General features: G+C 41.8%; 5 protein-coding genes across 8 annotated transcripts; 3 read left to right on the forward strand and 2 right to left on the reverse strand.

Annotated features, from left to right (window-relative positions):
* Positions 1 to 1,400: 1,400 nt before the first annotated feature.
* On the forward strand, positions 1,401 to 25,643 carry FOXRED1 (FAD dependent oxidoreductase domain containing 1). 3 transcript variants are annotated; one of them, XM_060787748.2, is made up of 12 exons: positions 1,401 to 1,568; positions 7,153 to 7,397; positions 8,248 to 8,358; positions 9,297 to 9,415; positions 11,590 to 11,684; positions 12,936 to 13,037; positions 13,970 to 14,046; positions 16,359 to 16,519; positions 17,830 to 17,959; positions 18,918 to 19,022; positions 20,676 to 20,963; positions 23,929 to 25,643. In XM_060787748.2, exons 1-11 carry the CDS (start codon positions 1,481 to 1,483, stop codon positions 20,928 to 20,930), a joined length of 1,488 nt encoding a protein of 495 aa, XP_060643731.2. In that variant the 5' UTR covers positions 1,401 to 1,480; the 3' UTR covers positions 20,931 to 20,963; positions 23,929 to 25,643. The 3 variants fall into 3 exon arrangements, with proteins under 3 accessions (XP_060643731.2, XP_060643732.2, XP_060643733.2); XM_060787749.2 differs by having other exon boundaries at positions 20,676 to 20,932; XM_060787750.2 differs by having other exon boundaries at positions 7,153 to 7,373.
* Positions 25,644 to 26,680: 1,037 nt separating this feature from the next.
* LOC132782811 (cryptochrome-1-like) lies at positions 26,681 to 45,063 on the reverse strand. Its single transcript, XM_060787747.2, has 11 exons — positions 44,964 to 45,063; positions 36,412 to 36,664; positions 35,007 to 35,201; positions 34,328 to 34,446; positions 33,423 to 33,577; positions 32,316 to 32,456; positions 30,885 to 31,052; positions 30,544 to 30,684; positions 30,158 to 30,309; positions 28,491 to 28,723; positions 26,681 to 26,914 (listed from the first exon to the last, which is right to left on the reverse strand). Exons 1-11 carry the CDS (start codon positions 45,037 to 45,039, stop codon positions 26,838 to 26,840), a joined length of 1,710 nt encoding a protein of 569 aa, XP_060643730.2. The 5' UTR covers positions 45,040 to 45,063; the 3' UTR covers positions 26,681 to 26,837.
* LOC137097513 (uncharacterized) lies at positions 41,324 to 43,055 on the reverse strand. The gene is made up of 2 exons (XM_067470756.1): positions 42,828 to 43,055; positions 41,324 to 42,440 (listed from the first exon to the last, which is right to left on the reverse strand). The coding sequence occupies exon 2, from the start codon at positions 42,383 to 42,385 to the stop codon at positions 41,369 to 41,371; it is 1,017 nt and encodes a 338-aa protein (XP_067326857.1). The 5' UTR covers positions 42,386 to 42,440; positions 42,828 to 43,055; the 3' UTR covers positions 41,324 to 41,368.
* A 1,678-nt stretch (positions 45,064 to 46,741) lies between the features above and the next one.
* On the forward strand, positions 46,742 to 55,995 carry TIRAP (TIR domain containing adaptor protein). 2 transcript variants are annotated; one of them, XM_060787391.2, is made up of 4 exons: positions 46,742 to 46,825; positions 48,233 to 48,344; positions 52,241 to 52,840; positions 55,818 to 55,995. In XM_060787391.2, exons 2-4 carry the CDS (start codon positions 48,302 to 48,304, stop codon positions 55,856 to 55,858), a joined length of 684 nt encoding a protein of 227 aa, XP_060643374.2. In that variant the 5' UTR covers positions 46,742 to 46,825; positions 48,233 to 48,301; the 3' UTR covers positions 55,859 to 55,995. The 2 variants fall into 2 exon arrangements, with proteins under 2 accessions (XP_060643374.2, XP_060643375.2); XM_060787392.2 differs by having other exon boundaries at positions 48,240 to 48,344.
* Positions 55,996 to 56,190: 195 nt separating this feature from the next.
* DCPS (decapping enzyme, scavenger) lies at positions 56,191 to 120,235 on the forward strand. The gene is made up of 6 exons (XM_060787390.2): positions 56,191 to 56,549; positions 64,455 to 64,623; positions 95,504 to 95,649; positions 102,044 to 102,157; positions 112,073 to 112,183; positions 119,802 to 120,235. The coding sequence occupies exons 1-6, from the start codon at positions 56,352 to 56,354 to the stop codon at positions 120,066 to 120,068; spliced, it is 1,005 nt and encodes a 334-aa protein (XP_060643373.2). The 5' UTR covers positions 56,191 to 56,351; the 3' UTR covers positions 120,069 to 120,235.
* The last annotated feature ends 10,175 nt before the right edge of the window (positions 120,236 to 130,410 follow it).

The raw sequence follows: 130,410 nt of genomic DNA on the forward strand, positions 1-130,410 counted from the left end.
GGTCATCTATGCACTGAGTCAGGTTCAGCACTTATTATTATTAACTTTATTTATACCCCGCAAAATCTCCCATAGGACTCAACGCGGCTTACAAAGGCCAAGGCCGCCAACAATCAACAGCATACAATACACAATAAACTCATAAGCAAATAATAAAACATCAAGCAAAACAGTAAAACAGTAAGACAATGACACCGTGACACAATTAAAACCAAAAGCCGGGCCAAGTGTGATGGACAAAATTTAAAATGCTGAACTTGACAGGTAATATTTGGAGGTATATGGAGGTAGGTGCAATGTGCAGATAATCCTGAGTCTCTTTGTTGTTCATTCGTTCAGTCGTCTCCGACTCTTCGTGACCTCATGGACCAGTCCACGCCAGAGCTCCCTGTCGGCCGTCACCACCCCCAGCTCCTTCAAGGTCAGTCCAGTTACTTCAAGGATGCCATCCATTCATCTTGCCCTTGGTCGGCCCCTCTTCCTTTTGCCTTCCACTTTCCCCAGCATCATTGTCTTCTCTAGGCTTTGCTGTCTCCTCATGATGTGGCCAAAGTACTTCAACTTTGTCTCTAGTATCCTTCCCTCCAATGAGCAGTCAGGCTTTATTTCCTGGAGGATGGACTGGTTGGATCTTCTCGCAGTCCAAGGCACTCTCAGAACTTTCCTCCAAAACCACAGCTCAAAAGCATCGATCTTCCTTCGCTCAGCCTTCCCTAAGGTCCAGCTCTCACATCCGTAGGTGACTACAGGGAATACCATGGCTTTGACTAGGCGGATCTTTGTTGCCAGTCTGATGTCTCTACTCTTCACTATTTTATCGAGATTGGACATTGCTCTCCTCCCAAGAAGGAAGCGTCTTCTGATTTCCTGGCCACAGTCTGCATCTGCAGTCATCTTTGCATCTAGAAATACAAGTCTCTAGCAAAGTGCAATTGGGACTTGAAACCAGGACAGCCAGGTCTTCAGGCTCTTCCTTAGACACGAGGAACGCTCTGAGGAAAACAAACAAACAAACAAAGGCGTACATCTTATGGACTACAGCTCCCAGAATCCCTTGTCATTGGCCAAGGTAGCTGAGGCTGCTGGGAGTTGATATCCACTATAAATTTCGGTAAAGGTGATAATAGACGGGATTGGAAGTGCCAGTCCTCACTGCGCGTGCGCAGAGAGATAGCGGGCTGGGAATGTCAATGACAGCGGGGGGGGGGGGGGGAAGGACTGCGCTTATTGGCTGTCTCCTCAAACCGTTGCGAAATGATTGGACGCCGATTGGTCCTCTGGTAAGGCGCGTGCCGGGTAAACGCGGCGCCGGATTGGTCAAAGGGATGGAGAGCGGGCCCGTCCAATCAAAGCGGGTCAGGGACAGCAAGGGGAGGGCTCGAGGAGGATAAAATGGCCGCCCCGCGGGAGGTTGTGTTTTTTAGTCGGAGACCGCGCCTGCGCTGTGTGGCCTGGAGCCTGGGAAGCAAAGGGAGGCGGCATGTTCGGCGGGCGGGCGGCGCTGCTGCTGCGAGGGCTGCGGCCCCGGCTGAGGGTGGAACCCCGGAGGCACCGCGACCCCTTCAGAGGTGGGGCTGGCTGACTGGGAGGGCGCTCTTCGGGAGACCAGTCGCTTTTATTATTCACTAGCCGTCCCCTGCCACGCGTTGCTGTTTCCCACTCTGGTGGTCATGGGGGTTCTGTGTGGGAGATTTGGCCCAATTCTATCGTTAGTGGGGTTCAGAATGCTTTGTGATTGTAGGTGAACTATAAATCCCAGCAACTACAACTCCCAAATGTCAAGATTCTATTTTCCTCAAACTCCACTAGTGTTCAAATTTGGGCATATTGAGTATAGGTGAAGAGTTTGGTCCAGATCCATCATTGATTGAGTCCACAGTGCTCTCTGGATGTAGGTGAACTACAACTCCAAAACCAAAGGACACTGCCCACCAAATCCTTCCAGTATTTTCTGTTGGTCATGGGAGAACTGTGTGCCAAGTTTGGTTCAATTCCATCGTTGGTGGGGTTCAGAATGCTCTGTGATTGTAGGTGAACTATAAATCCCTGCATCTACAACTCCCAAATGTCAAGATTCTATTTCCCCCAAACTCCACCACTGTTCACATTTGGGCATATTGAGTATTCGTGTAGAGTTTGGTCCAGATCCATCATTGTTTGAGTGCACAGTATTCTCTGGATGGAGGTGAACTACAACTCCAAACCCAAAGGACACTGCCCACCAAACCCTTCCAGTATTTTCTGTTGGTCATGGGAGAACCGTGTGCCATGTTTGATTCCATTCCGTCGTTGGTGGGGTTCAGAATGCTCTTTGATTGTAGGTGAACTATAAATCCCAGCAACTACTGTTACTGTATTGATGTGATGTTTTAACTAGTGACAATTGTTGATGTCAAATTGTATATTGTACTTCGTGAATCGTTGGGCATCGAATTGTGCCTTTTTTGTAAGCCACCCTAAGTCCCCCCTACGGGGTTGAGAAGGGCGGGGTAGAAGCACTCCAAATAAATAAATAAATAAATGATCTACAACTCCCAAATAAGAAAATCAATTTTTTTGAGTGAAGGACATGCATTGGGTTGTTAGGTATCTTGGGTCCAAATTTGGTGTCAATTCGTCCAGTGGTTTTTGAGTTCTGTTAATCCCACAAACGAACATTACATTTTTATTTATATAGATACATACATAAGTAATAACCATGTCATCTGTGGGTCTGGTCAGTTGTGGAAAGAGAAATGTGGGAGAAAGATTGCATCTACGGGCCCTTCCACACAGCCATATAACCCAGAATATCAAGGCACGTAATCCACAACATCTGCTTTGAACAGCGTTATCTGAGTCCACACTGCCATATAATCCATCTCAAAGCAGAAAATGTGGGATTTTATTGAGCTGTATCAAAGGGATCTAGGCTGCAGAATCAGTGTGGGTTGGCAGCTCTTGGCTCCATGCTTTAGGAGGAGCCTGAAAACATGGTTGTGCCTTCCCAGAATAAGGAAAACACCCAGCAATATGCCCTCAAAATGCACTTTACCACTGATTTAGGACAGACTGCGTTCCCTCATCTCTCTTTGAAAACTCTATACCAGTTATATCCTACCTTGTTCATGCCCAGCGTTATTTTTAATTTTTAAACTATTACATTTGGCCCGGCCATAGGTTTTTAAATGCTTGTGTGTTACTGTTTATTGTTTATGTGATTTGTATTAATTGTATTGTATTGATTTCGTTATTGCTTTCGTTATTGATCTACTGTTGGGCTTGGCCTCATGTAAGCTGCACAGAGTCCCTTGGGGAGATGGTAGCGGGGTATAAATAAAGTATTATTATTATTATTATTATTATTATGGGGTGCTGGGCTTGCAGTTTGGATATATCTACAGATATATAAACCTTTTTTCCTAGTTCCAACAGACCTCACTATCTCTGAGGATGCTTGCCATAGATTCAGGCGAAACATCAGGAGAGAATGCCTCGAGACCATGGCCATACAGCCCGAAAAAACCTACAACAACCCATTATAATTATTGTGCTTATATGTAATGTAAATACTTGCAGAAAGTTAAGCAGTTACTGATGTCATCTTTAGAAAGGCATATATATATTCTACCATCCTGACCAAGTTTGGAGCTAATGGGAGTCCCAGTCCACCCCCAAACAATATAAAAAGTTCCCATTATACGGGCATACATTTTCTGATGTGATTTGGCTAAATTTGTTGTATATTTTATGTGTTTTGTTTTGCACTGTGTTGACTTGTAAGCCGCCCCGAGTCCCTTTTGGGAAGTTTTTGGGAAGTTGGGGCAGGATCCAGTACCATTTTCTCCTGACATTTTGCCTGCATCTGTGACAAGCGTCCTCAGAGGTCTGTTGGAAAAAGGTCTCTGAAAAAACTTCTGAGGAAGCTTGCCACAAATGCAGATGAAACAGCAGGAAAAAAAATGCTACTGGAACATGGCCATACAACCCAAAAAACACCCAGTGATTACTGCCATGATAGCCTTGGACAACAGTGTTAGAAAATTCTTATGAAGAGAAATTCTACTACCATATTAATAGAAGTTAAAATTCTAGTAAGATAATATGAAGGAGTCAAACATTTACACGATCTTGTGTTCAAAGGTTTTGTTCTGATGGAACTTGACATGTTTAGACCTCAGAATGTTGTACGATGAACCAGGGCATGAAATCCAAGGTGTAAAATTACAACTAAATGCAATTAAAGAGTCGAGGTTTTGGCAAAAGCTTTAGTCCTGAATAAAATTTTGGTGTTGCCTGGAACTGTGGTGATAGGTCACACTTTGATGGGGTCCTTCCAAAGTTGCTCATATTTTGGATGGGGCAGCCCAGACCTCTGCTGAAAGGGCAAGTTGCACTGCCACTCAATCTCTTTTCTCCTTTATTTCTGTCCTCCCGTGTCCTCATAGCTGTATTCAATTTGTTTGCAAAAAATAATGATCAAAGTGCATATTAGTAAAGCATAGATAAGATTGCTATCATATAAGTACATGACAGAATCAAAAACAGAGTAATTATCTGTTGTAAAGGCAAAAAGTGATATTAAAATGGTGTGTAATATTGGAGCGGAAGGAAATGCAAGTGTAATAAATGTTCATAATTAATTCACCTTCTCAGATAGCCTTCTATCCATAGATAAGTTCAAGCTAATAATTAATATTGCTTGAATGTATTATTACAGGAGTGGGCAAAGTGTGCCTCTTCCAAGGCTGTTTTTGTTTCCATCTGTACCAACCTTTTCTGACATGATTAAATGGTTAATTGCTGTCTTCTGAAAGCCTCCAAGAATGTATTACACCTATTAATGAGATATCAAAATCCCTTTTCAAGTCCTAGACAGTTCAGGTCCTGTGCTATTCTAATAATGTAATATATTGTATATACATATTATAATTATAATATTATAATGTAATGCAATATAATAATAATATGATATTATAATTATATATTTATATTATATGTAATATTACTAATAATATTACGATATAGTGGTATGGTGCAATATAGCAGTGTTTAATGCTGATATTGTACTATGCTAATAATGTAATATATTGTATACAATATATACCTTGTAAGCCGCTCTGAGTCCCCTTCAGGATGAGAAGGGTGGCATATAAATGTCGTAAATAAATAAATAATATTTGGCTGAGGCCCATTTGAAAAGAAATCCTCCCGGTCCCCTTCTCCCCTTCATTGTATGTCTTGAGAATTCATATGGAATCATCTGGATGTTCCTTGGAAATCTTTGTCCTATGAGAATATATGATAGACACGTTTCCCTGAAGCACAATCTGTGCGTCCATATCAAAACCATATTTCCCTGAAATGCTTTGTAGTGGAAAAATGCTGAAACTCTTCTAAGCATGTCCCTCAAATGATGTTGGACTGGATCACCAACTGAAGCCAACATTATCAAAATGTGGAGGTGATGCCTTTTTTTCTTATGAGGTTGCCTGCAGAAGTGTTCAGAAGCTACCATTATTGCAGAAGGCAGCAGCCACACTTTTGTTGGACATGTGCCTTTGAGAGTGCGCATCCCTGATCTTGGATTAATTGTCTTGATCTCCAGTTTGCTTCTGAATTCAGTTCTGGTGATGGATTTGTCCTACAAAGCCCTAGTCAGCTTGAAGCATATGAGTGTTCCCGAAGTATTTGATCCTCAGCAGAGGTCTCGTTGAGTGTCCCTTTCTCTGTTGAGTTTCTGGTGGGCAGATACAGGGTGCGGCAGCATAACTTCCTTTTTTAAAATGCGCGCCATTCAGTCGGTTGAAGACATAGCGGAGCGCAAGTGATCTCGTTCAAGAGGCGGGAATATAAAGTTTTGTCCTGACACAGTTCAGTCGCCATCATTCGTTGGAACAGTGAGGAGCATGCTTTTGCCACTGAGGCCTACTTTTTGAGCAGATGTTCTGTGATCGCAACCCAGCGCGCCTTTCGGAAATGCTTTAATTTAGCCCCATTGGCCCCTGTCCCGGACCAGAAATAAATTGTGACGTGGGTCACTATAGTCAGACAAACTGCAAGTGCGACAAGGCGTTCTGCACGCAAACATGCATCTGCCCTTGGACTTTCCGATCGTTCTGTGAGGAGAATTGTTCATGATGATCTTCATTTTCATCCTTACAAGATGGCGATTGTGCAGGAACATTCTGAACGTGACTTCAATTCTTGGAGAAATGAGTGTGAGGTTCTTCTCGAAGTCGTTCCTGAGGACGCTATTGTTTTTTTTAGTGATGAATCCCATTTTCATTTGTGTGGATCCGTCAACAAGCAAAACATGTGCTACTGGGCTGACAACAATCCTTGAGAATTTCATCAAAGGCATTCGCCTAAAATCACAGTGTGGTGTACAATTTCCTCAGCTGGAATTATTGGTCCCTGGTTCGTTGAGGAAAATGAAGTGACAGTGACAGTGAATTCGGACCGGCATGTAAACATGTTACAGGAATTTTTATTTCCCACGGCTAGATGGGTTGGACTTAATTTGGTTCCAACAAGACTCTGCAACTGCACACACTTCAAGAGCATCAATGGCTGTTTTGAGGGAACACTTCCCAGAGCACCTCATCTCAATTAGGGGATTTGGCCCCTTGTGATTTTTTTCTATGGGGTTTTTTGAAATCCTGTGTTTATGTGAACCGTCCAAGGACACTACAAGATTTGAAGACCAATACCCAGGAAGAAATTGCCAACATAACGCCTGCTATGCTGGCAAGAGTCATGACAAATGCCAGAAATGGGTTTACTCAGTGTATGGAGAATGGGGGACATCACCTACCTAATTTGATCTTCAAAACTACGTAAAACAAAACTTTAGGTATGCACCTACATTATAAAAAAACAAATTTCTGATTCATACAATGGGTTTTATTAAGTTTTGAAAAAAGGAAGTTATGCTGCTGCACCCTGTATAAGGCTTTGCTGTTTTACAGTCTTTAGTCGTCAAAACCAGGAGTGATTTCCCTGAATATTTTAAATATTTTAAGTTTCTAAATTGTTTTTAACAAGTTAGGTTAGATGTTTTTAGATGTTTGTTTATCATATTGAGAACCCTGATGGACTGAGCAGTGATAATAAATGTTTTCAGTAAATGCATCACAGGACAGTTAAATGACTGTGTGTCTCTCCTTCCAGATTTGCCGAAGGGATTGGACAAGTTCCGTCAGAAGGTGAAGGGGATCTTGCCTGGCAGTGACTGGACCCCTTTGCCTGTGTCAGGAGACCTGCCTCCTGAGCAGGCTGATGTGGTCATTGTCGGAGGAGGTGTGGTGGGATGGTCGGTTGCCTACTGGTTGAAGAGGAATGAGCCCCGGAGTGGTGCCATTCGAGTTGTGGTGGTTGAACGGGACCTCAGTGTGAGTTGTCAGAGCTCTGCAAGGGTGCGTGTTGATTTAGGCAGATCTTTCAATCATTCAATTCTGGTGTAATAATTGAATTCATCGTTTAATTTTAACCATCGGATGTTAATTCCTTACTGTTGAATCTTAACACTTGCTTGATCTCCACCCCCCAAAAATAGGCGTTGCTTTTGGGGGAGTTGCCAACGTTATGTGCTGAAGTCATGTATTCATTAGACTAGGCCAGGGGTCCAAAAACTTTTTTAAACAGAGGGCCAGGTCACAGTCCCTCAAACTGTTGGAAGGCCAGATTATAATTTGAAAAAAACATGAATGAATTCCTATGCACACTGCGCATATCTTATTTGTAGTGCAAAAAAACCCCACTTAAAAACAATACAATAATTAAAATGAAGATCAATTTTAACAAATATAAACTTAGTATTTCAATTGGAAGTGTGGGCCTGCTTTTGGCTGATGAGAAAGGATTTTGGTTGTTGTGCTGTGCTTTCAAGCCGTTTCGGACTTAGGTTGACCCTGAGCAAGTGCTGGGTAAATGACCTTTGAGGGCCATATCTGGCCCCCGGGCCTTAGTTTGAGGACCCCTGGACTAGGCCATGAATACCTGTCTGGAAATGCCTGTCACTATAAAGAGTCTTGGGACACCTACATGTCTAACAAAGTATACATGTTAGTAAATAAAAACTTGTTAAGGGTTCAGGATATCACAAGAGTCTTTTCCCTAATTGCAGCAACTGAGCATGACCACTCCTCTGGAAATATCTTGAAGCTTCTGGGTGACTTGGGGCCATTTATTGTGATCCATAAACATTATGAAGAGTATTAAACTGTACTATGAGTGACACCCCCTTTTCTCTCTTTTTTATTACAGTATTCCAAAGCATCCACAGTACTCTCTGTTGGGGGGATACGGCAGCAGTATTCAATGCCAGAAAACATCCAGATGAGCCTGTTCTCAGCAAACTTCTTGCGCTTAATAGACGTATGTCATGCTAGCTAGGATTTCCTGGGATTGCTGGATTGTCTTTGCTGTTTGCCTGCCTCTGTTGTTTCTGACAGTCCCCATCAGAGTCCCTGGAACAGTCAAATGGGCTGGCACATTACCTAGGAGGAGGACACATAGCAGTGAATTCTTATAGATCTGTAGATGTCAAGAATACAATGATGACATACCCAAATATATGATTAATTTGTAATTCCTGAGCTGTACATGCTTTTAATTGTCATCAGGTATGTTTGTTGCTAAAGCTCTGCCCTGGGAGAAGTTTTGCCATGTGCTCCATTGCATCTGTTTTAGACATTCAGGCGTTCTGAGAGCTGCATGAATATAAATGTTGAGAGCATCCCAATATCAGGTTTAGCATTCACATCTGTTAGAGTGGAGTCCTGATTTCTTTTAAATTAAGTTTTAAGACTGTTGTAGGATTTTCAAGGATTTTCAAGTAGATAGCAGTTTCAGCCTATACATGTTTATGTTAGGTCAAAGTTAGAGATGTAGTTTTTGTATTTACTTACATGCTGTTGGGAATTTTAATCACACTACAGGATCTCCAAAAATGTCTCCTTATAGCCATAAGAATTGTTTCATTTGCTCACTGTCTTACATAAATTATCCAGCCCTTGTTACCTTTCTGCATTTCTTTAATTTATGTCCAAAATGGAATCCCTAGCACAGTGGCCAAAGTGAATGTTGGTGAATGCCCACTTGTTATAGAATTTCCACTGAATGCTGTGTCATTTATTGAGTTAATAGGCCTAGATTGTTTATACTGCAATATATGAAGCAGGTTAGGTCTTGAGAAGCTACTGTTCTCTCAGTCTTCAATCTCCATCTATAATATGAAGCTCTCAGTCAAGGTTTATTAATAAAGCGGATAAAGCAGACATTGGAAAGTTCAGTTCATTACCTTTTGGTTCCAGGACTACCTTCACGTTATTGGCCAGCCACCGGTAGATGTTCAGTTTAATCCTTCAGGCTATCTGTTCCTGGCTTCAGATGAAACAGCTGCAATACTGGAGGAGAATGTGAAAGTTCAAAGGTATGGGGACATTGGATTCTATGGACATTGAGGAGAAAAGAAGGCAGTGTCTCAGATGTTAGAGTGCCTGAGGTCATGGGCAATATCGTGTTTATGTTTATGTTTAAATATGGTTCTCTGCTTCCCCAGTAGAGAGTACCTAGTAGTTTGAAAGATCCAAGTTCTCTTTCCATTTTCTCCCTGGGCATCTAAAAGTAAAGCTAATAAGGTGGTTCTGAGGAGGAAAGCCATAAATGTATGAACTGATTGGATTATAAAGTATTTATTGTTGGGGACTGGATCCTATCCTTGCTTTTTTGTTGTTGTTCATTTGTTCAGTTGTTTCCGACTCTTTGTGACTTCATGGACCAGCCCACGTCAGAGCTCCCTGTTGGCCGTCACCATCCCCAGCTCCTTCCAAGGTCAATCCAGTCACTTCAAGGCTGCCATCCATCTATCTTGCCTTTGGTCGGCCCCTCTTCCTTTTTCCGTCCATTTTCCCTAACATAATTGTCTTCTCCAAGCTTTCCTGTCTTCTCATGATGTGGCCAAAGTACTTCATCTTTGCCTCTACTATCCTTCCTTCTAATGCGCAGTCGGGCTTTATTTCCTGAAGTGTGGACTGGTTGAATCTTCTGGCAGTCCAAGGCACTCTCAGAACTTTCCTCCAACTCCACAGTTAAAAACCATCTATCTTCCTTCGCTCAGCCTTCCCTATGGTCCAGCTCTCACATCCGTAGGTGACTATGGGGAATACCATTGCTTTAACTATGCGGATCTTTGTTGCCAGTGTGATGTCTCTACTCTCACTATTTTATCAAGATTGGACATTGCTCTCCTCCCAAGAAGGAAGCGTTTCCTGATTTCCTGGCTGCAGTCTGTGTCTGCAGTAATCTTTGCACCTAGAAATACAAAGTCTGTCACGGCCTCCACGTTTTCTCCCTCTATTTCCCAGTTGTCAATCATTCTTGTTGCCATAATCTTGGTATTTTTATGTTTAACTGCAACCCAGCTTTTGCGCTTTCTTCTTTTACCTTGATTAGAAGGCTCCTCAGCTCTTCCTCGCTTTCTGCCACCAAAGTAGTGTCATCTGCATATCTAAGGTTGTTAATGTTTCTTCCAGCAATTTTCACCCCAGCCTTGCATTCGTCAAGCCCCGCACATCGCATGATGTGTTCTGCATACAAGTTGAATAGGTTGGATGAGAGTATACAGCCCTGCCGCATGCCTTTCTTATTTAAGCCAATTAGGGTCATGTAAAACATGCAAATTACTTCCACTTAGGAAAAGTAATTGATGGATCTCCTGCCCACATCTCTAATCCTTGAGCTACCTTCACTCACCTTTCCCCCAAAAAATTCCTTTCTGGCCTCAAGACATTCTCTGTAGGGACCAGTAGATGTATTAACCAGTAGATGTAAACATGACCAGATTCTTATAAAAAAAATAACAGGAAGATCTGGGCGCAGTTGTGAAAAGAAACAGACAAGTAACCAAATAGACAAGTAGAAGTTTATTAATACAAAATTAGAGTTCATATTAACTCCCAAACAATTTAATCATTCACAGTTACCACAAATCCTGTTTATATTTTTTCCCGCAGCTGACTATCCTATTTCTAGGACATTTTTCATCGTCTCTCTGCAGTCTTTTCCCTTTTCCGTGACATTTTTCCCCTGCCTTCTGTGAGAAACAAGCCACAGTTTTGACCACAAGAGTCATCTAGTCCAAACCCACTTCCCTTCTCCCTTGTAGCCCCCTCCCTCCACAGCTTTCCCCATGCTATGATTGGCTGGCACTAGCCAGATTTGCCTAGCTCCTCCCTCTGCAAGTACCTTTTCTGTGACTCAAAATCATGAACATGACATCCCTTTTCCATCTTCTTTAATTGGAGCAATTGCTTAGCTGATTGTTGTTTTGATTAACTAACAATTTTGGTTTTCCAGGATTCTAGCCCAGGCATGGGCAAACTTGGCCCTCCAGGTGTTTTGGACTTCAACTCCCAGAATTCCTAACAGCCTCAAGCCCTTTCCTTTTCCCCTTTAGCAAGCGGCTGAAGGGGAAAAGAAAAGGGCCTGAGACTGTTAGGAATTGTGGAACTTGAAGTCCAAAACACCTGGAGGGAGGGCCAAAGTTTTCCCATGCCTGTTCTAACCAATTGTATTTTAATAAGAATTCTTTTAATGGTTTTTCAGGATGGAAGGAGCAAAGGTGTCTCTGCTTTCACCAACAGAATTGAAAAAGAAATATCCATGGATGAATACAGATGGTGTGGCATTGGCTTCCTGTGGTAATGGACTCTGTTTAATGTAACACATATAATCAACACTGTTACTTTCAGTAAAGCATTAGAGGGGAAAAGATAACATTATCTGTGGGGGTTTTTTCTATGCAAGTTAAAGTAAAACTGTAACATAAATAAAATAGTGAATTCTTTATAATTTGCAGATTATTTTAGTGCCAAATTTTTGCAGATCTAAACTGGAACTTCTTTCTTATATCCTACTAGCCATTCCCTGCTACACGTTGCTGTTGTCCAGTCTGTGTATATGTGTTTTGTGTGTGTATATATGTGTGTATATATATTGGTGCATATGTGTATTTATGTGGTTATGCATAAATACACATGTGGTTATGCCAAAGCCCTCAGTGTTGCAGTGGGTTAAACCGCTGAGCTGTTAAACTTGCTAACCGAAAGGTCGCAGGTTTGAATCCGGGGAGTGGTATGAGCCCCCGCGGTTAGCCCCAGCTTCTACCAACCTAGCAATTCGAAAACATGCAAATGTGAGTAAATCAATAGGTACCTCTCCGGCGGGAAGGTAATGGTGCTCCATGCAGTCATGCCGGCCACATGACTTTAGAGGTGTCTATGGACAATGCCGGCGCTTGGGCTTAGAAATGGAGATGAGCACCAACCCCCACCACAAGTCGGACACAACTGGACTTAATGTCAGGGGAACAATGTGGTTATGTGCATGTGTTGTAGTGTATTTTGTATTTTTTAGCTTTTTAAGCCTCTTCCGCTGTGTTTTCCAGTGTTTTTTATGACTGGTGGTTACTTGTTGGCCTGAGAGGTGTCTTGTGTCCAAATTTGGTGACAATTTGCCCAGTAGTTTTTGAGTTATGTTAATCCCACAAACGAACATTACATTTTTACTTATATAGATTAGCCGTTTCCTGCCAGGCGTTGCTGTGGCCCAATCTCTGTATATGTGCTTTGTGTATGAATATGTGTGTGTATATATTTGTGTATATATGTGTATTTATGTGGTTCTGCGCATGCATTTTTATTTATTTTTTTTGGCTTTTTAAGTCTTTTCCGCTGTGTTTTTCAGTGTTTTTATGAGTTATTTATTTATTTATTTATTTACAATATTTATATACCGCTTTTCTCACCCCTAGGGGGACTCAAAGCGGTTATGATGGTCACTCGTTGGCCTGATAGGTACATTGTGTCCAAATTTGGTGTTAATTCGTCCAATGTTAACCCCACAAACGAACATTACGTTTTTATTTATATAGATGGTAACTTGTCTTTTAGGGCTGGAAAATGAGGGCTGGTTTGACCCTTGGACTCTCCTGAATGCCTTACGAAACAAAGCAATCTCAATGGGTGTCTACCAGAGCTGTGGTGAAGTGACATGTGAGTTTTTCCTTTCTTAATATTACCACCATGCCACCTTCATTATCACTACCAAACAGTTCAGTCTCTGGCCTAGAGAGTGCCAAGCATTTGAGGATTTAATTGGTTCCGGCAGATAGCTGATTTATTTCTTTGTTGTGTCAGTTTTAACAAACCATCCTACTGCTGGTCACTTGGAAGACCAGTATCATCTGAGAAAGCTTTATGACCAGGATCACAATTTGTACCTTTCTGTATCTTATTGTCCCAGTCCTACCACTGAGTAACTATGCTTAAAAATCTTTTTTATCACTCTGTAAGGGCCCCTGAGCTAGGAGAGTGATATCGACATAGTAAAATAGAGCAATTAATCTTAATAGTGCTGCTAGATTCCTTCCCCTTTCCTTCCTTTTAATACTTTTTCTGATGCCATTCCTTTGCTTTGTATCAGCTTGGCTGTAGGATGAAAATGAATGCTTTATTTAAGGTTAAGTGTGGCATTGTTAAGTGCCCATATACAATAAACTCAGCAGTAACCCTCATTGTACTTTAAAATGGAGGTCTGCCATCCATCTCTTACTCCTAGGCTATTAGTGTAAATTTTGGAAACAGAATAAAATTGAGGAAATGAAAGATAAATTTGTGTTCTGATTCCATAAATTTAGTAAACAACTCTGATTTGTGTAATTCTGTGAATACATCAATCCATCAAAAGCATGATGATCACTCCAACTTAGACATCTAAGTTGCAGCGTGCTCCCGCCAAACAGGTTTATCTGACACAAAAATAATTATGCAAATATTTTTATTTTCCCAGGCATTTTAATTGATTTTGCTAATTTATTTGGACAAGTTTTATTATTAACTAAACTGTCACACACATACCCCCTTTTTATATCCTTTAATTTACAGTTTAATTTGTAGCTATTTCTGTGCTTCTCAACCCTGTTCAGCTTTCATTTCGGATGCCACAGAAATGACGACGCAGGATGGAGAGCGAATTGATTTTTCCCGTATCAAATATGTTAATGTAAGTCATGTTTCTCACTATTTTAATTGAGGCAGAGTGGAAGCTTTAGGCATAATACTGACACCCAAAAACCAGTGTCCTATCAAAACTTCCATTTTGAGATGCTTGTGTGGGCGTTTTGAAGTAAGATGCCTCTGAAAAAGTATCCAAATTATCTTGCCTTTCACAGTTTAAGAAAAGGTGAAGAAGGCAGGCTAGGAAGATAATTTAGTGTTGATTGCATATGTCAGATGTTTAAGGTCATCAAAAGAAGGGTGGAATCCTCGGCATGCGAGTGCGGAGAAGAACAAACCACTGACCACCTGCTGCAATGCACCCTGAGCCCTGCCACATGCACGATGGAGGACCTTCTTGCGGCAACCCCAGAGGCACTCCAAGTGGCCAGATACTGGTCAAAGGACATTTAACCAAATACCAAATTTACAAAATCTGTGTGGTTTTTTCTCCTTTTTTTCCTTTTTCTTTTTAATCTCTGTGCTTGTTTTGCTCTGTTAGAATTGTAAAACAATGGTTGCTGATGACACGATAAATAAATAAATCAAAAGAATAAGCTTGATTCTAGTATCAATGCATTCCTGGTTATCAGATTAGAGATCAGATTAGTCTGGCATGACTTGTTTTTGATAAATCCATGTTGGTCATCACTAATAGTCAACATGGATTTATCAAAAACAAGTCATGCCAGACTCATCTGATCTCTTTTTTCGATAGATTTACAAGCTGGGTAGATGCGGGGAATGCCGTGGATGTAGCGTACCTGGATTTCAGTAAGGCCTTCGACAAGGTCCCCCACGACCTTCTGGCAAGGAAACTAGTCCAATGTGGGCTAGGCAAAGCTACGGTAAGGTGGATCTGTAATTGGTTAAATAGACGAATCCAGAGGGTGATTCTGCCCAATGCTTCCTCTTCATCCTGGAAAGAAGTGACAAGTGGAGTGCCATCAGCAGGGTTCCATCCTGGGCCTGGTCCTGTTAAACATCTTTATTAATGACTTAGATGAAGGGTTAGAAGGCAGGATCATCAAGTTTGCAGACGACACCAATTTGGGAGGGATAGCCAATACTCCAGAGGACAGGAGCAGGATTCAAAATTATCTTGACAGATTAGAGAGATGATTGGCCAACACTAACAAAATGAAGTTCAACAGGGACAAATGCAAGATACTCCACTTTGGCAGGAAAAACGAAATGCAAAGATACAGAATGGGGGACAATGCCTGGCTTGAGAGCAGTACATGTAAAAAAGATCTTGGGGTCCTCGTGGACAACAAGTTAAACATGAGCCAACAATGTCATGCGGCGGCAAAAAAAGTCAGTGGGATTTTGGCCTGCATCAATAGGAGCATAGTGTCTAGGTCCAGGGAAGTCATGCTACCCCTCTATTCCGCCTTGGTTAGACCACACCTGGAATTTTGTGTCCAATTCTGGGCACCACAATTCAAGAGAGATATTGACAAGCTGGAAAGTGTCCAGAGGAAGGCGACTAAAATGATCAAGGGTCTGGAGAACAAGCCCTGTGAGGAGCGGCTTAAAGAGCATGTTTAGCCTGAAGAAGAGAAGGCTGAGAGGAGATATGATAGCTATGTATAAATATGTGAGAGGAAGCCACAGGGAAGAGGGAGCAAGTTTGTTTTCTGCTTCCCTGGAGACTAGGACACGAAACAATGACTTCAAACTACAAGAAAGGAGATTCCATCTGAAGAACTTCCTGACTGTGAGAGCCGTTTAGCAGTGGAACTCTCTGCCCTGGAGTGTGGTGGAGGCTCCTTCTTTGGAAGCTTTTAAACGGGCTGGATGGCCATCTGTCAGGGGTGCTTTGAATTCAATATTCCTGCTTCTTGGCAGGGGGTTGGACTGGATGGCCCATGAGGTCTCTTCCAACTCTTTGATTCTATGATTCTAATAGACAAGAGGTAAGGCTACTTCAGGCACAAAGATCTACATAAATGCTCTTGTCTGGTGTTAGGACCTCTATCATGTATATTTGTGTCCTCCTTCCATTGACCTAATTGCTCTTCCCCGATCACTGTGAACCAACATTGAGTTCAGTTTCAAGCTTCTATATATGTACACACAACATATACTAATGGCACAGCAGGGTTCCTTGTCTTTCTTACTTTATTGGGGTATGCTTTTCCAGGCAACACTGTTAATTGAGAAGGAGGATTAAGGTAAACAGGAGATGACTGACTTGAAAATGGCAGTCTTGCTTTTTTTCAGAGTAAAAATAAATATATGTCATCAGCACTCAAGAAGCCTTCTGTACATCCAGTAAAACATTGTGAGCTTGTTCTGACTGTGTCACCCATCTAGGTCCAAATGCCCAACAGTACTGAATACGCCACAATCCAGTGTTCCCTTGTGGTGAATGCAGCAGGAGCCTGGTCAAGCAAAGTGGCAGAGATGGCTGGCATTGGGACTGGCCCTCCAGATTCAGTGTCTGGAGTCAAGTTGCCAGTGGAACCTAAGAAAAGGTTTGTTCAAACAGTCTTTGCGGTGTCTTGTTTAATGTGCCTCTTCAGTCTCAGGAGTGAAAGATACTCTGATGCTAAGATTTGGATAGAGAAGAAAACATGTACCGTATATTCTCAAGTATAAGCCGGGTTTTTCAGTCCTTTTTTTAGGCTGAAAAAGCCCTTCTCTGCTTATACTCGAATCAGAGTTATTTATTACTTTACTCTGTTACTACTTTTATTACATTTCCATTATTTTACTCTATTATTATTATTATTTTTATTGCATTTATTATTTTACTCTCTTCTATATAAATAAAAATGTAATGTTCGTTTGTGGGATTAACAGAACTCAAAAACCACTGGACGAATTGACACCAAATTTGGACACAAGACACCTAACAATCCAATATATGTCCTTCACTCAAAAAAAGCGATTTCGTTATTTGGGAGTTGTAGTTGCTGGGATTTTAGTTCACCTACAATCAAAGAGCATTCTCAACCCCACCAACGATGGAATTGAACCAAACTTGACACACAATTCTCCCATGACCAACAGAAAATACTGGAAGGGTTTGATGGGCATTGACCTTGTGTTTGGAAGTTGGAGTTCACCTACAACCAGAGATCACTATGGACTCAGACAATGATGGGTCTGGACCAAACTCTACATGAATACTCAATATGCCCAAATGTGAACACTGATGGAGTTTGGGGGAAATAGAATCTTGACATTTGGGAGTTGTAGTTGCTGGGATTTATAGTTCACCTACAATCACAGAGCATTCTGAACCCCACCAACGATAGAATTGGGCCAAACCTCCCACACAGAACCGCCATGTGGGCCACAGCAACGTGTGGCAGGGGATGGCTAGTTATTAATATTGGAAGAATACATAAACACATTTACATTGAAGAATTTTATACTAATAGTTTAATCAAAGTTGGTCAGTCTTATCCTAAATTATAGTTTTATGTAAATATTCAGAAACATTTAACCTGCTGATGCCTCAGTTGATGTAATTTTATTGGTACTTATTTAATTTTGCAATTTACCAGTTGCTGCTGCATTTCGCAATGTAGAATTCTGCCTTTCTCCCAATATAGGACCCAAAGTTGTTTACAAAGAAAGAGAATTGAATACAGTCTTGTAAAATTGCTTCCGTTACTTTTCTGTAAGACACCTAAATCACAACAAAACCACTCTTTTTTTGGCTCTGGAAAAGATTACAAAGAGCATTGGTAAATGCCTTGTGAGACAATCGGTGAACAGAGAACTTAGATGTTTATTAAATGTTGCTTCAAGTATCTCCTTGTCCTTTTGCCACTAGGTATGTTTACGTGTTTCACTGTCCTGATGGGCCAGGTTTGGGGTTCCCAATGCTAATAGACACTACAGGAGCTTACTGCCGGAGGGAAGGCTTGGGTGGCAACTACCTTGGAGGCATAAGTCCCACAGAAGTGAGTTTATTGTGATTTCATTGGGAGCTGATCAAAGGAGCCCTTAGACAAAGAGGACTATGGCCATGCTGGCAGCTGCATTCTTTTAATGACACAAAGGGAAGGGATCTTGCAAGAATACTGCAGGATTGAGCTAGTTTGTTGGGTTGTCAGGGGTGCTTCTCTAGAGACTAGGGCTTGGACCTAAACATTTGGAAGAACTTCCTGATGGTAAAAACTATTCAGAGGTGGAATGTATTTCCTTGGAGTGTGGCAGAGTGTTCTTCTCTGGAGGTTTTTAATCAGAGGCTGGATTGCCATCTGTCAGGGGTGCTTTCATTGTATTTTACTGCATGGTGGGGGGGGGGGGTTGGACTGAATGGACCCTGTGGTCTCTTCCAATTCTAGGGTTCTATTATTTCCACCAAAAAATATCCTCTCAAAGGGTTCAGGTTTACATATGCAGACTGAGTATCTTTATTTGGACATCTGAAATGCTACAAAATCCAAAATTTTCTACACTGGTTGAGTTAGTGACTTCTTTGCTTCTCTATCTTGGTCCCTATGAAGTCGCACATATGGTATTTCCAATATTTTAAAATATTATTGTGTCAGTGTACCTTCAGTTACATGTATAACATAACATAAATGAATTCTGTGTTTAGGCTTGGGTCTCATCTCCAATATTTTGAATATTCAAATTTTCTACAGTCTGAAAGGCAAAACACATTTAGTTTCAATCGTTTAAGATAAGAGATTCTCAACTAGCATATGTGTATTGGTGTACGTTTGACTTTATCTGGGTGATCCAAAACCATTATGATTCCGAAAGGATTCAGGGCTGGGTTTTCTTGATTCATACCCAGCATTGAAATCATTCTTCACACAAACAGCTTGTGTACGCTAGTGCTTCTTGTATACACCTTTCTGTTTAGCATACACCTTTCTGTTTAGATTAGTGTTTGCTATCCCTTCTCAGGAAGAAGAACCAGATATCCAGGATTTGGAAGTAGATCATGAATTTTTCCAAGAGAAGGTCTGGCCCAACTTGGCCCATCGGGTGCCTTGCTTTGAATCCTTAAAGGTAAAGTGGTGATTGGTGATTTGATGAAAGGAGATTCTTAAACATCCTTTTAAAGCACAGTGCCAGTGCAACACAGCCCAGTTATGGTAAAATAATAAGCAGCAACTTTCGACTAAGGAGTCAGAGTAGCATAATGAATTGAGCATTAGATTACACTCTGTAACATGATTTTTGCTCCTGGGTTATAAACGTCATTTCCTAATTGGTTCTATTATAAAAAATTGAAAAGGTTTCTTAAACTGCAAAAACTTTGCGGTCTGCACAAAGGTTAAAAATTGCATATTTTCATTAAGGAAAATCACTAAGTGCCTAGACTGAATGTAATAGTAGTACTACCCTCAGGCACAAAAACCAAGTCTGGAGTATAATAACTACTTTCATAGTAGTTATGAATATAAGCCGAGGAATCTAATTTTACCACAAAAAAACTGGGAAAACTTATTGACTTGAGTATAAGCCAAGGGTGGGAAATGCAGCAGCTACTGGAAAAATTCAAAATAAAATAGGTACCTCAATTAATGTAATTTATTGGTATCAGTAGCTTAAATATTTTTTGAATATTTACATAAAACTGTAATTCAAGATAAGACTGTCCAGCTCTGATTATACCATTATTCTAACCTCCTTCAATGTAAATGTGCTTACATATTCTTCCAATAATAAAGAGTAAAATAATAAATGTAATAATCTACATAAATAAAAATGTAATGTTTGTTTGTGGGATTAACAGAACTCAAAAACCACTGGACGAATTGACACCAAAATTGGACACAAGACACCTAACAACCCAATGTATGTCCTTCACTCAAAAAATGATTTTGTCATTTGGGAATTGTAGTTGCTGGTATTTATATTTATATAGTTTATATAAAGTTCGCCTACAATCAAAAACATTCTGAACCCCACCAACGATGGAATTGAACCAAACTTGGCACACAGTTCTCCCATGACCAACAGAAAATACTGGAAGGGTTTGGTGGGCAGTGTCCTTGGTTTTGGAGTTGCAGTTCACCTATATCCAGAGATCACTGTGGACTCAAACAATGATGGATCTAGCCCAAACTCTATACGAATACTCAATATGCCCAAATGTGAATACCGTCGGAGTTTGGGGAAAATAGAATCTTGACATTTGGGAGTTGTAGTTGCTGGGATTTATAGCTCACCTACAATCACAGAGCATTCTAAACCCCACCAATGATATAATTGGACTAAACCTCCCACACATAACCCCCATGTGGGCCACAGCAACGCGTGGCAGGGGATGGCTAGTAAAGTAATAAATGTAATAATAACAATAATAGAGTAAAATAATAAGTGCAATCAATATAATAATAGAGTAAAATAATCTAAATGTAATAATACTAATAGAGTAAAATAATAAACGTAATAAAAATAATACTAATAGCAGAGTAAAATAATAAATAATCTTGACTCAAGTATAAGCCGAAGGGATTTTTTTCAGCTTAAAAAAGGGGCTGAAAAACTAGGCTTATACTTGAGTATATACAATAATACAATTAAAGCATGGAACAATAGAAAGTTTTAAAAACATTTTAATAAATAAATTAAAAACATGATTTAGTGAATGCAGTCTGCAGATATTGGCAGTGTGAAATAATTGACAGGAGCTTGATTTTTACTTTTTGACAGGTGAAGAGTTCTTGGGCCGGTTATTACGACTACAATACTTTTGACCAAAGCCCTGTAATTGGCTTGCACCCACTGGTGGAAAACCTTTACTTTGCTACCGGCTTCAGTGGACATGGGCTGCAGCAGTCCCCAGCCGTTGGCCAAGCCATTGCCGAGCTCATCCTGGATGGCAAATACAAGACAATCGACCTAGAGGCATTTTCCTTCAACAGACTCATCAAGGGGGAGAAGGTTCTAGAGAGGAATGTCATCTAAATGTGAGCATAAACCTGGAAATCCATTTTGAAGGTGAGTCCCACCTTTTTCTCTTTTCCAATCTCCATTCTTTCCTTCCTCAGGAGTTAGGAACCATCTGCCCCTATTACTGTAGCACAGCCATGTTGTTTCTGTTGGAATTCAACACACTGCCCAAGTCTCAAGTCCTCATTGAGGAGCAGTTAGTTTAGTATAGACTAAGGGTTTTCTTTCCCCCATGTCTCCTGTATGACAGTTGGAATGTATCTAATTTTTTCTGTCTTTATTTCTGATCTCATTCTGATTGGTAGTTTAAAATGGAAAGTTTTCTACTGCAGGCTTTTTGAATCTGACTTTTGCCTTCTAACACTTCAGTATGTCACATATGTGCTGTGTGCTTTGAGATCTCTCTCTGCATGTGTGTCAGGAGAGATGTAGTACTTGGATGGCTTTTCCCTCTCTTGAAACCTTAGAAGAGATGGGCATTAGAGTAGCTCAGACCCAGTTCTTTACCATGAAAAAATGTAGTTTGTTCTTTATTATCTATATAAATAAAAATGTAATGTTCGTTTGTGGGATTAACAGAACTCAAAAACAACTGGACGAATTGACACCAAATTTGGACACAAGACACCTAAAACCCAATGTATATCCTTCACTCAAAAAATTGATTTTGTCATTTGGGAGTTGAAGTTGCTGGGGTTTATAGTTCACCTACAATCAAATAACATTCTGAACCCCACCAACGATGGAATTGAACCAAACTTGACACACAGTTCTCCCATGACCAACAGAAAATACTGGAAGGGTTTGGTGGGCAGTGTCCTTTGGTTTTGGAGTTGTAGTTCACCTTCATCCAGAGATCACTGTGGACTCAAACAATGATGGATCTGGACCAAACTCTACACAAATACTCAATATGCCCAAACGTGAACACTGGTGGAGTTTGAGGAAAATAGAATCTTGACATTTGGGAGTTGTAGTTGCTGGGATTTATAGTTCACATAGCATTCTGAACCCCACCAATGATAGATTTGGGCCAAACATTACACACAGAACTCTCATGCGGGCCACAGCAACACGTGGCAGGGGACGGCTTGTTGTAAATAAACCTTTTGTTATTTTTAAGATTAGACTCTATATGTTTGCCTCCTAAGCTCTGAATTCTTTATAGCCACATCACATGGCACTTCATGCCCTTCTTGCCAATGAGCTGATGTTCAACTTTAGTATCCTGTTTGCTTTTGGATGCTCTGCTATATATTTTAGGGTAATTTTACCTAACAGTTTCCACTCACCATCTCTTCTCCTACTCCTCTTTCGCCCTGTTTCAGTGGTTTCTGAAAATGGCTGTTAAGGGACAACATTTCTTAGGATAAAAATGGAGATACTATAATGGTATTTAATGGTAATACTACCATTTTACCTCTAGTTAATTGCTACAATCTGTATCCATGCCCTGTTCGCCCCAGCTTAATAGGTATCTTGAGCAATGATCAATCTACTTGCCCCCGAGGGACTGGGAAATTGATGTCTCTGTTCAATGTTTGATGTTTTGTCTTATGTAAGATATTATGTAAGGAAACAGTTTGGGACTCGCCTATCTTCGTGAACGTATCTCTCTCCATGTACCAACCCGGGCCCTTTGATCTTCGAGGGAGGCCCTCCTTTTGCCCCTGCCAATCTCACAAGCTCGTCTTGTGTGTACAAGCGAGAGAGCCTTCTCCTCTGTGGCTCCCCGACTCTGGAACTCATTACCTGGAGGGATCAGGAAAGCCCTTACACTAGAAACGTTTAAAATGGACCTTAAAACCTGGGTCTACTGCTCTGCCTTTGGCAAGTAGGTGCACAACATGATACTATTGCTCCTTTCAACGCTTCTGCCACTGGAGTACACGCCCCCCAAATGGGAAGCTTAGTTTCACAACTGTGCGTTTTTATGACCTCCTTGCAGATAACTTGCTCCTATTTTTATCTCATTAAGAGTTTTTAACATTTTATGCTGTACATGTGGCCTGCCCACTGTTACTGTGATTGTGTTATTGTAGTTATTTTGTTACCGTATTCATATCTTTTTTTTCTATGTAATTATGATTATGTTGCTTGTTGTTTATGTTTTGGTTTTATTTTGCTGTAACATGTTATCCAAGCTTGGCCCCATGTAAGCCGCTCCGAGTCCCTATTGGGGAAGTGGTGGTGGGGTATAAATAAAGTTTGTCACAGTATGTCACAGCAAACGAGATCTATATGCTGGATTTCGTATCAGAAAATCACAAAACGAACACTTCCCAAGCGTCTAGGACTGTGTGGTGTATTTTCGAATGATGCGCACAGAACCAAGTCAGGTGGCCTTTTGCAATTGACAGATCGTGATTCTGTCGATGTTTATTGTTTCCAAATGCTGCTATTATTATTATTATTATTATTATTATTATTATTATTACAGTTTGTATTTTTATTTAATTTTAGTTGTTAAGTCATAATTTGTTTTTGTATATTGTATATATTTGTATATTGGGTTGCCAAATTTTGTTACTATGGGTGTATTGTTGTTGTGTTCGGACATTGAATGTTTGCCTTTTTATGTTCGGAATCCATCCACCCTAAGTCCCTCCGAGGAGATAGGGCGGAATATAAATAGTTTTAATTATTAGTATTATTATGATTCATTTTCTCAAGAAAAATGTCCCGAACAATCACAATCTCAGCTGTTAAGTTTTATATAATAACACAATGTAACACAATTTTTATTCCTGGGTTATAAATGTCATTTCCTAATTGGTTCTATCATAAAAACATGGAAAAAGTTATTAAACTGCAAAAGCGCTGTTTTTGCTAGAAAAGCACATTTTGCTATAATTTTTCAATAAATATCTCATCATAAAGTCTCAACCAATTCAACATAATTTGTGGCAGCCACAAAAACAATTATTTTCAAAGTATGTACTGCACAAACCAGGAACAGATTTTTTTTCAAATTTTGTTACATAGTCTAATTGATTGATTTGCTCTCTTATAGGGAGAAGCTGCCCCCTCTTCTTTCCATCTGGCCATCAATATCGTCATGGATTGATAACAAGTGGCAGTCCTGGGTTTCCCTGATTCAGTACGAAGAGATAGGAGATGGATTTACGCGGAGTCCTGGATGAAAAAAGAACACCCACAATGTGATTGATGAAGCATAATGAAGCACTGAATTAGTTTGAATCTTCGCAGTCATGAAAAGTTGCAGCACTCGTTTCAGCATGCAAAGACGCAGCATTTTTCAAAAAGAGGAAATCTAGTGCGGCTCTTCTAAAATTGGACTTTCTGTTATAATTGGCTTTCTGTGCCATCTAATCATTTGATATTGTTGAAATTGATCACTGGTTGAGATGCAACTGCTAGTTGGATGGGTACCTTTACCAAGGATTTTTCCCTGAGCGAACCACAGAAACATCCTTTGAGGAACGACTGAACTTTCATCTTTCTTCTTAGCCCAGAAATCAGGTTGACTTCTTACTCAGCTATTTGATTCTTTATTTACAGCTGTGTTAACAGTTGGAGCACTGAAAGCAGTTGGGGCACTGAAAGCTAAGAAGTTGGAGCACAGTTGGAGCACTGAAAGCTAAGAAGCTCTTCCTTTAGAGCTTTGGCTTAAATTCCTGAGATCTACCAAACCTTGCAGAGGAGGAAACAGTTGTGGAGTGGAAGAGATCCATAAGTGTCACGTGGATCATCTCCCTGATAGTGCAGGAATCCTCTGATCAGTGAAATCAGGTGAAAGAAGCATCTGTGAGGGGTGGGGGTCCTTGCACAAAACTCTTTATCTCCCCCCCCCCCCATGCAGCCCTATGATAATAATAATAATAATAATAATAATAATAATAATAATAATAATTTATTTAAACCCCGCTCCATCTCCCCCAGGACTCGGGGTGGCTTACATCAGGCCACGCCCATCAGAACAATAACAAAATATTACAAAAACATAACAAAAGCAGAAAATAAAAAACATAAAATGCAAAAACCAATATAATAGACGACAGAGCAATATAAAATCAAACGTTAAAACACAAAGGAATTTCACTGGGCGGGGCCAATTCAAAAATGGAATTTAAAAATTTTAAAAACTCTGGAAGATAGGGCAATGTAAATTTTTCAGGAAGGGGGATCCAGGGATGAGGAATGATTTAATTGCACGAACCATAAAATAAAGTGCTTCTGAGGTTATTTTGGTCATACAAATGAAATGAATGTTTGATCATAACTTAGACCTTGCTATGCTCTGAAAAGTCAATGGCTTAGAAAACAGTCCTGAACACACTAGTTCTTTAAGGCTTTTGGTGACCTTGATGCGGTGAACAATAGCCAAAAACTCGAGTACGATTGATTATCCTGGATTCTTATCTTTTGGATCAGAAAGCAGATATGAAATTAAATGCTGTTTTTAAAAGGAAGGAATATTTTTTGCAAATCATAATACCCAGGTGCTTGAGAAGGCAAAAACAAAAGCTGTTTCAAGGTGAAATCAGTTGGATAAAAATTATTAATTTTTGTATGCATCCTTACCTTAATTTTACCCTTCTGGATTTCAAAAATATTTTTGATCAGAGATGGCCGCATTGTAAACGTAAGAAATGTGTAAAGATGATGCAAAGTAGTATTTTTATATTTGTCCCAGCTTTGTTTTTTAAAAAACAACCCTATTGTCAAGTCTCAAGCTCAGAAAGGAGGCTTATTTAAATGAGAGAGAGAGGAAAAAAATACAGCAGAACCCACTCTGAAGTACAATGGCTGCTCGAAATCAGTTAGAGTTTGATTTTGGTGTCTGTTCCCACCTCCTGTGGATATCAAAAACCATGGATGCCTAAGTAACATTCTATACCAGTGGCTCCTAATCTTTTTTTGACAGGAACCACTTTGACCAGATTCCAACAGGGTTATGAATCAATTTTTGGTGAATTTTATAATCTGTTTGGTTATTTGAAGTGCTGATTCAGAAAATGGCATTGGTTAGATCACGTCAGCTCTCGTTTCTGATACAGAACATATGCCATTCACTATCACCATTCACTGTAGTCACTATCTGCTCGCCCACAGAAAACCATATTTAATAATCTAGAGCTGATGCGGTAATAGTAATCTTTCGTGGGTAGTCAGCCTTTCCCCTCCCAATATTCCTGTTGCTTCAGCACTATAAGAGGGTTTCATGACACCAGTTGCTCTCATTGCCGGTGGTTTTGAAGCAACGGTGTAGTAATGGTGAGGCCACCGACTGTATTTGCGTTCTTGAGGACCACTGGTGGTCCCTGACCACAAGTTGGGAACCACTGTTCGATACAATGGCGAACAACTCAAATGTGTGCCAGAGAGAGCCTAAGGATTTGTGAAATGGTGGCAGGCTACAGCAGGGTGTGGTTATGCATCAGCATATTGCTTGGCATGTTTACTTTTGGAATAGGTTTTTAATTTTTGAGTTGGTCAAATCGATGAATACAGAACCTATGGATATGGAGGGCTCAATATATAAAATAGCTACTAGAGTTCCAGAGAAGAAAAAGGACTCATGGAATCTTCAGAGCAATTAAGTTGTATTTACCTGAGTTTCTTTTTTCTAGTTACTTCCTTCTGAAAGTTGAGAAAGCCTGACCAGCTCTTGATCTGTACATCAAAATTATGTGTGTGTGTGTCCCAAAGTTAATAGCGATGCAGAAAGCTCAGGCAGAAAGATATGTTAAAAGATAACCTGCTCATTTTTTTAAACAGGGAAATAAGTCTATGAAAAATAATCATGTCAAAACTGTTTAATTGTTGGGCCCAGTTGCCAGAAAGATTTCTACAGGCAGGAATGCTGACATAGAAATATTCAACTTAATTGCAACTTTATTATGTATTTGCTGGAGATGTTGATTATGTTTAAAACACCTGCTGCGAAATACTCTGCTTTCAACTGCTTTTTGTTTTCACTTTCTTTGCCTGAACCTTGGCTTTAATGGGAGCTTCAGGCCGCTTCCGGTTGACACCTAAAAGGGAAGAATAGAAACATTCAGAACACTTGTTGGTGCTACTTGAATGTACAGATTAACTTATTAGCATCATTAACTTCTGAGAAAAGGGCCACTTTTTATTTTACAAATTATATTTTACTAATCTAAATTGGAGACCTTTTTCCTTAATCATGTATGGATTTTATGGCTTGATCCCGATTTTGCAATCCCGATGCTTGCAAATTTAGAAATAGAAGCAACTCCTGATGACAAGCCTTCAAATGTCTTTTATTCTAAAACATTGCTGAATTTTTCCAGGTTGTACTTTGGACAAGCAGAGACTGATAACTCGGTAATTTCCAGCACTTACTAGTTACACTTGTGCAATATGCAAGATCACTGTGTAGTAAAGCAGATCTAATTTAAAGATTTACGTCTGGCTGATGGCATCACATTGTAATAGACGGAGGCTGCTGCTATGTGTCTTATTCTGGCCTGCCCGTTCTCCTTTGGCCTCTACTAGGAGCTGAACATTGTGCTGCACTTCTGGACTCAGTGTGATTGTATTCTGTCTCTTCCTCAGACAGAGATGAGCACAGGTGGCATTTTATCTCTTTTGCACAAGACATTATATAGCCTTATATTCACATGGGGAGCAGGACTGTCAGAGGATAACTTATATATATATAGGATATATGTATATAAATAAAAATGTAATGTTCGTTTGTGGGATTAACATAACTCAATACCCACTGGACGAATTAACACCAAATTTGGACACAATACACCTAACAGGCCAATGAGTGACCGTCACTCATAAAAACACTGAAAAACACAGTGGAAGAGACTTAAAAAGCCAAGAAAGCAAAAAGACACTACCGTGCATGCACAAAAACAATCTCCCCTGGCAATTAAAAGACACAATAGCATTTCCACACTGTCTTCCGGACTACAGCTCCCAGAATCCCCTAGACCAGGCCCTTAAGGAAAGGAAATGCACTGCTTCCAAGATGCAAACTTTCTTCTCCTTGGATTTCTTTGAGAGCTTATGTAACCCTGCCTATTATTATTTCCTATTCCTGGACTGCAACTCCCAGCAATCCTCCAGATAGATACATTAGATAGAGATAGGTAGGTGGATAGATTGATCAGGAGGAGTGCTGGGAGTTGCAGTCCAAGAATAGGTAGAGAAGGAAGAAAGGGGGGAGAGAGGAAGGGAAAGAAAGGGGGGAAGGGAAGAGGAAGAGAAGGAAGGGGAGAGAATGAAAAAAGGGGAAGGAAGGAGAGAATGAAAGGAAAGAAAAGAAGGGAAGGAAGGAAGAAGAGAAAGGAGGAAAGAAAGAGGGAGAAAAGGTTGGCCACAGCAACGCGTAGCGGGTACAGCTACTATATTATATAAAAATATATCTCCAGCTGGTTTTAAAACAAGAGGTGAAAAAGTATGATGCTTCTCAACCTGAATCATCTGTGTTTTGTCTTTTATCAGCCAAATGTTGACAAAGCTGAACAGCAAAGCCAAACTATTCTACATGGCCAATGCTGGCCCTGACTTTCATTCTGGACATGAGCTGAGAGTCATAAAGGCACTGTAGTCTGAAAGCTGCCTCTTAACCTTTCTTCTGGCTGACTTCATCCTTCGCTTGGACAGCCAGGTTTGGTGACCGCCGTGCATATGCTGCTTTCATCCGTTCCAGATTCCTCTTGTAGACTTTTTCATGCTCGACAATGGGTTTGGGGTAGTCTTGGCCGATGATGCAGCCAGCACATTCCTGCAGGCTCCGTGGTGCTTTCCACGGCTCATATATATAATCACTGGGGAACTTCCGCAAGAAGGGGAGGTACTTCCTGTGCAAGGGGGGAAATCAGAGGAAAGAGCTTGTGACTAAAGATTGATTTGCAAAGACCTAGCTGAATATTCCCCTTGTTATATTAAATAATAATAGTTGGCAATTTTGAGAGCATGCAATGTCTGAGCCCCAAGGACGGAGTCTAAAATTCCACAAGATATAATACCTTGTATGAAACCAACACAAGGATTTCTGATGTACAGCAGGATAAAAATATTCTAATTAAAACAATTTTTAGTTATTTCCCAGTACATCTCATTTGGTTCTGCTCATGTGCCCCTCAAGACAGATAAAAAGTTATATGTGCTTGGCCCCCCAAGCTACAAATGCATTTTAACATAATAATAATAATAATAATAATAATAATAACTTTATTTATACCCCGCCTCCATCTCCCGAAGGGACTCGGAGCGGCTTACATGAGGCCAAGCCCAACAACACATCAAAACAAGAAAGCAATAACAAAAAATAACACAATACAGTTAAATAAATCACATATAAACATTAACATGCAAGGATTTTAAAAACCTATGGCTGGGCCAGATGTAATAGTTAAAAATTAAAAAAATAAACACTGGGCATGAACAAGTAGGTTATATCTAACAGGAGGGTTTTAAAGAATCCAATGGATAGTTAAAGTGCATTTGAGGACATTTTGCTGGGAAATATTTTCTTATTCCGGTAAGGCACACTGGAACAGCCACGTTTTCAGGCTCCTCCTAAAGACTGCCAATGTTGGGGCATGGCTAATATCCCTGGGAAGTGAGTTCCAGAGTCGGGGGGCCACCACCAAGAAGGCCCTCTCCCTCGTTCCCACCAATCGTGCCTGCGAGAGAGGCGGGAACGAGAGCAGGGCTTCTCCAGATGAACGAAGAGACCGTGTGGGTTTGTACATGGAAATGGAGTCACGCAAGTAGGCGGATCCCAAACCATTCAGGGCTTTGTAGGTAAGAACCTGCACCTTGAATTGGGACCGGAAAATGAATGCCAGCCAGTGGAGCTCCTTAAACAAGGAGGTTGACCGCTCCCTGTAAGTCGCACCAGTTAGTAACCTGACTGCCGCCTGTTGGACCAATTGGAATTTCCGGGCGGTCTTCAAGGGCAGCCCCACTTAGAGTGCATTACAGTAATCCAATCTGGAGGTGACTAAGGCATGGACCACCCTGGCCAGATCCGACTTCACGAGGTACGGTTGCAGCTGGTGTACGAGTCTTAATTGTGCGAAAGCCCTCCCGGCCACTGCCGACGCCTGAGCTTCAAGCGTAAGTGATGAGTCCAGGAGGACACTCAGGCTGCGGACCTGAGACTTCAGGGGGAGTACAACCCCATCCAGCACAGGTTGCCACCCTATACCCCGATCCGGCTTATGATCGACCAGGAGGACCTCTGTTTTGTCAGGATTGATCCTGACATCTGTTCAAAGTATACTTACTTTATATACTCTCCGTTTTTGTCAGTCTTTTTGCCAAAGGCGACTGGTGAGTAGACCCGGAAGAACTGGTGGAAAAAGGCACTTGCTGAAAGCCACTGCCAATTTGCAGCATTCAAGGACCAATCCGCATCCAGCAACAGTTCTTCAAAGACCTAAAATAGGGCAGTTTGGAAAACTTAATATCTCTGGGGATGAGTAGGGTTGTATAAGGGTTAATGGAGCATCAGGTTTCCCACCACTGAGCCACTTCACCTACTTAAAAAACAACATTTCAAAGCTGTTTGATGAGCAACCTCTCATTGCTGTGTCAATTAAAGCAGCTTACCCCTGGTCACATGGGATTCAGAGCTCTAGAGCTCACATGATGGCGTCCAGCTTGCTTTTACCTTTTGCCCTTCCTCCCATGATATCCAGAGGTCTCCCCGTGTCAGGAAACAAGCCACAGCGTGCCTTGCTAAATGGTGGATCCAGCCTTCTGTGCGCAGCTGTGTCATGATGGCATCTATAAAAGGGTAGCCAGTCCGACCCTGCCAGCAAGAAAGGAGTTAAAGCTCAGGGGTGTGAGTAATGGTTTTAGGTTACACTTTCCAGTTCTTTAAGCAACATCTAGCATTTACTGCATAGTAAGGAATAATGTGTTCAGACTGCTGGAAAAAAAGGGAACCAGCCACTCCACACATGTTTATGGATATTTTCTGTTTCATCCATGTTGCCAAGCATAACAAACCTCACGCCATGCTCTCAGGTACTCCTGGTTATTGTCCCAATCCACTTGCACACAAACTGGATTATTCTCCATTCGGTCAAAGTTTGGGATCCCTGCTCCTGCTGTGTAGAAAAACTCTCGCCACAGAAGCTGCCCATGTAAAGAGACTGGAGGGTCCGAGTGTTTCCTCTAGAGAAGTGTAGCAGAGAAAGACTGGTTATTCTTGCTTCTGTTATTTCAGAAATCTAAGGAAAAGAATTTGGGGGGGCCTTGGAGGTGCAGCGGGTTAAACCGCTAAGCTGCTGAATTTGCTGACCAAAAGGTTGTTTGAATCTGGGGAGTGAGGTGAGCTCTTGCTGTTAGCCCCAGCTTCTGCCAACCTAGTTCGAAAACATGCACATCTGAGTAAATCAATCAATACCGCTTCTGCGGGAAGATAACAGCGCTCCATGCAATTATGCTGGCCACATGACCTTAGAGCTGTCTATGGAGAATGCCGGCTAAAGATGAGCACCACCCCCCAGAATCAGACACGACTGGACTTAATGTCAGGGGAAAGCTTTACCTTAAGGAAAAAGCACAATTGCACAGTATACTTAAGCTATAATAATAATAATAATAATAATAATAATAATAATACTTTATTTGTACCCCGCTACCATCTCCCCAAGGGACTTGGTGCGGCTTACATGAGGCCAAGCCCACAGCACATCAATAAACAAAGGCAATAACAAATAATCAATACAAACAATTACAATAAAATAAATAAAACTCAAAAACAAAAAATGCACAATAAGCAATAAACAATAACAATAATAACATACAGCATTTAAAGTCATACGAAGTTGTGGCTCAGTCCAGGAAGACCATACGATTCTGCTGGTCAGGTAACACAATTGTCAATTTGTATTTTTAAAATTAAATACAGTTCCAAGATTTTAACCTGTTCATGCCTCTGGCTTTACTGGATGCCTTATTTATTTATTTTATTTACGACATTTATATGCCTCCCTTCTCACCCCGAAGGAGACTCAGAGCGGCTTACAATATATTTTTCATACAATATATTATATTATTATTATAGTACAATATCAGTATTATATATTACTATATTGCACTATGCCATTATATTGTAATATTGTTAGTAATATTACATGTAATGCAAATATATAATTATAATATTGCATTATTATTACTAGTATTATATTGTATTACATTATAATCTTATAAATATTATATGTATATACAATATACTATATTATATTATTAGTAAAGACAAGATGGAAATGTCTTCTGCTCCCCTCTGTCTTCGCTCTGGTCAGAGCAGCATGCAATATCAGAAATATCAGAAATGAGTTGCCTGCAGTTTAAAAGTTTCTATAATAACCCTTTGCTGGCAACATTCCACATTTAATGTCGCAAACTGTAGAATTGAAAATCTTCCCTGCTTACCCCCTGGTAGACTTCGGTCAGCTTCCACCAGAACATCCGCACAGAGAGGCACCCAAATTTGACGTAGGGGCTGAGCACTGTGGTGCTGGGAGTCAAGGAATTGGGGTGTGTTTCAGGCTTCTTAAAGTTACATACCCATGACTGCAGATTTTTTTAAAAAGAGAAAGGAGTGTGACATTTACAATGCAACTTCTCTATGTGAAATCTAGACAAGAAGATTTTACTCTAGTGTAGAAGACAAGAGTAAAATCATTTTTATTCATTCAAAGTACTATGAATTTTGTGGAATAAAAGGCAACGGAATTAGAGATCAATTCACAAGATGTACACAGCACACAAATCCAGGAGGCATTGTTGCATCTACTGAGTGCCCATCCTCTGCCATCCCCCTTTACTGCTTGTGATGGTAATGTAGCATTGAAGGGGGATTCAGTATTTTCGGTGTTGAATTCAACATATTCTGCCCATCTTGCCTTTAAATCCGTAAATGCAAGAATCTATTTCTAAACAGAATCTCTAGATTCATTTTTTCCTACTCCTCATGTGGCAGAACCTAATCCAAATATACAAAATAGTTTAGCTGTATATACTATATTAAGAAAGTTGTGAGGATGTGAAAATTAATAAAGCAAATATTTCAATAGCGTATTTACCAAAAAGCTCATTCCCCCTTCCAAAACAAAAACCTAAAGCAGGGGTCCTCAAACTAAGGCCCGGGGGCCAGATACGGCCCTCCAAGGTCATTTACCCGGTCCTTGGTCAGGGTCAACCTAAGTCTGAAATGATGTGAAAGCACACACAACAACAATCCTATCTCATCAGCCAAAAGCAGGCCCACACTTTATATTTGTTAAAATTGTTCATTTTAATTATTGTATTGTTTCTAAATGTTTTTTGCACTACAAATAAGATATGTGCAGTGTGCATAGGAATTCATTCATGTCTTTTTCAAATTATAATCCGACCCTCCAACAATTTGAGGGACTGTGACCTGGCCCTCTGTTTAAAAAGTTTGAGGACCCCTGCCCTAAGGAAAAGCTCCCCCCCCCCCATTTCCCACTTTCTGGAAACTTTGCATCACCAAATACATGTTTCCATCAATTGTACCGTTCTCTTCATATGTAGGTTAAGGCGGGCAAGTGCCTCTGTTTCTCCTCCTGGATAAAGGTGAGGGCCAGCCGTTTTGGGGTCTTGTCCAAGTTCCTCATAAGAAGGGATGCCATATTCCTGATCATGATCCTCTTTAACAGGTGTACAGCAATCTAGACAGAAACGGGCTGTATCAGCTTGAAAATCTACATTTGTCTCTTTACTGGTTTGGGTTCCCCTTAGCTAAGTACGCCTCCCCAGTTCATGATGGCTCAATATAAAAAACTTTAACAAAACTATTTCCCTGTAAATAATAACTGACACTGGTTTTCAAATGTCTTCATCAGAGTCAAATCTGACTGCCTATATAAGGCTGAGCTTTAGTACAGCTGGTTAATCACCAGCTGCAATATATCTTACCAATTGAAAGGTTGGCAGTTCGAAGCCCAGGTCAGGGTGAGCGCCCAACCAGCCCAGCTCACATTTTTCTTTTAGATACGAACTATGTTAAGAATTATATCCATATGTTTACATTCCTATGATACTAAAAATCCTTCAAATGAGGAGGAGCTGGTTGCTTTGCCAAAAAGAAATAGTCAATAAGATTATTCAATTTGTACACTCAAGAAAGCTTCCCATTTTTCAAATTATTCGCAATTATCTAGAAGAGGAATAGTGATACAATGATAAAATAAGGCTGGTACATACAAAAAAATGCCTAAAGAAGGAGATTGAACAAAAAAGTTAACTATGTATTTAACATCAAAGACGGTTAAAAGAGAGAATGATAATAAGTATATGCAGCCGTCCATATCCATAGGTTCTGCATTCATGGATTCAACGAGCCGTGGCTCAAAAATATCTGGAAGCAAAACTCCCAGAAGCAAATCTTGATTTCGCAATTTGGACATTCCTGCACTTACCCTTCATATCTTCCAGATTGGGAGCTGGAACTGGTTGTTTTGGGGGACCGAGCGAAGCCAAGAGTGTCTGTAGCCGTGTGTATGTCAGAGGCGCTTTACCGTTGTTTTCAACAATAATTCTGCAGAAGATAAAGACAATATGTCCAGTAATGTCCTACAGTGAAAGCCTGTTATATGACATTTATTATTATTTATTTACAGTATTTATATTCCGCCCTTCTCACCCCGCAGGGGACTCAGGGCGGATTACAACGGACACATATATGGCAAACATTCAATGCCAATTTGACATACAATGTATACAGACATACACAGAGGCTATTTAACTTTTTCTGGCCACCAGGGGAGCTGTCGCTTTCATCGTCTATCTGTGACATTGATGAAATACTTTCGCATTCCCCGCAAGCTTTGCTGGAGTCTTTTTTATGGCCTCATAAATTAGTTAATTTAGCCTCCCCACACTTTAAGGTGGTACCTAATTTTCCTACTTGACAGATGCAACTGTCTTTCGGGTTGCAAAGGTTGACAACAGGCTACACAATTTGTTGGAAGCCCACTCCAACCCGGGCTGGCTTCGAACTCATGACCTTTTGGTCAGAGTGATCTTAATGCAGCTGACACTTAGCCAGCTGCGCCACAATCCCGGTGCCTCTAAGGCTCCATGCTCACCGTCACTCACCTTTCAGTGTCATACAAAGTATGGGATACTTTCTGGATGACTTGGACCCCATGTTCAGCTGCCAGCCTCACAACTTCTGCATCCCGTTGTCTTGCATAGGGTTCTGTGTCGATTTCAAACGCAAGCTGGGTCACCTTCCATTTCATAAAGAGTTCCGGGAACACCTCTGCAGGGCGACCACGGACAACAAACAGCCTGAGGAGACATGGCCACATGTTAATATCAAGATACACATCAGAAGAATGAGAAAACATCAAAGACTGTATCAGACTCTCAGGCCAAACAACACTGAAAACGTATTGAAGGCTTTCATGGCCAGAATCACTGGGTTGTTGTGAGTTTTCCGGGCTGTATGGCCATGTTCCAGAAGCATTCTCTCCTGAAGTTTCACCTACATCTATGGCAGGCATCTTTAGCGGTTGTGAGGTCTGTTGGAAACTAGGCAAGTGGGGTTTATATACAAGAGTTCTTTCTCCCACTCTGGACATTCCACACATAAACCTCACTTGTCTAGTTTCCAATAGAACTCGCAACCTCTGAGGATGCCTGCCATAGATACATCTATGGCAGACATCCTCAGAGGTTGTGATGTCATTCACAACATTCACAACTACCTCAAACAGACAAGAGTTCTTTCTCCCGCCCCGGACATTCTACAGATATATAAACCCCATTTTCCTAGTTTCCAACAGACCTCACAAACTCTGGGGATGCCTGCCACAGATGCAGGCAAACTGTCAGGAGAGAATGCTTCTGGAACATGGCCATATAGCCCAGAAAACTCACAACAATCCAGTGATTCTGGCCATGAAAGCTTCCAACAATACAACTTTTCATTATTGATGTGATGTTATTGCTTACATAATATTGCATTTGGGTGAAAGGGAATAGTCACTTGGCCCTTTATGGTCACCGGGATTGTGGCGCAGCTGGCTGAGTGTCAGCTGCATTAAGATCACTCTGACCAAAAGGTCATGAGTTCGAAGCCAGCCCGTCCAGCCATTTGTGTAGCCCATTGTCGACCTCTGCAACCCGAAAGACGGTTGCATCTGTCAAGTAGGAAAATAAGGTACCACCTTGTGTGGGAGGCTAAATTTAACTAATTTATGAGGCCATAAAGAAAAAAGACTCCGGGGAATGTGGAATGCGGAAGAACTTCATTGGTGTCGCTGCTGGACGATGAAAAGCAGCAGCTCCCCTGGCGGCCAGAAAAAAGTTAAAATAGCCTCGGTGTATTTGTGTGTTAAACGTTGTTTGTCAAACTGGCATTGAATGTTTGTCATATATGTGTTGACTGTAATCCGCCCTGAGTCCCCTGCGGGGTGAGAAGGGCGGAATATAAGAGCTGTAAATAAAATAAATAATAAATAAATAAATACAGGGCTGCTGAGCCCATGGCACTTGCCTTGAATTCAGTTTCTTGAGGCTTTCATCCAAATCCCTCAATGATTCAATCAAAAACCTCCAGCGATTGATGCTGACTTTCATATTCTTGGGGAACCACGGATCGAGGATGAAGATGGGGTAGATCTCAGCACAGTTCTTCATTGCTGCTAGCAAGGCGGGGTTATCATGGAGGCGAAGTCCTTTGCGGAACCAGTGGATTGAAACGTGTGCCATCCTAAGACTGACTTGACTTCCCCTTTGTAATCGAAGATCTGTCCAGAAAAAGGGGGAACATTATATGTACTATACGCTCTTAGATAAACAGAATTCAAACAAGAACCATCCAGAAACCAGTAAAAAAGCCAAAGATAATACGTTATTGCATCACTGCAGTCATCAAACTGTTTTTTTTTTTTTTTTTTTTTCAAAAAAATATTTATTATTACTATTATTATTATTATTATTATTTATTACTCAACTCTTCTTACAGCTCGAGGCAGGCACAACATAGTTAAATTACATCATAATATTAAAACACATTCCATTAAAGGTTCCATATTGATATATACAGTGATATAGGATATGGATACCAATATATCCATATTGGTATATATAATCATATACAGGGGATTTGCTCTCTTTACAAATTGTGTAATAACACATAGTAAAGTAAGATAAAGGTTTCCCCTTGACATTAAGTCTAGTTGTGTTCAACTCTCTGTGGGATGATGCTCATCTCCATTACTAAGCCGAAGAGCCGGCATTGTCCATAGATGCCTCCAAGGTCATGTGGATGGCATGACTGCATGGAGTGCCATTACCTTCCTGCCGAAGCAATACCTATTGATCTAATCACATCTGCATGTTTTCGAACTACTAGGTTTTTTTTTTTTGTTTTTTTTTTTTAATTTTTTAATTAAATTTTATTTTGAAAAGATAATACACCAACCATATATGTTGCAAAAATGTACACATACACAAACAAACACACATACACAAACAACCCTCCATACAGTTACCCCTCCACCCACCCCCAGTGCTACCCACCACCTTGACTTCCGTCACTAATCCACGCAGGATTTATGCACAACTTATTTAACCCTCTATACTTCTAATTCAATAAATTCCTCTTGTTTTTATTTCTTTAGCTCTCCCGTCAAATATGCTAAGGCCAGCTTCCAGTTTCTTTCAAATATTTCATTATTTTCATATTTCAAATTGCTTGAAATCTTAGCCATTTGTGCATAATCCCACAATTTATCCTTCCAATCTTTGATGCTTAATGTTTTCTCCCCTTTCCAATTTTTGGCAATTGTAATGCGTGCAGCCGCAAAGCTGTACAAGCAGATTTCTCTCTCTGGCTGTTCTAAGCTGTCTCTGAATATCCCTAATAGGCACATCCCTGGGTTCTTTTTTACTTTGTTGTAAATCATTTTATTTGTTTCCTTTATTATTCTTTTCCAATAGATCTGCACCAGTTCACACGACCACCATACGTGAAAGAAAGTCCCTTTCTTTCTTTTGCATCTCCAACAGGATCCTGTTTGTGACTTGTCCATTTTGGCTAGGAGGGCTGGAGTTATGTAGCATCTGTAGAACATTTTATATACATTATCTCTAATTGAAGCTGCCACTGTAAATTTAAATCCATTGTTCCACAGGTTTTCCCAGATGTCAAAATCTATGCTTCTCCCTAAATCTTTTGCCCATGAGATCATGGGGGTTTTAACACGATTATCTTCCAAATTATAGTGTAGAATATATTTGTATAATCTGGCTATTAATCCTTTTTCCCCTTTATCTAATATAGTTTCCAGATCTGATTTTTTGGAAGCAAATCCCCTCTTCTCGTCTTTTTTGAATCTATCGTATAATTGATGATATCGGAACCAATCTTTAATACCCAATTCGTCTTTTCCCCTCAGTGCCCATTGGCCATTGGACCTGATAAGTAGTTCCCCGTATGTTCTGACATCATCCTTGCAGGTGGGTCTCCCAATGGCTTCTATTGGCCTCAGCCACAGGGGTGTTTTGGATTCCATCCCTAATTTGTATCTTTTCCAAACATCTATTAAGCTTCCCCTAATTACATGTTTATTGAATGCCTTATTTAATCTCTCTCCTTCATACCAGAGGTAAGAATGCCATCCATATCTGATTCCATGTCCTTCTAAATTTAGTAGATTTATGTTCCGGAATTGTATCCAATCTTTGAGCCAGCTCATGCAGGCGGCCTCATAGTAGGTTTTTAAATCTGGTAAATTTAGTCCTCCCCTCTCTTTGGTATCAATTAAATTTTTGTAAGCAATCCTGGCTTTTTTCCCTGCCCAAATGAAATTCGTGATATCCCTCTTCCACAAATTGAAAATTTTAGTCCCTTTAATAATAGGTATGCTTTGAAAAAAGAAAAGCATTTTGGGAAGTATCATCATCTTAATAATTGCAATCCTGCCCAGCCATGTTAATGGTAGCTTTTGCCAATTGTTCAAATTCCCTTTGATCTCCGACCATGTCTTCACATAATTATTTTGAAACAAGTCAATGTTCTTGCTTGTGATAGTTATTCCCAAATATTTTATCTTCGGGACTACTTTACAGTTAGCCACTTCCTCTAATTTCCTAATAATTTTAGTGTCTAAATTTTTTGTAATAAATTTAGATTTATCTTTATTTATTTTAAAACCCGAAACCTCTCCATACAATTTGATTACCTCTAATAATTTTGGAACGCTCTGTGTTGGATTAGATAAAATACAAACCATATCGTCTGCATATGTTCTGATTTTGATTTCCTGGCCTTTTACTTTGAACCCTTCAATTTCATTGTCATCCCTAATTCTTATACTCAAAATTTCCAATCCCAAAATGAATAGTAATGGCGAAAGTGGACAGCCTTGTCTAGTCCCTTTCTGTATATCTATGGCTTTTGTCAGCTGTCCATTTATTTTTATCTTAGCAGATTGCTTAGAATATATTGCCCCCACTGCTTTTCTAAAGCGATGGCCCACCCCATATAAATCCAAGACCTTTTCCAAATAAACCCAGCTGACCTGGTCGAAAGCTTTTTCCGCATCCAAAAAAAACAATGCTAAATCTTTATTGGGGTCGCTCTCCGCTACCTCCAAAACATTCAGAATTGTTCTGACATTTTGGCTCAGGTATCTATTAGGTAGAAATCCCGCTTGATCCTTATGAATGATTTCTGCTAATGTCTGTTTGAGTCTGTTTGCCAAGATTGTAGTAAATAATTTATAGTCACAATTTAGAAGCGAGATGGGTCTGTAATTTTTAATTTGGTCTAGGTCTTTATCTGATTTTGGGATTAGTACAATTGTGGATTCTTTCCAAGAATCTGGAATCTCGCCTTTTTCCAAGACTTTATTCATTACAGACACCAGTAATGGTGTCAGCTCTTCTTTAAATGTTTTATAATAGAGTGGGGAAAGACCATCTGGGCCAGGAGCTTTATGTGGCCTAATCTTATCTATTGTTTCCATTAGTTCGTCTGGTGAAATTAATCTATCTAGATTAGCTTTCATTGCTTCAGTTAATCTTACAATCTTGGTCTCATTAACAAATTGAATGGTCTTGTCTAAATCTTCCTGTTCTTTTTTGTAGAGCTTTGAGTAATATTTTTCAAAAATTGTCTGGATTTGCTGCAAGTTTGTAATTGTCTCACCATTGTTTCTTATTCTGGTAATCAGTTGGGATTTCTTTGTACCTTTCAGCTGCCAGGCAAGAAATTTGCCTGGCTTGTTTGCATTCTCAAAGAAGTTGTACCTATTGTACCTGATTTTCCTCTCAATATCATTAGCAATCAAGAGGTCATATTGCTGGTGTAAGTTTTTCAATTCTGCCAGAATTTCCTTTCGCTGCCCTCTTTTCCTCTCCAGCTCTATTTCCTTTCCTCTAATCTTGACTAATAACTCTAGTTGCTTTTTATTATTACCTTTGTACCAAATTGAATTTTGCTGAATTAATACCCCTCTTATTACAGCTTTTCCAGCCTCCCAAACCACCCTATCCTCTAGGTTATCATTGGTGTTGTCTTTCAGGTAGTATTTTAATTCCTTTCCAATTTTATCTCTATGTGTTTGTATCCTCAAAATATAATCGTTCATTCTCCAGCCCCCCCTGTTGCTATTTTCTTTTCTTAGTTTCAATAGAATCGGATTATGGTCTGCAAATGTTCTTGCTAGGATCTCTATCTTTTCTGTTCTGCAGATGATGTCTTTTGTACCAAATACCATATCAATTCTGGAGGCTGATTTGTGTCTGTGGGAGTAGTATGTAAATTCTCTCCCAGTTGGATTGAGAGTTCTCCAGATATCGAACATATCCCATTGATGTATTTCTTTCAAAAAAGCACCCGGTAATCTGCCTTCTTTCTTGTCTTTTTTTATTCTATTACTCCTATCTAACTTTGTATCCATGACCCCATTAAAGTCACCTAGCCAAATCATATCTTTTTCACCATATTCGGCAAGTATACCCGCAAGTGTCTTGTAAAATTCACTTTGTTTGGTATTGGGGGCATAGATACCTACTATGAGAACTGATTTACCCTGGATGAGAACCTTGATTATAAGAATCCTGCCTTCCTTATCTGAGAAAATTACTTCAGGGTACAGCATTTTCTTAATGTATATTGCAATCCCATTGGTTTTCTTACAATTGCAAGAGGTGAATAACTGGCCCAGTCTTTCTTGCCCCAATAGATGTATATCCTTTTCTACCATGTGGGATTCCACTAAACAAGCTATATCAGGCTTAATTTTCTTCAAGAAATGAAATACTTTCTTACGCTTTGATCCACTGTTTAAGCCATTCGTATTCCAAACAATAGTATTCAGAGATTTGGTGCCCATTTTAACAGTGCATTTTATAATTACCCTGCTTCCCCCCGCCCCCCGCCCCCGTCTCCCCCTTAGATAAACTTATATAACTTATATAACTTTCTCAAACAGAGTCCACTGCTACCCAACTTCTTTCTCTTCTTCTTTCTCTTCTTCTGGAACAGCTGGCGTTTCTTTCTCCTCCTCCTGCTCTGGCTCCTTCTCTTCTTCTGTATGGAACTGATGGTTTTGCCCCAAGTTCTCTTTCTTATTTCTGCCATGTCCTTGTCTTATTTGTCTTTCTTCTTCCTGCTGGGAGTCTTCTTCAGCGTCAAAGTCCTTGTGATATTTTCTTAAGAACTGCTCAGCCTTCATGGTATCAGGAATAGAATGTCTCTTGGTTTTGTAGTAAAAGGCCACTCCTTGAGGGTAGAGCCATCGAAAGGATATCTTCTTCTGTTTGAGTTTGCTCACTAGGAAAGCAAAGTCTTTCCTTTTTTTCAAGAACCTTCCAGGGATCTCTTTTAGCATCAAAATTTTCTTTCCCCCTATTATAATGGGGGATTCATATTGTTTCTTCAAAATAATATCTTTGCATATTCTTGTGACAAATTGCACAATGCAGTCCCTGGGGAGTTTCTTTTGTTTTGCTATTGCAGAACTCACTCTGTAGCATGCAGATATGGAATCCATCATCACTGAGAGGTCATCCTCCCCCAAAAGGTTTGCCAACAATTTACTTATAAACAACTTCAGATTGTCACCTTCTTCCCCCTCTTGGATCCCTCTTAATCTTAGAGTGTTATCAGCAAGTTTGAGTTCTAGCATGGCCATGTTATCCAACATACTTTCTTGCTTATCATTAAAGAGTTGTTGAGCCCCTTCTGTTTTTTCAAGCCTTTTTTTAATGAGTTTCTGATCAGTGTCCAGTTTGTTCACTTTTGCCTCAGTCTTTTCTTGGCGTTCAGAGATCTGTTTCAGTTCTTTGGTAACTGCCTCCATTGAGGTCTTAAGTTCCACAAACATAGCTTTAATTTCTGAAAGCGTCTTCTCTTGAGACTGACTGGGTTTTTTTGCCTTCTCTGTCACCACTGTTGACGCTGCAGACGCGTAGGAGGAGATTGGTCCCTTGGGCGTCCGCGGTGACCCTTTATCCATAATTGATTGTAGTTTATGAGCGTTTGTTCAAGGTCGCTGCAGCAGTGTTATCTGCCTGAGAGAGATGGAGACGTGCTTGAGAAGGGGCGGAAGAGAAGCTGGGTTCAGCCCACCATCTTTTTCAGTTGCATTTTAAGCATTTTAATCATCTTGCCATTTTTTTTTAAAGAGAAGAAAGCAAAGCTCAGTCTGTTTTCTGCTTATATAGATCTTATGTAGATCTGGCCTTTAAGGTTTTGCTGTCTCCTGTCAAACCACAGAGCAAGATTTCAAAGATTTACTGTTGTAGCAAACAGCTTAATGGCTCTTCTTGGGAGACACTTAAGGCAATTAAGGATCGTAAACTTTACAAGCAGGAATGTGGAGACAGACTTTGACAGGTTTCCTTCGTAAGAACACCACGTGGATAGTGTACTTTAAAAAGCAAATATTGCAGTCTTACTTGAATCTGTTGAATATATTGGATGTTGAGAGCGTAGCGAAGAGGACAATATCGCGGCGGGAGCTGTCTTCACTTTGAGATCAGACAAAGTGATTTTCTGCAGACCAACTCTCCTTTCTCTGTCTCGCCCGAAGATAAGGAATCTGTGAGGAAAAAGTTGCTTTCTCCTCTCACCGCTCACGATTCTTCACGGAGCTCCGGCTCCATGCTGCTGCCTCTCTCCGCTCCCAACCCGGAAGTCCATCAAACTGTTTTTATCATACAGAAAATGCTATGGTATCCTGGGAATTATTGTTTGGCACTAGCAGGATTATTATTTATTATGACATTTATATCCCACCCTTCTCATCCCGAAGAAAACTTAGCAGCTTACAAGTTATATGTATATACAATATATTATTAGCATAGCAATAATACTATACCACTATACTACTATAGTATTAGTAATATTACATTACATCTATATAAATAAGAATAATGTTCATTTGTGGGACTAGACGAACTGACACCAAATTTGGACACGTTGCACATATTAGGCCAATGAGTGACCATCACTCACAAAAACACTGGAAAACACAGTGGAAGAGACTTTAAATGCCAAAAAAATAATGCATACGCAAAACCACACACATATATATGAAAACACACACACACATATATATACATATACACACACACACACACACACACACACACATATATATACACAGACTGGGCCACAGCAACATGTGGCAGGGGACAGCTAGTGTAATATAAAATATATAATTACAATATTGAATTATTATTAGTAGTATTATATTGTATTACATTATAATATTATAAATATTATATGTACGAGGAGTATTTTTTAAGTAAGGTCCGTTTGAACATAAGAACACAACGAAAGTTTATTTCAAAAAAGTAAATTTATTTTCAGAAAGTACATACTTCACTCTATTTTTCAACATAGTTGCCAAGTTTGTTCAAACACTTATCATACCTCTGAACCAATTTTAAAATACCCTCTTCATAAAAACTTGCCGCCTGCTCCGATAACCAAGAGTTCACTCAAATCTTTGGTTTTTGTGGTCCTCTGTTAGGAGTTTCAGGACCCAACGGGAGCACAGTTTCCTAAACTTTAGGTGTTCAGAAACAATGTTGTAAAGCACTGATCTCGACACGTCAGGAAATTCGTTTGAGAGACCTGTTATTGTGAAGCGCCTGTTCTCACAAATCTTGGCATCAACTGAAGCCACCAAATTGTCCGTAATCAAAGAAGGGCGACCGGAGTGGTCCTCATCATGGACGTTGTCACGGCCATCTTTGAATTGTCGTACCCACTTACGCACTTTGCTTTCACTCATAACAGTATCACCGTACACTTCACAAATCTGTCGATGAATTTCTGCAGCAGGCAGGTTCCTTGCTGACAAAAACCGTATCACTGAGCGAACCTCACATGCGGAGGGTGAGTTCATAGACTTAAACATTTTTAAAGCACAGAACAGAACCGTACAGGTTAGCTACAGAGAGGAAACTGAGCACAGTTGTTCCCGAGGCATGCCGGTACACGACGCACGAGCTTGTTGTGGTATGCACGCGAACTACTAGTGTCTACAACAAAACAGACCTTACTTAAAAATATCCCTCGTATATACAATATATTATATTATATTATATGTACTGTTATTCGTCTGAGTCCCGTCAAGGAGATACAGCGAAATATACATTATTATTAATATTAAATTCTCACACACTCTCATCTTCCTCTCCTTTCAAGTGCTAAGTAGAATATCTGCTACAAGGATAGGGCCCTTATGGTCCTCCAAATGTTTTGGATTGCATCTCCCACAATCCCCTATCATTAGCCAATGCTGGGTGCGACTTACTCTAGTGTGATCTATAATATACAATTATTATATTGTATTCTTATTAGTATTATATTGTATTTCATTATAATATTATCAATGTTATATGTATTTAATATATTATTAGCATAGCACAAGATTAGGATTAGGCAGAGAAGGCTAAGGACTTTGTAAAACTACAACTCTCACAGTTCTACAGATTTGAGTCATGGTAGTGGTAGCACAACAGTTCAAGTGGTGTCAAAGTTTATTATATCTCCAGTGTGGATGAACCCCTAAAAGCCCTTACCTGCGAGTGAATCCTCTTGTAAACAGTCTCCCAGCTGCAAGGAAACCAAAACAAGTTCTCCCTCCTTGTGTAACATGCCCAACCCTCCTCCTGCCCAAGTTACACAAGTCCCATGGCCACGCCCCCTCTGGTCTCGCCCAATCGAGGAATGGTGGATAGCTCGGCAGCCACGCCCACAAGACGACCGGGCGTTAACTTGCGCTGAAAGAAAAATAAGCGGCTGCTCTTGATTGGTGGAGTGGGATTTGGGGTCGTCCAATCGGAAGCGGGACTCCCCAGCTCGCTCGCCTCTCCTTGATTGGGTGAGACGGGAAGGAGGCGTGGCCGTGGTACTTGAACCAGGGGAGGCATGGGTGTTATAGCGCATTTATTCCACAGTGTAGATGCACCTAAATCAGCCTCACAGGGGCGAAAAGCTGGTGGCTCTGAATTTTTATTTTGTTACCATGATTTCAAGACAGCTTCCAATTATTATTACTAGATAAGTGTCCCTTTTTCAAAAGGGATCAGAAATGGCCAGGATTTCAGATTTTGGAATGTTTGGACCTACTTCACGAGATACCTCGGGAGATGGGACCATGGCAACTTCTACACTGCCATATAAAATCCAGATTATCTGCTTGGAACCGGATTATACGGCAGCGCAGACTCATATAATCCAGATTATTATAGCAGATATTCCTCATCCGATTTGAACTGGATTATATTCAAATCAGATAATGCGAATTATGTGCTTTGATAATCCGGGTTATATGGCAGTGCAGACTCATATAATCCAGATTATCATAGCAGATATTCCTCGTTATCCGATTTGAACTGGATTATATTCAAATCAGATATTGCGGGTTATGTGCTTTGATAATCCGGATTATACGGCAGTGCAGACTCATACAATCCAGGTTATCATAGCAGATATTCCTCATTATCCGATTTGAACTGGATTATATTCAAATCAGATAATGCGGATTATGTGCTTTGATAATCCTGATTACATGGCAGTGCAGACTCATATAACCCAGATTATTATAGCAGATATTCCTCATTATCCGATTTGAACTGGATTATATTCAAATCAGATAATGCGGATTATGTGCTTTGATAATCCGGATTATATGGCAGTGCAGACTCATATAACCCATATTATTATAGCAGATATTCCTCATTATCCGATTTGAACTGGATTATATTCAAATCAGATAATGTGGATTATGTGCTTTGATAATCCGGATTATATGGCAGAATATCTGCTATAATAATATGGGTTATATGAGTCTACACTGCCATATAATCCGGAGTATCAAAGCACATAATCCGCATTATATGGCAGTGCAGACTCATATAACCCATATTATTATAGCAGATATTCCTCATTCTCCTATTTGAACTGGATTATATTCAAATCTGATAATCCGGATTATATGGCAGTGCAGACTCATATAATCCGGATTATAATAGCAGATATTCCTCATTACTCAATTTGAACTGGATTATATTCAAATCGGATAATGCGGATTATGTGCTTTGATAATCCGGATTATATGGCAGTGTAGATCCAGCCACATGCCTAAACACAAAATGCAGTTCCCGACCTAAACCCATTATTATGCCTATATACTAGGTCATTTTACAAACATTTGCAAAATAATGTTGTGCCTGAAACAAAGCTACAGTGGACAACTCTGGAGTGTTTTGGGTTTCAGGAGAAAGGGTGCTTGTGACAGTTGAGGACACGAGTGGGTTACTTTGCAAAACTTTCCGGGGAGGGAGCGTCCCTTTGGCAGCTTCCTTCCTCCGAGGCTGCAATCGCTGCTTCCTCCTCCCAAAACCCGGAAGGCTGCCACAGGTCGGGTCGATCTCCAATGGTGAGCCCCTTCTCACTTTCCAAAACTAGCTTCTATTCTCTTCCTCCTGAATGCCTTTCCTTTGATTTTACATATAGATTAAAAAAATTATTTTCTGCCTGTGGAGGGTTTCTCAAACGCATTGTTTGCTTCCTTCCGTAAATAACCCAAGTCAAGTTATAGGTTTTTCGGGCTATATGGCCATGTTCTAGACTCTAGAGGCATTCTCTCCTGACATTTTGCCTGCATCGATGGCAAGCATCCTCAGAGATAGTGAGGTCTGTTGGAACTAGGAAAATCTTTTACCAAAATGGCCAAATTATGTAGCATGAAAGGGTCCCTGGGAAGTAGAAGCAATAAAAAATAACCATGTGGACAATTTCAACAGAAAGAAGGAAACCATGAAAATGAACAAAATCTGGCTACCAGTATTAAAAAAACTCTAAAATTACAACAGCAAAACAACAGAGAGGAAACAAACAAGGACATCTAATCACCTCTCAACAAAAGATTGCCCCAGGCACTGCCAGGCCATCAAATGCTAATCAAGGTGGTCAGTTGAAACTTTCACACCTAGCTCCAACAGACAAGAGTCATTTGCCCCACCCCGGCCATTCCACAGATATATAAACCCATTGTCCTAATTCCAACAGACCTCACTACCTCTGAGGATGCTTGCCATAGATGCAGGCAAAACGTCAGGAGAAATGCCTCTAGAACATGGCCCTATAGCCCGAAAAAACCCACAAGAACCTAGTGATTCCAGCCATGAAAGCCTTCAACAATACATAGTTACTGGGTTGTTTTAGGTTTTTTCGGGCCATATGGCCATGTTCTAGAGGCATTCTCTCCTGACGTTTCGCCTGCATCTATGGCAAGCATCCTCAGAGGTAGTGAGGTCTGTTGGTTTTTTTCCTAGTTTTCCTAGTTTTCCCACTTTCCTAGTTCCAACAGACCTCACTACCTCTGAGGATGCTTGCCATAGATGCAGGCGAAACGTCAGGAGAGAATGCCTCTAGAGCAGTGTTTCTCAACCAGGGGGTTGGGACCTCTGGAGGGGTCACGAGGGGTATCAGAGGGATCCCCAGAGACCATCAGAAAACACAGTATTTCCTGATAGTCATGGGGGTTCTGTGTGGGAAGTTTGGCCCAATTCTATCGTTAGTGGGGTTCAGAATGCTCTTTGATGCAGGTGAACTAAAAATCCCCAAAACTACAAATCCCAAATTTCAAGGTCTAATTTCCCCCAAACTCCACCAGTGTTCACATTTGGGCATATTGAGTATTCGTGCCAAGCTTGGTCCAAATCCATCATTGTTTGAGTCCACAGTTCTCTCTTTGTGTTTGTAATCACTTCTCAATTAATTTTCTGGACTTACGAAACTTGCTCAATGTGACAACTAATTTTGGTATTTTTTCCTTGTTGAGATTGCAGGAGCTGCCCTGAGTTGGTTTCTTGTGTACATGACAAACAGAAGAGCGTGATGAATAGCTTCTATGCTGGATGCTTTTCATTTGAGACTGGCTCCTGATATGTCAAGTGAGTACGCAGATCCTGGCTTGTCTGTGCTCAGAGAGACATTGTTTGGACCACACCCCAGGGTGGTTTGGACCAGCATCTCACCTTGAACGGACCCCAGTTCACCTGAATTTAGAATCGTAGTAATGTCAGGCCTGGTTAATACTTTGGAGGGGAGATCACTGGGGATTTTCAGATAGATCTAGGGACAACTATGGAAAGTGGTGTCCAGACAGAGTCAACAATATGTCTAATGTATTTGTGGATTAGGCAGTTTCTTGTACTCTCGTGTAGGAACCTCTACCTGGGGACATGTATTTGTTTTGCACCGGGACTGTGGCGCTGCTGGCTGAGTGTCAGCTGCATTAAGATCACTTCTGACCCAAAGGTCATGAGTTCGAAGCTGGCCCAGATCGGAGTGAGCTTCCGACCAATTGTGTAGCTTGTTGTCGACCTTTGCAACCCGAAAGAGAGTTGCATCTGTCAAGTAGGAAAATTAGGTACCACCTATGTGTGAGGAGGCTAATTTAACTAATTTACGAAGCCATAAAAAAGACACCAGCAAAAAGCATCCAGGGAATGCACAAAATACTTCATTAGTGTCGCAGATAGACGATGAAAGCAACAGCTCCCCTGGCGGCCAGAAAAGTTAAATGGCCTCTGACTGTCTGTCTATATCTTTTGTGTGTCTTTGGCATTGAATGTTTGCCATATATGTGTACATTGTAATCCGCCCTGTGTCTCCTGTGGGGTGAGAAGGGTGGAATATAAATACTGCAAATAAATAAATAAATAAATTGTTGCTATAGTTTTCCTATTAGTATTTAGAAGTGTTTCATAATCTGAGGCTCTAATTATTATTTTTTTGCAAAAAATCTGCTATTGAGGGCAGAACCTGAAGGTTAGTTCATAAATCCAGATTGTTTTCTCTGTGAAGGTTGTGCTTAAGGATGTGGTACAGAAAAGATTACCATGTTCTTAATTCTGAAAGGAGGAGACTGAGTAGCTGACAAGCATGCAAGCCATCAACGAAACTATTTATGTGTGTTTTGTAATAGCACTAGTGTTGTAAATCGGATACTAAGCTGGTGTAATGAGTGCTGGTGGTATAGAGATGAACGTTTAGCAAGAAGGTGCTTATAAGTGCAGGAAATGTAATATTATGATCTGAGGCCTCACAGCCCCCTTTGCAAACCCAAGATTGCTTGTCAAGTACTTTCCCATTAAGGAAGGTTGTTCTCATTTCTAGAAGCCTTCAGGAATAGAATTTTTTGCATTAAAACATCATGCAGGGCCTCCATTGTTTTGGCACAAAAAGTTTTTTTTTAAATATACTAGCTGTCCCCTGCAACACGTTGCTGTGGCCCAGTCTGGTAATCTGGAAAATAAAGTAATGAGAAAGTGTAGGTTTCTAATATATGTAATTTCTTTATGCTTGTGGGTAAACAGTATTTCTTGCTGTTTCTTTGTCAGTGTTGATGTGGAGAGTGTCTGGTTTGCCTACTCCAGAATATGCAATATATCATAGTCCTTCTTTAGGGATCCCTTTCAAATCTATGACACTATATCTGTGTATGTGTGTGAATCATATCTATCTATCTATCTATCTATCTATCTATCTATCTATCTATCTATATCTATGGCTGGATGGCTCTTTGTCAGGAGGACTCTGATTACATTTTCTTGCCCTGGTGAAGAGAGTTGGACTGGATAGCCTTAAGTATTTTCTGTTGGTCATGGGGGGTTCTGTGTGGGAAATTTGGCCCAAGTCTGTCGTTTGTGGGATTCAGAATGCTCTTTGATTGTAGGTGAACTATAAATACCAGCAACTACAAATCCCAAATGTCAAGGTCTATTTCCCCCAAACTTCATCTATGTTCATATTTAGGCATATGGAATATTTGTGCCATGTTTGGTCCAGATCCATCATAGTTTTTGAGTCCACAGTGCTCTCTGGATGTAGGCAAACTACAAGTCCAACTCTGTCACTCCTTTCCACCCACTACTAAGGAGGCTGTTCAGGTCCTGAACCGGTGCTTGGCCGCTGTGTCGGACTAGATGAGGGCTAACAAATTGAAACTGAATCCAGACAAGACAGAGGCACTCCTGGTCAGTCGAAAGGCCGAACAGGGTATAGGGTTACAGCCTGTGTTAGACGGGGTTACACTCCCCCTGAAGACGCAGGTTCGCAGCTTGGGTGTGACCCTGGATTTGAATGATTTGAATGCAATATTCCTGCTTCTTGGCAGGGGGTTGGACTGGATGGCCCATGAGGTCTCTTCCAACTCTTTGATTCTATGATTCTATGATTCTTCGCAAGCCTGGAACCCCAGGTCTCGGCGGTATCCAGGGGAGCATTTGCACAATTAAAACTTGTGCGCCAGCTGCGCCCATACCTTGGGAAGTCTGAATTGGCCACGGTAGTCCACGCTCTGGTTACATCCCGCATAGATTACTGCAATGCGCTCTACGTGGGGTTGCCCTTGAAGACTACCCAGAAGCTTCAGATGGTCCAGCGCTCGGCAGCCAGGTTGCTAACGGGAACGGCACTCAGGGAGCATACCACTCCTCTGTTGAGCCAGCTCCACTGGCTGCCAATTTGCTACCGGGCACAATTCAAGATGCTGGCGTTAGCCTATAAAGCCCTAAACGGTTCTGGCCCCACTTACCTCTCCGAACGCATCTCCACCTATGAACCGACTAGGACATTAAGATCGTCCGGGGAGGCCCTGCTCTCGGTCCCGCCTGCATCACAGGCCCGGTTGGCGGGGACGAGGGACAGGGCCTTCTCGGTGGTGGCCCCTCGGCTATGGAATGCCTTACCTGTAGACATCAGACAGGCCCCTTCACTGTTGGCGTTCCGGAAGAAGGTTAAGACTTGGCTCTACGAACAAGCGTTTGGCTAAGCAGTGCAACTGAACACAGGAAGACGGTAAAATTGAACATAGGAATGGTACAAGGATTATGAGAACGGATTCTGATTTGTTATCGAGGCGTTATGATATGATAATGATTGTTGATTTTGTCTGTTGTGTATGATGTGTTTTAACTGCTTAGGATATTGTTGTGATAACCTGTATTGTGTAAACCGCATTGAGTCACCTAATTAGGCTGAAAAATGCAGTATAGAAATAAAGCAAATAAATAAATAAATAATAAGTCCCAAACTCAAGATCAATGCCCGCCAAACCCTTCCAGTATTTTCTGTTGGTCATGGGAGTCCTGTGTGCCACGTTTGGTTCAATGCCATAATTGGTGGAGTTCAGAATGCTCTGTGATTGTAGGTGAACTATAAATCCCAGCAACAATAACTCCCAAATGATAAAATAAAAAAAAATTGAGTGAAAGACATACATTGGGTTGTTAGGTCTATGCTGTCCAAATTTGGTGTCAATTGGCCCATTGGTTTTTGAGTTCTGTTTTGAGTTCCACAAACGAACATACATTTTTATTTATATAGACTAGCTGTCCCCTGCCATGTGTTGCTGTGGCCCAGTCTGTGTAGATGTGTTTTGTGTGTGTATATATGTGTGTATATATTTGTGTATATGTGTGTTTGTGTAGATATATGTATGGTTTTGCGCATGCTTTGTAATGTATTTTTTGTTGTTTTATTTTGGCTTTTTAAGTCTCTTCTACTGTGTTTTTCAATGTTTTTATGAGTGATGGTCACTCGTTGGCCTGAGAGGTGTATTGTGTCCAAGTTTGGTGCCAATTCGTCCAGTGGTTTTTGAGTTATGCTAATCCCACAAATGAACATTACATTTTTATTTATATAGATAACAAAACTGAAAGTGTATTTCCGACCACTTCTGCACATAATCAGTGGTGGGTCTTGAGAAAGAAAAAAAATAATTTTATAGTATGTTAACTTGCCGCTTGCAACTTTACCAGATTCTATATTGTTCACATTGCAGGCTGGTTGAAAACATTCCTGCAGAAACCCAAGAAAGGTCCAAAACCGTCAGGAAACAATGCTACTGAATCTTCACCACCTTTCCCTTCACCCCTTGCGGGAAGAAGATCTTGCACTTCAGCCAGTGGTTTGACAGACAGCCCCAAACAAGCTTCCCCTGCCTCTTTGGTAAGCACAAATAGTGATGACAGCATCCGCTGGAGCAAACCCTATGACGTGTGCATCTGTCACAACGAAGGGGACCTCGATTTTGTGGAACTGCTGGTCTCCTACCTGGAGAGCCAGCCTGAACGCTTCCGCTGCTTTCTTCAGCCAAGGGATGCTGCTCCGGGGGGCGCCGTTGTGACAGAGTTGTGTGACGCGGTCCAGAACAGCCACTGCTGGGTGCTGCTCATCACCCCCCACTTCCTCACGGATCCCTGGTGCCGCTATCAGATGCACCATGCCCTGACCGAAGCCCCCATGGCAAACGGGCGCACCATCCCTGTGCTAAAAGACCTGAACCGCAAGGACTACCCCAGAGAGCTCCGGTGCATCTACTACATCAATGTGGCCATCTGGGAGGCCAGCTTCAAGCAGATCAAAGAGACGCTGATCCGTTGTAAGTCAAAGGGCACACACATTTCTCACAGAGGTCTTTCTATGGGCAGATTTATTGTTTTTTTTGGAGGGGGGGGGGGAACTTGATCTAAGATTACAGGCAGTCCCCAAGTTACAAATATCTGACAAAAGGAAGTGAGAGAAATCTATCCCTTGAAAGGGAAATCCACTCCTGGAAGAGTTATTATCATGGGGAAAAGGTGGCTCCACCAAAGCTTTAGCACCAATCTTTGTTTCCACAGCAAGCCAACTTTTTCAAAATCCAATTATCACAGAGAAAGTAAAATGAAATCTTCTAAACAGGGCCACAGATAGCAAAACAAACACCATAGGGCAGGGTTCCTCAAACTTTTTAAACAGAGGGCCAGGTCACAGTCCCTCAAACTGTTGGAAGGCCGGATTATAATTTGAAAAAAAACATAAATTCCTATGCGCACTTTTTTGTAGTGCAAAAAAAAAAAAACAACTTAAAGACAATGCAATATTTAAAATGAAGAACAATTTTAACAAATATAAACTTATTAGTATTTCAGTGGGAAGTGTGGGCCTGCTTTTGGCTGATGAGATAGGATTGTTGTTGTTGTGTGCTTTCAAGTTGTTTCAGACTTAGGTTGACCCTGAGCGAGGGCCAGGTAAATGACCTTGGAGGGCCGTATTCGGCCCCCGGGCCTTAGTTTGAGGACCCCTGCCATAGGGTGTTAACCCTTCCCTATGCTATCCAGAGCTTATCTATCTATCTATCTATCTATCTATCTATCTATCTATCTATCTATTTATTCTTTGGCTGGAGTTACACTTTAAAATGTACCTGTTCTGACTTCAACTTAAAAACAAAGCTACAGAACCTATCTTGTTTGTAACTTGGAAACTGTCTGTACTAAATTTGATATAGTAAATGTACAAGATCATTAGCTTTAATTTTCTAATGTTCTGGATTTCCATTCCTGGAATCCCCACCTTTTGACAGTATTGAGAGTTCTGGAAATTGAAATCCCAAACATCTGGAGAGCAACATATTGAGAACATCGTCATATACTAACACTTTATTCTGGCATTATCCAGACAAAATCATATAGAATCACAGAGTTGGAAGAGAGTACATGGGCCGTGTAGTCCAGTCCCCTGCCATACAGGGAAAAGCACAATCAAAGCACTCCCAACAAATGGCCATCCAGCCTCTGCTTAAAAGCCTCCTCTCAACATATTGCCTTAGGGATAGTGGGAGTTGTAGTCCATCTGATTAGGAGTGTGATGGCATGGAGAAGGCTTTTCACCCTTTGAAAATGGGAACGGGATTCCATACAAGACACGGGAAACCACTGAGCAATAATGTAATGGGAAGAGTAGCCATCAAGGGAACCTCAAGAGCATTTCTGTAGAAAATATAATGCTTAGACCAGTAGTTCTCAACCTGTGGATCCCTAGGTGTTTTGGCCTACAACTTCCAGAAATCCCAGCCAGTTTACTGACTGTTGGGATTTCTGGGAGCTGAAGGCCAAAACACCTGGGGACCCACAGGTTGAGAGCCACTGGCTTAGACCATTATTATATTGCTTGCCCTAAAAGGATAGAGATGTCATTCGTTGTTGTTGTTCATTCATACAGTCATTTCCGACTCTTCGTGACTTCATGGACCAGTCCACGCCAGAGCTCCCTGTCAGTCGTCACCACCCCCAGCTCCTTTAAGGTCAATCCAGTCACTTCAAGGATACCATCCATCCAACTTGTCCTTGGTCAGCCCCTCTTCCTTTTTCCTTCCATTTTGCCCAGCATAATTGTCTTCTCTAAGCTTTCCTGTCTTCTCATGGTGTGGCCAAAGTACTTCAACTTTGTCTCTACTATCCTTCCCTCCTGAAGTATGGACTGGTTGGATCTTCTGGTGGTCCAAAGCACTCTCCTCCAACACCATGGTTCAAAAGCATCTATCTTCCTTCGCTCAGCCTTCCCTAAGCTCCAGCTCTCACACCCGTAGGTGACTATGGGGAATACCATTGCTTTGACTATGCAGATCTTTGTTGCCAGTGTGATGTCTCTACTCTTCACTATTTTATCGAGATTGGTTATTGCTCTCCTCCCAAGAAGTAAGTGTCTCCTGATTTCCTGGCTGCAGTCTGCGTCTGCAGTAATCTTTGCACCTAGAAATACAAAGTCTGTCACTGCCTCCATGTTTTTCCCCTCTATTTCCCAGTTGTCAATCATTCTTGTTGCTGTAATCTTGGTTTTTTTAATGTTTAACTGTAACCCAGCTTTTGCGCTTTCTTCTTTCACCTTGATTAGAAGCTCCTCCTTGCTTTTGACCATTAAAATGGTGTCATCTGCATATCTAAGGTTGTTAATGTTTCTTCCAGCAATTTCCACCCCAGCCTTGCATTCCTCAAACCCTGCACATCTCATGATGTGTTTTGTATACAAGTTAAATAGGCTGGGTGAGAGAATACAACTCTGCCGTACGCCTTTCCCTATCTTGAACCAGTCTGTTGTTCCGTGGTCAGTTCTGACTGTTGCTACTTGATCCTTATACAGATTCCTCAGGAGAGAGATAAGGTGATTTGGTATGCCCATACCACCAAGAACTTGCCACAATTTATTGTCGAAGGCTTTCATGGCCAGAATCATTGGGTTGTTGTAGGTTTTTCCGGGCTATATGGCCATGTTCTGGAGGCAATTTTTCTCCTGACGTTTCGCCTGCATCTATGGCAAGCATCCTCAGACGTAGTGAGGTCTTGATTTGCGTTCAATGGCTTGGAAGCACCTGGGGGGAATCTTTTGTTGAGAGTGATTTTATGTGCCTGTTTGTTTCCCCTCTGTTGTTTTGCTGTTGTGATTTTTGCCACAATTTATTATGATCCACACAGTCAAAGGCTTTAGATGTCATTCACCAGGTATCAAATTCCAAACTATTGAAAACCAAAAAGTGGTCTGAATCATTTGGATTACGGCTCCTAATCCCACTCCTCTTTCTTTCTTATCCTTTTCAGATCTACAGGAGCTCGACCAAAATTCAAGCAGAAGAGACTAACTTGGGCCTGAATGGATGGAAGTTTGTATCTGATGAAGCCTTCAATGGGACTGATTGGTCTTACTGTGCAAGGCCTAGATTAAAGGGCAAACTTGGGCCCTCCAGGTGTTTTGGACTCCAACTCCCACGATTCCTAACAGCTGGTAAGCTGTTAGGAATTGTGGGAGTTGAAGTCCAAAACACCTGGAGGGCCCAAGTTTGCCAACTCCTGCTCTAATTCAATCACAGATTGTCTAATAGGCACTAAATAAAGAATGTTGTTCAAGTAGAAGGCTGAAAAGTAACCAGGAGTTATATATTTTTTTGCTACACTGTTTCCATTGTCACTCTACTACTTCCTACTTCTATGTTCAAAACGTGAGAATCCTCTTGCGCATGCGCAGGGTACATACAGACAGTCCCTCATTCCTGCCTTTAGGAAAGTTTGACCGCGAGTGCGCATGCGTGTGAGCTCCCTGCCCAGTCCCTCATGTAGGCTTGGCCGCGAGTGCGCATGCGCGTGAGCTCCCGGCCCGGTAGTGCCATGGCGGAGTCCCCAGTCGCGAAGAGAAAGCGTGAGGACAACGACGGGGACGCCACCGCTCCTCCAGGGAGTGAAGCCGTGGCTGGCGACTTTCCTTTAGCGGAGCTTTCCGTGTGCAAAGTGCTGAGAGACTCTGCGCGGGAGAAGGCCATCTTCCTTCACGGGAAGGTACTCTGATTGATTTGGACCGCGGCAGCCAATCAGAATGAGGGGGCGGGGCCAGCGATAACGGAATCTTTTCCTCTTCCGTGGAATATACCATTCTTTTATAGGGGGAGCTAGAGGACAGTGCTTTGTCGGCCAATCAGAATCAGGGGGCGGGGCCGGTATAAGCTACTTCTGATCCTCCTGTGGAATTTACCATTCTTCTTATGGGGGAGGTCGAAGGCCCCCATTCATTCATTCATTCATTGCCCTGTTTTGTGAAGTGCAGGAAGAGAACTGCATCTCTATTTCATCTCTCTCTAATTTAGGAATGAGCATTCTTGACCTGAAGAAAAAAAGTAAGCTCATTTTAAAGAGAGATAGTGTAAATTTGTCCTTTTTGTGCCCTTTCTGTTGTTTGGTCCCAGACTGTCAGCATTGAAAAGAGCATTAAAGTTCACTCTCTTTCAGCAGAACCTAATTGTGTTTTAAATGTGTTTTAACTATTTGAGCAATGTTTTCAATATGCAGTTCATTTTTATTTCATTTTTGTGAAATAATAATAATAATAAACTTTATTTATATCTCGCCACCATCTCCCCAATGGGGACTCGGGACGGCTTACATGAGGCCAAGCCCAACAACACAACAACAACAACAATAATCACAGGGAGGAGGGAGCAAGCTTGTTTTCTGCTTCCTTGGAGACTAGGACGCGGAACAATGGCTTCAAACTACAAGAAAGGAGATTCCATCTGAACATGAGGAAGAACTTCCTGACTGTGAGAGCCGTTCAGCAGTGGAACTCTCTGCCCCGGAGTGTGGTGGAGGCTCCTTCTTTGGAAGCTTTTAAACAGGGGCTGGATAACCATCTATCAGGGGTGATTTGGATGCAATATTCCTGCTTCTTGGCAGGGGGTTGGACTGGATGGCCCATGAGGTCTCTTCCAACTCTATGATTCTATGGTTCTAATAATAATCTTTATTTATACCCCGCTGAAAGCTGTTGCTAATAGATTTGCGTAAATGCCTAAAACAGCCACTAGGTGGTGTACAGAAACCTTTTACTGTTGCCAAATTTTTTGTGCCCTGTATTTGAGGTCCAGACCCAAAGTTTAAGAAACAGTGATCTAGCTCAAGCCTCTGCATTGCAGAAACACAATCTTTCCGTTTCCTTTGTTTGTCAATGCCCCCCTGTAATTTGTTGAACTTTTTGTGTCAGTTACATAAAACCCAGCCAGTTTTAATCACAAATTTTGAACTCACTTTATTTTCATTTTTGTTCTGTGTATTTTGATAGATGTATTTTGTAGAAATATGTTTCAATATGTATATTTCATATGATTATGTGTTTTAGCTATGTTGTAACCCACATCAAGCCATAGTAAGAAATAATAACAATAATAATAACAATAATAATATATAAATAAAAATGCAATGTTCATTTGTGGGATTAACATAATTCAAAAACCACTGGACGAATTGCTGTCAAATTTGGCCACAAGACGCCTACTCACCCAAGGAGCGACCATCACTAAAAAAAAATGATTTTGTCATTTGGGAGATGTAGTTGCTGGGATTTAAAGTACATCTACAATCAAAGAGCATTCTGAACTCCACCAATGATGAAATTGAACCACATGTGGCATACAGGACTCCCATGCCCAACAGAAAACACTAGAAGGGTTTGGTGGGCATTGACCTTGAGTTTGGGAGTTGTAGTTCACCTACATCCAGAGAGCACTGTGGACTCAAACAATGATGGATCTGGACCAAACTTGGCACAAATATTCCATATGTTCAAATATGATCATAGATGGAGTTTGGGGGGGGGGGGGAGTAGACTTTGACATTTGGGAGTTGTAGTTGCTGGGATTTATAGTTCATCAGACAGCATTCTAAACCCCACCAACGAGAGAACTGGGGCAAACTATAATAGAAGGACTATTAGATGTTGCATGTTCCAGAGTAGGCAAACCAGACAATTTCCACATCAACACTGACAAAGAATAATAATAATAATCTTTATTTATACCCCGCCATCATCTCCCCAACGGGAGCTCGGGGCTCCAAGCCCGAACAACAAATTACAGTACAATACAAATTGCAATAAAATAAATGACATAACATTAAAGTAGAAAACATGTAAGCATATAAACAATATCCACAAAACATTAAAACCGAACATAATGACAGTTGGCAGGCCGCATGTACATAAAATGGTTTAAAAACTCAGGGTGAGAAAAAAAGGGGCAGGACTATTTGTAAGGGAGAGCTCATAGAGAGACAGGGAAAGAAACAGCAAGAAATACTGTTTATTTATTTTATTTATATGCCGCTTTTCTCAGCCCTCAGGCGTTTCAAAGTGGTGAACAACATCGATACAAAACATCACGAGACAAGTATAGGGCAATTAAAAACAATTATAACATAAATCATTAAACATCAGTATAACAATCATTAGCGCCTCAACAGTAAAATCAGAATCCAGTCTCATCATCCATTATTCCGTATTCCTATGTTCAATTACACTGTTTAATCAAATGCTTGTTTGAACAGCCAGGTCTTCACTTTCCTCCGAAACGCCAGCAGGGAGGGGGCCAATCTGATATCTGCAGGCAGGGCGTTCCACAGCCGAGGGGCCACCACTAAGAAGGCTCTGTCTCTCGTCCCCGCCAAGGGTGCCTGTGATGCAGGCGGGACAGAGAGCAGGACCTCCCCAGATGATCTTAGTGTCCTAGTCGGTTCATAGGAGGAGATGCGTTCGGAGAGGTAAGTAGCGCCAGAACCATTTAGGGCTTTATAGGCTAACGCCAGCACTTTGAATTGTGCCCGGTAGCAAACTGGCAGCCAGTGGAGGTGGAGCAACAGAGGAGTAGTATGCTCTCTGAGTGCCGCTCCTGTTAGCAACCTGGCTGCCGAACGCTGGACCATTTGAAGCTTCCGAGCAGTCTTCAGAGGCAACCCCACATAGAGAGCGTTGCAGTAGTCTGTACGGGATGTAACCAGAGCGTGGACTACCGTGTTTACCCACAAGCATAAAGACATTACATATATCACAAATCAACATTTATGTATTTATTTATTTGGGGTGCTTCTACCCCACCCTTCTCAACCCCCTAGGGGGGACTCAGGGCGGCTTACAAAAGGCACAATTCGATGCCTAACAATTCACAAAATACAATACAATATACAATACACAAATTTACCATATAATATCAACAGTTATAACTAATTAAAACAATCAAACAGTATACTAGCAGCAATAAAATCATCCTGTGGTCAATGTTCACCAATTCAAATCCGTAAACCATCTCGCATCGTCATTGTCCTTTCCTACTCTGGTCGTCATTGGTTGTCTTTGTCCATCTGCCAGCTTACCCGAAAGCCTGGTCCCACATCCAGGTTTTTAGCTTCCTTCTGAAAGAGAGGAGGGATGTTGATGTCCTAATCTCCCCCGGGAGTGCATTCCACAGTCAAGGTGCCACCACCGAGAAGGCCCTGTCCCTCGTCCCCACCAGTCTCACTTGTGATAAAGGTGGGGCTGAGAGCAGGGCCCCCTCAGCAGATCTTAAAGTCCGAGGTGGGACGTAGAAGGAGATACGTTCAGACAGGTACGCTGGGCCGGAGCCGTAAAGGGTTTTGAGGTCAAAACCAGCACTTTGAATTGTGCTCGGAACTGGATCGGCAGCCAGTGGAGCTGACATAGCAGGGGGGTGGTATGCTCCCTGTATGACGCTCTGGTGAGTAATCTAGCTGCCGCCCGTTGAACTAATTGAAGTTTCCGAACAGTCTTCAAAGGCAACCCCACATAGAGTGCGTTGCAGTAATCTATTAGGGATGTAACAAGAGTGTGGACCACCGTGGCCAGATCCAACTTCCCAAGGTACACCTTCTCATTATTTTCCAGATCACCAGACTGGGCTACAGCAACGCATGGCAGGGGACAGCTAGTAATAATAATAAATTCTATAAACATCCAATGTACTACTATCACCTGCATTCAAGATAGCAAAATGTTCAATAAAAATAAAGTGGGTTTAAAAAACTGTTTCACTTGGCTATGGCAGTTTTTGAAGGTGGAAGTGCCCTGGATGAAGTGGAGCCACTTCCCCAATCCTTAGCAGCCAGAAGTAATTAACAGGGATTGTGTAGAGGAAAGGCACAGGTTACCATTATTCCACCTAACAAAAGTGCTTGATATGCATCCTGAGGCTTAGATTATTTTTCTTATTAGCATATCTATTGCTTTTCGCCTGGAGATCAGTTTTTCATGTTTAATGTTTAAAGTGGAATCGAATTGCAAACTAGCAGTTAACTCTAATGCTGTAAAGAAGATGGATGGACTTGTCTCTCGGGGACTATAAAAATGGGAAATTTGCAAGTGATCTTTTAATTCGCTGTTTACAGCTGTATGGTGTTAGGAAGGCAGGTTCTCCCAGGCATGGTTAGGGGGGGATGCGTGAGGGGGGATACGGTTGGGTACGTTCTTTTATTGTCCTATGTAAATCCGTCTTTGAGATAATGGAGGCGCTTGATGAAGTGCCAGGAAATTGCCAGGCGTCTCTATAATTTCTAAGTAGCACGTAAATCCTAGATAAATGGCTTTTGGAAGACTTTAGGTCAGATTCGGAGTGTTTGGAAGATGACTATTAAAGGGGAGGAGGATACATTAAATGGATTTGGAAGGCACCCATAATAGAATAGTCAAGGTCAGATTTAATAGATAAAAATGAGACCTATAACAAAGGGTTCCTCACACCCTACTATGATTTATCTCTCTAAAGGACAGAGAAGGGAGTCTTAACCTCAATGACATCCATTGTCCAACTATAGTTAACCCCCCCCCCCCCCCCCCCAAGAAAGACAGAAGACTTTCAATCAGAACATCTGATGAACTAACCTGGACACAGCATATTATTTGAAAACACAGAAATTCTGGACCACTCTGACAACCATCATGTCAGACTTCACAGAGAAGCCATTGAAATCCACAAGCATGTGGACAATCTCAGCAGAAAGGAGGAAACCATGAAAGTGAACCAAATCTGGCTACCAGTATTTCAAAAACCCTCTAAAATCAGGACAGTAAATAAAGAGCAACACTCCAAAAACAAAGGGATTCCAGACAAGAATCAATCAGGGCCAGCAAACACCTCCCAACAAAGGATCCCCCAGGGAGCAAGCAGCCAGACTTTGAAGATGAAAGGCCATTAATCAAGGTGGCCAATTGCAACATTCACACTTGTCTCAAGCAGACAAGGGTTCTTTCTCCCACCCTGGACATCTATATAAAAATGTTCTGCGCATAATGAGTACCTTAAAAACAAAAAAACCCATGAACGAAATCACACCAAATTTGGCAACAAAACATCTCACAACACAAGGAGTGACCATCACTCAAAAAATTATGATTTTTTTTTTCATTTGGGAGTTGCAGTTGATGGGATTTATAGTTCACCTCCAATCAAAGAGCATTCTGAACTCCACCGGCAATGGCATTGAACTAAACTTAGCACACAGAACTTCCATGACCAACAGAAAATACTGGAAGAGTTTGGTGGGCATTGACCTTGAATTTTGGAGTTGTAGTTCACCTACATCCAGAGAGCACTGTGGACTCAAACAATGATGGATTTGAACCAAACTTGGCATGAATATTCAATATACCCAAATATGCACACTGGTGGAATTTGAGGAAAATAGACCTTGACATTTGGGAGTTGTAGTTTCTGGGATTTATAGTTCACCTACAAAGAATATTCTGAACCCCACCAACAATAGAATTGGGCCAAACTTCCCACACAGACCCCCCATAATCAACAGAAAGTACTGTGTTTTCTGGTGGTCTTTGGCGACCCCTCTGACACCCCCTTGTGACCCCCCCCAGGGGTCCCGACCCCTAGGTTGAGAAACACTGATGTACAGGGTGCAGCAGCATAACTTCCTTTTTCAAAACTTAATAAAACCCATTGTATGAATCAGAATTTTTTTTTTACAATGTAGGCACATACCTAAAGTTTTGTTTTACGTAGTTTTGAAGATCAAATTGGGTAGGCGAGGTCCCCCATTCTCCATACACTGAGTAAACTGATCTCTGGCATTTGTCATGCCTCTTGTCAGCATAGCAGGTGTTATGTTGGCAATTTCTTCCTGGATGTTGGTTTTCAAATCTTGTATGGGTTTTTTTGAAATCCCATGTTTCTGTGAACCATCCAAGGACCCTACAAGATTTGAAGACCAACATCCAGGAAGAAATTGCCAACATAATGCCTGCTATGCTGGCAAAGAGTAATGACAAACGCCAGAAATCGATTTACTCAGTGTATAGAGAATGGGGGACGTCACCGACCTAATTTGATCTTCAAAACTACGTAAAACAAAACTTTAGGTATGTGCCTACATTATAAAAAATAATAATTTCTGATTCATACAATGGGTTTTATTAAGTTTTGAAAAAAGGAAGTTATGCTGCTGCACCCTGTATATAACTATATGTTAATTTCATTTTAATATTCAGATGTTGTAGGTTTTAAACTGGATTGCTTTTAATGTTGTGGGTCACTTTGAGTCTCATTTAAGAAAGGAAAGCAGAATGATAATGGTGATGATAGCATTAAAGCCATTAAAACATAACATTACAACGCAAAGGGTAAAAATCATTAGAACAGGAGACTATTCAAGAGCATCTTATCAAATCTTACAAAGATTGCAGTAACCTGGAGCACTTGGAAAGCTAAGAGTGTTATATGCATTTTTAAATGCTGTATTATTGGGTTAGATCCAGATTTAACCACACTCATGGAACTTAAGGAATCTCCACCGACTAAATAAGATGTTTATATGTGTTTATTGGGTTTCTATGTGACCTTCCTCCTTAAATGAGGTACTTAAGTACCTAGGAATGTCTGTTCGCCCCATTCTTTTCTGAAATTCTATCCTAGTTATATTTCACCTGGTCTTGCTCAGCATTATTTTTAAATTTTTAATCATTACATTTGGCCCAGCCATATTTTTAAATGTTTTTGCGTTATTGTTGATGTTTACTGCCTATTTTTGTTTATGAGTTTTATTTCATTGTTTTGTATTATTGTTGTTGTTTTTGCTGATGTATTGTGGGCTTGGCCTCATGTAAGCCGCACCGAGTCCCTTGGGGAGATGGTAGCGGGGTATTTATTTATTTATCGTGTCATCAGCAACCATACCATTGTATTACATTTCCAACAGAACAAAACAAACAAACAGATTTTTTAAAAAAACAGATTTTGCAAACTTGGTAGTTGATTAAATGTCCTTTGACCAGTATCTGGCCACTTGGAGTGCTTCTGGTGTTGCCGTAAGGAGGTCCTCCATTGTGCATGTGGCAAGGCTCAGGGTGCATTGCAGCAGGTGGTCAGTGGTTTGTTCTTCTCTGCACTCGCATGCCGTGGATTCCACCTTTAGCCCCGTTTCTTAAGATTGGCGCTGCATCTCGTGGTGCCAGAGCGCAGTCTGTTCAGCGCCTTCCAAGTCGCCCAGTCTTCTGTGTGCCCAGGGGGGAGTCTCTCATCTGGTATCACCCACGGATTGAGGTGCTGGATTTGGGCCTGCCACTTTTGGACTCTCGCTTGCTGAGGTGTTCCAGCGAGTGTCTCTGTAGATCTAAGAAAACTATGTCTTGATTTAAGTCGTTGACATGCTGGCTGATACCCAAACAAGGGATGAGCTGGAGATGTCTCTGCCTTGGTCCTTTCACTATTGGCTGCTACTTCCCGGCAGATGTCAGGTGGTGCAATACCGGCTAAGCAGTGTAATTTCTCCATTGGTGTGGGGCGCAGACACCCTGTGATAATGCGGTAGCGGGGTACAAATAAAGTATTATTATTATTATTATTATTATTATTATGGGAATGTCCACTTGGTCTTCTCTTACTGTTCTCTTTTCTTCAGGTGAAAAGTGCTTCTGGAAATGGGAAAGACGCTGTAGTCATTTTGGAAAAGACTCCCTTCCAGGAGGAGAATATTACTAAGCTTCTAAAGAAATACACCAAGCTCCAGCTCCAGATGTCTAATGACATCTACAGCACATACCACCTTTACCTTCCTCCAGAGTTGAATGGTAAGTGGTCTGCAAAAGAGCCCTTTTGCTTTATCCTGTTACGTAAACCTATTTTCCCTCTAAGAAGCTCAAGGCAGTGTATATGGTCTGCTCTGGATAGTTTATTAGTCACAGAACTCCTCCACCGCACAGTCTTTTGACCTTTTGATCAGCACAGACATCAAGAGAGGACGAGAAAAAAAACCCATGTCTTTTCTGTTCTGTTTAGAACAGTGTTTCTCAACCTGGGGGTCAGGACCCTGTGAGGGTCACGAGGGGGTGCAAAGGGGTCGCCAAATACCATCAGAAAACATAGTATTTTCTGTTGGTCATGGGGGTTCTGTGTGGGAAGTTTGGTCCAATTCTATAGTTGGCGGGGTACAGAATGTTATTTCATTATGGGTGAACTATAAATCCCTCTCAAATGTTAAGGTCTATTTTCCTCAAACTCCTCCAGTGTTCAAATTTTGGCATATTGAGTATTTGTACCAAGTTTGGTCTAGATCCATCATTGTTTGAGTCCACAGTGCTCTCTGGATGTAGGTGAACTACAACTCCATAAATTTAAGGTCAATGTCCACCAGATCCTCCCAGTATTTTCTCTTAGTCATGGGAGTTCTGTGTTCCAAGTTGGTTCAGTTTCATCATTGGTGGTGTTCAGAATGCTCTTTGATTGTAGGTGAACTATAAATCCCAGCAACTACAGCTCCCAAATGACAAAATCAATCCCGTCCCAACCCCACCAGTATTCAAATTTGGGTATTTGGGATTTGAAAATACATCCTGCATATAAGATATTTACATTACGATTCATAACAGTAGCAAAATTACAGTTATGAAGTAACAATGAAAATGTTATGGTTGGGGGTCACCACAACATAAGGAACTGTACTAAGGGGTTGCGGCATTAGGAAGGTTGAGAAACACTGGTTTAGAACTAATCTGTGCAGAAAAGAGAATCCTGTATACACTATGCACTAGGCCAGGGGTCCTAAAACTAAGGCCCAGGGGCCGGATACAGCCCTCCAAGGTCATTTACCTGGCCCTCGCTCAGAGTCAACCTAAGTCTGAAATGACTTGAAAGCAAACAACAAGAACAACAAGAACAACAACAACCCTATCTCATTAGCCAAAAGCAGGCCCACACTTCCCACTGAAATACTAATAAGCTTATATTTGTTAAAATTGTTCTTCATTTTAATTATTGTATTGTTTTTAAGTGTTTTTTTTTTTTTGCAGTACAAATAAGATATAGGCAGTGCGCATAGGAATTTATGTTTTTTTTTCAAATTATAATCCGGCCTTCAAACAATTTGAGGGACTGTGACCTGTTTAAAAGGTTTGAGGACCCCTGCACTAGGCAAACAGTTCTGTTACAAGCTTGTTCTCCCAATTTCAACTGACCAGGTGGAGCCTCCAGTAGTGCAATGGGTTAAACCCTTATGGCGGCAGGACTGAGGTTTGTATCCAGGGAGAGTGCAGATGAGCTCTTTCTATCAGCTCCAGCTCCCCTTGCGGGAACATGAGAAAAGCCTCCCACAAGGATGGTAAAACATCAGAAACATCTGGGTCCTTGCAGACGGCCAATTCTCTCAAACCAGAATTGACTTGCAGTTTCTCAAGTCACTCCTCACACACACACACACAGAGAAAAAGCTGACCAGGTGCTACTATTTCCACAAGATGGCATCCTTGGACTGTAATCCAAGATACATCTTAAATGTCAACTGTTGCTTAATGGCAAGAAAAGCTACCTGAGGCTGGTTACTTGAAGGCAAATAAAGAGTAACAGCTAAACATTCTAACATGAGCTTCTGCTGACAAAGTCATCTTGAGGTGTGTATGTTCAGAGGTTGTTCAGCAGTAGTGGTTAGGTATTGTATGAAGTGTGCCTCATAGGTAGTATGCTTCTTGCGGCATTTCAGAGCCCAACATTTGCTTGCAGTCATTGAGATCAAGAGAAGTATCTCTACTAGTGTCTGAGTAGTGGAGAGATCAAAGGAAGGTATTTACAATGTGCTGGACAGAGGACATGCTCGTGTATGTGTTTGTTGAGATGTACAACAATAATAATGTTTTTTTATTATCTGCCTCTCTCCCCTTTACATCTCAAGATGGGGCACAACATAATTAAAATACATCATTACATTAAATTACATGTAAGTGTCTGAGAGGGAATGAATAGATAGCACAGCCCAGCCAAAAAAAGTATCTTGGTGTCTTGGTTTTTATGCCTGCTCCTTGGGTTCTTTGGGGCGATGATTGAGGCAATTCAATTGGGCTCATGGGCTCCTGGTATGCAAAAGTTTGGTATGGATCAAGTAGTACACTTTTCTTTTAGTGTTTACTATGTTTTCTTCATGCTTAGAAAGTATTAATTTAAACACTACCTTGAAATATACTGATTTTTAATGGACAAGTGGTAGTACATGGCGTAAGTTCTGTATCTCAAAAACTAGAGCTGATAGGGCACCATTTTTGGAGTCAGCAGGTCAGATATACCCAGAAACAGGTCTAACATTTCAGACACAAAAATGTGTGTTGGCCAATGAGGTGGAGGAATTGAAATAATCCCTTACTTGTTTTCTTTTTATGAATAAGAGACACAGACATATCTGGAGCATTTCCTTCTTGGAATTTCCCATTGGTCAAATCAGCATCAAATGTGGTTTTGGCTTTCAATCACTAACCAGGGCACTACTCAAAAATAGTTTCCCTTTATGTTTGTACATTAATACTTCTTATCTGCATGTAGAGTTGAGGTTTTTTTTATTTTTATTAACCACTGGTCATTGTGCTGTGAGCAACTCCACCTGCTCTTACCACCTTTCCTGTGCTGACTAGATAAGATGATAACTACTGACAAACAATATAAGGAGGACCACACATTCTTTGTGCCAAAACCAAAAAGCAGAACTTCAGTTGTAGTTGTATTGGGACTGTGGCGCAGCTGACTGAGTGTCAGCTGCATTAAGATCACTTCTGACCAAAAGGTTATGAGTTCGAAACCAGCCTGGGTCGGAGTGAGCTTCTGACCAATTGTGTAGCTTGTTGTCAACCTTTGCAACCCGAAAGACAGTTGCATCTGTCAAGTAGGAAAATAAGGTACCACCTATGTGTGGGAAGGCTAATTTAACTAATTTACGAGGCCATAAAAAAGACTCCAGCAAAGCACTCCAGCAAAGCATGCAGGGAATGCGGAAGTACTTCATCAGTATCGCAGATGGACGATGAAAGTGACAGCTCCCTTGGCAGCCAGAAAAGTTAAATAGTCTCTGATTGTCTGTCTATATGTGTTGTGTGTCTTTGGCATTGAATGTTTGCCATATATGTGTACATTGTAATCTGCCCTGAGTCCCCTGTGGGGTGAGAAGGGCGGAATATAAATACTGTAAACAATAAATAAATAAATATCAATAAAGTGGAGATTAACAGTAATTTTTCTTCTTCTTTTAAGAAGGCTGAAGGGGAATATGTATGTCCAAGTTACAAAACCCATATGAAATACGAAACATTTCTTTTTTCAAAGCATTTAAGAGTTACAAGTCTTAGCAGCATTATTCCTGCTCCTGCCGCTTCCATCTTCCCTGCCACTTTGCCAGCATCGCTCAGAGGCATGTCTGAAACTCTTACTTACTTTATTGTCTGGTTAATGTGCCTTTCAACGCTTATTTTCTCTGAGCTTACATAAGCCAATGTATGTTTGATAGCTTTGCAATGTGTTTGTGATGATGATTTATTTTCATGTGTGTGTTTTTGGAATAGTTGTGGCACAGTTGGTACCACTGAGGTTGCCAGATCAGGCTTGTTCTTATTGCTCTGTTGTTATTTTTTTTTCTTTTCAAATCAAACCTGGGGAGTTTTTTGCCTTGCAGATGTTTTGCACATGCTGGTTGAGGCTTGTCGTTTTTGAAGGCCAGTTTTCTCTGGCGATGGAGAACTAAGTCAAAATTGACATAATTGTGTGTGTTACTTAATATTTTCAGAGCCATTTTTTCCCTTGTTAGGAGTGACTCGAGAAACTGCAAGTCATTTCTGGTGTGAGAGAATTGGCTCTTTGCAAGGACATTAATAATAATAATAAGAAGAAGAAGAAGAAGAAGAAGAAGAAGAAGAAAAACTTTATTTATATACCTCTCCATCTCCCTGAGGGGACTCAGAACAGTTCCCAGGTAACATCACAAAACATACAAAGTAAAAACAGCATAACCATAAGATCAACAAAACAAAATATAAGCATGAAAATTGTCCCCATAACACACATATATTAAAAGTAATCCTGCTTGTTCAAGGCAATTTAATAATTTAAAAGGCTGGGCCAAGATTTGTGCAAGCCCAAAAATTCTAGAAGGCCCGGAAATTAAGTGCAATGCTATGGCAGGCAACAATAATATTAGGTACAGGTCTGTGACTGTTCATTCCAGGGATGATTAGAGGAAAGAATCTGGGTAAGTGGTAAGAAGAATAAGGCCGTGTTAGACTGTGTGGGGCTGTTAGAACTGGTCATTTTCAAAGGCTTGTTGAAACCACCAGGTCTTCAAGCTCTTACGAAAGGAGGGGAGGGATGGGGCCTGTCTTATTTCCCTTGGAAAGGCGTTCCAGAGGTGGGGGGCCACCACTGAGAAGGCCCTTTCTCTCGTCCCCACCAACCGTGCTTGAGACAGTAGTGGGACCAAGAGGAGGACCTCCTTGGAAGATCTTATCGCTCGTGCCGGTTCATAGAAAGAGATGTGATCGTGGAGATAGGCGGGGCCCGAACCATTTAGGGCTTTATGATCTGCACCTTGAATTTGGCTTGGCAACTTATCGGCAGCCAATGAAGGTGTTTTAATAGGGGTGTTGTATGTTCCCTATAGTTTTCTCCAGTAAGGAGCCTGGCTGCTGCCAGGACATTGCCTAGGGGATGGCCAGATGTTTTTGATGTTTCACCATAGGCTTTGCTCATGTTCCCGCATGGGGAGCTGGAGCTGACAGAGGGAGCTCAACCTGCTCTCCCCAGATTTGAACCGCTGACCTGTCGGTCAGCAGTCCTGTTGGCACAAGGGTTTAACCCTTTGCACCACTGAGGGCTCCAATAATACATGTTTAGCACAAAGTGAAAAACTGGGCTGAAATTCCTTTTCCGCTGTTCATGGGCACTAGGTTGACTCGAGCTGTGCTGACTCCAGATCCCTCCTCCAACCTAAGGGATTTTGAATTTTTTCTTGGACAACCATTGCTCTTGCTTAACTCTGTGTTGTTGTTATGGCTGTGTCCCTTAACTGGAGGACATTTGACTCTGATATAGCTTGGCCTCATCCTTTCCCCTTCCCTCTTTTGCCCCTTTTCTTCTCCAACCCTTTTAGGCCTTTTCAGCCAACATGTCTTTAGTGCACATGTACACTGTAGAATTAATGCAGTTTGACACCATGTTATGGCACAGTGCTATGGCATCATGGGAAATTGTAGTTTTACACCATCTTTAGGTTCATTTGCCATAGAATGCGGGTGCCTCACCAGACTACAACTCTCTGGATTCCGTGACACTGAGCCTTGGCAGTTAAAGTGGCATCAAACTGCTTTAGTTGTACACAGTATAAATGCACCCAGAGTTTGTACCTTGCTCTTTGGGCAGATCTCTCAGTCCAGCTAGCAAAATAGAGTTGATTCTGAGGATATTTGAGATTTTTCCTACAGATATGAGACAATGATCTGGTACCACTTCTGCAAGTAGGTGGCTATCAAATTTGTTTGTCTGTCCATCCCATATGTCTGTTAGTGCTACCTTTATCCCACTTTGGTTTTTTTCCCTACTTTTTGGTATTTATTCCCAAGGCTGCTTTGATGGCACTCCCATTTATCCAAATATTTGTTTCTCCAAATGCTTTAGCTTTGTCTGGAAGCTGTTTTGCACAGATGAGGACGCTTTGCATCTCAAGCCCAGCTGTACAACAGGGAGTAGGGAGTCATTGCACTGCAAGAGGTTTGGGTCTGCAATGGCTTTCTGTCGTCTGTGAATTAGTCATGGGTGGTTTCACTCAGATATGTCTGCTATAGGCTTGGTGTCCGTCTCTAAAACTGTTGCCTTGGCACAACTTCAGGGTTTGGGAGGCTTCTTCAAAAATAATAATGAGGAAAAAAAATGAACATGACTTATGGGACAGACAGCCTGTAATCTCTGGTTGGCTTTTGATTCTAAAACCTCTCATTAAAATTTTGGGAGGAGTAAATAATGAAGTCAGTCAGGACAAATTTCTGTCAAGCCTCTAGCCATTTTCAACAGTATGGAGCACAGTTTAGAGATTAAATAGCTTTTTAAAAAAGGAGAAAATTGAGTCTACCTTTCAGAAAAGCCAAAGTCCTTGAGGTGCCAGCATCTCCCCTCCATTGACAGACTCAGATACTGCAAAATAGTTGTCTTCTTGACTTGACTCCTGTAGCTTTCTCCCTTGATCTCACTAAGATTGATTATAGGTTGCTCCTGACTTCAGAAGTCAGTGGGTTTACCAGGCAAGATGGGAAAGGAGAGGTGGAAGAGACATTTCCAAGTTTTTTTTTAATGTACCCAGGGCCACACAGCAATCTTTCTTTGTATTAGAGCTTTAAAGGTTACTTATATCTAGTTGCAGTTTCTTCCAAGAAGTTAGAATGCTACAATTAACTTGTAAGTAGCTACAAAAGAAAGACAATAAATGCTGGTTGTTGTTGTTAATTCGTTCAGTCGTTTCCGACTCTTCGTGACCTAATGGACCAGCCCATGCCAGAGCTCCCTGTTGGCCGTCACCACCCCAGCTCCTTCAAGGTCAATCCTGTCACTTCAAGATACCATCCATCTTGCCCTTGGTCGGCCCCTCTTCCTTTTTTCTTCCATTTTCCCCAGCATCATTGTTTTCTCTAAGCTTTCCTGTCTCCTCATGATGTGGCCAAAGTACTTCAACTTTGTCTCTAGTATCCTTCCCTCCAATGAGCAGTCGGGCTTTATTTCCTGGAGGATGGACTGGTTGGATCTTCTCGCAGTCCAAGGCACTCTCAGCACTTTCCTCCAGCACCAAAGTTCAAAAGCATCTATCTTCCTTCTCTCAGCCTTCCCTATAGTCCAGCTCTCACATCCATAGGTGACTATGGGGAATACCATGGCTTTGACTATGCGGATTTTTGTTGCCAGTGTGATGTCTCTACTCTTCACTATCTTATCGAGATTAGACATTGCTCTCCTCCAAAGAAGTAAGCGTCTCCTGATTTCCTGGCTGGAGTCTGCGTCTGCAGTAATCTTTGCACCTAGAAATACAAAGTATAAACATTTTGTCAAAGGGAGCCTCACTTCCAGAGGCTTTGCTAACCAGCTATTTGATTTAGAACTTGCTTTAACGTTGTCTCAATCTTCCTCAGCTCTGACCACTGCATCCTCAGCTCACTTCCTCAATGCTTGACAGTTGCCTGCAGCTGTGGCCTGGTGATGTTTCTGTTTGCTACAAAGAGGAACTAAATGACCAACAAGTCAACCACGAAAGCCAAGGGTCACTTTCCGACCTTTACAAAAGCTTCCAGTGAAAGCCTTCGTGGTGATCTGAGTCAGACAGGGGAAACTTGCAGTTGTTACAAATTGCTTTAACCTAGGTTACCTCTTTCCTCCTTTCTGCTGGCCTCATAGGCACTCTTAAGCTATAAAATCTGTCAAGATGATCCATCAAAATGTATCTCATATATATGTGTGTGTGTGTAAAATATAATCTTATGCCATTTTAATCTATATATATATAAATGCTCTGTGCATAATGAGTACCTTAAAAACAAAAGAACCAATGAACGAAATCACACCAAATTTGGCAACAAAACGTCTCACAACACAAGGAGTGACCATCACTCAAAAAAAAACAAACATATGATTTTGTCATTTGGGAGTTGTAGTTGCTGGGATTTATAGTTCACATATAATCAAAGATAATTCTGAACTCCACCAATGATCTGGAAGCTCAAGTTGATACAAAATGCAGCTGCTCGGCTTCTTGCGAGAGCTCCAATGAGATGCCACATAACACCAATCTTACTGCAGCTGCATTGGTTACCAATTGAGCACCGGATCACTTTCAAAGTGATGGTACTTACCTTTAAGGCCTTATATGGTCTGGGGCCGATGTACCTGAGGGTCCGCCTCACCCTCTACCAACCCCAGAGATCCCTTCATTCTGAGGATCAAGATTTATTGGAAGTTCCCAGTGTTAAGACCTTTTGTCTAACAGCAACCAGACGCAGAGCCTTTACAGCAGTGGCACCTTTACTCTGGAGCACTCTGCCACCTGAAGTCCGTGCCTTGCAGGACTTATCAGCATTCCGCAGGGCATGTAAGACATATTTGTTTTGACAGGCTTTTGATCTTTGATATTGCTGTTTTTTTAAAAAATTGTTTTAGATTTTAGTCTGTTCTTGTAAGCCACTCCGAGCCATAAGGGAGTGGCGGCATATAAGTTTGAACAATAAATAAAAAAAAATAAAAAAGTAGACCTTGACATTTGAGAGTTGTCACTGAGATTTATAGTTCACCTACAATCAAAGGGCATTCTGAGCCCCACCAATGATAGACTTGGCCAAACTTCCCACACAGAACTTGCATGACCAACGGAAAATACTGTGTTTTCTGGTGGTCTTTGGCAACCCTTCTGACACCCCCTTGAGAACCCCCCAGGGGTCCCGACCCCAGGTTGAGAAATGCTGCTTTAAGGCCATCCAGTCCAACTCCCTTTACCAGATCAAAAAAACATAATCAAAGCCCTCCTGACAAAGAGCCATCCAGCCATAGATATAGATACATATATATGATTCTCTCTCTCTCTCTCTCTCTCTCTCTCTCTCTCTCTCTCACACACACACACACACACAGTATATGTATATATATGACAGATATAGTATCATAGATTTGAAAGGGATCCCTGAAGAAGGACAATTATATGTTGCATGTTCCAGAGTAGGCAAACCAGACAATCTCTACAACAGCACTGACAAAGAAACAACAAGAAATATTGTTTACCCACAAGCATAAAGAAATTACATATATTAGAAACCAACACTTTCTGATTACTTTATTTTCCAGATCACCAGACTGAGCCACAGCAACATGTGGCAGGGGACAGCTAGTGTGTGTGTGTGTGTGTGTGTGTGTGTATGTATGTATGTATGTGTATGTATATATATATGTGTGTGTATGTATATATATATGTGTGTGTCCCCCTCGATGGACTGTCACCTTGTCGTGGTGAGGGGGCTTGCGTGTTCCGATGAACCTGTGGGCACAACAACTGGAGTCCTGCGCTCCCAGGAGTGGCCGCGGGGGAGGTCCCAGACCAAGCACAGTCCGAAGACCCAAAGACCTCAACGGCGGAGCAGGCGGAGGATAACATGGCACATGTTACAACGGCTGCGAAGGCGGAAGAAGGCTGCAACAGACTGAGAAGCCATGGTCATTGTGTTAAACTACATCACCAGTGGAACCTCATCTGTGAAGACTGTGTGTTGTTCAGTTGTGCACTGACCTCCACACATTAAAAAAACCCACGCACAGGCGTCTTCCAAAGAAAATAAAAACAAACCAACCAAAGTCCCATGGCGATCAGCGAGTGGCGACAGGGGCAGGACTGTGAAATCTGGAAGCCCCTAGTCACAGACTGGCACATGGGCGGTGGGTACGGACTCAGTCGTTCCACCTCAAGGTCCGAGGCAGTTGAGTAGTTCGGCAGCTGTATCCACGACTGAGCAGCCCTATTGAGGACCCACTCTGCTCACCCCACACGGGGAGGGGGCTAGAAAAGGTGCCCTAAACATAGTCTGCCTCTCTCATCCCTGACTGGACTGCCGCGTCCAGTGGGGTCACCATCCTGCGGCCAAAAAAGAAAAATGAACTTCGGTACGTGGAACGTACGGACACTGATGGACAACAGTGACAGTGAACGCCCCGAACGCAGAACTGCCATCATCGCAAGGGAGCTGGGACGCTTTAACATCGACATAGCAGCACTTCAGGAGACCCGGAGAGCAGGAGAGGGACAGCTGAAGGAAGAAAAAGGAGGCTACACCTTCTTCTGGAAGGGACTGCCCGAAGAAGACCAAAGAATGCACGGAGTTGGCTTTGCTATCAGAAATGATCTGATGAAACATCTGTCCGAAGCACCCACTGGCATCAACGAACGACTCTCCACCCTCCGAATTGATCTTGCCAAAAACCAACGGGCAACCATCATAAGTGCCTATGCACCAACACTAGACGCTGATGAAGACATCAAGGAGAAATTCTACTGTCAGCTGGACACCGTCCTATCGGGGATACCTAAGGAGGACAAAATCATTCTCCTGGGGGACTTCAATGCAAGAGTCGGGCGAGACTTCGACCTGTGGCCAGGCACCATAGGAAAAGACGGGGTTGGAAACAGCAACTCAAATGGCATCCTGCTTCTCACCAAATGTGCGGAGCACAACCTTGTCATCACCAACACGCTCTTCCGCCAGAAAAACAAGTTCAAGACATCATGGAAGCACCCCCGGTCAAAGCACTGGCACCTCTTAGACTATGTAATCACACGTGCCAGAGACCGCCGTGACGTGCTCCTCACAAGAGCCATGACAGGTGCTGACGACTGCTGGACTGACCACAGGCTAATCCGATCCACGATGGCTATCAAGATCGCCCCCAAGCGCAGACTCCAAGGAAGAAAGACAAGGCGCAAAATGAACACCCAAGCCCTTCAGGAGCCCTCCAGGCGAGCCCATCTCCAAACAGCACTCAAGGACCATCTACCCACAGTACACCCCGAAAATGTTGAGGAACATTGGAGCAAACTGAAGACCTCCATCATCCAAGCCTGCGAAGAAACTATTGGATACCAAGCCAAGAAACATCAAGACTGGTTTGACGAAAATGACATCGAGATCCAACAGCTAATCGACAAGAAAAGGAAAGCCTTCCAAACATGGCAGAGAGACATCAACTGTGTTGCTAAGAAAAAGAACTATGCCAGTGCAAAAGCTGAGGTCCAAAGAAGGACAAGAGAACTCAAGAACATCTGGTGGACAAAGAAGGCTGAAGAAATCCAACACCTGGCAGATACCCATAATGCTCAAGGATTTTTCAAAGCCACAAAGGTCATCTATGGGCCAAGAAACCATGGCATACAGCCTCTACGCTCATCAGACGGAACCAAACTCCTGAAGGACCAAAAGTCAATTGCACTACGTTGGAAAGAACACTATCAAAGCCTCCTAAACCGCAGCTCCAGTGTGGCCGAAGAGGTCCTCTCACAAATCCCGCAACAACAAACCAGGGATGAGCTTGCAGCACTGCCTAGTTTGGAAGAAGTCAGCAATGCCATCAGCCAACAAAAGAACAACAAAGCCAGCGGACCGGATGGGATCCCCGCTGAAATCTTTAAAGAGGGAGGACCTGCGCTGACACACCAACTCCACCAGCTCATAGAAAAAGTGTGGGTGACCGAGAAAATCCCAGCAGACTTCAAGGATGCCACCATCATCACCCTCTTCAAAAAAGGGGAAAGAACAGATTGCGGAAACTATCGAGGTATCTCCCTTCTAACCTCCTCTGGGAAAATCCTCGCAAGAATCCTTGCAAACCGCCTTCTGCCCCTCTCAGAAGACACCCTCCCAGAATCCCAGAACGGCTTCCGCCCCTCCAGAGGAACTGTGGACATGATCTTCACTGCACGACAGCTCCAAGAAAAATGCAGAGAACAAAATCAACCTCTGTACATGGCATTCATCGACCTTGCAAAGGCATTTGACACAGTGAATCGCAGCGCTCTCTGGACCATCCTCCAAAAAATCGGGTGCCCAAGCAAATTCGTGAACATCCTGCGGCTCCTCCACGATGACATGATGGCAACAGTCTTGGACAGCAATGGCTCCCAAAGTGACCCATTTAAGGTGGAATCGGGTGTCAAACAGGGATGTGTTATTGCCCCAACTTTATTCTCCATCTTCATCGCCATGATACTTCACCTTGTTGATGGGAAGCTTCCCACCGGAGTGGAAATCATCCATCGGACAGACGGCAAGCTATTTAACCTCAGCAGACTGAAAGCCAAAACCAAGGTCACAACAACATCTGTTATAGAACTCCAGTATGCTGATGACAATGTCGTCTGTGCGCATACAGAAGAAGATCTACAAGCCACTCTCAACACCTTTGCAGAAGCATACACAAAGCTTGGCCTGTCACTGAACATCGAGAAAACCAAAGTGCTGTTCCAGCAGTCACCAGCCGTCCCCTCTCCAATGCCAGAGATACAGCTTAATGGTGTAACATTAGAAAATGTGGACCATTTCCGCTACCTTGGCAGCCACCTCTCCACCAAAGTCAACATCGACGCCGAAATACAACACCGCCTGAGCTCTGCAAGTGCAGCATTTTCCCGAATGAAGCAGAGAGTGTTTGAGGACCGGGACATCCGTAGGGATACCAAGGTGCTTGTCTATAAAGCTATTGTCCTCCCAACCCTGCTATATGCCTGTGAGACGTGGACTGTCTACAGACGTCACATGCAGCTCCTGGAACGATTCCATCAGCGCTGCCTCCGGAAAATCCTGCAAATCTCCTGGGAAGACAAGCGGACAAACGTCAGCGTGCTGGAAGAAGCAAAGACCACCAGCATTGAAGCGATGGTCCTCCAACATCAACTCCGCTGGACAGGCCACGTTGTCCGGATGCCTGACCACCGTCTCCCAAAGCAGTTGCTCTACTCCGAACTCAAGAACGGAAAACGGAACGTTGGTGGACAGGAAAAGAGATTTAAAGATGGGCTCAAAGCCAACCTTAAAAACTCTGGCATAGACTGTGAGAACTGGGAAGCCCTGGCCCTTGACCGCTCCAGCTGGAGGTCAGCTGTGACCAGCAGTGCTGCAGAATTCGAGGAGGCACGAGTGGAGGGTGAAAGAGAGAAACGTGCCAGGAGGAAGGCGCGTCAAGCCAACGCTGACCGGGACCGCCTTCCACCTGGAAACCAATGCCCTCACTGCGGAAGAAGATGCAGAGCAAGAATAGGGCTCCACAGCCACCTACGGACCCACAAGGAAACCCATGATGGAAGACCATCTTACTCGTCCAACGAGGGATCGCCTAAGTAAGTAAGTAAGTAAGTAAGTAAGTAATATGTGTGTGTGTGTGTGTGTGTGTGTGTGTGTATATATATATATATATGCAACCACACTTATACACATATATACAAAGATATTCACACACATACACACACACAATACATATACACAGACTGGGCCACAGCAATGCGTGTCAGGGGATGGCTAGTTCTTTTTAATTCTTGTGAATTGACTTTGAACTAAGGGCACTGGGATCCAGCTATGGTTAATCCATGGGTATGGCTCCCTCTCAAGCCAGTTAGAATTGATTTCCCTGAAACCAGTGCTACCTTAAATAGACTTCTTGCCTCACTCAAATACCCTTTAAACCTATTCTGTTTTTTTGGAGAAAATCCAGTGCAAATCGAAAATCTGGAAATGCCAGCTCAACCCAAGCTGGAGAACCTCAGCTCCTTCTTTTAAAACAAGAGATGAAAAAAGTCTGCAACTAGTAGTAGCCTAATATATATCAAAACAACATCATGCTGCACAATCCATCGGTGAATGTCATATCCGCTAAACAACATGGTTCTTAATAATATTTAACTTGCTTAAGTCCATTTGTTTTGCTTAACATCTGGTTTCTTTCAGGCCTGCATCCAGGGTCTGTCATTCTTCCTTATTATGGCAGCACACATTTGATGAACAGTAGGAGCGGTTTCCAGTGCGAGGCAATCTAATCCAGTTTAGTCAGAGAGCAGTGCTGTAGATCCAGGAGAAACACCAGGTGGTTAATGCTTTGCAAAAATCAGGCGCGGGTGAATATTAGAATCCCATTATGCCGATTTATGTAAGCAGCTGCACACAGCTGCATGCAATTTTGCCATGCTTAAAGGATCTTGGCTTTTGGGGGAATCTAAATCCTCCTTAGCACGACCTGGGGAAACATTCGGGTTTTTCGAATCTGGCTCCACCATTACTACATCTAACACAGAGAATAAAAATAAGATAATCACCTAGGGGAAAGTTGAATGTATGCATTGCCAAAGAAGAAGAAGTATAACACCACAAAGAAACACAAAATAGGATGTATAGCTTTGTACTTAACCCATTCCCTGTTTGATTGTTTACAGCCTGGCCACATTTACAGTAGCTTACTGCCACTGACTGATAAGGGTGTGTTTTAATTGATTGTTAGTTGTTGTTTTATATGCCTGTATGTTTTATTTAATTGTATTTTAAATTGTGTTTCATTTTATGTTCTGGTTTGAGACACCTTGTGCCATGTGTAATCTGCCTCGAATGCCTTTTGGGAGATGGTGGCAGGATACAAGAATAAATTTGCTGCTGCTGCTGTTGTTGTTCTTGTTATTTGTATATCCGTGTGTGGTACTTGATAAGTATAGGCAAATCTGGGATGGAACTTAAATGAAAATATATCTTACTAGCCGTCCCCTGCCACACAGTCTGGTGATCTGGAAAATAAAGTAATAGAAAGTCAGGGAAATGTCAGGGAAATGGAGGCTTAATAATAATCATCATCATCATCAGTATTTCTTGTTGTTTCTCTGTCAATGTTGATGTGGAGAGTATCTGGTTTGCCTACTCTGGAACATGCAACATATTTATTTATTTATTTATCAATTCTATATACCGCTACTCCCCGAAGGCTCGGAGCGGTTTACAATATACATATGCGAAACATTACATTTAAAATAAAATAAAATTTCAATCAGCAAGATTCAAATGCCAGTCTAAATAAATAAGTTTTACAAGGATAGATATAAAAGGATATAATTGCCCTTCTTTAGGGGTCCCTTTCAAATCTGTGATACTATATCTATGTGTGTGTGAATCATATATATATATATCTATGACTGGATGGCTCTTTGTCAGGAGGGCTTTGATTACGTTTTCTTGCCCTCGTGAAGGGAATTGGACCGGATGACCTTAAGTATCTTCTGTTGGTCATGGGAGTTCTGTGTGGGAAGTTTATGGGGTTCAGAATGCTCATTGATTGTAGATGAACTATAAATCCCAGTAACTACAACTCCCAAATGTAAAGGTCCATTTCCTCCAAATTCCATCTGTGTTCATATTTGGGCATATGGAATATTTGTGCAAAGTTTGGTTCAGATATATCATTGTTTGAGTCCACAGTGCTCTCTGGATGTAGGTGAACTACAACTCCCAAACTCAAGGTCAATACCCACTAAACCCTTCTAGTGTTTCTGTTGGTCATGGGAGTCCTGTGTGCCACATTTGGTTCAATTCCATCACTTGTGGAGTTCAGAATGCTCTTGGATTGTAGGTGAACTATAAATCCCAGCAACTACCCAAATGACAAAATCAATTTTTTTGAGCGGTAGTCACTCCTTGGGGTAGTAAATGTCTTGTGGCCAAATTTGGCGGCAATTCATCCAATTCTTTTTGAGTTCTGTTAATCCCACAAACGAACACTACATTTTTATTTATACAGATAGCAAAGGCAACTGTGATCAGGGGACCTATGTGCTGCTTACCTTAGTCTATTCTCCAGGTATTTATTCTTTGACAGATAACTCCTAGGCCCCTGCAAATATCTCTCTCTCTCATACCCTGCCTTTCGGCTGACCCTTTTTTTTTATCGTGTCAGGAGTGACTTGAGAAACTGCAAGTCGCTTCTGGTATGAGAGAATTGGCTGTCTGCAAGGACGTTGCCCAGGGGACGCCCGGATGATTTGATGTTTTTATCATCCATGTGGGAGGCTTCTCTCATGTCTCCGCATGAGAAGCTGGAGCTGATAGAGGGAGCTCATCCGCCTCTCCCAGGATTCGAACCTGCGACCTGTCAGTCTTCAGTCCTGCCGGCACATGGGTTTAATCCACTGCGTCACCGGGGGCTCCATAGAAAGCTCTTTATCATTCAAACCAGATTTGTTTTATTTTGTCTCTTTCTGGAATAAAAATATAAGTGCCTCTTGGCTAAATAGCTAGCAATTAAAGAAAAAAAAAACCTTCTATGTATTGTCACATTAGGACTCCAATGTACAGAAATTATTTGTGGTTGTAAGTAAAATCTCATCAGTATCTGTAATTGGACTGTGTGGGTGAGTTCTTGTCTGAGTTTTCTTCCCTCCCGACTCCCTGCTCCTGTTGAATCATACTTGTTAACTAGTAATCTTGGGATGTTCTCACAGATGTTGAAGAAAAGTCTTGGAAAAGCCATAATTAAACAAGCCAGCCTGTCTGACTTTCACTGTATGTGGTATTCCTGGATAGCTATACACTGTACCCATTCCATTTCACCCACCAATGCCCTTTATCTAAATTTATATCAGACTAGCTGTACCCGCCATGCGTTGCTGTGGCCAACCTTCCCTCCCTCTTTCTCTCCTTTTTTCCTATCTTTCCTTTCCTCCCTCTTTCATTCCTTCCCTCTTTTTCTTTCTTTTTCTTTCCCTTCTTCTTCCTTCCTTCTCTACATGTCTCACTTCTTTTGCTCTTTGGTTCCACCCTTCCCTCCCTCTTTCCTTCCTTCCTTCCCTCCCTCTTTCTTTCTTTCGTTCCTTCTCTCCTTCCTCCCCTCTTTCACTTTTTTATTTCATTCTCTCCCTCCTCTCCTTCCTTCCTTCTCTACTCTTCTTTCTTCTTTATCTCCTTCCCTCCTTCTTTCCCTCCTTCTCCCCTTCCTTCCTTCTCTACCCTTTTCTTTCCTTCCTTCTCTCCTTCCCTCTTTCTCTCCCTCCTTCTCTCCTTCCTTCCTTCCTTCCTTCCTTCTCTACCCTGCTTTTTTTCTTTCCTTCTCTCCTTCTCTCCTTCTTTTACTTCTTCTCTTACAGTTTCTATCCTTCCTTCTCTCCTTCCTTCCTTCTTTACCTTCCTTTCTTGCGGCGGGGCGCCTTTGCGCATGCTCAGTTGGTTTTTGTTGTTGTGAGTGTGTCGAAATGTTCTTTAGAATTTTGAATCGGTTTGTGCATACCTTGTGGGTTGAGGTATGTGCATGGTAAATTTAGTAAATTTTTGTCAGGGTTTTTTTTTTGTGTTTTGCTATCCAATTGGACGCCCTTTCTCTTTTTATATATATAGATTACTTGAAGCTGCAACCTAAATGAGTAAGAAATGGCAGATATCATAGTGCCTATTTTTCTTTTTCTGTTTGGCTGAGTAAACTTGAGAGAGAGAGAGTTATGAAGTTGTTGTCGGGACTGGAGGTGCTACTATCAGCAAGCGTGGAGTCTCATTTCCCTCCATCTCAGTACTTTTGAAACTTAATTCCTGTTTTCTCATCTTAGAGTCATAAGACTGCCCAACACACATTTTGGTGCCTCAAATGTTGGCCCTGTTTTTGGGTTTATTTGGCCTACTGATTCAAAAAATGGCACCAGTTTTCTCCTACCAGCTCTAGTTTTTAACATACAGAATATGTTCCATCTACCAATCGTTATCTGCTCCACCATAAAAAAAAGCCATGATAACTATATCTAAGAAACTAGATGTGATCTGTCCAATGCAATTTTCTGACTCAGTTCCCTAATTAACCACAGGAACAGGCCTAAGAACCAAGACACCAAGAGTTTTTTGTTGTTGTTGTGGGCTTTGTAATCATTTTTCGTAATATGATGGCACAGTTCAAACTAAGGTCTTGGCAAACGGATATTGAAGCTCAAACTAAGGACTTTATGTTGCATGACACCCTGTGCATCCTCTGTGCTGCTCTGCCTCCTCTCTATTTCCAGACTAAAAAGAGGTGAGCATTCAGCCCAGCTTGCAGAACGGTGGTCGAGTAAGGCAGTGGGGTGGATTATACCACTTCCTATTGTAGGCAAGTGAGTTTTTAATTATTTCATTATGTTTGTTTTTTAACTAATTTAGGTTGCTCTTGTCACATCCCGAATAGATTACTGCAACGCACTCTATGTGGGGTTGCCTTTGAAGACTGTTTGCAAACTGCAATTAGTCCAATGGGCAGCAGCTAGACTACTCACTGGAGCATCATACAGGGAGCATACTACCCCCCTGTTGTGTCAGCTCCACTGGCTGCCAATACAATTCCGAGCACAATTCAAAGTGATGGTTTTGACCTATAAAACCCTATACGGGGTCCAGCATACCTGTCTGAACATATCTCCTTCTACGTCCCATCTCGGAGCTTAAGATCCTGTGGGGGAGACCCTGCTCTCAGATCCACTTTTGTCTCAAACATGTTTGGCGGGGATGAGGGACAGGGCCTTCTTGGTGGTAGCCCCCCGCCTGTGGAATTCGCTTTCCGGGGAAATTAGATCATCATCATCCCTCCTCACCTTCAGAAAGAAGGTAAAATCGTGGTTGTGGGACCAGGCCTTCGGGCAGTCAGGTTAAAGGAAAAGATTTAAGATTGTCTGCACACCACACCTATCTCCAAAAACCTATCTATTTCACCTGTCATGTCCAGCATTTTAAAGATTTTTAATCATTGCATTTGGCCCGGCCTTAGTTTTAAATGCACCGTGGTGTTATTGTCTAATGTTTATTGCTATTGTTTTAATGTTTATTGCTTGTTTTTTGAGTTTTATTAAGCCGCACCAAGTCCCTCAGGAGATGTTAGCGGGGTATAAATAAAGGATTATTATTATTTTATTATTATTATTATTATATTTGACTATGGCTTTGGATTTGGATTTGGATAAGTGAAGCGGAATAACCATTAGTATATGGCTAGATAAATAGCTACCAGACTGGCAATAGCTAAATGGATGGTAAGTATACTGTTTAATTTTTATTTTAATGTTCATGATTGTAATTGTTATATTTGATATATTGTATTTTATGAAGCGGCATTGAATTGTTGCCAGTTGTAAGCTGCCCTGAGTCCTCCCAGGGGTTGAGAAGGGCAGGGTAAAAATGTTTGAAAGAAATAAATAAAATACCAATTCCCCTCAAAAGTAGCTTAACACAATGAATTGTCCCAGCTATATTAATGTTTTCCCCTTACAGGTATTTTGTCAAGATCTGTACATTCTCTCCATTAGCAAACACTCAGAATAATTATCACTCCTTTCTCAGAGTCAGAAGTGATATATGTTGTTCTATCAGCCTAGGACTCTACCACAAAGAATTTGGTCCTTCTGTTTTGGGTGTGGCGTATTAAGACAGCTTTGCCTTTGTCCCAAAGAATGTGTAACCAGTGGCTGGGAGATCTTTTTCCTTGGACATGTGACCACTAGGAACTGGACCGGATTGTTTTTGTGGTTTTGGGGCTATTTCTTAAAATGTTATTAGGGTTTTCCTGCAAATTGCAGTAAGCTAGCTTTTGGCATGAAATGAAAAAGTGCAGCCTGCCAAGCTGACTCCTAGCCTGTGAACTGTAAAAAGAGAATCACGAAATGCTGGTTTTGAAACAAATTGTTATTAAGGTTAGTAAGACATTATTCATGTGCATTTACGATTCATTACCACATGGAATATTGGCTGCACCACCACATGGAGACAAAAAATGTGGGAAACAGTGAATTTTTTTGAGTCAGGGCCTAGGGTAATTTCTTCCAACCTGAAGTCATCAAAATGTGTAGGATAACAACTTGTACAATTCCCCAAAGGGACAGAGACATTTGGGGTGTCAAGGAAATGGAGGCTTAGGCCACAGGTTCCCAATCTTGGGCATCTTGTCTATAGAGTTTATGGGAGCTAAAGTCTAGGGAGTTGGAAGGCCAAAGGTTGAGAATAATAGATTTATGCTGACTAAAGGATCATGAAGTTAGAGTCATAAGAAACCAAGGCAGTCCAGACCTACAGAACAAGATAGATTCCATAGGTTTCTTCTAAATTTGAGTTTGTATGTAAGTTGGAACAGGTACATTTTTAAAGTGTAGTTCCAGCAAAAGGGTTTTTTTTTGGGGGGGGGGGGTAGATAGCATAGGGAAGGATAACATCCCTGTAATATTTATTTTTCTGTCTCTGCCTCTGATCAGAAGATTTTATCCCACTTTCTGTTCCTGTGACAGTTGGTTTTTGAAAATTTTGGCTTTTTGTAGAAACAAAGATTGATGGTAAAGATTCAGTGAAGACACATTTTTCCCATGATAACTCCTTCAGGAGTGAATGTACCTTTCTGGGGTAGATTTCCTTGCAACTCATGTTGTCTTACCCCTGTTTGTATCTAGGACTAAAGGAGGATGACTAAAATGATTGAGGGTCTGGAGAACAAGCCATATGAGGAGCAGCTTAAAGAGCTGGGCATGTTTAGCTTGTAGAAGAGAAGGTTGGGAGGGGACATGATGACAACCAAGTATAAATATTTGAGGGGAAGTCATAGGGAGGAGGGAGCAAGCTTGTTTTCTGCTTCCCTGGAGCCTAGGATGCCAAACAATAGCTTCAAACTACAGGAAATGAGATTCCATCTGAACATGAGGAAGAACGTCCTAACTGTCAGAGCTGTTCAGCAGTGGCACTCTCTGCCCTGGAGTGTGGTGGAAGCTCTTTCATTGGAGGTTTTTAAACAGAGACTGGATGGCCACCTGTCAGGGTTGCTTTGAATGCAATTTTCCTGCTTCTTGGCAGGAGGTTGGACTGGATGGCCCACGAGGTCTCTTCCAACTCTATGATTCTATGAGCCAGATGTAAGGCTGATGTTTTTAACTTGGAGACTGCTTGTAACTGGCTATGGATATCCTGAAAACAAGATCAAAGAGAAAAATTAAGTTGCTAGCGGGAATAGTTGGGAATCAATGAAAGGATGTGTGTATGATTGACACTACTTCAAAAGGAGCCATGAAGCTGACCTTTGTGGTCCTATCTCTTCTGGGAGACACCATGGTTTTCAAACTGCAAAGTGGTGACCTTAATTTTAAGCCTAGTGTTACCTTAACAGTTAATATTTGTGTGTTGTTGTTGTTGTTGTTGTTGTTTCTGCTGTGATGGCCTAACACAGCTCCGCCCTTGAAATCTCCATATTAATATACTAGCTGTCCCCTGCCACATATTGCTGTGGCCCAGTCTGTGTATATGTGTTTTGTGTGTGTATATATTTGTGTATATGTGTTTATTTGTGGTTTTGTGCATGCGTTGTATTTTTTATTGTTTTGGCATTTTAAGTCCCTCCCACTGTGTTTTGTATGAATGAGGGCATTCGTTGGCCTGATAGGCCAACAAATAGGTATGATGTGTCCAAATTTGGTGTCAATTGGTGCAGTGGTTTTTGAGTTATGTTAATCCCACAAACAAAGATTACATTTTTATTTATATAGGCTAGTGTTCACATTTGGGCATATGGAATATTTGTGCCAGGTTTGGTCCAGATCCATCATTATTTGAGTCCACAGTGCTCTCTAGATGTAGGTGAACTACAACTCCAAAACTCAAGGTCAATGCCCACTAAACCCTTCTAGTGTTTTCTGTTGGTCAGGGGAGTCCTGTGTGCCAAGTTTGGTGCAATTCCATTGTTAGTGGAGTTCAGAATGCTCTGATTATAGGTGAACTATAAATCCCAGCAACTACAACTCCCAAATTATAAAATCATAATTTTTGAGTGATGGTCACTCCTTGTGTTGTGAGACGTTTTGTTGCCAAATTTGGTGTGATTTCGTTCATTGGTTCTTCTGTTTTTAAGGTACTCATTATGCACAGAGCATTTATATATAGAGAGACTGAGAAAGGACATGTGTACTTTTTTTTAACAATATGGGCAAATCAATTCCATCTGAAATTCTCTGATTATTTTTCCAGAATGAATGGAACCGTGCCCTGTTCCTGTTTCAAAATCTGATGGCTTTTTCAGATATAAAAATATTTTCCATTTATTGCATTTACACCTGATTGCATCGGCTTGTAGTGCAAGTCTTGGAACAAGACCGCCTGCATTTCCAGCTTAGAAGAGCTTAAGTGGGATATCCTTCCCTGTCTTGCCTGGTTTCCCTTGTTGGTTTAATGTTTTAGTTGGCTAACTCTTCCCAAGGTCAGAACAACCAGATTCTGGGAGTCAAAGCCTTCATCCCCTTTGCATGGAAAGTTCATGCCAGAAATTTCAATCTCAAGTTAGACAGTTTCTGCATTTAATATTGGCTACTGTAAACTTGCTCTAAATGCTCAACAGGCGTTCTGGCAATTAGTGTCACCTTGCTGTATCTGCACTTCCTCTTGTTTTGTCTACATTACTCTTGCGGGATTCTAAAAGATGATCATCATTGAATAGGGTCACAAGGCATCTTAGTGAATTCTGGGGAGGAAAGTGTGAGCTATAAATGAAGCAAGTTAACAATGAGCTTTGTGCCTCTTCCGTCCCTCTGGCCTCATGTGTCCTGATTATTTTGCAGCCTAGAGCAAATGCCTTCGGGGGCCCCTCCAGTTTGGTTGCTGGTTTACAATTTGGGAAGCTGAAGGTCGCTCACACATGGGTTATTATCCCCTTGACTTTGGCCTCACTAATTGGAGTCTGCTGGCAAGACAGATCTAGATGTTCCCTCTCCATTGCCAGCACAACCTGACAGTGCCTTACGGGAATAGAATAATGTCTGGCCTGGTAGCTGCCCCCCCCCCCCCATTTATAATAGTTCAGACTGCCCTTAGAATACTGGAAACATCTGCATCAGTAGCCAGCTCAGCCTGCAGGCAAAATGTGGAGGGGAAGCAAAGAAAAATGGATTTTGGCATTGAAATGTTGAAAGGTATTCTGTATCCTCAATACGACTTTTCCTCAGGAGTGTAGTTACTTGGGGAGAGGGATAACACATGTATTGTCGAAGGCTTTCATGGCCAGAATCACTGGGGTTTTATTTTATAGTGTCATCAGCAACCATACCGTTGTATTACATTTCTAATAGAACAAAACAAATAAACAGATTAAAAAAACACAAATTTTGCAAACTTGGTAGTTGATTAGATGTCCTTTGACCAGTATCTGGTCACTTGGAGTGCCTCTGGTGTTGCCGCAAGAAGGTCCTCCATTGTGCATGTAGCAGGGCTCAGGTTGCATTGCAGCAGGTGGTCTGTGGTTTGCTCTTCTCTGCACTTGCATGTCGTGGATTCCACTTTGTAGCCCCATTTCTTAAGATTGGCGCTGCATCTCGTGGTGCCAGAGCGCAGTCTGTTCAATGCCTTCCAAGTCGCCCAGTCTTCTTTGTGCCCAGAAGGGAGTCTCTCATTTGGTATCACCCACGGATTGAGGTGCTGGGTTTGAGCCTGCCACTTTTGGACTCTCGCTTGCTGAGGTGTTCCAACGAGTGTCTCTGTAGATCTTAGAAAACTATTTCTTGATTTAAGTCATTGATGTGCTTGCTGATACCCAAACAGGGGATGAGCTGGAGATGTCACTGCCTTTGTCCTTTCACAACTGGCTGCTACTTCCCGGCGGATGTCAGGTGGTGCAATACTGGCTAAGCAGTGTAATTTCTCCAGTGGTGTAAAGCGCAGACACCCTGGGGTGTTGTAGGTTTTATCGGGCTATATGGCCATGTTCTAGAGGCATTTTCTCCTAACGTTTAGCCTGCATCTATGGCAAGCATCTTCAGAGGTAGTGAGGTCTGTTGGAACTAGGAAAATGGGACAGCATATTATTTGAGAACACAGAAATGCTAGACCACTCTCACAACCACCATGTCAGACTACACAGAGAAGCCATTGAAATCCACAAGTATGTGGACAATTTCAACAGAAAGGAGGAAACCATGAAAATGAACAAAATCTGGCTACCAGTATTAAAAAAACTCTAAAATTACAACAGCAAAACAACAGAGAGGAAACAATCAGGGATATCTAATCACCTCTCAACAAAAGATTGCCCCAGGCACTGCCAGGCCATCAAATGCTATTCAAGGTGGTCAGTTGAAACATTCACACCTAGCTCCAACAGAAAAGAGTTCTTTGTCCCACCCTGGTCATTCCACAGATATATAAACCCATTTTCCTAGTTCCAACATTACCTCTGAGGATGCTTGCCATAGATGTAGGCAAAACGTCAGGAGAGAATGCCTCTAGAACATGCCTGAAAAAACCTACAACACCCCAGGGATAACACATTTTTATTGAACTAGGATGGGTGCAATTTTAGTTCCATCTTTCCTTTGAGTTTGCATTAATTCTGAAAAGATGCATTTTACCTGACATCTGTTTTTTCATTCTTTATTCACTCCTAAGCCCCCAGAATTGTAACATTTTGGAGCAGGACTTAAGTCCTTATGGTTTAAGTTTTCCTCCCTAATGAGACTGTTGCTCCTTCCTTAATTGTTCTTGAGTCCTCAAATTGCCTCAGCTTCAAACTTCAGTTGAATCTATAGAAAGAGAGATTAGCATTCAGAAAAAAAAGCGAGCAGGCAATTCCTTGCAACCCAAGGGGGTGCAAAGACAGCAAATAGAAGAGATATAGATGTGCAAGGCCAACAATTTGTGGAATGAAGGAAAAATATTTGGTGGGTAGAATTATTATGGAGAGGTATGTTGCTCTTCTCAGGTATGGGGGTGGAGTGGGAGGATTTCGTTCATTTTGCATTTTGATAAGAGCTGTCAGATTCACAATTGGAAACCAATATATGGCTGAAATACTGTTGCCTTTTCATATTTGCTCCTTCTTTGGTTTTTTAATGAAAAGAAAAAACTTTACAGAAATGCATAGAAAATGTGTGGGGTTGGAGTGTTGTGATTCTAAATCAGGCATTGGCAAACTCCGGCACTACAGGAGCGAGATCTGAGAGGCAGAGCAGGAGGTATGGTAATAGGCCACAAAGGCAGGCCAGACAGGTAAAAGAGGTGTGTTTTTCTGGACCCAGAGCCACTCTATCTCTTTTTTCAATACCCTGGGCACCCTGGATGCCTGCAGCTTGCTCCGCCCTTCACTTACACTTTGCTGGTGAGGCGACCCTTCACCTCACCATCGGGGCAGCATTAAGTCCACGAATCCTGGTGAATGGATTTTCTTCTACCATACTTGTACAGCGTCGCTGTGCTGGTACGGCTGTACCAGGAGCTCCAACTTTATTTTCTTTCTGTTATCTGTTTGCAGTCATAGGGCAGGCCTCCTGTCCATCATAATTAAGCTTTGGTTCCGCCCCTTGTTCAGGGTTCTGGGAGGGAAAGGAGCCATTTTTTGGGCAGTCTCACATAAGGAAGCTAAACTATAGGACGTAGACCAGCTCGTCCAGTAGAAAGGCATCTTTTCTCAAGAACATCTGGGGAAACAGAAACAGAAATTCCAGGGAAAGGGTCCCAAGGCTCTGGCTGAGAGCTCACAGCCTCTCAGCCTCACAGCAATCAGAGGGAAAACAGCCCTGAAGTTTTCAAAGAATTCTCTGAGGGAGGACAGCACTACAGATCCATGGAACTCCATCTGAAATATCTACAAGCTTCGGCTGGTAGGTCTACTCGATACCCAGAGGCATTTGGAATCGGTAGTAGGACCCATACCGATGAGGCATAGATAGTAAACAGCCTGGGAGAGATTAAATAGGTTTTTTTTCCTACAGAGAAAGTACAGCTAATCAAAGTCAGGTACCAGTCCATTGAGGACTAAGAAAGCCTTGAAGTGTTGTTTGAACCATTGAAGACGTGTTGTTTGTTCCATAATAAAGACTTTGTTGTATCATTAAAGACTCTAAAGACCATAACTTCAGAAAAAATCCCTGAGAACCTCTCTTTGAGGCGCCCTGGCTTCCCACCGGGCTTAAAGTATACGTCCTATAGAAAAGTCAGCTGTTACAGATCCAGCGCGCGACAGAACAGTTGCCCTTAGTGCTTTCATACAGTCCCTGCATATGGCAGAGACGCAGCCACTGCCATTTTTGAGCTCCCCCCACAATATGCAGCAACTACAGATTCACCAATCTGCATTGGAAGTTTCAGCACCCGTTCTATAAGACGACTCCGGGCGTATAAGACTACTCCCGCATATAAGATGACCCCCATGCATAAGGCTACTCCAGCGTATAAGACGACTCCCACATATAAGATGCCCCTGACTTTTGAGAAGATTTTCTTGGGTTAAAAAGTAGTTTTATACACCAGAATATATGGTATTTGTTTCTAATACAATACTCTTTTCAGTTTGGTTTTCTGGTTGATAGTAGAATTCTAAAGACATCCAAACGCACTACCTTGACAAAGATTTCCAAAGCTTTGGGGAAAAACCAGACTTTCCCCAGTTGCTGAACATTCTCCCCCAAAATGTTAAAACAAGACAGTCTTTTTTGTTAGAATTTCTTCCTCTTCTTGGCATCATTTTTCTTGGAAAGTTGTCAGAAAAATTAAATGCAATGACCAACATTATATTTCTTGGTTAAATGCCATTTAAAAACAGATGAGTCCTAATGTTGTTTTATACTTGATCCTGAATCAGAGGTTAAAAGAAGAAAATAAATAACTCTATTAGTAAACAAGATACATTTTCCATGCTGAGTGCAAGCAGTTAAGAATTCTGGGAGTGATGTCATATATCTTAATAGATTATTAAACAACAGCAATTAAGCAACAATGCCACAAATCCAGGATGTTGCAGCCAAATTTACATCTTTCCAGAAAGTTGCACTCATCTGATATGCCTGAGGTCTTAAACAGTCCAGCCGCGGAGGCTGAATTATTGTGTTACTGTACGTTGCCTCACAATATGACAACAATTTCTAATTTCCCTATGAATAAAAGGAAGATATAGGCCATTGTATGGACTCCCTCTTACTAGGCCAGTGGTTCTCAACCTTCCTAATACCGTGACCCCTTATTCCAATTCTTCATGTTGTGATGATACCCAACCATAACATTATTTCCGTTGCTACTTCATTACTGTAATTTGGTACTATTATAGATTGTAATGTAAATGTCTGATATGCAGGATGTATTTTTATTCACTTAACAACATTTGGCACAAATATGCCCAAATTTGAATACTGGTGGGGTTGGGGGAGATTGATTTTGTCATTTGGGAGTTGTAATTGCTGGGATTTATAGTTCATCTACAATCAAATAACATTCTGAACTCCACCAATGATGGAATTGAACCAAATGTGGCACACAGGACTCCAATGACCAATAGAAAACACTAGAAGGGTTTGGTGGGCATTGACATTGAGTTTGGGAGTTGTAGTTGACCGTCAATGAGGAGAAATGGTTTGTATTGGTTTTATTGCTTTTACTGGTTTTATGGTTGTTTTCGCCTTGCAAGAACTGTTGTTTCTGTTAAGTGATGTTATTGCTAGAATTGCTGTTTTCTGTTAATTGATGTTATTTTGTCTTATTGTTGTTATGTGATGCAGGCATCAAATTGTGCCTTGCTTTTGTAAGCCGCCCTGAGTCCCCTTCGGGGTGAGAAGGGCGGGGTAGAAGCAACCGAAATAATAAATAGTTCACCTACATCCAGAGAGCACTGTGGACTCAAACAATGATGGATCTGGACCAAACTTGGCACAAATATTCCATATGTTCAAATATGAACGCTGGTGGAGTTTGGGGAAAACAGACCTTGGTGTTTGGGAATTGTAGTTGCTGGGATATATAGTTCACCTACAATCAAAGAGCATTCTGAACCCCACCAGCGATAGAATTGGGCCAAACTTCCCACACAGAACACACATGACCAACAGAAAATACTGTTTCGTATGATCTTTGATGACCCTTCTGACACCCCCCTCATGACCCCCCAGGGGTCCCGACCCCCAGGTTGAAAAACGCTGTACTAGGCAGAGGTTTTGCTTCTAGAATATAGAGTACAAGGCCTGGATTTTCTACAAGAAAACCTGCTGACATGAATCATGTCCTGAACGGAACCAAAAACATAGAAGTTTTTCTTGGTTCAAGCAAGCCACCTGTTAAATGTGTCCACTTCCAAACACTCTCGTGTTTTTAGGCATCTCGTTTGGGTCTTATTTGGTTCAAGTGTTTCCTCCATGGACTGTGTTGCTTGCATTAAGTTGTGTCCACTTTACATTTGAGAACCTCTCCCTTGGAAGTGGGCCTGTAAATCCAGATTTTGTTGTGTGCTGCCACAAAAAAAGAATGTGTCAAGCAATTTTTTTTGCACTAAGTTTTCCCTTCCCACCCATTATGTATTGGGAACAAAATGTCCTGAATTCCTAAGCATCTAGGGTGAGAGAAGTCTTTTGTGAGGAGGGGCTGACTTGGACATCATATTCCGTCAATCATGTTGCCTTTGTAGGGAACATTGATCAGGCACCCTCAACAATTTCGTCTTGAAAATCCAAATCACTCTTCCCACACTTTTTGCTCTAAAGTTCCTACGTTCATAGTTATAAATAGTAATGATGGTGATGATGTTTAACATTGTTCCCAACATCACTAGCATTAACATTTCTACCTTGGCTTTCTATACATTAGACCAGTGGTTCTCAACCTTCCTAATGTCACAACCCCTTAATACACTTCCTCGTGTTATGGTGACCCTCCAACCATACAATTATTTTTGTTGCTACTTCACAACTGTCATTTTGCTGCTGTTGTGAATCGTAATGTAAATATCTGGTATGCAGGATGTACGTTCATTCATTGGACCAAATTTACACAAATACCCAATATGTCCAAATTTGAATACTGGTGGGGTTGGTGCGGGGGATTGATTTTATCCCGTGGGAGTTGTAGTTGCTGGGATTTATAGTTCACCTATAATCAAAGAGCATTCTGAACCCTACCAATGATTGAACTGGGCCAAACTTCCCACACAGAACCACCATGACCAACAGAAAATACTGGAAGGGTTTGGTGGACATTGACCTTGAGTTTTGGAGTTGTAGTTCACCTACATCCAGAGAGCACTGTGGACTCAAACAATGATAGATCTGGACCAAACTTGGCACGAATTCCCAATATTCCCAATTGAGAACACTGGTGGAGTTTGGGGAAAACAGACCTTGACATTTGGGAGTGGTAGTTGCTGGGATTTATAGTTCACCTACCATCAAAGAGCTTTCTGAACCCTACCAATGATTGAATTGGGCCAAACTTCTCACACAGAACCCCCATGACCAACAGAAAATACTGTTTTCTGATGATCTTTGGCGACCCCTCTGACACCGCCTTGCGACCCCTCCAGGGGTTCCGACCCCCAGGCTGAGAAACACTGCATTAGATACTCAACATGGCTAATGTTACTAAACATCAGTAGCAACAAGGCTGAGAAAGAAACTAACCTTGGATAGGGGTATTACTTGAAACCATGTATATTAATTTTGAACAATGTGATGGGAAAATTTTAAAAAGACACATATTGTTGGAACGTGTCCAGTGGAGGGCTACCAAAATGGGCAAAGGTCTAGAAAACATGAATCGTGTGCGTTTTGCCTAGAGAAGAAAACATTAAGAGGGGAAATGAGAGCCATGAGAATGTATCTGAAGGATGTCATGTTGAAAATGGAGCCAGCATGTTTTCCATGAAGCAATGAATTCAAACTATAGGAAAAAGAAATTCCATCTGAACACGGGGAAGAATTTCCTGACAGTAGAACAGTTCAACATTGGACTACGTTACCTTGGAGTGTGGTGGGTCAACTTCTTTGAAAGTTTTTAAACAGGCTGGATGGCTATCTGTCGAGTGTGCTTTGATGTGTATTACTGTATGGCAGGAGTGTATTGTCCTTATGGTCTCACCTAACTCTAACTGCAGTTCAAAAACATCTGGAGTACCACCCATGATATTACTTATTGCTAACTTGAATTCTTCTCAGTAATGGATATAGGTGACCATGTCATTGTCAGCTTTGTGTGCCAGTTGAACTCACTCCAGTGAGGCAGTTCCTGGAAATGATCAAGGATCCAGAAGGATATTTATTTATTTATTTACTATATTTGTATACCGACTTTCTCAGCCCATGGGCGACTCCAGCTGGTTTTCAGAGGCAACAATTCAATGCCCAACAACATCATAAAATATTTAAAACATTTAAAACATTAACATCTATATAAATAAAAATGTAATGTTTGTTTGTGGATTAACATAACTCGAAAACCACTGGACGAATTGACACCAAATTTGAACACAATACACCTCTCAGGCCAACGAGTGACCATCACTCATAAAAACACTGAAAAAGACAGCGGAAGGGACTTAAAAAGTCAAAAAACAAAAAATATGTTACAATGCATACGTAAAACCACATATATACACGCAAACACACATATACAAAAATATACACACATGTATACACATATATATACACACAAAACACATATACACAGACTGGGCCACAGAAACGTGTGGCAAGGGACGGCTAGTATAATATAAAACCATAACAAAATCAGTAAAACATAAATCATTTATGTCTCCTAGTGAAAAACGAAGTCCGATCTCATCATCCAATTGTTCCATATTCCTATGTTTGTTACACTGCCTTTCCAAACGCTTGCTCAAACAGCCAGGTCTTGACTTTTTTCCGGAATGTTAAAACAGAGGGGCCAGATCTAATGTCCCTAGGAAGGGCATTTCATATCTGAGGGGCCACCACTGAGAAGGCCCTGTCTCTCGTCCCTGCCAAACGTATTTGTGATGCAGGTGGGATCGAAAGCAGGGCCTCCCAGATGATGTTAGCATCCTAGCTGGTTCATAGGGGGAGATGCGTTCGCACAGGTAAGTTGGGCCAGAACCGTTTAGGGCTTTATAGGCTAAAGCCGGCACTTTGAATTGTGCCTGTTAACAAACTGGCAGCCAGTGGAGCTGGCGCAACAAAGGAGTTGTATGCTTCCTGAGCACCGCTCCTGTTAGTAACCTGGCTGCCGTCCATTGGATCATTTGAAGCTTCCGGACAGTCTTCACAGGCAACCCCACATAGAGCGCGTTGCAATAGTCTATACAGGATGTAACCAGAGCATGGACCACCGTAGCCAAGTCAGACTTCCCAAGGTACAGGCGCAGCTGGCACACAAGTTTCTTAGATGATAATGCTTTGTATGTGTTTTACCATTCCAGAGATAAAAACAACGGTGGTGTACCCAGCATCAGAGAAACACATCCAGAAATACTTGCATCAGGAAGTATATCTTATCCAGGAGTCTGGGGAGGATTACACAAACATTACTCTGCCTTTTATCGAAGCACAGAGTTTCAGTATCCAGGTATGCATTTTTTTGTTACAACTATGATCCAAAGCAATCCGTGCATGAATCAAAGGGAGGTTGCAGGAGTGTGAGACCTTGTGTCTTTATCTTTGAGTTGGCAACTTGGAGCATACTCAACATAATTTTTGAATCCTCGCCTTTGAATGCCAAATTCCATCTTCTGACTCCCAATAATCTAACTCAGACTGATTCTGAAATGTTCCTCTGTTCCAGAAGTGATTATCCACTGTGTGAGAAATCAAGGGAAAGAAAGTTTAAAGTGGGATCTTTTGTTCAAGCATCCCAAGGCCTAACATTTTTTGGATGAGTTTGAAATGAATCCCTTGTGTCTATAATCAAAAGTCCTTCCAAGACATATAGCCATGTTAACAGATAGGCCTTTCTTTTCTTTTTTCCCTACTGACTTGCTCTTTTCAGTCATGCTTTTGCAATTTAGTTTTTTAAAGACAAATCAATATTAATATTTAACTATGAGTTTTGCCCTTTTTGATGCAATTTCAGCATGCATCTGATAGCTTTCTGTATATACTAAATTTACTTCTGATATTGAATAAGAGCATTGTACATTGCATCATTTCTGTAGAGGTCGTATTTGTAACAAATATGTAGCATTATATATAAAACTGACATTGGTAATTGGTTTCTTAATTTTCCTTTCTTTTTCTGTTTTTTAGACGGTTAATAGAAAGGAAATGTGTATGCTTGAGGAAATTAAGCGAGGGAGGTTGGAGAAATTAAATAGAAGTTACCCAAGCATTAGAAAATATACTTACTTACTTACTTAGGCGATCCCTCACTGGCCGAGTAGGATAGTCTTTCAGGATCAGTATTCTGATGGGTCCGTAGGTGACTATGGAGCCCTATTCTTGATCTGTATCTTCTCCCACAGTGAGGACATCGGTTTCCAGGTGGAAGGCGGTCTCGGTCGGGGTTGGCTTGATGCGCCTTCCTCTTGGCACGTTTCTCTCTTTTGCCCTCCATTCGTGCCTCTTCAAATTCTGCAGCACTGTTGGTCACAGCTGACCTCCAGCTGGAGCGCTCAAGAGCCAGGGCTTCCCAGTTCTCAGTGTCTATGCCAGAGATTTTAAGGTTGGCTTTGAACCCATCTTTAAATCTCTTTTCCTGTCCACCAACATTCCATTTTCCGTTCTTGAGTTTGGAGTAGAGCAACTGCTTTGGGAGACGGAGGTTGGGCATCCGGACAACATGGCCAGTCCAGCGGAGTTGATGGCAGAGGACCATCGCTTCAATGCTGGTGGTCTTTGCTTCTTCCAGCACGCTGACATTTGTCCGCCTGTCTTCCCAAGAGATTTGCAGGATTTTCCAGAGGCAGCACTGATGGAATCGTTCCAGGAGTTGCATGTGATGTCTGTAGACAGTCCACGTCTCACAGGCGTATAGAAGGGTTGGGAGGACAATAGCTTTATAAACAAGCACCTTGGTATCCCTATGGATGTCCCGGTCCTCAAACACTCTCTGCTTCATTCGGAAAAATGCTGCACTTGCAGAGCTCAGGCGGTGTTGTATTTCGGTGTCGATGTTGACTTTGGTAGAGAGGTGGATGCCAAGGTAGCGGAAATGGTCAACATTTTCTAATGTTACACCATTGAGTTGTATCTCTGGCATTGGAGAGGGATTGCCTGGTGACTGCTGGAACAGCACTTAGGTTCACCTACAATCAAAGAGCACTCCGAACCCCAACAACGATGGAATTGGGCCAAACATCCCACACAGAACCCCCATGACCAACAGAACATACTGTGTTTTCTGGTGGTCTTTGGTGACCCTTCTGACACCCCCCTGATGACCCCCCCCCCCCCGGGGTCTTGACTTCCCAGGTTGAGAAATACTGTGTTAAGGCCATCCAGTCTAACTCCCTTCACCAGGGCAAGAAAACATAATCAAAGCCCTCCTGACAAAGGGCCATCCAGCCACACACACACATATGTATATGACAGATGCAGTATCAAAGATTTGAAAGGGGCCCCTAAAAATGACAATTATATGTTGCTTATTCCAGAGTAGGCAGAACAGACAATCTCTACATCAACACTGGCAAAGAAACAACAAGAAATACTGTTTACTCACAAGCATAAAGAAATTACATATATTAGAAACCAACACTTTCTCATTACTTTATTTTCAAGATCACCAGACTGGGCCACAGCAACACGTGGCAGGGGACTGGTAGTATAAATATATTTTTCTCAAAATGGGAATTCAAGGCAGCAAATTTGGGGTCAGGTTTGTCAAACGTTTGTTTAAAAAGTGGAGCAACTGTATTGTGTTTAGGGCTGTATGGACCACCAAACAAACCCCTTCCCATGGACGTGGCTGGAAGACTATTTCCTGTTTTGAAAGAGTGTTGCTGTTGTTTTAAACAGTTCCTGCAACCTATTTAATTTTTTTTGTTCCTGGTGGCTTCTGTCCTCTTCCTTTTTCCCCAAGTGTGGGAAGCCCCATTTTGGCTCTACATGTCACAGATTGTTTCTTCCCCCCTTCCAAGATAATGCATGCGCTCTATCATTGAGCTACTGTTTCTGTCTCTTTCATTATAAGTGTATTTTCTTTTGGTTGTGTGAGACTTTTGGGAGGCTCCTCATCCTCCTAAGTACCTGTGTTCTTTCCCTGCATTTCAATTGAAAAGCACACAAGCATTTGCATCTTAAAGGAATAAAGATGGCTCTCATGGGAGACGTGCTTGCAGATTGCACAAAGTGGAACATAATTGTTTCAGAAACACGATACCACTTTGATGTTATGATTAATTAATTCGTTAATATTTCTGCAAAGTGTTTTGATAGAGAAAGTCCCATTTTGGGGTGAGGAGGAGGAAGACTATTTGACCTGCGCCATACACATTTGTAAACACAGATAAGAGAGACTCCAAGCTGCTATTTTTTGCTTCTTCAGTAAATCCTATCTTCAGCAAATCCTATCTTCCTTCTATCTCTCTCTTCCACAACATTGTAACCCTGGCTTTACACTTAACTTCTTAAGTCCTTTCTAGAGAGAATCTGCAATTGTTGGTTGTTTCATGCAGAGGAGATTGTAGACCTTTTCCCACATTCAACCAGATAAATCTTCCCTTATGGAGGTGTTGCACTTTGCACATGCACAAACTACATTTTTAATTACTAATGAAGTATAATTTCTTCCCAACACCTTGCCAGAGGTCCAGGATATTGTTGCTGTTCCTCACACAGCCACAATTCAGAGCCCAAGGGACCAAATCAAAAGATTGTCCCAGCTGCTGTTGACCATTGCAATCAATGGAGCTTATATTACTTTGACTGACAGGTCCTATTGCATGAGTGGACAGTAGTCCTGTGTGTGCTATTTGTTTCTTTTGTTTCATTCGTGGTTTCATTTCTTTTGTTTCATCCGGGGGCACAAAATGGTAGCCCCCTATGGAAGAAGAAGAAGAACTTTATTTTTCTACCCTGCCTCCATCTCCCCGAAGGGACTCAGGGCAGCTTACATAGGGCCCAACCCCAAGGCATAATACAATTAAAATAAAGCAATAACAATTAAAACGGCATAAAAACAGCGTAAAACAACATAACAAAAATAGCTAGCAACAACCCTAACAGCAGACAAATTTTGGAGGGGGGAGGAAAACCACTACGTGAACTAGTTAAAGGATAAAGTGGTTTAGTAAGGTAGATAACAACGTATAATGGCATAGGAAATATCATGGAAACAGAGCAAATTAACAAGATCAGTTAATATAATATAGGACATCAGATTGAATGACAATTCAAGTCATGATACAGGCCATTTGTCATAGGAGTCGTCCATCGAAAGCACATCCACGTCTTTAATTCCTTGCAGAATGTGGCTAGGAAGGGTGCCAGCCTAATCTCCCTGGGGAGGGAGTTCCCGAGACAGGGGGCCACCACCGAGAATGCCCTCTCTCGTCCCCACCAACATAGCATGAATAGTTATCATCTATTTGCCTTATTTTTGGGCCATATGGCACTCCTCACACAGCCTACTGAGCATGGCCCTGTTTGTTGGGCCAATAGGAGAATAAGAATGCCGTCCACCTCGCCTGCCGACTGCCTGCCTCACCTCACCCACCGCCGCTCTGCAGACAAAGGGGAAAGCATCACAGAAATACTGGAATCTTAAGCCCTGTATTTAAACTCAGTCATCTTCTGCAGAAGGAGGGGGAAAATCTCAGAATTAGTGCTATCTTAAGCTCTGTCTTTAAACTCAGTTGGAGGGGCTGGAGTGGGCACAGGGTTGTGTGTGTGGTGTGTGGAGCATCTTTGACATTTGGAAGGAAGGAATGGTGCCCTGCCCTGCCTCCCTCCTGCTGCTTCTCCTGGAGAAGTTAAAGGGCGAGGCCAGTGGGGGAAAGGGGGGATGTTTTTAAAAAGATTTTATTGATAGAAAGAAAAAAAATCCCTAAATACTGGGGGATGACCCAAACGTTATAAAACTTGGCGGGCTAAGAGTGGGAGATGTGCCCTCCATGTGTGGTGATTTTCACTCCTCTAGCCATAAAACGAAGGGGAAGGGGAACCTGGGAAGCCTGCCCATGTTGGCCAGTGTTTTGAAAATGTTCATTCTTTCAGACACAGAACAAAAAAGCTCCTTCGAAAAGGTGCCCATTTGCAGAAGGCGCACAAAAATGAGGGGGAGGGGGGCGCTACGAATGAAACAAACTAAAACAAATAGCAATTTGATAAAAATTCACAACACTAGTAGAGAGTACTTCAATTTGGATTAACATGGAATTGCTCCCCCAAAGTTCAAAGTTATGGAATATTTGTTTGCCATGCCAAAACTGTGGGGTTACTCTTGTTCAACGAGCCATTCCTCTGAAAAAGACATTTATCTTTCTATTTTACAAATGATCTCTTCTTCTTCTTCTCTCTTCCCCCACTGTTGTGTTCAAGGCATTCGCCTTCTGCAAATTCAAGTTCCAAGGCCTTTCCTTTCCAGCTTCTCTTATGCAATTGTTCTGTGGTTGCTTACCAGAAGTGTTGCAATTGTTCTTTCGAAACAAACTATTTAAGTATCTGTTAAAGCAAGGATATTTCTTCCAAAAGCAGCATATTCATCCTAAAAGGCAAACGCACACATTATTAGACAAAAATCAAAGCAAAACATGTCCTAATTTCTACGGCCAGAATAGCAACGGTGGTACATGAATGGTTTAATTCTTTCTTGTCCCTTAGTGATTTTCGAGAACCCAAATGCAAGGCATTTGATTGCCTAATAGATATTTAACTGTAATTTTCATTAGCTTTGAATGTATTTGGTTCTTCCGTGGATAAAAACGGGACTTATTTCCATTTAATGCCAGGACCTGAAATGATGTTTCAGTGAGCAGAAAGTAGAATAATAAAAACATGGATGAGGGAAGGGGTAGATAAAGTTAGATGTTGTGTTGTACCTTCAAGGTGCCCCCGCTGGCACAGCCATTGTAAGGAATGCTGGGAGTGTGTGTGTGTGTATGTATGTATGTATGTGTATGTGTATATATATATGCACACACACTGTTTACCTCTCCGAACGTATTCTCCCCTATGAACTATCAAGATTATTAAGATCATCTGGAGAGGCCCTGCTCTTGGTCCCATCGACTTCGCAAGCACGTCTGGTGTGGACGAGGGACAGGGCCTTCTCGGTGGTGGCCCCTCGACTCTGGAACTCTCTCCCACTGGAGATCAGAACCGCCCCTTCTATCCTGACATTCAGGAAGCAGGTGAAGACATGGTTATGGAGACAGGAATTCGACAAGTGAGCCAACACTCTGAGATATGGATGGAGGATGATGAACACCGATTTTAGTGTGACGACTGACCACTGTATTTATTGTATGTAATTGCTGATTTAATGTTTTATTGTAACATGAATTATGATGTTTTATTGACTGTATGTGATATTATGGTTGGAAACCGGTCTGAGTCCCTCAAGAGAGGTGAGAAGGTCAATATACAAAACTTTTAAATAAATAAATAAATAAATATATGTATATAATACTTTTTCTACCATTTTCCCCATTTTTCCGTCTCTTTTTTATATTTTTTTATTTTTATTTTTTATTTCAATTTTTTCCCTTTCATTCCCCTTTAGCCCTTTTACTCCCACTCGCATTAGTAAGGATACCTCCGTATCCCTTTTTACCACAGTTAGTCTCCTTCCCCTTTCTTCTTTTTACCAATCTAATTTTCCTACCTCTTTTTACCTACCCCCTTCTACTCCCCCTTTTTTTCTTCATTCCTTTTTCTTCCCTTTCTCCCCCCTTCCCCCCCCCCTAAATAATCAATAAATAATTTTTTTAAAAAGGAATGCTGGGAGTTATTTTCAAACAACTTTGCTAATACTGAGAAATATTTAGCAATATCTGTTTTTAAACCCCATTTATATCTTCTAGTGGGTATACAACATTTTAGAGAAGAAGGCTGAAGCTGATCGAATAATCTACGAAAATCCGGATCCAATCAATGGTTTTATCCTCATTCCTGATTTTAAGTGGAACCAAAAACAGGTCAGTTAAGAGGCTTAACAGCTGCATATTTTAAAAATTGTGCTAAGGACAAAATGTTGCAAAGACAGGGCCAACGTAAGTTTTCCAGAGTTGAAAAATGCATAATTTAACTGAAATTACTACAAATGTCCTTTCACTCCACTTTGGAGACATATTGTTATTGTGCACCTTCAAGTGGTTTCTGAACCTAGTACAAGGTTGTCTTGGAAAGATTTCTACAGAGGGGTTTGCTCTTAGAATCATAGAATCATAGAGTTGGAAGAGACCTCATGGGCCATCCAGACCAACCCCCTGCCTAGAAGCAGGAATATTGCATTCAAAGCACCCCTGACAGATGGCCATCCAGCCTCTGCTTAAAAGCCTCCAAAGAAGGAGCCTCCACCACACTCCATGGCAGGGAGTTCCGCTGCTGAACAGCTCTCATAGTCAGGAAGTTCTTCCTCAAGTTCAGATGGAATCTCCTTTCTTGTAGTTTGAAGCCATTGTTCCATTGCGTCCTAGTCTCCAGGGAAGCAGAAAACAAGCTTGCTCCCTCCTCCCTGTAACTTCCTCTCACATATTTATACATAGCTATCATGTCTCCTCTCACATGCCCAGCTCTTTAAGCCGCTCTTCTTCGGATTTGTTCTCCAGACCCTTGATCATTTTAGTCACCCTCCTCTGGACATATTCCAGCTTGTCAATATCTCTCTTCAATTGGGGTGCCCAGAATTGGACATAATATTCCAGGTGTGGTCTAACCAAGGCAGAATAGAGGGGTAGCATTTCTTCCCTAGATCTAGACACTAAACTATTGATGCAGGCCTTGCCTCCTCTGAGGCTGACAGAGTGATTTCCTCACTGTCGCCCACTGGATTTCCATAGTCCCTAGAGTTGTAGACCAGTGCTCAAACTACTATGCAACACTGGCTCTTAGAGACAGTCAGAATGGATTTTATTATCTCAGCATGTAGACAGACTGATACATTAATTCAGTCCCAAATCAGGGCCTAGATCAGTATGGCCTGGTTGTTTTTGAATTGGGATTTCGGATATCTAGATTTCAGTCCCCATGGAGCCAAGAACTTGGTGGATGACAATGCACTCATCTCTGTCTTGCTCCTTCTCTCTGTCTCCTCATAGTGTTGTTTTGAGGGCCAAGTGAGTAGAAGAAGAGCCATGTATCACCTTTATAGACATTGGAGCTCTAGGTAACTATTTCTATAAATAAAATAGAAACATAATAATAATAATAATAATAATAATAATAATAATAATGGGTTGTTGTGTGTTTTCCAGGCTGCATGGCCATTTTCCAGAAGCATTTCCTCCTGACATTTCACCTGCATCTATGGCAGAGGTTGTGAGGATGCCTGCCATACATGCAGGTGAAACATCAGGAGAGAATGCTTCTGGAACATGGCCATACAGCCCGGAAAGCACACAACAACCTAGTGATTCCGTCCATGAAAGCCTTCCACAATACAACAACAACAACATTTATTATTATTATTATTATTATTATTATTATTATTATTTTACACAAAAACACAATATGTCACAGCAAACGAGATCTATGTGCTGGATTTCGTATCACAAAATCACAAGTCGAACACTTCCCAAGCGTCTAGGACTGTGTGATGTATTTTTGAATGATGTGTGCAGATTCAAGTAAGGGGGCTTTTTGCAGTTGACAGATCGCGATTTTGTCAATGTTTATTGTTTCCTAATGCCAGCTGAAATCTTTTGGCATGGCACCCAGTGTGCCGATGACCACGTGGACTATCTGTACTGGTTTATGCCAGAGCCTTATTATTATTATTATTATTATTATTATTATTATTGACACGAAAGCACAGTATGTCACAGCAAACAAGATCTATGTGCTGGATTTCGTATCACAAAATCACAAGTCGAACACTTCCCAAGCGTCTAGGACTGTGTGATGTATTTTTGAATGATGCACGCAGATCCAAGTCAGGTGGCCTTTTGCAGTTTATTATTATTATTATTGTTATTGTTATTACTACTACTACTACTACTATTATTACTATTACTATTATTATATTTCTTACCCACCTCTCCTCATGGTTTGATAATTAAAACACATAAACATTGTAAAAATACCACAAATACACATATTTAAATGTATTTCTATAAAATACATATTAAAAATACACAGAACAGAGATTAAATAAGGACACGAGTTTAAAATTCATGCTCAAAACTGGCTGGGTAGGCCTACCAGAAGAGATAGGTCTTTAGATGTTTTTTAAATTCCGACAGCTTATTTACTAAAGTTTATCATTTCACACTGTTCCTAGAAACAAATGATAACCATCCTAGCATTCTCGCTGCTGCATTTGAGACCAATTAAAATTCCCAAAGTTTCCTCAGAAGTAGCCCAATGTAGAATGCATAGCTGTTGAACAGCTGTCATGAAGATATATTGAGCCTTGGTGAAGATGTGATCATGAAGGTTGTGTGTGTAGGTTGCAGGGATGATTGATTAACATTATATGCCCATTGGGTTGTGTGGTGATGACAAAATTGGGATGCGATCTCCAGTCCTTTTATCACAAGTGTCCCCTTCACTCCTGTAAAGTCCGTTGGGTTTCAAGACATGCTCTACAAGGGATTTCCCAACCTTTCAGGCTAACTATCTAATTAGAGAAACGATGAGGTGTTAATTATTACAGGTGTTTCGTTATTACACACTGATGCCTAGCAGCAAGAAGAGAGCTGGTGAGTTCTGTAAGAGGGAAGGTGTTGGTAATATTATTCAAACTGTCAGGTCGTCCATACAATTTGCTTGCAAGGGAATTTTGCTAAATAGAGCAACAGATGTTGCTGGACGGAATTATAAGGCATGCCGTCCACTTCATGTGATGAGGTGGGAAGCTTCACACACGACCCCCACCGTTCCGTCCTGAGGGATTAATCAATATTATCCAGATTACTGTTGTGTTACAGAAAATGAGTTGCCTAAACCAGGGTGCCAGAAGGGCAGGTATGGGATCTGCCATCAGAGTCTGTGGACAGTCATTTGGTCTTCATTCCAAGTTTTTTAAAAAACGACAAAAAGTGGCAAAAAAGCCAATGGGATTTTGGCCTGCATCAATAGGAGCATAGTGTCTAGATCTAGGGAAGTCATGCTACCCCTCTATTCCGCCTTGGTTAGACCACACCTGGAATATTGTGTCCAATTCTGGGCACCACAGTTGAAGAGAGAAGTTGACAAGCTGGAATGTGTCCAGAGGAGGGCGACTCAAATGATCAAGTTTCTAGAGAACAAGCCCTATGAGGAGCGGCTTAAAGAGTTGGGCAGGTTTAGCCTGAAGAAGAGAAGGCTGAGAGGAGATATGATAGCCATGTATAAATGTGTGACTTCCCTTGCCTTGCTTTCCCCCTTTTCCTCATAGTTATACTCTGATATCCTAAAAGATATTGTCTGATCTTGAAAGCTGAATAGGGTCAGTCCTGCTCAGGCATGTAGCCGGGGGGGGGGGGGGGGAATTCTCATGGTGGTCTGCGAAAAGGCCTTACTGGTGCATTATTTAAACTGATATGTTTATTCATATCATGATCAGATCACCATACTCAATATTTCCCATATGCATGAGGGTATTGGAACAATACAAAAGGTTTGCTAGGGTAGACCCTCTTTCACGCAGACTCAGCCCCCCCCCCCCGAAACAAACTCAGCCCCCCCCCCCCCCCCGAATCGAAATCCTGGCTACGGGCCTGGTCCTGCTTAGTCCTGAAAGAGAGACTGGCTAGCCAGTATCACCCAACAAGATTACTAGGCACTTGAATGTGGATTTCCCAAATTCCAGACAAGAGTAGGGACTTATCTTTTAACAGTACTTGAATATGTTTCACAATTTTAAGGCTAAATCTCATGTTATGTTCAGCTTGAGTGGCCCTATTGAAATAAAAGACCCTTATTAGTCAACATTTATTGTAGGTTCCATTAGTTTCAATAGAATCATAGAGTTGGAAGAGACCTCATGGGCCATCCAGTCCAATCCCCTTCCAAGAAGCAGGAATATTGCATTCAAAGCACTCCTGACAGATGGCCATCTAGCCTTTGTTTAAAAGCTTCCAAAGAGGGAGCCTTCACCACACTCCGGAGCAGAGAGTTCCACTGCTGAACGGCTCTCACAGCCAGGAAGTTTATTTATTTATTTAGAAATTTTATATACCGGTCTTCTCACCTCCAAGGAGGGACTCAGGCCAGTTCACAACATGTATTCATATACACTACAGTAATATACAAAACAGCACAATGCACCATTACACATTAAAATATAAGTACAATAAAAACATAATCATTACATTACACAAACCAAGTCATCAATACAGTCACAATTCATCGTCATCCTTCCATGTGGACAAAGGTTATTGACTCAATCCTCAAATGCCATATTCCAAAGCCAGGTTTTTATTCGTTTTCTAAAGGTCAGGAGGGAGGGACCAGATCTAATCTCTGGTGGGAGGGAATTCCAAAGCCGAGGAGCCACCACCGAGAAGGCCCTGTCCCTCGTTCCCACCAACCGCGATTGCGAAGGTGGTGGGACTGAGAGCAGGGCCCCTCCGGAAGATCTTAGTAACCTTGATGGTTCATAGGGGAGAATCCGTTCGGACAGGTAAACTGGGCCGGAGTCGTTTAGGGCTTTATAGGTCAAAACCTATAAGTTCTTCCTCATGTTCAGATGGAATCTCCTTTCTTGTAGTTTGAAGCCATTGTTCCATTGCATCCTAGTCTCCAGGGAAGCAGAAAACAAGCTTGCTCCCTCCTCCCTGTGACTTCCTCTCACATATTTATACATGGATATCATATCTCCTCTCAGCCTTCTCTTCTTAAGGCTAAACATGCCCAGCTCTTTAAGCCGCTCTTCATAGGGCTTGTTCTCCAGACCCTTGATCATTTTAGTCGCCCTCCTCTGGACACATTCCAGCTTGACAATATCTCTCTTCAATTGGGGTGCCCAGAATTGGACACAATATTCCAGGTGTGGTCTAACCAAGGTGGAATAGAGCATGGGGAGCATGACTTCCCTAGATCTAGACACTATGCTCCTATTGATGCAGGCCAAAATCCCATTGGCTTTTTTTGCCGCCACATCACATTGTTGGATCATGTTTAACTTGTTGTCCATGAGGACTCCAAGATCTTTTTCACACGTGTCCTGTGTCTACTCTAGCCCTAGGGTCAAAATGATTTAATCCAATGTTTGGGCAATTTTGACAGGCCCGAGAGCCAATCTTTTCCTCTGCTCAAAATGTCCAGCAAAAGAAAGTTGATTAGTTTTTGTGACAACTAATGATTAATGATCTACTCTTTATATGCATAAGGAAAAGAAAGTGTAATGGGAATAACAAATATTTAATTTATAGTAGCAGTTTCCATATGGTTTTCTATAGAGGCAACTGCTTTTTTCCCTCCTTGACTTTTTCTTCTTTACTTCTATCTCCATTAAAGTCCCTGGATGGCTATAATATGACATAGTATATAATGTAGGGCTGTTTCTAGGCTTTCTAAATAATCTATTATTGATCCTAAGACTGACAGAAAGATTGAGAGAAGGAAGCATAAGCCAACAGAAATCTGCAGAGCCAGAGAGGAAAGCTGAATAATGATGGAGGGCTGAGTTTCAGTGTATCTCCGATGCCCAGTCAAACAATAACAAATTGTCCAGAATAAACTAAACAGCAAAGTAAATATAAGGAAACATAATTCACTTCTTGCATACAGATCCAGAGACCCAGTTTTCTCAGTGCAGAGTGTAAAAACACAAAGAGAGCTGTGCTGGATGAAGCCAAGGGCCTGTCTAGGCCAATTCTATTTGCATGAAGGCCAGCAAACAGGCAAGAAGTCCATCAACAGAATATAAATAAATACCACTACACTTTTTGTCTCACGTCCGCCAGCAACCGATATGAAGAGGCAAACCATCTATGATGCAGAAGGTGATATATATTCATCCTGTTGAGCAACTGATGATCTTAAACTTGATATGTAATGCAAAGATACAGAATGGGGAACGCCTGGCTCGACAGCACTACATGTGAAAAACATCTTGGAGTCCTTGTGGACAACAAGTTAAACATGAGCCAACAATGTGATGTGGTGGCTAAAAAGCCTGTATCAATAGGAGTCTAGTATCTAGATCCAGGGAAATCATACTATTCCTCTGTTCTGCCTTGGTCAGACCACACCTGGAATATTGTGTCCAATTCTGGGCACCACAATTGAAGGGAGATGTTGACAAGCTGGAATGTGTCCAGAGAAAGGCAACTCAAATGATCAAGATTCTTGAGAACAACCCCTATGAGGAATGGCTTAAAGAGCTGGGCATGTTTAGCCTGAAGAAGAGAAGGCTGAGATGAGACATATTTATTTTATTTATTACTTATTTACAGCTTTTATATTCCGCCCTTCTCACCCCACAGGGGACTCAGGGTGGATTACAGTGTACACATATATGGCAAACATTCAATGCCAATTTTTGACATACAAACATATACAGACATACACAGAGGCTATTTAACTTTCTCTGGCTGTCAGGGGAGCTGTCGCTTTCACCGTCCATCTGCGACACTGATGAAGCACTTCCGCATTCCCCGCATGCTTCGCCGCTGGAGTCTTCTTTATGGCCTCATAAATCAGTTAATTTAGCCTCCCCACACTTTAAGGTGGTACCTAATTTTCCTACTTGACAGATGCAACTGTCTTTTGGGTTGCAAAAGTCGACAACAGGCTACACACAATTGGTTGGAAACCCACTCCAATCCGGGCTGGCTTTGAACTCATGATCTTTTGGTCAGAGTGATCTTAATGCAGCTGACACTCAGCCAGCTGCGCCACAATCCCAGTGACATGATGAGGACCATGTATAAACATGTGAAGGGAAGTTATAGGGAAGAGGGTGCACACTTGTTTTCTGCTTCCCTGGAGACTAGGACACAGAACAATGGCTTCAAACTACAGGAAAGGTGATTCCCCTTCAACACGAGGAAGAATTTCCTGACTGTGTGAGTTGTTCAGCAGTGGAACTCTCTGCTGTAGAGTGTGTTGGAGGCTCCTTCTTTGGAGGCTGGTTGGTCATCTGTCAGGGGTGCTTTGAATGTGATTTTTCTGCTTCTTGGCAGAGGGTTGGACTGGTACAAAGAGGGACGGAGGTGTACTCCTAGGATGTTTTGTTCAATGGATGAATAAGGGGAAGCCCACATAAAGAGAGAATGATTCTGCACCTTCACAAATGGGATGGATAATATTTGACTGTGGCTTGGAGATGGATTTAGATAAGTGAAGCGGAGTAATCATTAGTATATGGCCAGAAAAATAGCCACCAGACTGTCAATAGCTAAATGGATCATAAGTATACTGTTTATTGGGTTGTTGTAGGCCATGTTCTAGAGGCATTTTCTTCTGACGTTTCGCCTGCATCTATGGCAAGCATCTTCAGAGGTAGTGAGGTCTATTGGAAGTAGGAAAGTGGGTTTATATATCTGTGGAATGACCAGGGCAAAGAACTCTTGTTTGTTGGAGCAAGGTGTGAATGTTTCAACTGATCACCTTGATTAGCATTTGATGGCCCGGCAGTGCCTGGGGCAATCTTTTGTTGAGAGGTGATTAGATGTGCCTGATTGTTTCCCTTCTCTTGTTTTGCTGTTGTAATTTTAGAGTTTTTTTAATACTGGTAGCCAGATGTTGTTCATTTTCATACTGTTCATTTTTTTATTTTAATGTTCATGGTTTTAATTGTTATTTTTGCTATTTGTATTTTATGAAGGGGAATTGAATTGTTGCCAATTGTAAGCCACCCTGAGTCCGGCTTACAATTGAGAAGGGGGGGGGGGGGGTAGAAATGTTCGAAATAAATAAATGGAAGCCAACAAATAATGAATTGTGTTTACCTCTTGGACATAATAGCAAACACTGGTCTTTGACCAACTTTTTTTCCTAAATCAAACTTTTCGACTTTTGACAGCGCCTTTTGTGAAACATGCTTTATATCACAACTATTTTAGTAACTTTCTTTGTTATTATCACATGCTTTCAGCAGGCCACAAATGAGTGACTGTACTCGCTTGTATTTAAAATATTTTTAAAAAATACTCCGAAGTATAGCACGGAATCCAAAAAGTATTCTGGAAATGCTAGAAATCTCGCCAACTTATCTTCCCCAAACAGCATTCCTGACAAAGTTGATATTGTCAAATGATTTATTCATTCCTGAGAATGGGTATTTATTTTGAGAAGTGGTGTTGGGAGCCAGTCCCGAAATATCTGTAATGCTGTCCAAGAAGAAACCAAAACTTACGGTATCATACTGTTGCTTTCCTGCTTTAAATGATCTTGAGAAGTTTTGGCAGTGTTTGGGAAATGAGATATTCCTTCATTTTTCTGGAAGACAGTGTTAAAACCAGGTCAAGAGAAGGTGATCTAAGAGAAGCCGTTACCTTAGAAAAACAAATCGAAATGACTTTTCAATCTTGTTTTTTCAAATACCTCTAAGTCAGTGTGTCTCAACCTGGGGGTCGAGACCCCTGGGGGAGTCGCGAAGGGGTGTCATAAGGGTCACCAAAGACCATCAGAAAACACAGTATTTTCTGTTCATCATGGGGGTTCTGTGTGGGAAGCTTGGCCCAATTCTATCATTGGTGGGGTTCAGAACACTCCTTGATTGTAGGTTAACTATAAATCCCAGCAAGTACAACTCCCAAATATCAAGGTCTATTTTCCCCAAACTCCCCCAGTGTTCATATTTGGGCATATTGCGTATCCGTGCAAAGTTTGGTCCAGATCCATCATTGTTTGAGCCCACAGTGCTCTCTGGATGTAGGTGAACTACAACTCCCAAACTCAAGGGCAGTGCCCACCAAACACTTCCAGTATTTTCCGTTGGTCATGTGCCAAGATTGGTTCAATTCCATCGTTGGTGGAGTTCAGAATGCTCTTTGATTGTAGGTGAACTATAAATCCCGCAACTACAACTCCCAAATGACAAAATCAATCCCCCCCCCCCAAATCCACCAGTATTCAAATTTGGGCATATGAGGTATTTGTGCCAAATTTGGTGCAGTGAATGAAAATACATCCTGCAAATCATTATTTACATGGCGATTGATAATGTTAGGGTTATGGTTGGGGGTCACCACTACATGAGGAACTGTGTTAAGGGGTCGTGGCATTAGGAGGGTTGAGAACCACTGCTCTAAGTGAAATCACCACAATCCTTCTAGTCTATGAGTGGAGCACTTCAGACCCTTGATGATCTGGTCTTTTTAGGGTCACCATTTCAGTGCTTTGAAGTTCCCTGTGTGATCATGTCCTCCTCTGCATAATAAGATCAGATGATGGGGGTTTTTTTCTATTTCTTTTGGCTTTTACATTATAAAAGGTTGAATTGGCACTCCTGGTAATGGTAGAAAGAGATTTAAAATCAAGTATGCTGGAATGTTTTTATCTCACACTTTTATTCACTACTGGAAGCCCTGGCCCTTGAGTGCTCAAACTGGAGGTCAGCTGTGATCAGCAGTGCTGCATAATTCAAAGAGGCACGAATGAAGTGTGAAAGGGAGAAAAGTGCCAAGAGGAAGGCATATCAAGCCAACCCAGACCGGGACTACCTTCCACCTGGAAACAGATGTCCTCACTGCAGGAGAGCATCCAGATCAAAAATAGGGCTCCACAGCTACTTATGAACCCACCACCAAGATACCAGACTTGAGGATCTTCATCCTCAGGCTACGACATATCGCCTAAATAAGCACCCCCAAGGATTTAAACGAAGTCAAATTCAATTCTCGATTGAAAAGGAGCACCATGTTATAGATCTCCTCAGCCTAAAGAGCAGATTCTGTAGTTATGCTGTTTCCTTTTTTCCTCTTTTTCTCTAACCGCAATGATGTTTTCAATCTTTGCAGCTTGATGATTTGTACTTGATTGCCATCTGCCACTGCCGAGGAATCAAGTCACTGCGGGACCTTACGGCTGAGCATCTGCCTTTGCTTCAGAACATTTTGCAAGAAGGGAAGGTGGGTATTGTGGTGAAGTGTGAATTTTAACCTACAGTTATGTATAATTATAGATAGGTGTTTAAAAGGGTAAGTATTTAAAATAACATAACTGGAGGGATGGTAGCCAGCTAGGTTGCCATGGAAAAAGGGGAGGAGCCAACTGCCACTTGGCAGGGCAGGCATTTTAAAACTGTCAGTCTGTAGTCTGAGAACTGCAGGGGAGCCTGGTTCTACTGTGTTGAGAACCAGTAAGGTAGTCTGTAGTCTAAGAACTGCAGGGAAGGCTTGTTCTACTGTGTTGAGAACCAGGAAGGTAGTCTGTAGTCTAAGAACTGCAGGGAAGGCTGATTCTACTGTAATGAGAACCAGGAAAGCAGTCTGTAGTCAGGGAACTACAGGGAAAGGCTGATTCTACTGTGTTGCGAATCAGGAAGGTTTAGGCTTTTTGCCTGTGAGGTTTAGATAGGTCAAGTTGACTTATTTAGATTAGTAAGTAGTATATGAGCAGAAAAGGGGAGAGGACCCCAGTAAGAATCTTTACTGCAACAAAGATAATATAGGGAAAGAGTAGGTTAGTGCCTGGAGTAATCTGTTAAGGAAAGAAACACAGTTTGAAGCAAAATAAGTTTAAAACCTGTCTAGTGGAAGGAGCAGTCCTCTCAAGAGTTATTTTATTAAATGTTATAAATGTAACCTCTAAAGAAATGTGCCTCTAGGAGTTAAGAAACATTGAAACCATCAAGCTTCTTCTATACTTCAATAAACTTGTTACAGTTTCTCTTAAAACCAAGTCTCTGTTTCTAATACTTCCAAGTCAAGCCGTGCTACACATTGAAGAAAGACCAACAAAATATTACAAGACATTAGCTGTGTTATCAATTTAATAAATCCATTACAATAGTAGGAGACCCTGATAAATCAGTGACTGCTATTGGTGGCCCGTCCCTTTACAAAGTGATGGCTTCTTTACAGGTATCCTCTCAGGTGATTTCAGACCTTCCTCTTCCTGATTCTACACAACCTGAGCATGTATGGAGTCCTTGCTTATTGGAATACTAGCCGTCCCCTGCCACACCTTGCTGTGGCCCGGTCTGCTGATCTGGAAAATAAAGTAATGAGAAAGTGTTGGTTTCTCTTTGATTGTAGGTGAACTATAAATCCCAGCAACTACAACTCCTAAATGACAAAATCAATTTTTTGAGTGATGGTCACTCTTTGGGGTAGTAGGTGTCTTGTGGCCAAATTTGGTGTCAATTCGTCCAGTGATTTTTGAGATATGTTAATCCCACAAACAAACATTACATTTTTATTTATATAGACTAGTAGCCCCCTGCCACACGTTGCTGTGGCTCACATGGGGGTTCTGTGTAGGAGGTTTGGCCCAATTCTATCGTTGGTGGGATTCAGAATGCTCTGTGATTGTAGGTGAACTATAAATCCCAGCAACTACAACTCCCGGATGACAAGATTCTATTTTCCCCAAACTCTACCAGTGTTCACATTTGGGCATATTGAGTATTCGTGTAGAGTTTGGTCCAGATTCATCATTGTTTGTTTTGGTCGTGTCAGGAGCGACTTGAGAAACTGCAAGTTGCTTCTGGTGTGAGAGAATTGGCCGTCTGCAAGGACGTTGCCCAGGGGACGCCCAGATGATTTTAATGTTTTTCTCATCCTTGTGGGAGACTTCTCTCATGTCCCCGCATGAGGAACTGGAGCTGATAGAGGGAGCTCATCCGCCTCTCCCCAGGTTTGAACCTGCAACCTGTCGGTCTTCAGTCCTGCTGGCACAGGGGTATTCGGCAATGTATAGGGTTGCGTTAGAACTGGCCATTTTCAAAGGCTTGTTGAAACCTCCAGGTCATCAAACTCTTACAAAAGGAGGGAAGGGATGGGGCCTGTCTTATTTCCCTTGCAAGGGCATTCCAGAGGCGGGGGGCCACCACTGAGAAGATCCTCTTTATCGTCCCCACCAACCGAGGTTGAGACAGTAGTGGGACCTATCCAATGCAGTTTTCTGAATCAGCACCCCAAATAACCAAACTGATTCCATAGTTGACCAAAACTGATTGGTAACCCTTTTGGTACTAATTTTGGAGAGTGGTCCCCGGTCAAAGTGGTCCCTGGTCAAAAAAGGTTGGGAACCACTGCTTTACAGGCAACGTCCTGCTTAGTTTTTTAAAGATGTCTTGTTTACCCCTTTTCAGTACACCTCATTGTAGCGGACTGGTTAAACGCTTGCACAAGAGTAAAGCTGACTCCTTCAGTCCACCTTCACACATAATTCTCATGCACTGCCACTGCAAGGCTGGTGTAGCTGGTGGGGAGATGTGCCTTTTGTGCCGCTGGCCCCAGGTCAGGGCTGACACATGAGGAGAAATTCCAGTGGTGGGCTGATGGCAGGAGAGCGGGAATTCCACTTCTCTTTAGTGGTTCTCTCATTTCCTGTGAAGTTCTGAGGAACTTGCCCGTGTCAGCATCTGAGCGGTTTGTTAACACACCAAGTTGGTAAGTATCTGGGTAACAGTCAAGAATTCAAGCTTTGCTCTTCATAATTTAACATGGAGGGTTTTTACATTATTTATTTTGCATATTTCATGCCCAGCAGTGCCTGCCCAACAGCGATATGGATTTATAACTTCTCTTGCCAAAAGACTGCCCCCCCCCTCCTTCCTTCTCCGGTGGCTGCTACAGCCGCCGCCACCCTCCGCGCTTGGTCTTCAGGGTGCAATTATTTTCCCCAGTGATGAATTGCTGGTTGCCAGGCAGAGCAGACAAAATAAAATGTGCCTTTCTGGGACCAGATGTTGGAGGGAGCCTTTCAGAATGGAGTGGCACTGTGCCTAGCAGCAGCTGGCATCCAAGTGGAACTTCGGCAGGAATCTGCTTAAATATCCAAGGCAGAAATCTTCTACAGCAGTGGTTCTCAACCTTCCTAATGCTGCAATCCCTTAATACAGCTCCTCATGTTGTGCTGACCCCCAGCCATTAAATTATTTTCATTGCTACTTATTTTGCTACTGTTGTGAATTGTAATGTAAATACCCGATATTCAGGATGTATTTTCATTCACTGGACCAAATTTGGCACAAATACCCAATATGCCCAAATTTGAATACTGGTGGGGTTGGGGGGGGGGGGGAGCATTGATTTTGTCATTCGGGAGTTGCAGTTGATGGGATTTATAGTTCACCTCCAATCAAAGAACTCCACCAGCAATGGAGTTGAACCAAACTTGGCACACTGAACTCCCACGACCAACAGAAAATACTGGAAGGTTTTGGTGAGCATTGAAGTTGAATTTTGGAGTTGTAGTTCACCTACATTCAGAGAGCACTGTGGACTCAAACAGAGGAAAATAGACCTTGATATTTGGGAATTGTAGTTGCTGGGATTTATAATTAACCTCCAATCAAAGAGCATTCTGAACTCCACCAGCAATGGAATTGAACCAAACTTGGCACACGGAACTCCCATGACCAACGGAAAATACTGGAAGGGTTTGGTGGGCATTGACGTTGAATTTTGGAGTTGTAGTTCACCTACATCCAGAGAGCACTGTGGACTCAAACAATGATGGATCTGAGCCAAACCTGGCATGAATATTCAATATGCCCAAATGTGAACACTGGTGGTACTTGAGGAAAATAGACCTTGACATTTGTGAGTTGTAGTTGCTGGGATTTACAGTTCACCTACAATCAAAGAATATTCTGCACCCCACCAACGATAAAATTGAGTCAAACTTCCCACACAGATCCCCCATAATCAACAGAAAGTACTGTGTTTTTTGGTGGTTTTTGGCGACCCCTCTGACACCCCCAGGGGTCCGACCCCCAGGTTGAGAAACACTGTTCTATGGGCTTTACTTAGGAAGTAAGCCCTGCTGAAATGAGTGAGGTATTTTTTGGAGTAAATCTGGGCAAGATGGAGCTTTACTGATCCACTTTGCAAAGCTGTCTCTTTACTAGGTTGTTGTAGGTTTTTTCGGGCTATATGGCCATGTTCTAGAGGCATTCCCTCCTGACGTTTCGCCTGCATCTATGGCAAGCATCCTCAGAGGTAGTGAGGTCTGTTGGAACTAGGAAAAAGGCAGAATGACCAGGGTGGGACAAAGGACTCTTGTCTGCTGGAGCTAGGTGTGAGTGTTTCAACTGGCCACCTTGATTAGGATTTGATGGCCTGGCAGTACCTGGGACAATCTTTTGTTGAGAGGTGATTAGATGTCCCAGATTGTTTCCTCTCTGTTGTCTCTTTGCTGCCTGTCTGATGTGTGCCCTTCAGCCCATTACAGTGCAGCATTTGCTTCGGAAATGAGGGTGAGGGAACATCCCTGAGCACATTTCTCTTGGCCCAAGAGCTCTTGAATGGCTGATTACTTTAGAAAACAGCTACTCCAAGTAGATCAAGATTATCCAGGCTGCAGCATTACACCTTTTTGCAAAGCAAACCAAGCCTTCTTCGAAAACAGCCTCCCATTTCCTTTTGGCTCAGGGGAATTCTGGGGAATAAGTTGGAACACAGATCTTCAGATGGAGCCAAATGCAGACTTGGCCTGTTTCTTCCCAGGACCCAAAGGAATTGTTTATAGCAGATTAGTTTTTGGAATGTGTTGCTTCTTTCTCTCTTCTCTGAGTCTTGGCAAAGGTATCATTAAGAGGGCTTCAAAGCACAACCCAGGCCTTTCAGATCCAGCTTTCTTGGGGTGACTTACACAGAGAGGCAGACTTGTGTATCTTTACACGATGGCTCTAATTGTATCCTGAACTCTTTGTATGTAATGTTCCATAGTAGTAATGGAGCTAGGGCCGAAGTGCATGGTCGAAAGGCAAAAACATTGATTTGCAAGGGCAAGCACCTCCTCTGTCAGCCCACCCAGACCCAGCTTTTTTGTCCCTGTTACAGACATCACAATAGCTTGAGGTGGCATGATCTTTGATGGGGAATTCAGTCCCATTAATGTGTTGTCGAAGGCTTTCATGATCGGAATCACTGGGTTGCTGTGATTTTTCCGAGCTGTATGGCCATGTTTCAGAAGTCAACCTGGACACAGCATGCTATTTGAGAACACAGAAATACGGGACCACTCTCACAACTACCATGTCAGACTACACGGAGAAGCCATTGAAATCCACAAGTATGTGGTCAATTTCAACAGAAAGGAGGAAACCATGAAAATGAACAAAATCTGGCTACCAGTGTTCAAAAACTCTAAAATCAGAACAGTAAAGAAAGAGCAACACTCAAAAACAGGGGAATTCCAGACAAGAATTAATCAGGACCAGCTAATCATCTTGCAACAAAGGATTCCCCCAGGCAGGAAGCAGCCAAGCCTTGAAGCTGCAAGGCTTTTTAGTGCTAATCAAGGTGATCAATTGCAGCACTCAAACATACCTCAAACAGACAAGAGTTCTTTCTCCCGCCCTGGACATTCCACAGATATATAAACCCCACTTGCCTTGTTTCCAACAAGCCTCACAACCCCTGAGGATGCCTGCCATAGATGTGGGTGAAATGTCAGGAGAGAATGCTTTTGGAACTTGGCCACACAGCCCGGAAAACTCACAGCAACCAAGTCCCATGAAATGTATAAAAGACCTGTACCTGATGCAGGTAATTATATCTATACTGGATTAGAAAAAAAACTGATCCATTGCTTACAGGTGCTGCAATGACATTAGCAGAAGCCTAATAATAATAGTGAGGTCTGTTGGAAGTAGGAAAAATGGGTTTATATATCTGTGGAATGACCAGGGTGAGACAAAGGACTTTTGTCTGCTGGGGCTAGGTGTGAATGTTTCAGCTGATCACCTTGATTAGCATTCAATGGCTTGGAAGTGCCCGGGGGAATCCCTTGTTGAGAGTGATTTTATGTGCCTGTTTGTTTCCCCTCTGTTGTTTTGCTGTTGTAATTTTTGAGTCCTTTAATACTGGTAGCCAGATTTTGTTCATTTTCATGGTTTCTTCCTTTCTGTTGAAATTGTCCACATGCTTGTGGATTTCAATGGCTTCTCTGTGTAGTCTGACATGGTGGTTGTGAGAGTGCAGGCGAAACGTCAGGAGAAAAATTGCCTCCAGAAAATCGCCATATAGCCCGGAAAAACCTACAACAACCCAGTGATTCTGGCCATGAAAGCCTTCGACAATACAATAATAATAATAATAATAATAATAATAACTTATTTATACCCCGCTACCATCTCCCCAAGGGTCTCAGGGAGAGCCCACAATACAGCAATACAAGCAATACAAGCAATAACAAATGTAATACAAAGCAATTAAAATAAATCTCATACACAAATAGCATAAACATTAAACAAGGTAAAGTGCACATTAAAATCTATGGCTGGGCCAAATGTAATTGAAGTTTAAAAAAAATAATGCTAGGCATGAACAAGGTAAAGGAGGTGGGGCGTTGATGGAGACATACAAGCAGTCCTAAATCGATATAAAGTGCTTTTGGAGGACATAATGCGAAGGGTTCATTATTCTGGGAAGGCACTCCTGAAGACTGCCAGAGATGGGGCATGCCTGATGTCCTTAGGGAGTGAGTTCCAGAGTCGAGAGGCCACCACCGAAAGGCCCTCTCTCTCGTCCCCACCAATCGTGCTTGCGATGCAGGTGGGAGCGTGAGTAGGGCCTCTCCAGATGATCGAAGAGATCATGTGGGTTCGTATACAGAAATGTATACGAACTTTGTCAGGAGACAAAGTTTCCCTGCCAGCTTCTGGTGGTTTTTATTGCTTTTGCCATAAATGAGCTCAAAACCCCAACTTCACTGGGTTAACAGACTCTTATGCCAGCACATCAGCACAGGGTTCTTCCCAAAAACTGCTTGAATTGTTTTCTTGTTGTGGCTCAATATAGTTATCTGCACTTTTTAATTCCCTGTGGGGCGTGTTTCTGGCACTACTGGTCCTGTTTTTTTCTTCTTCAAGGGACTGTTTTAGTTGTGATGTCAAGTTGATTCCTGTCTTAAAATCTGTAGAATTTGCATATGAGCATGTACTTGGTTTTAATTGTTTTAACTTGTCTTCTTTGGTTAGATTGTTAGATATGTTTTAGACTGTTTTTTAAAATTATTGTTTGATATTCCAAATTGTTTACATTGATTCTCTTTTTCACTACTTTGACTGAACTTCTTGGATGTGGTGGGATAGAAATATATTTTAAAATAATAATACATTTTATTCCAAATATAATACAGTATCTCCAGAATCAAGAAAGTGACATCCAAGCAAAGGAAATTTCCCACCATGCTATCCTTCTAGAAAATTCAAATTAAATGTGCTCCATAGATGCTGGGTTGTTTTTTTGTTTGTTTGTTTGTTTGTTTGTTTTTGTCGTGTCAGGAGCGACTTGAGAAACTGCAAGTCGCTTCTGGTGTGAGAGAATTGGCCGTCTGCAAGGACGTTGCCCAGGGGACGTCAGGATGATTTTGATGTTTTTATCATCCTTGTGGGAGGCTTCTCTCATGTCCCCGTATGAGGAGCTGGAGCTGATAGAGGGAGCTCATCCGCCTCTCCCCGGATTCGAACCTGCGACCTGTCGGTCTTTAGTCCTGCCGGCACACTGTGCCACCGGGGGCTCCAATAGATGCTGGTGAGATGTGCATTAATATCCTATGTTTTGCCCCCAGGAGGCCATAGAGAAGCGCTTTAACATCTCTGGGTCTCAACTACGGATCTACCTCCATTACCGCCCATCCTACTACCATCTCCACGTCCATTTCACCGCCTTGGGCTATGATGCACCAGGGTGCTCTGTGGAGCGGGCCCACCTCCTCTCGGACGTGATTGCGAACCTGGAGGGGGATTCACATTACTATCAGAAGCGGACCATAACCTTTGCCCTGCGAGCTGATGAACCCCTGCTGAAGAAATTCCAGGAAGCAGGTCGAGTCTAAACTCTTTCAGGACAGCTAACTATACGTTGTGTACGTTTTCTAGGTATCATTTTGTATTTCAAATCTTGCTTATGGTTTTGTATAATTGAAGTTATTTTTCCATTCCTGTTGCTTCTGAAACAATTTTGTTCATTATTCATACCAATAAAAGGCAGTGTTTTGGATTTCTACGTGTCGTCCCTTCCTTTTTTCAATGGAGCATTGTTTGATACCTCCAGGCGTTTCTAGCAGAAAGCCTGTGACTCTTCAGATGTTGTTGAGCTCCAATTCCCATCAAATCCAAGCAGCACAGCCAATAGTGTGTGGCAACAGACCGAGTCTGGATGGAGCATATTTAGTTCTTGTGGGTTTTTTCAGGCTATACGGCCATGTTCTAGAGGCATTTCTCCTGACGTTTCGCCTGCATCTATGGCAAGCATCCTCAGAGGTGAGGAGAATATTTATTTCACGCATTTCTACCCCGCCCTTCTCAACCCCCGAGGGGGGACTCAGGGCGGCTTACAGAAGGCACAATTCGATGCCAGCAATACAATAGTAAGATAAAATATATATCAGCAACAATTAAAACAATCCAGTTATACAACACAATAAAAATCAATCTAATGATCAATGTTCGCCAAGTTCAAAATCCGTAAGTTCATTCCGCATTGTCATAATCATATCCCATTCTAGTCGTCATTGTCCTTTGTCTGTCTGCAAGATTACCCAAAGGCCTGGTCACATATCCATGTTTTTAGTTTCCTTCTAAACAAGAGGAGAGATGTCAATGACCTAATTTCCCCAGGAAGCGAATTCCACAGGCGAGGGGCCACCACCAAGAAGGCCCTGCTCCTCGTTCCCTCCAATCTCACTTGTGATAGAGGTGGGGCCGAGAGCAGGGCCTCCCCAGAAGATCTTAAACTCCGAGGTGGGTCGTAGAAGGAGATGCGTTCGGACAGGTACGCTGAGCTGGAGCCGTATAGGGTTTTGTAGGTCAAAACCAGCACTTTGAATTGTGCTCGGAACTGGATCGGCAGCCAGTGGAGCTGACATAACAGAGGGGTGGTATGTTCCCTGTATGATGCTCCGGTGAGTAAACTGGCTGCTGCCCGTTGGACTAGTTGAAGTTTCCGAACAGTCTTCAAAGGCAACCCCATGTAGAGTGTGTTGCAGTAATCTATTTGGGATGTAACAAGAGCATGGAAAAACAAAAAATAACACCCTCAAGGAGTTCTTGGAAGAAGATTTAGGGATAAAAATAAATGAAAAAGAGTGGCAACAATTATGGAGACAAAGACATCTAAAGAATATATCAATATGGGTTAAAGAAAATTGCTATAAGTTAATATAGAAATGGTACCTTAAACCAGTAAGAATAGCAAATATAAATAAAAACTATTCAAAAAAATTGCTGGAGAGGATGTCAAGAATCAGGAACATATATACATATGTGGTGGCAATGTAAATGTGTAAATAATGTTGGGAGGAAAGTATTTAGAGAAACAGAAGATATAATGAATATTAAAATAGAAAGAAATCCTAGTATAGCTTTGTTATCATTATATAATAATAAACAATTGGAAAAAGAGGATAAAGACGCGATAACAAATTTATTAACAATAGCAAGACTGCTTATAGCAAGGAACTGGAAAAAAAGAAATAAATATACAAATAGAGGAGTGGTACAAGGAAGTAGGGAAATTGGCAATAAATGATAAACTGACATGTATATTAAAAGTTAAAAGAGGTATATGGAAACAAAGTGATTTTGATGATGTATGGAGAAAATTTATCGAAAAATGATTTAAAAATAAAAAAGGAAAGTTACCTCCACAAGAAGAATTGAAATTTTGGACAGATAACATGTAAAAGCTGTGGCTTGGGAGGGGAGCTCAGTGGTGAGGGATAGAAAAAATATATAAGCAGAAAAATAACACTAGATGCCAAAAGTTAAAGTATGGTAGGTTGTATTGAATAATATGTATCTTCTGCTGTAAAACAAACAATGTATAACAAATGTATTAAAGCATGATAAAATAAAATAATAAAAAATATTTTTAAAAAAGAAGAATATATCCTAGGGCTAGGTTTGAACAACTCGGTATTATGATGCAAACTGGGCGTTACTGTAACATCCCAAGAAGAGATTCTGCGTATGGGGAGAACAAATTGTGGAAGAGATTCTGCGTATGGGGAGAACAACTCTGTCACTCCTTTCCACCCACTACTAAGGAGGCTGTCCAGGTCCTGAACTGGTGCTTGGCCGCTGTGACGGTCTGGATGACGGCGAACAAATTGAAAATGAATCCAGACAAGACAGAGGTACTCCTGGTTAGTCGAAAAGCCAAACAGGGTATAGGGTTACAGCCTGTGTTGGATGGGGTCGCACTCCCCCTGAAGACGCAGGTTCGCAGCTTGGGTGTGATCCTGGACTCATCGCTGAGCCTGGAACCCCAGGTTTCGGTGATGACCAGGGGAGCTTTCGCACAGTTAAAGCTTGTGCGCCAGCTGCGCCCGTACCTTGGGAAGTCTGACTTGGCCACAGTAGTCCACGCTCTGGTTACATCCCGTTTAGACTACTGCAACGCTCTCTACGTGGGGTTGCCTTTGAAGACGGCTCGGAAGCTCCAACTAGTCCAATGCTCGGCAGCCATGATACTAACAGGAGCGGAGCGCAGGGAGCATACAACTCCTTTGCTGCACCAGCTCCACTGGCTGCCGATTTGCTACCGGGCTCAATTCAAAGTGCTGGCGTTGCCCTATAAAGCCCTAAACGGTTCTGGCCCAAGCTACCTATCCGAACGTATCTCTGCCTATGAACCCACCAGGACTCTAAGATCTTCTGGGGAGGCCCTGCTCTCGATCCCGCCTGCATCACAAGCACGGCTGGTGGGGACAAGGGACAGGGCCTTCTCTGTGGTGGCCCCTCGGCTGTGGAACGCCCTTCCCATGGACATTAGATCAGCTCCTTCGCTAATGGTGTTTCGAAGAAAACTAAAAACCTGGCTCAGTTCTTGTGGGTTTTTTCGGGCTATATGGCCATGTTCTAGAGGCATTTCTCCTGACGTTTCGCCTGCATCTATGGCAAGCATCCTCAGAGGTAGAGGTCTGTTGGAATTAGGACAATGGGTTTATATATCTGTGGAATGGCTGGGGTGGGGCAAGGAGCTCTTCCCTGCTGCAATTAGGTGTGAATGTTTAGCTAATCACCTTCATTAGCATTTGAAGGCCTGCCTGAACCTGGGAAAATCTGTTGCTGGGAGGTGTTAATCTGTGCCTGGTTTCTTCCTCTCTGTTGTTTAGCTGTTATAATTTTGGAGTTTTTTAATACTGGTAGCCAGATTTTGTTCATTTTCATGGTCTCTTCCTTTCTGTTGAAATTGTCCACATGCTGTGGATTTCAATGGCTTCTCTGTGTAGTCTGACATGGTGGTTGTTGGTGTGGTCCAGCATTTCTGTGTTTTCAAATAATATGCTGTGTCCAGGCTGGTTCATCAGGTGCTCTGCTATGGCTGACTTATCTGGTTGAAGTAGTCTGCAGTGCCTTTCATGTTCCTTGATGCGTGTCTGGGCGCTGCGTTTGGTGGTCCCTATGTAGACTTGTCCACAGCTGCATGGTATACGGTAGACTCCTGCAGAGGTGAGAGGATCCCTCTTGTCCTTTGCTGAACGTAGCATTTGTTGGATTTTCTTGGTGGGTTTGTAGATTGTTTGTATGTTGTGTTTCCTCATCAGCTTCCCTATGCGGTCAGTGGTTCCCTTGATGTATGGCAAGAACACTTTTCCTCTGGGTGGATCTTCATCTTTACTCTCGTGGCTTGTTCTTGGTCTTGCAGCTCTTCTGATGTCTGAGGTGGAGTCTCCATTGGCCTGGAGAGCCCAGTTGAGGTGGTTCAGTTCATCTTGGAGGAGGTAGGGTTCGCAGATTCTTTTTGCACGGTCTGCCAAGGCTTTGATGGTGCTTCTTTTTTGACTTGGGTGATGGTTGGAGTTTTTATGTAGATATCTATCTGTGTGTGTGGGTTTTCTGTAGACGGTGTGGCCCAATTGTTGATCTGGCTGTTTGAACAGGCATTCGGATAAACAACGCAAGGAATATGATGAATATAGGAACGGAATTATGGCTGACGAATTGGATCACGACTCTAGTTATGAGACGTTAATGTGTTGTTATTGATGTGTCATTACTTTGTATACTATGCTGTTAATGGTGAACCGCGTTGAGTCGCCTACGGGCTGAGAAACTGCGGTATACAAGCAAAGTAAATAAATAAATTTCTTGATAGACTGTCCAGCATATACTGAACTGTGAGACAGATATTTACATCCAATATTATCCAACTTTAGGTCCCCCAACAGATATGATCTTCTGATATTCCTCTTGCAAGGGCAGGAAAGATCCACCATAATCAGAGTAAGCATTTTTATTCTGAAAGCTATCAAGAAAAAAGCACATTTCCTGAAAGAAGAACCAGGAAAATAAGATTCTGACTGTAAATAGACGGTCAGCTGCCGTCCTCTCCTTTTTGCCTTGTCTTTTACTCGTGTTGTATTTTGAAATGGTCATATGACTGGTCAAATAAACAACCTTCCTCCTTCTGCATGGACTACACAGAGTGATGCTTCTTTTCTCTTTCAATGTAATTGCTATTTGGGAACAGTTGGGGGATTAGCAGTGTGACCTTCAACTCTATTATAATAATAGAACAGAGGGGAAAATCATGCAGGCCTATATCTGTTTCTGGGCTGCAACTCCCACTACTTTTCATAATTGACAATGTTGGCTGGAGATGGTGGGACTTGCAGTTCTACACCACCTGGAGCATCCCATGATTCCCAACCTCTTGTGTAGATGTAACACACGTTTGTCTGACTGTTGGCAATGCCTTTGTGTTCTATTAACATACAATAATCATCATCATCATCATCGTCATCATCATCATCTACTATATAAATAAAAATGTAATGTTTGTTTGTGGGATTAACATAACTCAAAAACCACTGGACAAATTGACACCAAATTTGGACGCAATATACCTAACAACCCAATGTATGTCCTTCATTCAAAAAATTGATTTTGTAATTTGGGAGTTGTAGTTGCTGAGATTTATAGTACACTCACAATCAAAGAGCATTCTGAACCCCACCAATGATGGAATTCAACCAATCTTGGGACACAGAACTCCCATGACCAACAGAAAACACTAGAAGGGTTTCGTGGGCGTTTACCTTGAGTTTGGGAGTTGTAGTTCACCAACATCCAGAGAGCACTGTGGACTCAAACAATGATGGATCTGGACCAAACTTGGCACAAATATTCCATATGCTCACATATTCACACAAATGGAGTTTGGGGGAAATAGACCTTGACATTTGGGAGTTGTTGTTGCTGGGATTTATAGTTCACCTACAATCAAAGTGCATTCTGAACCCCACCAACGACAGAATTGGGCCAAATTTCCCACACAGAACTCCCATGAGCAACAGAAAATACTTAAGGCTATCCAGTCCAACTCCCTTCACCAGGACAAGAAAACATAATCAAAGTCCTCCTGACAGAGCCATCCAGTCATAGATATAGATAGATCGATATGATTCATGCACATGGAGATATAGTATCATAGATTTGAAAGGGACCCCTAACGAAGGACAATTATATGTTGCATGTTCCAGAGTAGGCAAATCAGACAATCTCCACATCAACACTGACAAAGAAACAGCAAGAAGTGCTGTTTATCCACAAGCACAAAGAAATTGCATATATTAGAAACCAACACTTTCTCGTTACTTTATTTTTCAGATCACCAGACTGGGCCACAGCAATGCGTGGCAGGGGATGGCTAGTAATATTAATAATAATTTATTTTCTGCTGCTCTCAAGATGAGGGGTGCATCTACACTGTAGAGTCAATGCAGTTGGGTACCAATTTGACTGCCATGGGCCAATGCTATCAATTCAGGAGAGTTGTAATTTTACAAGGTCTTTAGCCTTTGCCTCACCAAACTACAGCACCATAGCATTCAGTTGTGGCAGTTAAAGTGATACCAAACCATATTAGGTATATAGCATAGATGCACCCTAGGCCACAAACAAGTGACTGGACTTTCTTGGGGAGCTCTCCTTCTCTGGAGGCATTTAACCAAAGGCTGGATGGCTAACTGTCAGGAGTGCTTTCGCAATTGCCAAGCAGAGGGCTGGACTAGATGGCCCTTATGGTCCCCTCCTTAAACGAGTTGGGTAATTTCAGCGATAACATACAGCTTCCTCTTGTGACAGTGACTGACAATACATTGCTCTGCTTGCCATCGTCAAGAATCCAACAATTTAAACTTGCAGATGCCACCCATTGATTGTCAGTACTATGTGTATATTTTGACTTAAAAAAAACTCTCTTGTTTTAGTTGTTTTGGAATCTGAACAAAGCAAAAGATGAAGGAGTCATGATTGCTAAAGGTCACCAGAGTTGAGCGAGCAACAATGCTCTTTTCCCAAAACGGATGGCAAATGAATGTTGATGTTTGCAGAGCAATTCTGCAGGCAATGATTCATCATATGGATAGGATTATTATTTTCAGATATCGCTAAAGCAAAGAATGGCGGGGATTGGAATAAAGGATCTGGCAGCTCCTTGCTGTTTTGCTACATTTCTGTAAAATTGGAATCTTTAAAGTGCTGAACAGGTGGCCAAAGGGTATTTTTGATGTGGCACACTGTACTTTCAGTTGCGCTTTAAATACACTACATTTTTATGGTTTCTCATCAACTGGCTGGATCTGGACTGCCATGTAGCACAGTTTCAATGGTCAGTGCAGACCAGCGCTCTTCAAACTCTGTCTTTTGACAGGTTAGAGTGTCACACAGATGTTGAGAAAAATGACAAAACAGTCTTAGAACTGTAATGCAATTATCTTACAAATAATTTTGTTGATGTTCATTCGTTCAGTCATTTCCGACTCTTCGTGACCTCATGGACCAGCCCACGCCAGAGCTCCTTGTCGGCCGTCGCCACCCCCAGCTCCTTCAAAGTCAATCCAGTCACTTCAAGGATCCATCTATCTTGCCCTTGGTCGGCCCCTCTTCCTTTTTCCTTTCATTTTTCCCAGCATAATTGCCTTCTCTAAGATTTCCTTTCTTCTCATGATGTGGCCAAAGGACTTTATCTTTGCCTCTACTATCCTTCCCTCCAATGAGCCTTACAAATCATATCATTTCAAAAATATAAAGGAAAGGTTTTCATGAGATATGTTGCATCCCCATACATTCTGTTTTTACATGTGCCCATATCTATTCAATCAATCAATGATTCATTACGGTCTTTGACCAGCACAGTACAGAATGGGGCATCGGTGCCCAAGGAAGGGAATCGCAGTTCCCAAGTAGAGCCCATATCTATTATAAGGGTTTGGTTTAGTGTCCGGTTTGGTAATAATAATAATAATAATAATAATAATCTTTATTTATATTCCGCTCTATCTCCCCAAAGAGACTCAGAGTCAGGGGCAGCTCGTCCATTATACGAAGTAAGCGGTCGCAGAACACTTTTTTTTTTGCCAGGGGCGCAGAGGCGCCTCTGTAAATTCCCCTCGACCACCACTTGAGGTTCATATAGCCCTAGCAGTCCGGGGGGAGCCTCAGCTTTCTTGCCTCGCTTCCGGGCGATCCTCTTCCCAAAGGGGCCGGGCCCTTGAGTCTCGCCTAGCCCCTCTCATTCCTGCTCCACCCGGCCACCGGGTGCGCGAGCAGAGCCGGCGCTCAATCGGTCCCCGCGTTCGATCCCTTCCCCATGACCGGCTCCCTCTCCCGATCCCCGGCGCTCCACCCGCCTCCTCTCCTCTCCCCAATCTGCAGGTGGCCTAAGGGGCGGAGCCGCCGCACCTGGCCCGTTTCGGGTCCAGAGGCGTGTCTGAAGACCTCAGTGTGCGCACCAAAAGTCGCATCTTCTCCTGACTTCCTCTTCAGCCATTGGGACCAAGAGAGAGAGAGAGAGAGAGAGAGAGAGAGACCCTCCGGCTGGAGGTATCTCCCACCTCCGCTCCCTCCTTTGTTTTTGCACCTACCTTCAGGAAAGGTGGGCATCTCCACCTCTCTCCCTCTCTCTCTCTCTCTTGGTCCCAATGGCTGAGGAGAAAGTCAGGAGAAGAGGTGACTTTTGGTGCACACGCCGGGGTCTTCAGGCACGCCTCCGGACCCAAAGCGGGCCAGGCAAGGGAGCAAGCGCGGCAAGTGTAGTTACTGGGATGTATAGTTCACCTACAATCAAAGAGCATTCTGAACTCCACCAATGATGGAATTGAACCAAATATGGCACACAGAACTCCCACGACGGACAGAAAATATATATCAATGATTGGTTGGGGGGGGGGGGGGGCGCCAAAATACTGTTTGCTTACCGTTGAAAATTACCTAGGGCTGCCTCTGCTCAGGGTGGATTGCAAACATAAAAGGCAAACATTCAATGCCCAAATACAACAACAATACATACATACTAACAAAAATTATACAAACTAACATATAAATACAAATTATAACATGAACTAAAATTAAATAAAATCACAGTCTGTTATAACAGACATAAGACAACATCAAACATGAAACGGAAACAATAAGTTCCCATGACTGAATTACTGTGTCACAAAAATGAGGTGTGTCTAAATGATACATTTGGAGGAGGTACTTTGATTGTGCTTTTCCTGCATGGAGGGGGTTGGACTAGATGGCCCATGTGGTCCTTTCCTGCTCTATGGTTCTATGAGTCAATAAATAATAATAATTCTGTTGGGAGGTGGTTGCATCTGAGAGCACAAAACAATCCATTGATGTCACAGCAAAAGGTCAGTCTGTCAGCTTAGCTAAAACGTTTTGTCAAATTTTAATCACAGTGGAAAAACTGTGAGATTTTAGGAGTTATTTATGTGATCAGCATAAAAAAAATCTGTTTGGTATACACAAAATGGTAAAGGAAACAAAATATTTGTTTTCCAGTGTAGTCAACGAAAGCATGACAAATAATAATAAGATATTTGATTTATTTACGACATTTACCGTATATGCCGCCCTTCTCACCTCGAAGGGGACTCAGAGCAGCTTACAAGTTACATGTACATCCAATATATTATATTATTAGCACAGCACAATATTAGAATTATATATATTACTATATTGTACTATACCCAAATACTGTAATATTATTAGTAATATTACATATAATATACATACAATTATTATATTGCATTACTATTAGTATTATATTGTATGACATTATAATAGTATCAATATTATATGTGTATACAATATATTATATTATTAGCACAGTACAATATTAGAATTATATATTACTATATTGTACTATATTCAAATACTGTAATATTATTAGTAATATTACATATAATATAAAATATAAAATTATTATATTGTATTACTATTAGTATTATATAGTATGACATTATAGTAGTATCAATATTATATGTGTATACAATATATTATATTATTAGCACAGCAAAAAATTAGTATTATATATTACTATACTGTAGGTAAAGGTAAAGGTTGTCCCCTGACATTAAGTCCAGTCATGTCTGACTCTGGGGTGTGGTGCTCATCTCCATTTCTAAGCCAAAGAGCCAGCATTGTCCATAGACACCTCCAAGGTCATGTGGCCAGCATGACCGCATGGAGCGCAGTTACCTTCCCGCCGGAGCGGTACCTATTGATCTACTCACATTTGCATGTTTTCGAACTGCTAGGTTGGCAGAAGCTAGGGCTGACAGCAGAAGCTCACGCCGCTCCCTGGAATCGAACCTGCGACCTTTTGGTCAACAAGCTCAGCAGCTCAGTGCTTTAACCCACTGCGCCACCGGGGGCCCCATTATACTGTAATATTATTAGTAGTATTACATATAATATGAAATATAAAATTATTATATTGTATTACTATTAGCATTGTATTGTATGTCATTATAATAGTATCGATATTATATGTCTATACAATATATTATTAGCACAGCATAAAATTAGTATCATATATTACTATATTGTATTATACCACTATACTGTAACATTATTAGTAATATTACATGTAATATGAAATACAAACTTATTATATTATTATTAGTATTATATTGTATTACATTATAATAGCAACAATATGTGTACAATCTATATAAATCAAAATGTAATGTTTGTTTGTGGGATTAACAGAGCTCAAAAATCACTGGACAAATTGCCCCCAAATGTGTCCACAAGACACCTACTAACCCAAGGAGTGACCATCACTCAAAAAAAACAACTGAGTTTGTCATTTGGGAGTTGTAGTTGCTGGGATTTATAGTTAACCTACAATCAAAGAGTATTCTGAACTCCACCAAT

This window comes from Anolis sagrei, chromosome 7, assembly GCF_037176765.1.
Source record: "Anolis sagrei isolate rAnoSag1 chromosome 7, rAnoSag1.mat, whole genome shotgun sequence".
Taxonomy (NCBI): Eukaryota; Metazoa; Chordata; class Lepidosauria; order Squamata; family Dactyloidae; genus Anolis; species Anolis sagrei.

Excerpts from the sequence above, each read along its gene's own strand:
- FOXRED1 (XM_060787748.2), top strand. The coding sequence starts at position 1,481 with ATGTTCGGCGGGCGGGCGGCGCTGCTGCTGCGAGGGCTGCGGCCCCGG. Across the intron at positions 1,569-7,152 it reads GCACCGCGACCCCTTCAGAG|ATTTGCCGAAGGGATTGGAC; the intron begins GTGGGGCTGGCT and ends CTCTCCTTCCAG. Across the intron at positions 16,520-17,829 it reads CCAGTGGAACCTAAGAAAAG|GTATGTTTACGTGTTTCACT; the intron begins GTTTGTTCAAAC and ends TTTTGCCACTAG.
- LOC137097513 (XM_067470756.1), bottom strand. The coding sequence starts at position 42,385 with ATGGATAAAGGGTCACCGCGGACGCCCAAGGGACCAATCTCCTCCTAC.
- LOC132782811 (XM_060787747.2), bottom strand. The coding sequence starts at position 45,039 with ATGTTACACAAGGAGGGAGAACTTGTTTTGGTTTCCTTGCAGCTGGGA. Across the intron at positions 35,202-36,411 it reads CTCAAGAAACTGAATTCAAG|GCTGTTTGTTGTCCGTGGTC; the intron begins GCAAGTGCCATG and ends ATGTCTCCTCAG. Across the intron at positions 33,578-34,327 it reads CAATCTGGAAGATATGAAGG|ATTGCTGTACACCTGTTAAA; the intron begins GTAAGTGCAGGA and ends GTTTCTGTCTAG.
- TIRAP (XM_060787391.2), top strand. The coding sequence starts at position 48,302 with ATGCTGGATGCTTTTCATTTGAGACTGGCTCCTGATATGTCAA. Across the intron at positions 48,345-52,240 it reads ACTGGCTCCTGATATGTCAA|GCTGGTTGAAAACATTCCTG; the intron begins GTGAGTACGCAG and ends TTCACATTGCAG. Across the intron at positions 52,841-55,817 it reads CAAAGAGACGCTGATCCGTT|ATCTACAGGAGCTCGACCAA; the intron begins GTAAGTCAAAGG and ends TATCCTTTTCAG.
- DCPS (XM_060787390.2), top strand. The coding sequence starts at position 56,352 with ATGCGCGTGAGCTCCCGGCCCGGTAGTGCCATGGCGGAGTCCCCAGTC. Across the intron at positions 64,624-95,503 it reads CCTTCCTCCAGAGTTGAATG|AGATAAAAACAACGGTGGTG; the intron begins GTAAGTGGTCTG and ends TTACCATTCCAG. Across the intron at positions 112,184-119,801 it reads ACATTTTGCAAGAAGGGAAG|GAGGCCATAGAGAAGCGCTT; the intron begins GTGGGTATTGTG and ends TTTTGCCCCCAG.